Source organism: Mercenaria mercenaria, chromosome 4 (assembly GCF_021730395.1).
Source record: "Mercenaria mercenaria strain notata chromosome 4, MADL_Memer_1, whole genome shotgun sequence".
Lineage (NCBI taxonomy): Eukaryota > Metazoa > Mollusca > Bivalvia > Venerida > Veneridae > Mercenaria > Mercenaria mercenaria.
In genome coordinates, this window is record NC_069364.1 from 18,685,978 (window position 1) to 18,830,156 (window position 144,179).

Genomic DNA, 144,179 nt, shown 5'->3' on the forward strand with positions numbered 1-144,179 from the left:
ACTATTTTATTATATTTGTATTTATTTTTCCATGCCAGTTTAAGAATAAAATCACATTAAATCTTAAAATGAAAAAAAAAACATTTGAAAGCATTCACAGACATTTTTCAAACTACATGTGCATAATGTTTTATGAATTATATGATACATAGTAATGATTTATATACATTTTTAGTATGTTGCCCTATAAAATAGAAGATGTAGTATGTTTTGTGAAAAACGTCCCTTGTTGGGGGACGTTGGTAACTCTTACAAAATTTCGTTTTACATTAGTATTGACGACACATGTTATGCTGTTATGTAAATCTGTAGATACTTGTTTATTTTGTACTTCCTTTTGTGTGTTACTCGGAGTTTATTTTCTTGAATTGTTCCATATTTCTGTAAAACTTTAATTCACATGCTTTCTGTGTAAAACTTTGTTACTTAATGTAATTATAATACATAAATTGTACCTAAATGTAATTGTTAAACATACTCATTATTGAATGTAAACAAATCACAATGGTTTCGTTTGTAAAGAAGAATCAAAATAAAGATGGAAATATCAATACTCCTTTGAATTTGTTTTTCTTTTTAAAGATGATTTTTGTTCCAGCCTGCTTTAGCAGTCTTTTTCGAGAAAGAGATGCCACTTTTCAACCAACAACAGAGATGGACCATAAAATGTTTTTACGAAAAAGGCTTGCATGTGACCAGCGTAAAAAAGAATACTACATGAGTAGCATATGAAAGAGATAACATATGAAAAGCATATAAAAGTAGAATCATATGAGTAGCATATGAAAGGAGCTCGCATATGAAAAGCATAAAAAAGGAGACGCATATGATTAGCATATGAAAGGAGATAACATATGAATTTGATATCGGTATCATGCCCATATCATATGCTAGGCCTTTCAATTTGCATATGAAATTCATATGCTAATCATTTCATATGAAACTGATAAAATTTTCATATGAGAATCATAAATCGATATCATATGCTTATCATATGCGGCTCTTTTTTTATGATTAGCATATGAAAGGTCTCATGTGAAAATCATACGATTATCATATCGGTTTCATATGTGGCGACATTGCCTGTGTACCCTTACTTTTTTTCTTTTGAAATAAGTTGGCAGAAATGTTACCAATAACGAGACGCTGTGTCATACGCAACACCCCAACCCCTAGCTCTAAGGTAAGGGTCACACTCAGAGGTTTAAGGCTAACAGGATCTGTTTCTTTTCTTGTCCATAACTCTGCCATTCATCAAGGGATTTTAAAATTATTTGGCACACATATTCCCCATAATGAGTTGATGTGTCATGTGCTAGACCCAGGCCTCTAGCAGCAAGGTCTGTGTCACACTTAAAAGGTTAAAGATCTATTTTTTCCGTTCGATAACACAAATTTCAAATTACTTGCATAAATGTCCAATAATTAGTTGGTGTATGATGTGTAAGACACAGACTCCGAGCTCCAATGTAAAGGTCACTTTTTTTTCTGGTTTGTAATTTTTAATACACTGTTGTATATTTAAATAACTTGGCATAAATATCCGCTATTACAAGACATAACTTTATTTTCATTTTTTATTTGTACATGAAATTACCTCCCATTTATATGATAAAGTACAATACATGTGTGTTTTTATATCAGCATAATTTTATTTTCAGTAAGATGGTATTGATAGATATAAATTGTAGACTTGCAGAATGCAAACTAAAGCCACATTTATAACAATGGTATATATAGGTAAATGCATCATTACTATGGTTGAAACACATTAGGTTGATATGAAGTGCAGCTGTGCATTGGCCAACTGTAAAGATAACTTTTTCTAGTGTTTAATTAAAAATAGGTTTCTTAGTACCATATTAGTTTCATGCATTTCATTTGTTTATTAATTACCTCCCCTTAATTTGATAAATATATCATTGTATTTCTTTTTTTTCTTACAAATTTATTTATAAAATCACATTTAATCTTTACTACAGCTGTCACAGGAGTCACGAATTATACCTCCAAAATACGGCCTTTTCACAGAAGTAAGCCAATGTCAAAGTCAAACCTCAAAATCAGTAGGTGTCATCTGCTGGTCATGATCAACCTCCCTATTATGTTTTGTGGTCCTAGGCCCAAGTTATCATCCGGAAATCGTTTATAATGTTACACCTGTGTACCAAAACTTATTTAAATCTGTGAAACTTTTCATGAGTTATATGTCCGAAAACCATGAACCGACCGTCAAGCTTTCTCCTATTACTTAGAGAAGACGTTGTATTTGAATGCATGTCGGTAACTCTGTTAGAAAGTCTTGTTTATATTTTTAACGCATAAAATATAGTCCCTAGAAGAATTACCATTGTTAATTTGGTGATGTAGTGGTACAAAATACACGAAGAAAACAATAGTATTTGGAGATGGGGTTTGTATACGGAGTACATCTAGAAACGCAACGATAGGTCTACGGTCAATATTTTAGGCCAACGATGCCTTGCATTGGTAAATGCAAATGGTGGTTATACGTTATTAATTATGTGCTTGTTGGCTCTGTTGAATTTGGCCCTTTGATTTAATTCAAATATACATGTACAAGGATATAATAAAGGAAAGTAAGAAAACATCGAGCGTTAAAGGTTGCATTTCTAGATGTACTAAGCATATAAATATTCTTTGTAACGATAGTGATATTTAATGTTTTATACAAAGTGTAGATCTCTCATTCTCTCATTTGTCAGTCGAATAGCAAGTATCGCTTTTGATCAGGATACAGCGTTACAGTATTTGCATTCTTTCAAGAACTACATGACTATATATACATAAGCATTTGTTTTCCTTTAGGGGAAATTCTTTGGTTACTTGGTTGAATGTATTAGACGTGCAAGATCTACTTTATAAATGTAATTCATGTAATCACTTAAACACACATTTGTCCGTTACCAAGATCCATTTTACAATGAGGGTAAAACAGAACATTATCTACAAGTCTAATGGCTGACTTTAATAGCAGGCAAAGAGTTAAGCAATATTGCGCACATAAAAGTTCCTACTCAAACTTAAAATCACATGCACATACCTATTCCTAAACTAGAAGATAATTTTAATATTGAATCGAAAGCGACCTGCAATAATGGAAAGGAAAAGTGCTTCATAAACAGTTTCTGAACTTGTACTTAACAACTGCGTAAATACGTAAACTCGTTGTAATAATAACGTTCATTTACAATGAAAAGTGTTCTTAGTCTTAAATGAATCATGCAAAATTAGCCCTGAAATCGTAAGTGTTTTAGACACACAAGATGTATATAAGAAAAATCAAAGTCAGCATTTGTGTTTTATTTAATACATCGATATTCATGTAGTGCTTTATAAATAAATATTAATGTTCTTGAACTCTTTATTGAATGACCTTTTGACAGATAAGCTGACAGACAGATACACAAAGGTGAGATAATATTCCAAATTAAATTAATTAATTTCCTTCATTTTGAAGCATTTGACTTTCAGTACTTGGAATTATGATAAACAGATGAAACTATTCATAAATGAATCAGTAATTTGCATTTTATTCAGTATTTGTCATTTTATCATATCACTTACACAAATTCATACAAGTATATAGAAATAGAAAAAAAACTAATAGTGATGGGACCACGTAATCATCTAAATGAGCAAATGCTTCGAAAGATTAAACAAAGTCCTATTTTGCACATATTTTCTTACTTGGAATAAATCAAACTAGAAAGCAACGTTGAGTCGGTGGCATATGAATAGAAAACATATGTCAGATAAAGAATGATTTTTGCTGAAAACTCGACATTTCTTTCTGGTTTGATTTATGCCAAGTATGTCCGGATCTTTTGTCGTATGAATATTTTGCATACTGGACATTTTGTCATTGGTTCTGCACACTCCATGCACAATCGATGGTGCGTACAGGGCAGAAATAGAACATTTACGTTGTTTTTGCCGCATGTCATGCAGATAATCAAACTTTTCAACCGTTGATTTTCCTCAAAAGGAGTCTCTGAAAATATACGTATAAAGGTGGTTATTATTTGCCTTTTTGTGTTACTGATTGTTACATTTTCATGAAATCATTACTACTCATATTGCTGATATTTTACAGAAGTAATTAGGTTACGTATAGGGAAACTAAAGAACTTGACTAAATGGTACTAAGAAACAGATTTATACAGTAAATATTAGCTGTATCATCTAATATATGATATAGAGATTTTTATTTTATTTTTATTTTCACAAAAGAGAAACAATCGCATAAAACCATAGGAATCTCTACACCTTTTTCTTTGCGCTGTAAATAGTTTCAGTTCTACTAATATGGTTGTAAAGAAGTTCCTTACCATTGTGCTTCATTGCTAGTGCGTTTTCTCTTAGTTGTCTTTCTTTGCGAACCTCGATTGTGTCTAATAGTTCATCAATAGTCGGTTTGACATTTCCTATCGGTAATGAAATAAACGAGAACAGAAAGTGAAAAAAGATAATATTCGGATAATAATATTTCACATCTAAAGTGTATAAATTAATATAATTTGGTGGTGTTGCTTTGAAAATGGTTGTTGTGCTCCCCCCCCCTCCCCCCATGAGTGGTGGGGGCATATAGATTTGCTTTTGTCCGTGCGTCCGTCCGTCGGTCCGAAGTTCGTGACACACCTAGCTCAAAAAGTATTTGATATTAATTAATCAAACCTTGCACGAGTCTTTATCATGATATGAACTTGGGCACCTTCTATTTTTACGTCTGGCTCCACCCACTAATTTTAAAGTTATGACCCATGAAATAGTCAAAAATGCACATTTTAACCTTGTGACACGCCTAGCTCAAAAATTAATGATATAGATTCATGAAACCTTGCATGAGTCTTAATCATGATATGAACTTGCGCACCTTCTAGTTTTCCTCTAGATCCGTCCCCTATTTCTAGAGGTATGGCCCCTGAAATAGTCAAAAATGCACATTTTCACCTTGCGACACGCCTAGCTCAAAAAGTGTTTGATATAAATTGATGAAACCTTGCATGAGTCTTTATCATGGTATGAACTTGCGCACCTCCTATTTTTCGTCTGACTCAGCCCCCTATTTTTAGAGTTACGGCCCCTGAAGTAGTCAAAATGCACATTTCTATTAAAAGTATTTGATATAAATTGATGAAACCTTGTATGAATCTTTATCATGATATGGACTTGCGCACCTCTTATTTTTCATCTGGGTCTACCCCCTATTTCCAGAGTTATGGCCCCTGAAATAGTAAAAAAATGCACAATTTCCCTAATTATGTGCCTCACTCAAAAAGTATTTAATGTAAATTCATGAAACCTTGCTTGAGTCTTTATCATAATGTGACCTTGTACACTTGGCATTCTTCTTGACAATTTTAGCATTTATTACAGAGTTATGGCCCTTGAAATAGCAAAAATAGTAGATTTGTTGTTTGTGATGCTCATAGATCAAAAAGTATATGGTACAGAATAATGAATCCATTTCATTTTTTCAGGCTATACCCCATTAAGACTGCAAACATTTGAATGATTTCCCCTTATTTGTGACAAATGCGCCAGTGGAGGGCACACCCTGTGTCCTACAGACACATTCTAGTTTCGATTAATTTCAAATACCAGAACGCAAATGCGCAAAAATTAAAACATAGTATTCATAAATATAAAGCTAAAATACAGCCTGTAACTTTTGTTCAAATTTACGTATTTATTTTTAATTGAATTAATCACTGGTTATAAATTTGACGGCATTTAAACATTGTTCACGAGTAAAATATTCAAACGTCGCATATCAGCCATGTTTAACGAAATTTTCAAATCAAACGCAATACGATATCTAAATTATCAGGAAAAGTACAAACCCATTTTTATCAACTCTTTTGCAGCGTCATTGATATCTGTCCGCTGAAAGCCCATTTCTAGACATATGTCTTTATGTTCCTGGAGAGCAGCTTTGAACACTGGATCTCTCAGTGACATCTGCTCCATTGTATTTGTAATATCTTGACCATCCAACACCTGTTGCTCGTTTGTTGAGTTTTCATTTTCCTAAATAGAATGAGGAACAATGTACTGTTTGCAACAATTATACATATGAACATGTGTGAAAATGTACATCTAAATAACGTGTAAATATTCATTTACCCCACTTGTATAATTTGCTGATGCTTGAACAAGCGCTACAAATTCTTCGCCTTTCATTTCCCTGACAAATGGACAATCCGGAAACCAACGACAATGTTCTGTCCACGGAACATCTTCCGGGTCCCACCGCCGCAATCCACCGTCGCACATGAAACAACGCACTTGGTCTTCAAACCCTAATTATATATAAATAAAATAATATGAAAAAAGCTGTAATAACATCACTGCTTGATGAATATTACATTTAACAATTTTAAAGTAAGCACACTATTTGTAATTGTACAACCTCGTATAACATTACCAGTATAATAGAGTCCGGCCTCTGCCAACTGCAGAGGTGTCTGAATCATATGTCCTGGCCATCCAGCGAAAGATGAAAGACGGGCTTGCATAGTTTTATACTCGGGATGCCGGTATTGTAAGTTCGAGTCTGTGTTTGTAATTAACTGCTCTGTAAAAAATATAAAGTAATACAAAACATTTCAGATATAACAAGGAACTTTATGTAGATATAGGATAAAGAAAATGTTAGCAAAAGAATCTCCCTTCACCCCAACCTCCCTGCATGCATCGTACAAGAATGTTTATCTTATGATACCTCAATCATTATCCTTATTTATGATTACTTCAATAAACTTGTTCAGATTTACCATTATTATAAATGTATGGATTCAGTTGGCACTTGTGAAATAGCATAGACACTCTGAGGTATCAGAAGGAGGTTTCTTATTAGGAATATTGGTGGAAACTATAGGCAAAAATCAAAAGTTATTACAACCGACATCCAGACAAGCAAAAGCTTAAAAATAAAGTTGTCGTCAGGCGATTCTCACAAGGCTTCAGAATTATATAAGGATATTTTATTATGAATAAATTTAAAACCGTATATTCCCTCGTATCCTGCTATTTTGCATGCATAAAAATTCTAGCTACATTCAATTAACGTATCGCCGTTTATGTAAAAGGATGATCAAATATATATGTAAATAGGTACAGATGTTATAATGGACTTACGTGTTGGCTGTAGTGTCTGGCACTTGATCTAAAAGATATATAATGAATCCGTTAAATAATAGAAAATGTACCTTTTATCATATGTCACCATGACATCGTGTGTGATAAATGCAAGAAATATACACGCCTTTTTGAATATTCACTAATCATACAGCTCTTAAATACTATTAAGACCTTCAACATGTTTACCTTAATGGCAGATAATCTTTCAGTTCCCAAATATTCGGCCAGAAATTGACAGTTTGGAGAATGTCGTACATGCTCCATCAATGGATTGTCTCCTTCCGAGAAATCTTTAAGTCCTATACCACATTGAAAACAACGTACCAAGTCATACTGATCTGAAATGAGAGCAGGTCTTAAAATACAACTTGATTTTCAATTTGCAAGTAAGAAAACATTTGTTCAAATGTTTGCCGAAAATGTTTTGTTTCTTCAAAATTTTGAAATTTACGAATGAAAAGTTCTGTATCATTTTTGTTTGTCCAATACTTGAAACAATGTGTTGTGAAATAATTGAACAAAACAGTAGGCATTAACTGAACCCTCCATATCTATTCAAATGATACTTAATATTTTTACCACCGCAAAAATGAAATGAAACATTCCTTAAAACTAAAGTCATAATCCAATATATCATGATCATACTTGTAAAGAAAAATCCAGCTTCAGAAAGTCTAACTGAATCAGGATTTCTTAAAGTCCATCTTGCATAAGACCTCAGTCTTTGACTATAGTCTGTATATTCCGGGTGCCTGGATGGGTTAGTTGGTCTATGTAGATTTGTTGCTACCACGTTTGTACCTGGTGCATTTTCCAAACTTTGTCCAGATGTAACATGTCTCCTTTTTAATTGTTGATAATTATTTGAACTGACACTTTCAACATTAAGTGGAGAAAATGAAGCACCGTTTGAAAAAGCAATGTCACTTTTATCTTCAGCAGCTTGTTCAACAGAAACTTGCTGAGGAAAGCATGTATTAGGTATATCAAAGTTCATGATGTACATGTGCAATAAAAGAGAGAATGGATTGTTAAATGTATGGTTACAAAAATATATTTGATTGAATATGCAGTGAAAAATTACCTTAGAAAGAAATAGGTACGCTTACTAACTTTGGATTTGTCCTAATTCACATTTTTACAGAAAAATATTCTGTAATGTTACCGCTTCTGGCTCTTGCTTTGTGTATACAAAAGTCTTAATCACTTTTGTTAGTTCAAAATACAACCAATAACTTATGCGATTCATACATTATGGTTTGATAGAATAGTAAATCTCACCTTCTATTAATTAACTCACACAATTAAAATAAGAAACTAAAATCTCCCTCTGTCGATGGTCCTCCGATTTAGCATTGGATGGGTACCGTCCCTACAGCTAGTATATAAATGTAATGCACACGCTTCACGGATATCTCGTGCGGTCAACTGTCTACCTTTGACTATATGTCTCCAGATTATAGATAGGAAACGCGAATTGTTTTCCTTCGACTCCGTTTTCAAGCGTTTAAAATACCAACTGGTAAGTTCTGTTACAGTATATCTAGCAGGAAATATTTGTGCCTTAAATCCCACCATGTCCCTGTATATATAGATCAGATCATGGTGTATGCAACATTTAGAATCTTTTGTTATTCTGCAATGACTTTTGAAGTAGATATTGTCAATTCTACCTGAAAGGGATCAACAAAAAATGTTTATTGCAAAATACATATTAAACAGAATTGCTTTGAAGTTAAGGGATAGGGAGATCTCTGGACTATATAAATATGAAGCATTAGATTAAAACAACCATTTTATATTTGTTCTGCAAAACGCACATTATTGGGCCTAAGTATGTGTTCATGCTATTGCTTATTGCAGGTCCTGATCCAGTTGCACCCAACTATTTTTTCAAAAATTCAGACTCAAAAATGCACCACAGGCCAACATTTTATTCATATATTTCAAAATTTCCCAAGGGAATACCCCGGAACCCCCTAAAACGACGAGAATACATCTTCCCTTACATCAAAATTAGACAAAACAAATGCACCTGAGGTTACCATCTCATACAGATATTTCATAATTTTACAGGTGGAGACCCCACAACCCTAGCCCTACTAAACTGATGGGAGTAGCCATCCTGTACCTCTAAATTCAGACAAACAAATATACCAGAGGCCACCATTTCCTATATATATTTCAAATGTATCCAGGGGAGACCCCCTGACACCCATAAAATAATGGGAGCACCCATCCCGTACCTCAAAATGTAGATCAAAAGTGCACCAGGGGCCTCCATTTCATGCCTATATTTAAAAATGTTCAGGATGAGACCCTCCATCCCAATCCACCAACCCCAATGATGGAAGTAACCTCACCCATACCTTAAAATTTAGACAAAAATGCATCAGATGCCCCAATTTCATGCTTATCTATATTTGAAAAAAACATTTCTACGATTAGTTACAGAAAAGAGCGGAATAGAACATACGCTTTATATATATATATATATATATAAAAGCGTAAGTTAACATAGTGTTGAGAATGATTGATGAATGCGATTTAATATAGTATCGAAACGGCGACTTTATTCGTTACTTGCAATGTATTTGATCGATTTTCATTGTTATTGCTTATGTAGTCTTAAGTTCACGTTGACTTAATTAATGTCATTATATATATATATATATTAGACTATACTATAATTCAACCGATTGACTAACCTTCAATATGATATGGATTATTTTGATAAATCAATAGATTGTATGAATTCAAAACAGTCCGGTAGTTTGAATGAAATATATCACTCGCGAACCATAAAAAAAATCATTCATTGTACGCCGAGTTCATGATTTAAACACTCAAGAAAAAAACTAAATGGAATAAATTAATCTTAGCAGGAGCGACTATAATAAACCGGTACGCCATATCACAATTTCAATCGTGTCAGTTAGTTAGACATGTTTATTTTAAGAAACAAACGTATAATTTGTCAAGTAGGCTCGTATGTTATGAAGAAGTCGCCCATATTATGATATGTCATAGATCTGAACATTGCAAATAGATAGTCTGGTAGACATATTTATATATTTAAAGAAATACTTTCACGACATACTTACAATTTGTCTTTGCCAAGATTTTAATTCACATAGATTAATCCTCATAAAGTAGATACATATTTATTACATATAACTGTGACATGTACTTCTTGGTATGAATATTTATCTAACTTTATCTAAATGAATGACTGCATTTAGTTTAAAAGGCCACATTGTTTATTACTTCCTGATAGCATTGATAAATGTTTTTATGACTGTTAAAATACCCCAGAGTTTCAACTTCATCACTTAAGCATTTCATGGAAGTATTTCATGAAAGTTTGGGTTTTCTCCAAAGTCAAAAGCAATGTTATTAAATGAAAAGTTAAACACTATATATTTGTAAACAAAAATAAATAAAAGATATTTTCCAATTAACATAACGAATTCATTTACTAGTCCTCCTCGTTGGAAAAATACTTTCTAATAATAGACGGAATTTTACGAAATATTATCAAATTCAAAGTATACCCTTTGCATTAGTAATCCCAAACAATTATATAGCAATTTTAAGTATGTTATTCCTTTATATTTTCCGTTTCAAAAGGTGTGTATTCTAAATGGAAATGATGGTTTTAAAATGTTTATTTATATTGATTATTTCAATTGAAGAACGGAAAGTCACTTAGAGCATGTAGACTGGCTATTATTCATTCAATCATTGAACTTAAAAGAGGGCGTTTGAACATTCATGACTATTATGTAATAAAGATACACGTGGAACTTAATCATTACCTAAAGTTAATCATATCATGTGAGAATATGGGCATAGTTACAAGTTTTCCCAATCAAAAATGCACTTTTAGATACGTGTATAAGGTTTTGTTATAGATATAAAGAGTCACGCGACTAAATCTGATTTCATTATAGTTATTATATGAGCCGTGCCATGAGAAAACCAACATAGTGGGTTTGCGACCAGCATGGATCCAGACCAGCCTGCGCATCCGCGCAGTCTGGTCAGGATCCATGCTGTTCGCTAACAGTTTCTTTAATTGCAATAGGCTTTGAAAGCGAATAGCAAGGATCCTGACCAGACTGCGCGGATGCGCAGGCTGGTCTGGATCCATGCTGGTCGCAAACCCACTATGTTGGTTTTCTCATGGCACGGCACATATATAAATGTTTCTTCAGTTAATTGACAGGTCCGATTCCATAAAGGCATGCAAAAGTGCTATTTTATATACAAATTACCACTCTTAAGAGGTTATCAATTTGTTTAGGTACCATGCGTTCATTAGCTTGGAGCAACACCACTGAGAGGCGACACAAACTAAAATATGTCCTTGAATTATTTATCAAAAAGTAAATCGATTCTGTTTAAAATGTCATTTAAGATTTAAATGGATAATACAATCCCATGGTTCATCTTGTTGGCTCCTTATCGCTACAGGATAATCAATTCAGACAAAATTCTTGATGGAGTTATGTACTCTTGTCTAAAAATAATGAACAGTGTGATGTTACAAAATTGTTATAAGTTTCAAATCTGTATACCAAAAGGTTTTGACACTTTTCGACCCAATGTGGAGTGGTACGAAAATTTTAAACAAGCCCAACGCCGACGCAATGGTGAGTAGGATAGCTCTCATTATTCGAATAGTTGAACTAAAAGTTACAATTTCGATTTAATATGTGTGAGTTGTAAAATATGGTAAAGACATACTTGAAATTATCCAGTGTCAAATGTTCTCTTTTAAAAAATTATATTCCTTAGTTAAACAATAATCAGCGCACAAAATATAAATAGTTAAAAGACGTCATGCACATTGATTCAACTAAGGCAAACAGTAACGATAGATAAAATGTACACATGTATGTATAAACCGTATCGATTAATCAGCCCACATTCTGAACCAATAATATCAGAAACATTTGTGTAAAAACAAACCATCGTCATAGCAATTTGCTTACAAAGGAATATGAATGAATAATTCACTCTTCACAACAAGTTAATTTTTAGTTGTTTTTTAAGTTTTCTCACATAGTAACAATATGTTTTTGTTTGGGGATTGTAATCATGTTTCTAATAATTAACAAATTAGCTATTTGATATCTGACATTTCCAAATACACACAAAAACAAAAACTTTATAATTGAAAATTCTCATCGGTTCCAAAATCGTAAATGAAATATTACTATAAATCATAAAAAGTTTCAAGCACTCTTTTTCTATCTGCTTATTGTACTATTTTATTGACCTGTCAAAATGTATATCGATTACATGGTCGGTGCACAGAATATTTATTTAATCTTCGGTTGATTTTCGGTATATTCCGTACAGTGTACGGAAAGTAACCTGCAATTAAAATGGTTTATATTTAAAGCGTGTATACGGAGGTTCGATAGTCACGATAGCTCAGTGGTCACTGTCAGTAGCATGAAACCTCGAGCTCTTAAGACCGAATCCTTGCAGTATCTGTATTTGTTTTCACAAACACTTTGTACATGTATATTTTATCTAATGTTTTCTCCATTGTATTTTTACAACTATTTTTTTTTAATTTTTATCTCTTTTCTAATTTCTTTTCTTTAATATCATTTTTATTCACCGTTTATTTCAGTATATTACAATTTCATACATATAAATTAAAACAAGCTATATTCATGATTCAGTTTCGATCGCTCTAATTTCAGTACGAAACACATTTAAACGTGAAGCCCGTGAATTTTAATTTTCACGTGTCCCTTTGTAATTTAAAACATATAAACCAATAAACAATTAAAAATGAAAATAAAAAATGTTCTCATCTATGGGCTCGAACCAGCAATTTCCCGCATAAAAGCCATGTGTTGTAACCACTGAGCCATCGATACGAACGACAAGAAAGGGTTTCACTTACAATACTAATAATGACATTTAGACACTTAACCAAAATTTATTTCCGTAAAACATACGGATAGCACCAGAGTTGGGCCGAATATTATAATATCGAACGCACAGAGCGTATAATGTATGCACATTTGACAGGTTAAAAAATAGCACAGTACTAAAGCATGTCTGTTCACTTATCTCACATAATATTAATTTATTATTATGTATAATAATTATTGTATCTGAAAACTGTCGTTAGGTTCTAAAACGTTTACCTTTTAACAATAAATCTGTGCCATATTTGATAAATTGTCCATAACAGCGCTGTTGCAATCATTATGTCTGATCATACTCTTAATAGTTAAACTACAAACACTATATATTGGATTGAAATATAGACTTAGTTTAGTTTGATTACAAGATATCTTCACCTCAACGCAAGAAGTGGATAACTACATTGACTTAAAATGACTAAACTACACATCATGCTTTACACATCATGGTGTAAGAATTTATAAAATCAAACTTTACCTATATTGACCTTAATTCGTCCACCATTTCTGTTAAGGGTTTTCCGGTTTAAAATGAAACGAAATTCCCTGCATTCAGCGAGCACCTTGCAAACATCAGGTGACAGAGAGAACATGATAATCAATATCTAGAGCGTACAAGTATAGATACCGCGTATAGAAATGTAATGATGTTTTGAAAATTAACTAAATAAAACAATAATCTAAAACGAATTCAGCACATTATTGTCTTTAGCATGCGCGGATCCAGCCAATTTTCTCAGAGGGGGTCAGACCGAACTTCATTATGACAAAAATGTGTTTTCATACACTTAGTATTTGATGTGACTTGTGCGGATGCTAGCCGTTTACAAATACAGGGTTGCCAATAAGTTTTTGTTGAACAGGCTGAAATAGAAAAATAGCCGAACAGCTAGAGGTTCCGGGGGCATGCCCCTCCCCCTCCCCTGGGGTCATATAAACGACGGTGTCTACTTGTAGCAGTGAGCACAATGTCCAACTTTATAGTGCTGCCTCACCGGAATATCACGCCGTAGACACGTGGCATGATACCCCACCCAGCCACATTTTATTGACACCGGGCTGACCAGTCCTAGCACTATCTCCTTAATTCTGAGCGCCAAGCGAGGAAGCTGCTAGTACCATTTTGTTACGTCTTTGGTATGACATGTGTCCATACAGTACTTCGACAATTTCTATTGACTTTCTGATATTCTTATAAAAATATAATATCAATGAACTCTTATCTGCGTAAAAATCATCCTCTTGAATAAATCAAAACATGCTTAATTTCCACATTATTAAACATTTGACTCAGACAACAATGTCATGTCCAGAGCCCTGGAAATTTCCATTTCCAGTTCGCGACTTAGAAATACTTAAAAATGTAATCACTAAATTTATACTGATCCAAGAAATAATGATAACAGAAATATTTTTGCTACTAATTAACAAAAATGGATGCCTTAAGTTAGGCATAAATCAAGAGTAAGTAAGTTGTCAAGTGTATTGTAAACCTTTCCAAGATTTGATCTTATGGAATGTAAACATTGTGATGTCATAACGAACGTTCCACATTGACGTCATTAAGTGATATTGTCTGTGTGATAAATGTGGAGACAAGCATATTTAAGCAAATGAACTGAGATTACAGAATTTGTTTCTTTTCTTTCTTTTTTTAAAGTCATGCAACATCAAAACTGGATCTGTAGTAATTTAAAAATTCGATGTGGAAGGAAGCTGATGTAAGAAATAAAACATCAAGCAAGTGATATTACACATATTTGCATAGCAGTTGCATGATAAATTACTTTATACTAGTTTTTCTTCAAAAGTCACAATTCACTACGTGTGGGTTAGTCACTTTAAAGCAGGACTTATTTACTTTTTGCGCTAAGGTGACGATATTTATTTGTTTACATCTAGCCGGGTAACATCTTACATAACACCTGTCAATTAGCAAAGTAATACATTGATAAATGAAAGAATCATAGCCATGTTCCAATTTAAATGAAATTGGCTCTACGCAATGTATATAGAAATGTATCAATACTTGGCATACAATTACTTACGCTTTAACCTATCATATTACAGCAGCAAAATCAGCAGATCAAGGAAAACGGCCAGGGAATGTTTTGTCCAGGGGAACCTAAAACATATATTTGAATTAAATATAATTTTAGGTTTGCCAAGAACAATCCATTTCACGACTAATCTGTACATGATAGTTTCATACGCGAGGAATTATTTCGCAACAACGCATAATGAGCAAGTCATAATGAGTATCTGAGGAGGTAGAGGTTCTGTGTGTATGAGGGGTCCCCTAATAATCTTTGAATGGTTGTTTATAGTTGGATATCTGAAAACAAAGGTCGATTGTCTTAAAAATGTTGGTGAGCTGCAGACGCCTTTTATAATGAAATGCAGTGTTCCGAAGGGAACAGTACTTGCTCCAATAAATACATCATGTGCACTAAACCCGTGGGTGCCATATGCTTCTTCTGTAAAAGGGTAGAGTATAAGGGGGCACTTAAACTTCCTTGCTTTGGAGCTAGTTTTTATTGTGACGTGGTAGAGTGACCGCCTTAAGCTTGAGAGGCACCGGTTTCGATTCCCGGTAGGGCAGAAATATTTTCAGTCTGCTACACTTCATCATTTCTACGCCAATGGCTTACAATTGTACCTGTCCTTTAAGCCAACAGAAGCTATGGCTAGATGTGAGGTATTTCAACGTGCTGAAGCTCAAAGAAGACAAAACTAAAATAATTTTGTTCACGTCAAAGCATAACCTCAAGTTCATTGCAGACGTCTCATTGAAAGGCATCGGTCATTTTGGCAAAATCAACAAAATGTGTTAGGAATCAAGATAGAGTATTAGACGCCATTCGTTCTCTGCTACCAAGCTATCGAACTACCTTCCAGTCAAGGTAAGGGAAGCTGAAACGCTGGCTGCTTTCAAAAACTTACCAAAAACCATTTCTTTGTTCAACATTTCGCACGTTTTACGTAACAAAGCAGAACAGTATTTTATTCTAAGTCACTTACGTAGATACATGTAGGTGTATAGGTTTTTTTTATTTGGTTATATCTTTATTTTCATAATTAATGTTTTGTTCATGTTAAAAGTCAGTTTTTGTTACTCTTGAATCTTGAATATGTCATTGTTTACAACCTTGGTATTTATTCTGTAAGGCACTTTTGAACGTGTGCATATGCATGAAAGGAATGTGATATAAACTCGGTATACTGATATTAATAAACTTAGTATGATGTATATATACATTTGATTTATTTTTTATACTTCGGGAGTAATAAATGTTGCTTTATTGATGACGTCCATTTTTATAATCATAATGCATCATAATAAAACTGGTTGTCCGATAATTGTTATATATTTTTACCAGTTTTCTCTGAAAACCATCAATCCACCAGGTGCAAATGTTGCCGAAATAAAGCTTGGGAAAATATCACTTTACCGATTACGACTAAAAATGTTTTGAAAATACTTGAAATAGAAATGCTACATATTTTCTGAGGTTTCACAAAATCCTTATCGGACACGGTTACTTCTATGTCGGTTAAGTGGAACGTACAGGGACGCAGCTTCATGTAGGATTCTGAGCGGGCATATGTTTATGAAATGAATACGAACGCTAAAAGTATCTTGGGTGCAAAAAGTAAAAATCAAACAATTCAGTACGTTTGGTGGTGGCATCGGGTAAAGGTCTCTTACATCGACTGCCGGCGAACTCACACTGTAAATAACAATTACTAGATTCTACTCGATCGTTTCATGACAAGTGTATAGTATTTCTAAAAAGCCAGTTAGGCCAGTAGAGCGTTAAGCGCTCATAGGTTTATTGTTTTATACCTAGAACAACATTAGAAATATCATTTTCCCCCCATCGCGGTCCATGCCTTTAAAGACTGGGTCGGTAGGCAGGGATTTTCATATACATTTCTTTTTTGCTTTATACATTTCCAGTTACCCAGCATTTTAAATAATTATAAAATATGTGATATAAAAGCAGTCTTTGTTCCCTAATTATTAACGACAGCCATATATCACTCCGGGAGAGCTACGTTCCAACGTTAGTTAAGTCTCAACGATAACATGAGGCGACATCTCCACGACAATCGTTACAGTGTCGCTCCGTACAACCTTGTTGATTCATTTATGACGTGTAATAAAGCGTTGATTTTACGTTTTCATAACTGAAATGGTGAGTTTCATGTGTGAAAGCTATATATTTGAAATGGCAGAAAATTCGTATGTACATTTTTTCTTTTCGTCGAGACCATTTCTTGGACACTTTCATAAACTTCTGGATGATGCGTGAGCAAAGTAGAACAATTCAATCAGTATGTCAAATGTATTTGTCGGACACACGCTGAACTATCATATTCCATTATAGTTTCAAACTGACTGGATACATACAATTTATAATTATACAATTTTAGCATGATTTAAAATGTAGAGTTAATGCTCTCCCATAAGAACAAATATCTTCAGGTGTTCCATTTATCATAAATACCATGGGACGCTGCAAGCATTGTTGGTGAATCCTACAGCTGAAATATCCCTCATACATTCAGTCTTAAAAAGTGTATTCATGCTACGTATTTCAGTGTTTACATTTTACGTTACAGAGCGGGTAGAGAACCTTAAAAAGAAAAGGTAATTAAGATTTTAATACTTGGAAGAACACAACCATTTTATAATTGAATACATTACTGCATTTCTTTCTGCCTCGTTCTTTTTTTTTAAACTTGTGCATTTACTAAGATCCACCATATTTCTACAGCTTATTGAATCACCTTTCAAATTCAAGACATGCAATAACTCGAACTTCCTTTTGCATTTTACTGAATCGCCCATTTCCTTTCTTTAAATTGAAATTCATGGACAGATTTTTTTTTTCACACAATTTTGCATTTTACTGCGTGCCTCCTTAAAACAAAATAAAACTTGATCTTCACCTATCTCATTAAACTATTCTTTATTTCTTCCCTCTAATCTATTTTCGCATTGACCCAAATATTTATTCGTGATAATTACGCTTTTTCACTATATTTCTTACTTCCCTCGCTTATTAAAGTTTAACTCACAACCAATTAAATCATATGAATATAATGAAATCCCGTAAAGTTTTAAATTTTTCCCTTATTTCTTGTCAAAAGATTTTGTTACGTTGCAATTGATATGCTTTCATAAGATTTCCTTATAAAGTTAATGTATAATCCGCAAAATCTGGAAGCCCTGGAGGGACAATTGATTTCCATACTTCCCACTTCTAACTTTTGCACTCTCACTTCAAACTTCTTGACTTCCTACTTCCTATTTCTAACTTCCGCACTTCTGACTTCCAACTTCCACTCTTCTTGACTTCTTACTTCCTTCTTCTAACTTTCACACTTTTGACTTCTAACTTCCGTACTTCTGACTTCCAACTTCCTGACTTCTTACTTCCGACTTCCAGACTTCTTACTTCCGACCTCCAAAAAAAAGTTGGAAGTCAGAGGTGCGGAAGTTGGAAGTTAGAAGTCAGAAGTGCGGAAGTTAGAAGTCAAAAGTGCGAAAGTTAGAAGAAGGAAGTAAGAAGTCAGGAAGTGTGGAAGTTGGAAGTCAGAAGTCAGGAAGTTGGAAGTCAGAAGTGCGGAAGTTAGAAATCAGAAGTGTGGAAGTTAGAAGTAGGAAGTCAAGAATTTGGAAGTGAGACGTGCAAAAGTTAGAAGTCAGAAGTGGGAAGTACGGAAATCAATTGTATGGAAGCCCTGGAGTGACAATTGATTTCCGTACTTCCCACTTCTGACTTCTAACTTTTGCACTTCTCACTTCTTGACTTCCTACTTCTATCTTCCACAATTATGACTTCTAACTTCCACACTTCTGATTTCCAACTTCCTGTCTTTCGACTTCTGATTTCCAACTTCCAAACTTCTTACTTCCTTTTTCTAGCTTCCGCACTTCTGACTTCTAACTTCCGCACTTCTAACTTCCAACTTCCTGACTTTCGACTTCTGATTTCCAACTTCCACACTTCTTACTTCCGACTTTTTGACTTCTTACTTCCCTCTTCTAACTTCCGCACTTCTGACTTCTAACTTCCTGAGTTTCTACTTCTGATTTCCAGCTTCCACACTTCTTATTTCCGACTTCTTGACTTCTTACTTCCCTCTTCTAACTTCCGCACTTCTGACTTCTAACTTCCACACTTCTGACTTCTAACTTCCTGACTTCCGAGTTCCGCACTTCTGGCTTCCAACTTCCCCTCTTTGGAAGTCGGAAGTGTGGAAGTTGTAAGTCGGAAGTAAGAAGTCAGGAAGTTGGAAGTGCGGATGTTAGAAGTCAGAAGTGCAGAAGTTAGACGAGGGAAGTAAGAAGTCAAGAAGTCGGAAGTAAGAAGTGTGGAAGTTGGAAATCAAATGTTGAAAGTCAGGAAGTTGGAAGTCAGAAGTGCGGAAGTTAGAAGTCAGAAGTGTGGAAGTTAGAAGTGACAGTAGGTAGTCAAGAAGTTGGAAGTGAGAAGTGCAAAAGATAGAAGTCAGAAGTTGGAAGTACGGACATCAATTGTCCCTCCAGGGCTTCCATACAACTGTCCCTCCAGGACTTCCATACTAATAAGGTTTAGTATAATTCTACAAAATTCATTTAAAAGGGCAATATATATTCTATACGTACTAAGTTATTACGTGAAACTCCTCCGGGACCGGGTTGTCGATGACTTTGAATCACTTGCTCTCTAGACCATGTGCTTGAAAATTCGCTTTGGGTGTGGGATTCTTTCATGTATGAAAGCCATCCAGTCGGCTTACACTAGGTTGTTTGCTCTACCGTATAAAAACTAATATTCAGGGGTACCTAGGGCCTTCCGTCAGCAAGAAAAGCTTAGAAGTCGCCTTATTGGCTTGGAGCTACGGCTCCAAGCCTATGTATTGTTTTTGGATTTTTTGGTACCCAAATGTGTGTTAGTATGATACAAAAGGACATGCGCATTTTTTCTTTTAAAGAAATCCGATTATCACTAACTTCTGTAGTACACATACAAACAATATTTATTCAAGGTATGTTGAATGACTGCAACATTTTTTTTACTGTTCCTGAACAGATTAAAAGTAAATATTAGTTAGAAGCTTTAAACATGTTTTGACCTCGGGGTGCTCTTGCAAGAGAAGATTCTGACTTGAACCGATGTCTGAGATACAGACGAACAAGATGTTGGTTCTGGTAATCGCACTTGGTTTTCCCCTCCGTGGTCAGCTATTAACAGTACTTGTTTGCTGGTTAAACTGCATGTGTTCCTATTAACAACATGCTGATTCTTTTCTGAACGTAATGCGAATCTATCGATTCATTGCGCTGTTTGGATATTTAATTTGGGAATATCAATTACACAAGACACAAACTTGATTTAAATCCAACATGTCATGTATATGTCATGTCGCCGCCCAATTTTCAAATCTTGTTTTTAATATGGAAACCGTTTGGATGGAATCCATTTTTGTCTCCTGTTTATACTTAATTAGACGTATTGACACAAGTCATATAGGTATGTTATGATTCACTGCAGATAAAACAATTTGCTTGTTTTGCTAAATAAATATAACTGTAGGTGGTACAAATGTGTGATTTAGTTAAGATATAATACTTTTAAACACAGATCGGATGTGATTGTGGTGAGAAACGTTTGAAGCGGTGTAAATGATACATAAGAACTTAGTTGGGGTATTTTTTTTTATTTGGTGTAACGTCACGACGGCAAAAATATAAATTATATAGCTTTAAAGTATACAACTATTGAAAAAGTGCACGAGCCCATACTGCTTCTTTTGAATGGAAGTGGAAACTGATATGTAATATCTTTATAAAATAGATGTTATGGAGCAGATAGGGGAAAACACCAGAGTGTGGCCTTGATCTTTGTGTCTGGGTGATGTGCATTGTATGATAAGTTGTCTCATCCTGTGAAACTATATTAGAGTCCCTTGATGGATGGCTGAGTTATGGATCGCAAAGGAAACAAAACCTATCGAACTTTGTCATCCAACTGTGAACTTGACACTTGGGTAACGGATCTGGGTTCGCGCAGGACACATTGTCTTGCTATGAAAACATTTGTGTCAAGTAATATTAAAATTCTTAGATGGATGACAAATGTATAGAAAGGTAAGAACCATTTCATGGGTAACAGAGTTATGGACCAGACGGGAAAACCCTGGTCAAGTGACCCCTAATAGCTTGGGGTAGTAAGGTAATTATAATAAAACAGTTTAGGAAATATGATCAGAAAATTTTTGAAGTATTTTTCCTATATAACTCATATGACAAGCGACCGCCGGGGCACGGCCTCTTTTCATCCTAGGGGCATAATTTGAAGAGTTTTGTTACAGAACCACTAGGCAACATACCAAGTATCAAAGGCCTAGGCATTGAACTTTCAGACTACGAGATTAAAAAAATATCCTATATAAGTTTATGTAAACTTTGGGACCCCTAGGGTGGGGCCATTTTTCATCCCAGGGTAATAATTTGAACAATCTCGGTAGAGGACCATAAGGCAATACGACACACAAAATATCAAAGGCCTAGGTTTTGTGGTTTCAGACAAGAAGATTTTTAAAGTATTTTCCGTATATAAGTCTATGTAAAATTGGGACACGATCCCCCACCCCCGGGTGAGGTCTCTTTTCACCACAGTGTAATAATTTGAACAATCTTAGCAGACGACCACCAGGCAATGCTACATACAAAATATTAAAGCCCTAGGCCCCGTGGATTTTGACATAAATATTTTCAAAGTTTTTCCCTATATAATCTTACGTAAACCATGTGACCCCCAGGGCAGGGCCATATTTGACCCTAGGGGGATAATTTGAATAATCTTGGTAGAGGACCACTAGATGATGATACATACCAAATATGAAAGCCATAGGACCTGTGGTTTTGGACAAGATGATTTTTTTTTCAATTTTTTTCCTCTCGGTTGCCATGACAATCAGAGTTCTACTTGAAATTCTTTTTTCTAAACAATTTTGAAATAAGGCCATCCACGGATTATTCCTGTGAAGTTTGATGTAATTCTGTTCAGTGGTTTTCAAGAAGAATATTTTTTTGAAATTGTTGACGGACACATGACGGACGACGCACTATGCACGACGGAGTTGAGCGGTCACAAAATCTAACCATGAACCTTTGGCTCACATGAGCAGAAAACAAAAACGAGAAAAAAAACCGGAAGGAAGTTATATTGATAAAACATTATTTAAAAAAGCGGGTCGTGATGGCCATAGGGACATTCATATGACCTTAACATTTTGACAATAAATATATGTTGGATCATACTGTATCATCTAATGCAACAATTTATCTAGTAAAAACCTATCATCCCAAATACGATTGGTTCCTGAACAGAAAAAAAGAAGACAAGCGGAATCATTTAAAAAACAAAACTTCAAAGTTTGACCAAGTAAGTCGTGGGAACATCAGTCGTGACAAGAAATTGGATAATGAACTCCCGGCCCAAATGTGCAATCAATCAGAGCCACTTGACAGTACTTGAGGAATGTCTATTAAAGGATGCCACAGACTTAGTCCTGGCTTACAAAACTCTAAATGCTGCTTATTATATTTTTTTTCATAGATGCAGCTTTAGAGTTTTGGACCAGGCCTACTATGAAACCATACTAAAATTAAAAGTCGTCCAACGTTTCATCGCAATCGTGGTCAAACTGAAATTCTGAACGAAAACGTATAGGTATCTTGATAAAGTAATTACTTCTACATCAGTTAACACCATTTACCAAATTCTGCAAAGCAAATCTCACAAAAACATCGTCGATTTTTACAAGTCACTTTCAGATCTGCATCATTTCGGCGGCCATTGTTGAAGAGCTACTGCGAGATTCTCGCATGTCGTCACATCGCAAACCGCTAAAAATATATATGTAGAGCACCTTGTTTACAAAAAAAAAAAATGATACATACCAGTTTTCTTAAGGATTTATCTATAAAAATAATAATTCAAATCAATTTCAATAAAAAATACCCTTTTCCCAACTTTTTTTGTCACCGGGACGCTGATGCAACTTCAAACACGAAGCGGCACATGTTAGTGCTCTCTTAGCGGTTCGCGCGAGTGAAAGGAAGGATTCATTTGTTTCTCTGTGTCTCTCTATCTATATAACCCTTGCAACGGCCGACAAGAGGCTACGTAACACTTTAAAAACCTTGAAACATGTGCATACAAGGATACTACAGAGACAGTTTAGTGAAGATAAATTAAGACGTTGTTTACAGCGTTTTACTGTTTTAGCACAGACGGCCTCTAAAATGGACCAAATGGAACCATTTAGAACACTTAAGAGGGATCGATCAAAGGATCAAACAGGCCAGGTTGGGTGGAAATTAAACAAGTGGTTCATGAGTAGAAATCATTTAATTACAGGGAATGGGTAAAACCGAATAATGCTCCCCGATGCATGCTTGTCTCAATATAGGGAATGACGTATAAGAAACACACACAACAAAAAATATATAATATATATATATATATAGAGAGAGAGAGAGAGAGAGAGAGATAATAAAAAGAAGGCAACTGAGTAAAGGGGGACAATTAAAACAAAACAGGTAAAATTATGGTTCTTTGACACTATACTTCCCGTCAATGGCCTCTATCATTAAAACACTAGGTAGAGTTATGGGTTTTTGAAAGTGCACTTCCCGTCAATTTCTAGGCTACTTTCATTTTTTGAAGTTTCAATGAAATGCCATTAACGCTTTTCAAATAATGTTATGGACAAGCTTATTTTGTATAATAAAGGGTAATAATTAAAACAATAGTTAAGATAGAGTTAAGATTCTTTGACACTGCACTTTGTCTCAATGGCCTTTATTATTATTGGAAGTTTCAACCAAATGCCATTAACACTTTTCAAGTTGTACTCCAGATGAAAAGTGTCATGGACGAACGGAAGGACGGACAAAGCGGCAACTATATGCTCGCCCTTCGGGAAACATAAAAATCTATTTTCTATTTCAAGATACTGTGAATTCAGTAATTATTATTTCTATTACTATTTACCAGATTTTTAAAGCGCTCTTTTCATCCATAAAATAAACGTTCAAATGCAATGGTCACACAAATATACTACAAACAAAGATTTACAAACTTGTTCATTAAAAGTTGTTTAAGTATCGTCTTTATTTCAAGATCTAGTGTATTCTAAACGAGGTCAAGCAAACCAATTTCAACAAACTTGAAGAAACATTGCCCATGGTGCTACAAGCCCGGTTCGGTGACGATCAATTATGTGTTTCTATTGAAACTTTGTCGGCTTGTACAAAGGACCAAGTAAAACTACGGGCATTTGTACATACCTAACAGAGGTTCACTACAAGATGTTTTCGACCTGGTTTGGTGTATTTCTGATATTTCTGATAATAAAGTTGAGAGTAGATGTTTAAGTAACAAGAGGACTATGAGGTCATGAAACAGTCACCCGACATCATACACCAGTACCTGATTTGGTCTTAGTCTTTCTTTATTATCAGGTTGATCATTAATCATTTTTCAGCGATATGACTTTAGTGATGTAAATTTGTACCAGCTGGATATCCGGTTAATTTGATTTAACACCGCGTGTCAAAGTTTCTTGGGCTATGCCGAATTGAAATTATTCCTCATACCCTTTCCGTATGGTTGAGATATACTTTGAGTGGGTCTGCTGTATATTAGTTCATACATGTTGTGGAAATGAACCCAGCATGTTTAACTGTGTATTTTATAATTATCTGGTAGTACCAACCGAAAATCATACGTAGCTGTAACATTGAACTGAAAAATATAAATAATACAAATAGTTTTACGTTTATTATCATTTATTATCTACAAACACCCTGAATTATTACAAATATTTAAGGAATATGTAAATATGAGTTATTGAAACACATGAGCGCATTGTGGAATAAAACGGACAGACAAACATAAAACATTGATTGATATACACCATTAAATACAATAATATTAATATCATACATTATCTAAAAACTTTAGAAATTATTACAGTTTATACATAATACTGTGGTACAGTGAAACTGAGTTTTCAGTTATACTGACAAGAATTTCATAAAACTTGTCTGTACATCAGAAACATTGCGAGTCATGCTTGGCGTCAAGTCACTTTCATATATCAGAGATATAATGTATATTGAATAGTTTTGTATTGCTCTTGTCCGTCCGTCTTTCCGTCCGTATTTGAATCGTGCATACCTCATACAGTATTTGACCCAGAGTCATCAAACCTCAAAGAATTCAGCAAGCGAAGTTGTTCACCTGGTATTTTAATTGGGATCTCACATAGCCAGACGGTCCTTGACTAGTCAAAAATATGCATGAACGTGCCTACAAGTTTGTGTCGCACGTATCTCAGAATGTATTTGACCAAAGATTATGAAACAGTCGCAACTGAACTTTTGCATCTGGGTTTCTGGTAGAGATTTCATTCAGCCAGACTAGAGTTATGGTCCTTGACTTAGTCAAAATATGCATAAAAGAACATATAATTTGTGTCGAACGTATCTTAAAACATATTTGACCAAGGGTCATAATCCATGCAATAAACAATTTCAATTTTAAGTCTTAATGTACAACGATATGGAAAAAGGAACACGAATATTAAAAAAAAGACATTCATCGAAAGGCCCTGTATGACGCTCACCTATAACTATGACATGAGCAAACGAAAGCAGGACTTATATACGCTTACTTTTGATCAAATGTGCTGACAATTTGTGGAGAAGCTTAATTGAACAATGATGAAGTCATTTCTTAATTTGTTTAAAATAACAAAACCCCAGTGATAATCATGATTTTTCACATTAAAGAAGACTAGCTTTTGCTCTACGGTAAAAGCAGAAAACTGCTGAAATTTTCAAAATGAAAACTGCCTGCCTATTGTGTTAGGCAAAAAAAGGAACCAATGTCGTGATTCAAATACGCGAAAGAACTTTATTTAAAGATACTTAATTCCAAATATGAAGGAGATCTGGGCTGCTGTTTCAATAATGTGATTTTGAAGTTTTCTGTTTATTACAGCCTGTGAAACATTGATCCTGTGGTGGTTCTGAATTTGACTTGAAAGAACTGCTGGTGACATTTTTTCTAAATAGTGAACAAATGTTACCCATGCGTTTATGCATTCATGAATACAATAAATACAATCTTTTATTAAAGTTTTGAAATGCATCGTCCTTATGGGTATTTCTGAATTATTATATTCAATTTTGCCAGGCAGTTTCAGAGACGAATATTTCAGTTAGGCAAACATGCTGCCATGGCAATCGAAATGTGAGAAAATTGCAAATCATTCCAAAATATTTCATTTCCGAACCATCAGGCCTGAGTCTCTTGTAATAAGTTTTTTCCCGAAATCGAAACGTCTTTCAGAGAGGTAGTGGTTTACAAAGTATGGACCTATGGAAACGGAAAGGCAAAAGACAAAAGGCGATCACAACGTACATGTGAGCTAAAAAACCTAAGTCAGTTTTGTTAAAATAGGACACAGTATAATTGCAAGGAATTTTTCACTTCCCATAATTACTATTTAAACTTCGCTCCCAAACACTTCGACTCATTAGCGTACTGTAAATCACAAGACAACTATAATAATAGTAATGTTGCAAGTAAAGGTCACAAGGTGCAAGTGTGAATCATGCACTTACGGCTTGCTTTTGTCAGCAGCGACTGCGCCGTCCTTGAATTGTTGTTTCATTTTCTATAGATATTAATTCTTCTGTGCTCTTGACTGTACCACCGTCGATTATTCACATTTATCACACGGTCTGGAACCGCTGTCATGAATGTTTCCTTTGCATTTAGCATCACAATAAAGCGGTTACACTAACCTGTGGTAAATAAACTGGCATGCACTTGAATCGAATTGTTATTAACAGAACGTGGCGACCTTAATCTTGTTGTTGTAGGGTCGTATCAATCTTTGATTCGTCCTCATTCATATAACATAAATTTCCAATAATTAAATTTTTCATTATTCATCTTTTGTGTAATGTTTACACTTTTCATGGCTTTTCTGTAGAACTGTCAGTTTTAACATTTGCTAACTTCTATCGTATAATAAAACGGATTTCTTCGTTTACTGCTACTTGTGGCTATGAAACCATCCGATAGCAAGACACAACAACATTTCGAAACACAAGCACACCTCTGCATCATCCCATCATCTCATTATCACTAAAACTCTTTAGCATTCTAGTATTTCAGCGTACTATCTGAACAACATATCACTGCTCCCAGCGCTCCTCTAGCTGTGTCATCTCACCATCAGCACAACACGCCAACACTTTAGCTTTATATCATATCAGCAAACAATCTGAACAACACACCACTGCTTTCAGCACACCTCTGTATCATCCTATCATGCCATCATCAATACAACAAACACTTTAGCATTCTAACATTTCAGCATACTATCTGAACAACACATCACTACTCCCAGCGCTCCTCTGTATCATCTCACCAGCAACACAACACGCAAACACTTTAGCTTTCTATCATATCAGCAAACAATCTGAACAATACATCACTGCTTCCAGCACACCTCTGTATCATCCCATCATGCCATCATCAAGAAAACAAACACTTTAGCATTCTAGTATTTCAGCATACTATCTGAACAACACATCACTTCTTCCAGCGCTCATCTGTATCATCTCACCATCAATACAACACGCCAACACTTTAGCTTTCTATCATATCAGTGAATAATATGGTCAACACATCACTACTTCCAGCACACCTCTGTATCATCTCACCATCATAACTGCACCACACCAATATATCTTCTCAGGACCACTTCAGCATACCACCGGCAAGTTAGCTATACACCATCACACCATAGCACTACTTCAACGCCACTTCTGTAATTTTACCATCATTGCAGTACAAAGATATCCCCTCACACAATCACTTTAGTACACACATTTTTGTATGATAGCACCATGATAGCAGGATATCATGATTGCAACACAACACTACTTCAACACAGCACTTTTACAACACTCCTCTGTCTCATTTCCAATCATTACGGCACATCAGCCTAACATCCCTTCACCCAATCACTTCAGCTCGTCACTTCAAATTTACACCATTTTACTAGTTTGTCATCATTATGTCATGTCCCGACTTCATCACATCCTTTCAATTATTTACAATCATAACATCACGTCTTAACTTCAGCGAACCCCAATTACAGGAATTTACTTCTTCAGCATAACCGTCAGTACAGTACATCACCACTTAAAGTTTAACTTATTGATATAGACTTTTGAAATTCTACTGTTGTAACTACACATGCTTTTTTCCATTTTCTAATACAAGAAGGTATAATGCGTTATTTACAAAATAATTTCATAGTTCGACAACTATAATATTTCTTGGGGCCATTATTTATTTAGTTCGACAACTATAATATTTCTTGGATTAATTTCTTCTTTTTGAATAAACAATGACAAGTTAATACCTAACAAAGAGTATGTCATTTTTTCGACTGTGTTCAAATTGTGGAGTCAATCATGGCCTCATTTAGTTACCTGGACTGAAAGTCGGGAAAGTCAGAAAACTGTAGGACGTACTAATGTCTTTAAGCATATAACTGTCAGGTACACATACACACCAATGTAAACCCAACATTAAAACCACTGCATCCACAAAATACCATTACTAGACAATTAACACTACCTGAGTAAACCACCATTTCAACTCATGATAATGAATTGAACATTAAAAACTTAAAAGTACCGCTGCATTACAAAATCATATTTTCCTACTTGAAGGAAAAGCCATTAATAAAGAAATGCAGAAAAACCTATTTAACAGATCCGGAACAAGAGCTGTCCGTAAGACAGCGCGCTCCACTATTCGGGGATTTGACAGTAAAATGAATATATGTCTGAATAATAGACCTCTACTTTAAAAGGAAGATAACCAAGGGGCATAATTCCATCAAATACACAAATTTGAGTTATTAGGATTGTTACAACACATGCAGATAATGATGATAAAGATATATTTTGAGTTTCAAGTCATTATCTTATATAGTACCAAATTTATGTCCAGAAAACGAAGTTTGTAAAAAAATTAAGTATAAAAGGGGCATTATTCGGTCAAAAGTACAATTCAGGGTTATGAGGATTGTTACCACACATGCAGATGATGATGATAAAGATACATTTTAAGCTTCAAGTCTTTATCTAGTATTGCATTAAAGTAGTATCCATAAAGCGAAGATTGCAAAAAAGGTTAAGTACAAAAGGGGCATAATTCTATCAAAAACACAATTAAAGTTATGGGGTATGTAGCCACACATGCAGATGATTATAAACAAATACTTTTAATTTCAAGTCATTATCTTTTAAAGTACCAAAGATATGTCTATAAACGAAACGTTCGAAAAATATTAACATGAAAATAATTCTAAGTATAACTCCTTGGTGACCTTGACCTTGGGTATAATGGGCCCAGCCCCTACACAAACTTTGTTTGTATGCTGGACAATGTTTATGTGAACTTACAGTATAATATAAGCAAAAGTAACAAAGATATGACAGAAAAACAAAGGTTGCCAAAAAACTTAAACCATAAAAATAACCGAAGTATAACACCTTGGTGACCTTGACCTTGGGTATAATGGGCCCAGCCCCTGTACATACTTTGTTTGTATACTGGACAATGCTTAAGTTACAGTAAGATATAAGCAATAGTAACAAAGATATGACAGAAAAAAAGGTTGTTGAAAAAAACTTTAACCTTAAAAATAACCCAAGTATAAGACCTTGGTGACCTTGACCTTGGGTATAATGGGCCCAGTCCCTATACATTCTTTGTTTATATGTTGGAAAATGTTTATGTAAAGTTACAGTAGGATATAAGCAAAAGTAACAAAGATATGACAGAAAAACAAAGGTTGCCGAAAAACTTTAACCTTAAAAATAACCTAAGTATAACAGCTTGGTGACCTTGACCTTGGGTATAATGGGCTCAGCCCCTACACATACTTTGTCTGTAAACTGGACAATGGTTATATGAAGTTACAGTAAGATATAAGAAATAGTAACAAAGATATGACAGAAAAACAAAGGTTGCCGAAATACTTTAACCTTAAAAATAATCTAAGTATAACAGCTTGGTGACCTTGACCTTGGGTATAATGGGCTCAGCCCCTACGCCTATTTTGTTTGTATTCTGGACAATGTTTATGTGAAGTTACATTAAGACATAAGCAATAGTAACAAAGATATGACAGAAAAACAAAGGTTGTTCAAAAACCTAAACCAAGAAGGGTCACGCCGGCCGGGGCGAGTAGTATAGCCCCCATACTCTCCGAATAGTGGAGCTAAAAAGTACCAGATTCTGCATGATTGAATGCTCCTTATATTGATAGATTTATTACCATTAACCCACTTATGCTTCATGATTCACGCCAAGTATGTCCGTATTTTTTGTCGTATAATTTTGTCACAGACAGGGCAACGAGTCAATGGATCCGCACACTCCATGCACATACGGTGATGCGTGCATGGCAAGAACAAAATATTGACGTTATTCCTACGGCACTTCATACAAATGATAAACTTCTTCAAACGTTGGTTTTCTTCAGCTGGCGTTTCTGTAAAATAAATACATGTATATAAATATTTTCTTGTCATTTCAACTAACGTCATTTGTTGATACAGTTGCAGGTCACTGTTAGAAATTATAAGATTCAGTAATGCACCGCGCCGTAAGTGAAAATAACTTTGGTTATTTAATCTTAGATTAAGTTGTTATCAGGACACTTCATTTCGGTAAATGCCACATTCGAAAAAGACTAAATACAAAATTTGATAATAAGTTTTTCTTTCATCAAAGCTAAGTTATTACTGAAACGAGAAAACAACCCACAATTTAGGAAAATATTCAACATATATGTCATCAGTTCAAGGGAGACAACAGTTGTGACACAATGCATTTAGCTCGCGTTTAATTAGGTTGGCTCCATTATCCCGATTTCTCCCGATTTACACTGGTTTTAGCGTTGTATGAATCGAGCCCACATCATCTCTGATCAATGTAAAAAAAGGTTCTGAAAGGCTGGCGAGCTTTAAATATCGATAAGATACCATAGAACAACTCAAATAAAATTTACATTGTCAAGATTTGAAAATAAAAGGTTTAAATATAACAAACTAAAGCGGAGTCTTGTAGAGTTGAATAAAGTCAAAGGGCAGATAAATCATATTTTTTTTTTGTTTCTGTTCGGTTTAACGTCGCACCGGCACAATCATAGGCCATATGGGAAATTCCCAGCTTTAATGGCGACGAAAGACCCCAGGTGCCCCTCCATAAATTATTTCATCACAGGCGGGCATCTTGGTTGAACCACCGACCTTTTTTAAGCCTCACATGAAAAATAACTGTTTATTTACAATATAATCATGTTGATCGTATATAGCCTACATGTATGAAACTGGATAGGTACGAGAGTAAGTGGGAGCGAATGCAAACTGCCACACGATATTATAATCATGTAGTTTTAAGGTCAGATTTAACTTAACTTACCCGCTGCGATTTTAAAAACCAATCACAATGATCTGTTTTGGAAACAAGATACTTATTGCAAAGTCAGTTTCTTTTTCTAAATTATATCAAACGGCTGATATGCCGTAAAATTAAGATCAGGTGTTATTCGCAGAAAAATTTGCATCGAAATACAGGAAGAAAATGAGCATGTTTTTAAGTTTGAATACTTCTTCGACGGAAAAGACCGATACCTGCTCGAATTTTAACGATTTTACAAGATCAGGTTGCACACCCCTTTTTCGAGGTGCCGCTCACGTGATATAGTTAGCGATACCTGTAATTAATTTTTCAGTGTTTAATGAAATATTTCAGTGTTCTAGACTCATACAAGTCGAAAGATTTCCTGTGGCCAGAAGTTATTCAGACCAGAAATTGTTACCGATGTCTGTGTGACCACAGTGTAAAAAGTAACTTATGGATGAATAGCGAGCTTTTTTTATCATACCATTACGCATTAATTTAGGAAATATTACTCCATTCTACATATTTTACATGTAGATCGATGAAGTATGTATTTCCAAAGAAGTATGATATACACAGAATCGCAACAGGAGGTAATATTTTTTTAATCTAATCCAATTTATTTTTATAGCTCTTTGGTATTTCTTAATTCTGTAAGTCATTGTTTTGAGCAAAAATAACTATATTTCCCTTTCATGTATAACATAGCTTTTAGCTCAACTGGTCACATTCCTTGACTATTGAAAACACTTTACTAGAGCTATCACAAATGTGAATCATGCCTTCACCTGGACGTCGTTGACATATAGAGCAAAACAACACAGAACCATAATCGAGGAAATTAAAGAGCATTAAAAAAAATCTCTTATGCATAACTAAGTATCAATATTGATCAGTGCTGAAAGTTTGAATAAATTAATATATGAATTAATGAATCATGAGGAATTCAGATCACAAGTATTTCTCTATATATTATATAGCTTGCCAGCTATATTGCGAAAACGGCGATACACCAATCACATACCAGTAAAAAAAACACGTGATATCACCCATTCCCCATGTGATACACTACTTGTTGCATTCCAGGCCGCAGGTAATAAACATGTTACCAAAACTGGGATTGCAAGCATCTGGAAGAACTTTATAGACTACTTGACCTGACCTATTGTAAATGAAAGTATTCTGACTGACAACTGAAACATGTTGTAGTTCTAAATACGTATACATTCTAACATGTAAATATCAATATCTTCGTGTATTTATTCAGTGTTTGTTTTTTTGCCTGAAAAAGATTTGATTTAACTTATTTCCAGATCAAGGCATTGGAAGCAAAAATATTTAAAATGCACATGTTTTCGATATTTTGTGTTTAGTTTCGTGATATACTTTGTTCCTATCGTTATCCAAGCAGCGGAAAGTTTCGCTCTTGTAACATGAAAATAGTCACTTTAACATTTAATGCTGCATATGCACATGATAACAGTATCATCGGAGCTCGTAAAACGTCAAAGATTGTGTTTATTAGAGAGTAAATCAAACAAATAGTGCTAACTCTTATCTGAGTCTTTTCAAAGGTTAAAGTATGGTACTGCTAATGTTCAACAGTTCACATGCAGTACAGTTACTGTATAAGCGCGGAAATAACTGTAAGAAACCTCTTGTAGTATTATATAACTTATTCCCTATTATATCGAGTAGACTAGATCTCAAAAACAAGTCACGCGGCTGCTGAAATTATAACACTTGACATACATGACAATACGATACACTCCTTGCTACATTTAAAATTAGATGTATGTATTTGAAAGGGAAGTGATCGTTACAATATCTAAATTTAACATCTTAAAAACCGCGGAAAAGCCGCTTGAATCTGTAGTGTTCTATTGTTTAAGACAAACAGCGGGTGATAGGGGCACAGCCTGCGACCCGAAGCCCCCTAAAAAGCGACCCTAAAAGCAAAGAGCATTCATTTTTGATTGCCTAAAACTTCGAAATCAGTCATTTAAAATAAAACATTCGGTTATCTCGCAAATTTTATATGGATACTAACTATAATTGCTGAAGTGATAGGAACGGAGCATGCCTTCTTAAGCAAAACCCCGGAGCCGCACCTGGAGATGATTAGAAACTATCATCCTTAATTGTTAATATGTCTTTCCAAGAAAAGAATAAAATTTACAGAGAAGAAACACTTAGTAACTGAAAACAATTTAAAAGTGTTTTTAATGAATTAAGAAAGTTTCGAAACAAATTCTAACTAAGGCAAAAAAACACGATGTGCTAAACGCAGTAATCGTAGTATGCGAACGATAACACTCGGCCGATTGTTTGAACTTTTGACACTTTCAAATTTGAAAATACTTTCAAGATTCTTCTATTACTTTTGAATTATCAATATATGAATGCAGCTGATATCTACTTTTAATTTATGATTCTTTATCTCATGTCAATGTATTTAAAACATTAAATAATTTTCGCTTAAACATCAAGAGACTTTCGTGTTACAAAATCACTTTGATAGAATTTAAAATGCGTTTGACGTTATCTTTGAGCGCAGTAACTAACACACGTTTTGTTATGGAAGAGATCATAGAACCGAAGCCCCGACAACAAAGGACGACTACTAAAAATAGTATCTATATCTGCAATATATAACGTTAATTTGAAGTAGTGTTCCCGTAATGATTATCGGCAATTTCCGTGTAAAAACGTATTCTCGTAAGTTATATCGACATTTTTCGGTCATACGAGTAAAAAAGCTTTTTATAACAACCGAAGGATGCCGAAATCGTACATTGACAATTAGCCTGGTCCCCAGGCGACATTTTAATGTATGTTGTATCGACATTATTCGGTCATACGAGAAAAAAGCACTTTTCATAACAACCGAGAGATTCCGAAATCGTACATGGAGAATTAGTCTTGTCCCCGTCTGATTGTCAAACGTAGAGAGTAAGTAAGCACGGGCACCAGTCTGGTTGAGAAAACGTAATCGTACGGAGAATAACGATTGTTATAACAGGTCCACTACCTTGAGAACAATTGTCACTATGTGAACAGGCGTTACTATGTGAACGCGCATCACTATGTGAACTGGCGTTACTATACGAACAGGCGTCACTATGTGAACAGGCGTCACAATGTGTCACTATGTGAACAGGCGTCATTTTAATGTACAGAAATACGGAAAAAGTCATAATCGTTGAAAGCTGTGTATATCTTTTACTCTTTTTAACCAAAATTGAGAGAATGAAAGACCTCGAAATTTCTATTGTTTTTTTGAAGATATATATCAAAATACCATTTTGTATGGCCTGTAGCGCTTCTTCTTGAATTCTCCTCGCTTTGATAACTTCGATTGCGTCAATTACTTCCTCAATGGCTGGCTTTATGGTACCTGTAGTAACAATAAACGTACATTACAAACATTGTTGATGCATGCATCGTATTTTAAACAAGAGGGCCAAGATGGCGCTAGGTCGCTCACCTGAGAAACATACTATAACAGTGTAAACATGTTTAACCTAGTGATTTCATGGAAACAAATATTTTTAATAGTTTTGACCCCAGATGACCCATATTCGAAACTGACCTAGATTTTATCAAGGTAATCATTCTGACCATAATTCATGAAGATCAATTGAAAAATACAGCCTCTATCGCATACACAAGGTTTTTCTTTGATTTGACCTAGTGACCTAGTTTTTCACCCCAGATGACCCATTTTCAAACTTGGCCTAGATTTCATCAAGGCAATCATTCTGACCAAAATTCATGAAGACTAATTGAATCAAAGGCCTGAAGGGCCTGAGTCGGCTAATGATTGATGTACTGACAGTATAGTCTACCAGTTTCAGTTTGTTTTTAGTTTTTTTCTTAAAATTTCATAACACAGCTCGATATTTACCCAAAATATTATATCCGGATACGATTACACTTTTCTCCAGTTTTCAACAATATATTTTACAAATTGTGATGATACGAAGACATTTAGCAGCAATTGGCAGTATCTGACATTGAAGTTTACGGTTAAATTACCTCTTATTTAAATCTTTTCATAAAAAAGTTGTTTCGTTTCGTGAAAGCAGCCAAACATAGACGATCTACTTTCGATTTCAAAAACTACAAGAAAATACAATTTAATGTTTCGCCGATTTGTTTATTTCTCGAAAAATAAGAATTAAAATCATTTTTAATATCAGTAGTAACTAAACAAACAAGTAAGAGCTTCTTTTTCCGATAATTTATCCGTTTACTTACTGCAAAATTCAACCCACGCAAAGTTTATAGAAATCATACGATGCGTGTTTACGTTCAATGTGGGAGAATTAAGGCTGATCGGCTATGTTACCTAACGCATCCAGACGATTCAGATTTTGTTTTTAAAAAAGCATTGTGTGCGTTTCTGTAATTTTATATACGTTTTTATACGCTAAGAAATTATTAGACATGCGTATTTGCATTATTTCTATACATAATTTACGCTAATACGCATCTTATCTGGAGCCCTGTGGAACTATTTTTTGTCTTTCGCTGGATGTTACCCAAGCTTTGTAAGCCTGCGCAATTCTTAAAATGCACATTTATGCTTAATGAGTTACATTCGAGTATTGCACAATTACAAGTCATAAATATGACAGATTACATCGTATATTGGTCATAGCAAAGGGAATTGACACAACTTACTTTCATTCATGCAGTGAACTGTTTGAAGTTTGAGAAATCTAATGGAACTACATCCCTTCACGTGTTATTCGGTCCATTTAGAGAATCGCTGAACAGCAAGGACTCGTCAAAAGGCTTTCAGCCTTTAGCCGACTCAAAAATACAGCCTCTATCGCATACAAAAGGTTTTACTTTGATCTGACCTAGTGACCCAGTTTTTGACCCCAGATGACCCATTTTCAAACTTGGCCTAGATTTCACCAAGGCAATCATTCTGACCAAATTCCATGAAGACCAGTTGAAAAATACAGCCTCTATCGCATACACAAGCTAAATGTTGACAGACAACAGACAGACGCCGGACATTGAGTGATCACAAAAACTCACCTGAGCATTGCTCAGGTGAGCTAATAAAAGGTCTGTTGTTTGAAAATACTATTCAAGTCTCCATAGGCAACTCTTTGCAGAATTAAATGATTATTACGAGAGCATGTCTGTGTGACGTAAGTTTTCGTTCATATTTCAAGAAATCACATGTACAATATCCGACAAGTAAGTTAAAACAATAACATATATGCAAAATAGGTTTGAGATATATTTCGACTTTGACACATTGAGCAATAACACAGCTTTACTAGTACTATATTAAAGTATGTGTTAAAACAGATGAGTCATTTAAATATTCAGATATTTTCTCAGTCAGGTTATAACACAAGACAATATGTTATTATTGCACCAAGTTATGACGCCAACTGTTCTGATTTAAATGTACATAGATCTATCTGAAAATGCTGAAATTTGATTATAACATCTGATGTTTATTTCGTTTTTAAATCTGTCACGGTGGAAAAACAGATTAAAATGTACGGAAATACCTCATCATATTAAAGGGCAGTAATGACATCAACACTAAATACCGCAACATATTCTTTCAATTGGGTCAGCTTATTATAAAGTTATTTAAATATCCATGCATGGATGAAAATGACAGAGACTAGAAAGAAAAAACAACCTCAAATATTTGACTTCAAATGTGACACTGACCTTTCGGCTAGGGTCTCTGTGTTGCATACGACACATCAACTTATGACGAACATTTGTGCTAAGTAATATATAACTACATGTACCTTGACGAATCACACAGTTTTAACAAACACACACCAAACGTTGACATTAGAACTAGGGTGTCTGTGAGTTATGAAAAACCATCTAATTATTAGAAACATTTTTGACAAGTTTTTTGAAATTCTTAAGGAGTAGGCACACACTGTTAACCTTTGACACCTTAATATTTAAGCTAGGGGCCTTGGATATGCACATTACATCCCATCTTTATATGGTTATTCTAAAATCCACCGATGAATCGTTGATTTACGTGGCATACTGGAAGAAAAATATGGTGACATTTGGTCTCCAAGTGTTACTTTGACTTTATGTTATGGGTCTTGTTTTCGACCGTGACACATCGTCACATTATGTGGAAGCGTTTGAATCAAATAATATTATCATCCTTAATTGGTGGTATGTACGAACTGGCCAATAATATGACGTTAACATTAGACATCAAAATGTGACTCGACTTTCAAAGTAGGGGCCTAAGGTTTAGCAGGAAAATCCCTGTTGAACTATGACCTCTCGTTTCAACACGAGGGACATTTGAGAGTTGACAATCAATATGTATTATCTCTTGAGGCATGGCAAATTTATGGACGTTCCACCAAAAAAGACGCCATTAATGCATGTTAACATTTAACCACGAAGTGTGACCTTGAACTTTAAGTCTGAGATCTGGACGTTGCGCATGACACATTTTCTAATTATGGAAATCATTTTAGGCCAAGTATTATTAAAATCCTTTAACAAATGATTAAGTTACAGACCAGGAAGGAAAACATCCCTGTTGACCTTTGACCTTCAAGTGTGACCTTAACCTTTCAGCTAAGGTTGTTGTTGTTGTACACATCATATAATCTCAATAAGGGATCATTTGAGACGAGACAAGCAATATGTACTATCCCTTGAGTGATGGCAAATTTATGGACGTTGCACGAAAAAGACGCTGTTAATTGTATGTTAACATTTGACTTCAGTGTCACCTTGAACATTAAGCTAGTTATCTGGAAGTTGCGCACAACACGTTTTCTCATGGGAAACATTTAATGCCAAGTATTATAACAAGAGCTGTCCATAAGACAGCCAAGCTCGACTATTCGAAATATTGTCACAGAAGCTGGAAATTATTACCCAAAATGTTAAATATCAAAAGAGTTTTAAGTTCAAAAGGGGACATATCAGAGTTATGGGACTTGATGCTATCAACTAGTTTTATAACCCCGAAGAAACATGTTAAGTTTCAATTCAATATCTGCATTAGTTTTGGGGATAGTAACTTGCATGTAAAACTTTAACCAGAATTTTCTAAGTCCAAAAGGGGGCATAATTTGCTCAAAATACATGTTAAGAGTTATGGAACTTGACCCAGTGAGGTAGGTAATTGATCTAGAAAAAGAAAAAATAAGTTCCAAATCTATATGCCTTTTAGTAATAGCTGTATGTACTTGCACGCAAAACTTTAACCAGAATTTTCTAAGTCCAAAAGGGGGCATAATTTGGCCAAAATACATGCCAGAGTTATGGGACTTGACCCAGTGAGGTAGGTAATTGATCTAGAAAAAGAAAAAATAAGTTTCAAATCTATATGCCTTTTAGTAATAGCTGTATGTACTTGCACGCAAAACTTTAACCAGAATTTTCTAAGTCCAAAAGGGGGCATAATTTGGCCAAAATACATGCCAGAGTTATGGGACTTGACCCAGTGAGGTAGGTAATTGATCTAGAAAAAGAAAAAATAAGTTTCAAATCTATATGCCTTTTAGTAATAGCTGTATGTACTTGCACGCAAAACTTTAACCAGAATTTTCTAAGTCCAAAAGGGGACATAATTTGGCCAAAATGAAGGTCAGAGTTATGGGACTTGGTGCTATCAACTAGTTTTATAACCCCGAAGACACATGTGAAGTTTCAATTCAATATCTGCATTAGTTTTGGAGATAGTAACTTGCATGTAAAACTTTAACCAGAATTTTCTAAGTCCAAAAGGGGGCATAATTTGCTCAAAATACATGTTAGAGTTATGGAACTTGACCCAGTGAGGTTGGTAATTGACCTAGAAAAAGAATAAATAAGTTTCAAAGCTATATGCCTTTAAATGATAGCTGTATGTACTTGCATGCAAAAACTTAACCAAGGTGTGACGCCGACGCCGACGCCGACGCCGACGCCGACGCCGACGCCAGGGTGAGTAGAATAGCTAGACTATTCTTCGAATAGTCGAGTTAAAAATCCTTTAACAGATGATTAAGTTACAAACCAGGAAGGAAAACAACCCTGTTGACCTTTGACCTCAAAGTATGACCTTGACTTGGTGTAATTGGCCTTGTTGCGCATAAAACATCGTCTTATCATCGGTAAAATCTGTGCTAGGTAATATGAAACTCCTTTGACGGATGACACAGGTATTGACCGGATATGAAAGTGTATCCAGGCGAACGAACGGAATGTCGGCAAGAAAAACACAACCCTGTAGTCCCAAACACTAGTTTTCAACCAGAAATGACTAATAATAAGATGTGTAATGTATAAAATTAGACAACCTCTGTTTCGTAGTTCCTGTACAGCTTCATTGAAATCCTCTAGCTGGTACCCCATCTCTACACATGTTTCCCTATGTTCATTCAAAGCAGCTCTGAATTCTGGTTCCCTAAGTACCATTTGCTCCATCGCACCTGACAGACCTCGGTCACCCGACTGTGTACCATTTCCCTGGGCAATTTATAATGATATATTGATGACTTCAATATGCCCTCTTTAGGCTATACAATATACACAGACATACACAATGCAAGTTAATTTTGATTTAACTTGTATAAAAAAAACATTTTTGCAAGCCGTTACGCGGCTGAGTTCCACTTTCTCGTCGTTTTACTCTTTTTTTGTCATGAGGTGTAAGCCACCAATTTTAAGTGCATGGCTGTATTCTGAACAGAAGCTTTCGAACTTAGTGCAGAATATAGTACGTCTATTATCTATATATATTTGCCTGCTAATTAGTCTATTATACTTTTTTATATTAGTAACCTATTTGTATATCCTTTGATAAACAACGCTTGGTGCGCGTACCATTTAAGAACATTACGACATTTTGCGAATAAAGTCATGTAAATTATCAATCAAAAACCTACTTGTGTCTTATGGTCTTTTATTACATGTTGTTTTTTCAGTGAATTCCCGAAATATTAGAGTTGAATATACCTGGTATTTTCTCAATGATTTTTTTTCACTGACAAGAAACTATACAATGGGTAACTCTTGTCAAAACATCAAACAAAAAAGAAAATTTGTTTGTGTTACATGTTAAATCAAATATCTTCCACTCATGAAAACCGTAGCTTACATTTTCCCTCGAGGCTATGCTACTCGTGTAAATGTTGCATCTGATGTTCACTCGTGAAAGAACATCCAATCTTACTCGGAAACAAACAAATACCCTATATATTTACTATGGCTTAGAGTTCAGATGCTCTCGTGTGTTTTTAAAACCGCTTGCCGTAACGCCCTAGGGCTTCATTACATGCGTATCTGAATATAATTCATCCGAGTTATATCAGACAATAAATCACGAGAACGTCTCCATCTTTTGATAAGTAATTTCACTTGACGATTCTCTAAGAACAAAGATAAGCCTAAAAGAAGTCCACTGCCTGTCTTTTTATCCAGATTATGCGTTGAAGTTTTGTTCTGCAAAAACCGATGCAGGAGTGAAAGTACATGTATAACATATTTTGCAGACAATCTAGATGTGTTTTTAGAAAATCACCTGATTTTCATAAGCAACTGCTGCTTGAATCACAGCTATATATTCATCACCCTTCTGTTGTCTCGCAAAAGGGCAGGCTGGGAACCAGCGACAATGCTCAGTCCAGGGGTCATCATCCGGGTCCCAGCGCTGAAGTCCGCCGTCACAGGCAAAACAACGCACGCGATCTTCGAAACCTAAAATAAGCACCATTTTTAAGGTTAAATTTAAGATAGAATATATGAATGTCGAGGTCAGCATTTTTTAAAAATCTGTTTAGTTCATTATGTTTTGATTTGTCATATAAAGCCGCGTTGTGCATTAAAATGTACAAAGTCATGTAGGCATACAGCTGACACTATTTCAAGCTACCAGCTGCAGCACAGCTGGCTGGAGTCTCCGTCAAGTAGGTTATAAATATCAAGGATATGCCTGTCTGTACGTAGTATAGCGCATGATTTTCCAAACCCTAGAGACAGCGAGCTCTAGCTAGGTTTCTTATTCGTGTTGACCCGAGGGTGAGGAAAACAACTGTCTGACATGCTAAATAATTTCATCTGCCTACCATTGCAACTTGCACGTATTTTATGACGTTAAAATTATAACGTCACATTGGGAGCGTGCAGCTCGTTTTATTCCCTAGGGAAAAGGGTAATTTTAAGTACTTCGGAGATATCTTTGCCTTTCTCAGCTGGCTAGGCAAACAATCCTCATCTTTCCCCACAAGATAGGCAAGAAAACAAGTTGCCTCCTTTTTAGTTTCAGTAATGCTACAGAGTTCATTTCAGAACCTCTATGCGACTTCTAAATAACATTCTTCAAGACAAAGAGTAAAAATATACTCCACGGACGTATTGTACATGCTGTTTCACTCCAGAAAGAAATGGGCTATTTTGAAAATGCAATTAACACAAATACCTGTATAAAACAATCCGGCGTCTGCTAATTGCTGTGGGGTCTGTATCATGTGTTGAGGCCAGGACCTGAATGATGACAAGCGTGACTGAAGTGTTTGATATTCAGGGTGTCGATAATTAGTTGTCGTAGGATCAAGCGTGTGCCGGGCTGAAAAGTTAAAATGAAAGGTAGCGACAAACCCAAAACCAACATCTTAAACTCACTAATTTAAGTGGAAACTTTTATAACCGAGTGAGTAAAATGTCAAGCTTTTTTATCAGCTGATTTTTTTCTGTCTGTTGAAGCTTTCTCCAGCATCAATGAGCAATGCTATGTTTAGCTTCTGACACCAGGTGCAACTCTGGAATCATTTCATTCACAGTCGAAACCCAGGATAGAAACATGGACCTTCAGCAAGACGGTCGGATAATTTTAATATACTAGTAGCCTGTATTACAAATATACCGATTGTTCAAGCAAGACATACCATTCCATTGCATTTGCCTGTTATACTCTGGATCTTCTGTTTGAAGTTGCCTCTGTAATATAAATATATATCGAGGGCTTTACGCAAAACTATTGTATCTTGTTCTTTATTTATATACACTTACAATAGTTTTGCACCAAGCCCTCGATATGTGATTTCATTACCTAATAGTTTCAATAAAAGTTGCCCTAAATCAACAAGTCCATGTAAATGCTTCAATCTAAGTTTATTGAAAAGTAAACCAAATACCATTTATGAATTTTGGCAGCTGACTATAACTAAATCGTTTTCGGAATATAAACTATGCATGTTATCTCAATGATTATTTATATACTCGTGCACAGATGGAACCAGCGACGTTACGTATGTCAGCCGGATAACGCCTCCAAACTCCTCCTCCATCCCAAGAAGAGTTCAAACCCACTGCATCAATGGGCAAAGTCATAACTTGTTACTGACTCATCTTGGCACATTTTTAACTATGCGTGCACTTTCTGGAAGTTTAAATTCCACCTTACTTGCTAATTTGTGTTAATATCAAGTTACCAACATGATTTACAATAAAATTAATAACAATAAATTAAAGTATATGTAGTACCTTTAACTCAGCCAGCTGTGCTGCTCCTAGATGCTGCTGTAGATAAGGACAATTCCCAGAATGCCTCACGTGCTCCTTCAAAGGATCATCTTCTTCGCAGAAGTCTTTCAGCCCGATGCCACATTGGTAACATCGCACAAGGTCTGCGTCATCTATTTCAGAAACATTTATTCACAAGGTGACATATGTAACAAAAAGCTGAATGATGATGACAATAACCATGATAACGATAACGATAATAACAAACTTATGATGATGATAGCATGATGATGATGATGATGATGAAGATGATGATGTTATTAACAAGAGCTGTCCGTAAGACAGCCAAGCTCGACTATTCGAAATATTGTCCCAGAAGCAGGAAAATATTACCCAAAAAGGTTAAATATCAAAAGAGTTTTAAGTTCAAAAGGGGGAATAATTTTACCAAAATGCATATCAGTTATGGGACTTGCTGCTATCAAGTAGTTTTATAACCCCAAAGGCACATGTGAAGTTTCAATTCAATATCTGCATTAGTTTTGGAGATAATAACTTGCATGTAAAACTTTAACCAAAATTTTGTAAGTCTAAAAGGGGGCATAATTTGCTCAAAAACATGTCAGAGTTATGGGACTTGACCCAGTGAGGTTGGTAATTGATTTAGAAAAAGAAAAAATAAGTTTCAAATCTATATGCCTTTTAGAAATAGCTGTGTGTACTTGCACGCAAAACTTTAACCAGAATTTTCTAAGTCCAAAAGGGGGCATAATTTGGCCAAAATGAAGGTCAGAGTTATGGCACTTGCTGCTATCAACTAGTTTTATAACCCCGAAGACACATGTGAAGTTTCAAATCAATATCTGCATTAGTTTTGGAGATAGTAACTTGCATGTAAAACTTTAACCAAAATTTTCTAAGTCTAAAAGGGGGCATAATTTGCTCAAAATACATGTCAGAGTTATGGGTCTTGACCCAGTGAGGTTGGTAATTCATCTAGAAAAAGAAAAAATAAGTTTCAAATCTATATGCCTTTTAGAAATAGCTGTATGTACTTGCTCGCAAAACTTTAACCAGAATTTTCTAAGTCCAAAAGGGGGCATAATTTGGCCAAAATGAAAGTCAGAGTTATGGGACTTGCTGCTATCAACTAGTTTTATAACCCCGAAGACACATGTGAAGTTTCAAATCAATATCTGCATTAGTTTTGGAGATAGTAACTTGCATGTAAAACTTTAACCAAAATTTTCTAAGTCCAAAAGGGGGCATAATTTGCTCAAAATACATGTCAGAGTTATGGGATTGACCCAGAGAGGTTGGTAATTGACCTAGAAAAAGAAAAAATAAGTTTCAAAGCTTTATGCCTTTAATTGATGGCTGTATCATGTACTTGCATGCAAAAACTTAACCAAGGTGTGACGCCGACGCCGACGCCGACGCCAGGGTGAGTAGAATAGCTAGACTATTCTTCGAATAGTCGAGCTAAAAATGAGCAGTCAGATTTAGGTCTCGTAGTCAACATGATACCAATTCAGAAGTTCCGTCTAAGATTCCGGAGTGTAAGACAACATAGTGATTGCAGTTTTGCTGAATGTCTATTAATTAGATGAATTTTACGGAAATAAAATATGTTATAGATATTTTTTTGGTTTTTGCATATTTTAAAAGGTTGCACAATTATAATTAAATGTATGGTTTAGCATCTTTGGATATATTCCAGACTGATTTAGAAAGTTGGGGACTATTTATTACAAAGGTTGATGAATATCACAAAAGTATAACCCTTATTTTTCAAATCGATTTTACAGATAGAATTATACAATGAAAAATTATAAAATGAAAGTTGGCGTTTTAGGACCACTTACTTGTAAAAAAGAATCCAGCCCCGGCCAATGAAGGCGGATCAGGTCTCCTGTGTGTCCACCTAGCGTATGTTCTTAGCCTATCACTGTATTCTACATAATCTGGATGTCTGGCTGGGGTAGAAATGGCAGAAATATTTGTACGATCATTTCTCAGTTCTTCAACATGCCTTCCATTTTCCTGTCTCCCATGGTGAACATGTTCAATATATTCGTTCAAGCGATCCCCGCTGTAACCATTGTGTAATGCATGTTCATGGCCACCGACAATCGACCTGGACGCTTGATCAGTTGTGACCGGTAATCTAAGAGACAATCCACTTGAAAACGCAAATTCGCTCCTATCAGAACCAGCTTGCTCTTGTGAAACCTCCTGTGAGAAATGGTCAGTCATCGAGTATTCACGTGTTGATAGCACAGGGTATGGTTTCTTTCGTGTGTCTATCCGTCGGGGCGACAATACTTTTTTCGATGATTTTAAGGATAAAGGTTTTGAACCATTTCCCTGCTCTAGATATTCTACCTGGCACATGAGACAAACAGATTTTCAGCCCAAAATGTCTCAAATAAATAAAAAAAATATTACTCGACACATTTTAATTTCATTCAGTACATATCCGTGTATTAATGTGACTTGCAACTACAAAATTTGTTATTTATCCCGGGTTAAGAATTATTTTCCCACAAGATATTCGAAAATTATGTTAATTATATCCAAGAAAAGATCTTATAAACTGTTGTCATTCCGACAAAAATTCAGTTTCTTTCGCCTCATAATGTAGGGTTTTTTTGGGTTTTTTTGTAAACACCGCCGCATCAAAACCTTGAACTGTATGGTCCAAACAACAGCTAGTTTAGAAACATCTGTCTAGTTAAAAATATTTTGAATTCCATGCGTTCAGTAGAAGGTACGTGTGTAAGTTGCTGATTAAGTCGTGCATGTAAATCATACTGAAAAATTTCGACTGTGCACTACGCATGTTGATCTTCAAAGTCCTGAAATAAAAGTACATGTATGTTATCTGAAATTTTATTACCAGTACGATGCAAAGCAGTTTTTTGAATAATTAACTGCAATTTCAAAGACATGGTACTGGTTGCAACATATATATCGTACAGCATATGTTATAAGACTGTAATAAAGTTAAACTATTTTATTAATTTCCATGTTATACTGTTCTACTCTCTTTAAAATAAGATTTTACTTAACAAAATCAAGCCTATTATTACATGGACGGTGACAGCCATACCCACCCGCCGCTGTGTTCTATAGCGGAAAGGGGGGTTAAACCACTTAAAGAGTCATAATTTCACTGGTTTTGTACAGTAAGAAAGGTAAATAAAAATCATTTTAAACAGATTGGTGGTTCTTGTGTTATGCCCCCCCCCCCCCCCCCACCCCTGCAATTCTTATATATCATTGCATTCTGGTGAATTTCGTTCCCTTAATAGTTTAATCGTAGACAAGCTCCTAGACTATGATATATCTTTTTACATTTTTATGATTGAATGTAGTGAACTGAGCCAGTCTATATCCTAGCTATATCCAATATCAAACAATAATTTTAACATCACACCTCTATGGAAATCTCTAAAACAGACTGGCTTTTGTCTCAGACATAAAACTGGAAAAATGTAGAAATATATTCATTATCAGTCTAGTGAGCAGTTTGGGTTAAGCGTTATAGTCACGGAAAAAAGGAAACGAAAGTTTATGAGCTCTGCACTTCCTTTCATTGGAATCAATCAGTATGCCAAGTTTCAGGCAGATAACTAAAAACTATTCAAGTCAAGAGTTATGATCCTTGCAATATGCAATATACCAATGGGCATGTTTTTGTGTTTTAGTACATTTATAATTATCAACAGGACAAAATCGTTAGTATTAAAGAGGGAGATTATTAAAAATATCAAAGACATGAATTATGGTTTTAAAGTAATCGTCCGGGAAAAAAAAAGAGAAAAATAATTACAAAAACCGAAAAAATTAAAATTATTCAAGATAGCGTTTTTAATACTTTTACTGTGCTCCGCCTAATTGTCTGACATTACGACTTTTAACCGACATTAATTTATTTTACTTCAATACCATCAATAAATATGATTATTAGGCCCTACGGCCTGTCTGACGTGCATAATCGATTTGGAATACGGCCTGTCTGACGTGCATAATCGATTTGGAATATCTAACAGGTGTGTTTTATAAACCTATACGTATATATTAAACTATATACGTAACTTTTTTTTTGGCTTTAACATCTGCTCATCCAAAGCTCAGGAACGTTATAACGCACCTCATAAGAAATATATTGAAATTTTCAACAAGTAGGCCTACTCGCATGCATTTATGCCTCTTTCCTTCCGGCCCCATTTCTGCACCCCTCTGGATTTATCAATATAACTTCCCGCGTGCAAATAAAGTCATAATATATACAGGCTTAATACACTCCACTATCGCAACTAGATCTGTTAAGGCATGAAAACAATAAAGCAACTAGATAAGTTTAATCAATAGTATCGTTGATGTAGTAACTGAAAATACAACATAAAATTGGGTCAGAAAAGTAGTGCATACAGCACATGTATATTGACATATTGGCGTGAATGCAAATGTAAACAAAGAATCAAGGTCACTTTTGAGCTAAGGTGAGACAAGCAAAAGCCGACCTATATTTAGGTAATTGGATCCTTTATCCAGCTATCCAGCTGGCATATATTCAGCAAATGTATAATATTTGATATATGCGTAATATTTATAGTTCAAATATGCAAAACAAAACACGAGTAATTGCTATAAAACCCCCGCCTCCAGCGTAATAACTGCTGCAAATGCATAACATAATGCTAAATATTTACATTTCAATATAAATACATACAAGAAACGTAAAAAAGCACTGCGTATTTACCTGTTAGTATGTGATAAACCGTTTGTCTTTTGTATACAACATTATTAGCCCGGCTGATATAGCGTGAGGCTCAGATTGGGGACCAACGAGATACTAGCTATTTGTAAACAAACGCAGTCGGCCGTATTATTTACCGGTTTAGGTTAATCACGCATAGACGCTATGGATTAGTATCTTATATATAGATATACGTTTTTTGTGCATTCGGACGTAAATGTACTTTTAATATTGAACTAATCCAAGTAAAGGGGTGCTATAGTTTACTGAATATATATTTGCACCAACCAATCGGACGAACTAAACTTGTCACGTTGGCGCAGTAGGTTAGAGTAAACATCGTATGTAATTTATTAGGAGTAGGTGCGGGTTCGAATCCCGGAAAAGTAAGACTTTTTATATAACTATGTCCAACTTTTTTCACGAAAGAGGTTTTTAACGTTCGTGATTCAACGAACGATTCAGAAACAGACACTGCCAGCGAATCTGAGGATTAACCTTGTTTATTTGTGAATTTAATCTTTTTTTTTTTTTTTTGATATGAAATAAACTTTTAGAGAAAAAAAGTAACAGAAAACGAATGGGAAAACTGATTTGTTTGTTTTGGGTTTAACGCCGTTTTAACAGTATTTCAGTCATGTAACGGTGGGCAGTTAACCTAGCCAGTGTAAGTTCCAGGATTCTGTACCAGTAAAAACCTGTTCTCCGCAAATAACTGCCAACTTCCCCACATAAATTATCAGAGGTGGAGGACGAATGATTTCAGACACAATGTCTTTTATCAAATCGTTACGGAGAACATATGCCCCGCCCGAGGATGGAGCTAGCGACCCCGCGATCCTTAGATCAACGCTCTCCCTACTGAGTTAAGAGGGTGGACAAAAATGCAGAAAATGAAGAAAAATAATTCAAAACAGTAAATATTGAAGTCCAGGCAATAAAATATGATAGTACTTTTTGAATTATGATTCATAAGTCAATAAAAAGAAATTTTGTTGGGGTTCGAACCCACAGGTTGCGTGCACGCCATGCATCAGGGGCAAACGCACTTACCAATACGCTGTGCAGTCTTTGATCGCAACTCGGTTAATTTCTTACATTACATACCTATTTCTTACGTAAATCATCAGCCGAGATTATCCGAAAACCAGATCCACCTTAGTTAATGAACTCTCCCAAAGGTCATTTTTGAAGGTCAAAGTACATTATATATAATTGATGACCGAAGGCATTATATTGTATCATAGCAAAGCCATCTTATATGCCCCCCCCCCCCCCCCCCCCCCCCCCCCATTATGTACATGGCATTCAAGTCGGAGAAAAATAAATACTATTTGAAGTTGTAGAATATATATATAACAAATGACATTTTAGAATGTAAGGTACAAGTTTAATATGTGTATGATGTGTGGAATTAGACTGGAAATGCTTGTTCTTTTCTGACGAAAATAAATAAGACTATTTAAAGGTCCATTACTAAAACCCGAACGAGTATTATATGAAAACCAGAGTTTGTAGCTGAGACTTCCTATTTACTGAAAATATGGCCCACTGCATCGGTTCTGACCAAATAGTCATGAATATGTTCAAGAATAACTAACAAATAAACAAAAAATGTTGCCTATGTCAAACCGAAAGTATGCTTTCCGACTGCTTACGAACCCATCGAGCATCTTCGGACTTTTTCGGAAGAATCCTCCGAAACGAGGCTTTAATTTATAAATAGATGCAAAATATATCATATGCCCAAACGATAACGTGATTTTTACAAACTTAGCACATGGAATTCAACAATTTTGTAACTCACAAAAACTTCATGAAAATCATTCTTATAATACAGGTAATATACAGCTATACTACAAGTTTTCATAAGGACAATTCAGGCCCTTCCCGAATAAAAGTGTTTTTACAACTTCGTCTGTAAACTTTTTCAGTTAATCTCTTTTCAGTATAATTTTAAGAATATAAATGAGTAATTGTCTAACACTGCAGAAACAAAGTATGATTGAAATTTACCTAAATACACTTATTTATGCACACATGGCTACATTAATTTAATAAGATTTTAGACATTAAAGACATTGTCTTGGCGTAATATATGTCACTGTCAATTTTAAATTTAAATTTTGTACATCTCATATTTTTCGTGCAAGTCGTGCATAATTACCATCATGGAAATACAGTTATTTTGTTGCGCGTCTTAAATGGATATTCGTTTGAAACAATTTTAAAATCACGTGATCCCGAAGAATTTCCGACCGATTACGGAAAAGCGATAAACACGAAAGTAGGACCAAATGACCCCCATGTCAGTCTAAGAAAATACAGAAACAATAATTTGTTTCTCTGTACATGTGTTGATTTCAAGGGAATATTGCACGGCTATCGTAATGTTTAGTACTATATTTCAAAATGTGTAGTCTTTTTTTAAGATTTATGTCTATTCGTTTGTCTTTATCTTGCACCTTTAAAGCAGGCTTTTCATGTAAGATATGATAAAAATATACATGTCTTTAATCAAAGCATATAATTATATTGAAATCATCTTTACAGTGGCAAAACAATTCGTAATATAATGAAAATATTATGTAGGTTTCCTTAAAAGTAATAATTCAATCATAAACTTTATAAATATCTTCCTTTGTAACATGTAATTTGATTGGCTGATTTATTTAAAGTGTAACTCGAGCGAGCGATACGGGCTAAGCGTATAAATTTGTACGCTAAGCGTATATTTTACCCGGTAAACGCGTAAAAATACACGGTGAGCGTGTACTTTTATAGATCTACCGATTGAAATACACGGTAAGCGTGTAAATTTACACGCTAACCGTGTATTATGGTACCGCTCGAGCGATTATAGACTTTTGACCCAAACGGTGCGTCATATCTCGAACTGAGACTCGATGAACGAAGTACTGTATTGGCGCAACGTGTTAGGCACCCTAGGTCCGGCGTTCGATACTGGGTTGAAGTAAACTTTTTTACCTTTTTTTCAGCATTGATACAATACCGTTTTTTTCCACTGGCTTTGAAAATAATACAGTAATTCAGCATACACTTTTTTTCGTGAACATCCATTTATACCGACGGAATGTAAGTACAGTACCCAAACATTATACACTATACTATAACGTACTATTCTATAGCTCGAAATGGCGAACATTGAAAAAGCTTCTGATGAGCGATTTCATTATTCGAGGATTCTAGGAAGATCATTCGAAAAGTTCTAAAGGTTTAAACGGACACAGCTGACGACTCTGCAACAGATACAGCGGACGAGCCGGAAACGAAATGTAACTTGCTTTGATTAAAATTTCATTGATATGAAAAAGAAAAAGAAAATAGAAAAAAAGTAATACACATAATAAGAAAAAATAAAAAAAGAGAAGACAAACTGAGAATCAGACTGAAATAAAAAAAAAATGAAAAGCAGGGCTACTTAAACATTTCCCTTAGCTTAGCTTAGCCACCTGAGCTATTACGCCTTCAAGTAATTATTATTTTTTATCAAACAAGTATCATAATAATGCCTATCTAATTTATCCGTGATAACTGACCACCCTAAATTATCTGTCTTAGACTCGCCTGACATTTTCGCGCCATTTTTATTATCGTTCGCCGACTGTATATACGTATTTACAATTATAAATTATTGTCTATTGTCTTTTGTCTACAATCATTAGAAATTAATTATAAATAAATAGATGAATTGGCATTTACAATTTAGTCTACTCTGTTGTTACGTTTCACTCTCTCAAGTGAACATAGGTTCGATTCTTTCCCTTTCATGACAGACATAAAATATCGGCTAAATTCAGTCTTTTGAATTATACAAACGATTGAACGGTTCTTTTAGCAATACTATGCAAATTATATGTATAAAAGTGCTTATGCATGAATTGATATTGCATGCAGGTGTAATCGAAGTCATTATAGTTGGTGTTCACTCAGTGAAAAATATTTGAATCTTACGCTGAATGAAAAAAAAAATCTTTATGTAAATAAAATGAAGATAAGGAAGATAACAAGGTATGATAATTTTCCTAATATTCTGCTTTCAAACTAGCAGCATTTTTATTTTTAAAAAAGTTCTTATTTATTATTTTCATTTTTACATGCCCATTAAAAAATGAAATATAAATGTGCTGGACTTCATTTTCCTGAGTGTAATTAAACGGACGTCAGGCGGCAACATGACATCAAAAATGTTTTCACACTCATCATTAAATTTACAGGTTTTGACTTTCCCCTATTGAAATCAATTGATCGTATAGCATAGAACATTGGGCAGTTTTAACTATTTCCCGGCAGGCAATATTAAAGACAAAAAAAAAAAATGTTTAGTCTCAGGCCCCGCCGCATACGATTTTTACCCGCCGCACATGAATGTTGTATCAAAGAAAAATTGACGAAATTCGCGAAAACAGAAAATTCAACTTAAACTTGAGGATGAAAGAACGAAAATACGTGAGTACGATTAAAGAGTCGAAAACGGATACTCTATGGGGGCTAGGGACAGTTAATTTGAAAGTTCCACAAATCTGCGCTGATATCAGTGCGAAAAAAAAATCATGAAAAATCCAATTTTCAAATTTCCAAAATTCAAGGCAAGTTTTGAGCGAATGTAATGCACAGACTTAGCGCTTTATTGTGTGATATTTTCAGTCTGCCGATTCTGTTGCTTCTGTGATAAAAACGAGTAAAACACAGGTTTCAGGACACTAAATTTGAGGCAAAAATGGCCAAAAATGCACACCTTGCGCAACCTATACCGTATTATCTGCAAATGACTGACCTAAAACACATGCATATTTTTAAAGCATGTAGTTAGACAAAAATAATGGTGGGAAGAAAAGTGTCTCATAACCGTTTACCTTTTCCGCTATTTTGAGCTGAATCTGGATGGACGAATGACCGTTTCCATTTCGTTTGCTTTAGACCCGGCCGTCTACACGGAGCTAGGAAAATCGATTCAAGTACATACTTTACACAATAACTACTCGTACGCAAGATAAACATCATAAATAACCAGTCGAATATAAATGCCTTTAAAGAGCATCTTGTCTATTTTATTTAAAAAACGTACCCGGGCCAAATGCGAAACTGGCCACTGCCACTTGTTCTCGGGCCAAATGCGAAACTGGCCCCTGCCACTTGTTCATCTCGGTGAATAGGCGTTTGGTGTAAGCGTACATTATGCACTGATAAATCGTGCAAAAAAAAAAACAACATAAACAAACAAGAAATATCTTTGAAAAAATGATGGTCGGCGAATTGTAATAAGGAAAGAAGTTTATGAATTTTTCATCTAACATTCATCTTTCATCTAACGTTTTTCAAATTGCAAAACTAAACACCGCACTTTAACAATTTAAATGGTTCTCTTTTAATTTTTCGCAAAGGTTTCGTAGGGTTGCAATTTTGTTTCGTTTATCTTTGGACGAATAATTACAGCAGTAGTTTGACGAAGATTCATGAAGCGGTTCATGAGAAGAGTTCATTAAATGTGTTTATATTTTTAGCTAAATTGGTCCCTATCCCCATTTGTAACAAAATAGCAGGAGACCTTACGATATTGTTACACATCAAGTTTGATAAAAATCCATTACATTTTAGTGGTTAATGCGAAGAAATGCATATCTACTTTTAGCTATAGTGGTCCCTAATAGGGCCCAAGTTCCTATATAAATAAATTTGGAAGAGGACCCTATAATGATGCTCCAGACCAAGTATGACAAAGATCCACCAAGCTGTTCATGAGACGCTTTATAAAGGCATTTCTAGTTTTAGCTCTAGCAGCCCCTAAAAGTGGTCAAATGTCCCAGCTGAACGAAGTTGGCTGCGGGCCTAATAAAGATGCTACAAATCAAGTTTGATTAGAATACATGAGAAAAAATCAATTAAAGGATTTTTTTATTTATTATTTTTATTTATTTCTAAAATAGGCCAACTGATCCCGCTTTAATCAATAGCATATTCGCTATTCATGAATCTTTGTACAATGACGTCACACCTATAAAAAAGTGAAGGTCAAGCAAAACATACAAAGGTAATTATTTCAATATTTCTGTTTCATAAGCAAAGTTTGACCGTAGTCATATAACATAGATAAACTGTATGCAGCGTACCTTCGTTTCAATGTAATGAGATTCAGTCATTATATAGCATATATATAATAAAACAGATTTCAACTGAGTTCAATATTTGCATACCATACTAAAGAAAAATATTTATATATAATAAATCAGTTAAATAATTTATAACAAATATATCAAAGCAAACAAGTACTCATTTTAATATGCAATCTGAATAAGTCACAAAAGCAAGAAACCTTTTCATATACAGACGACAACTGTAACAAGGAAAATCTTTTAAAAAGCACTTCTCTACATAAAAGACTCTTATCACACCCTTATTCATGTGATACGCAGACCGTATTCAGCTCTTTCTTTAATTTGATATATGTTGGTATTTGAACAGGTTTTTATCATATTTATTAAACTTACTTATCATTTTGAGATATATCAATATTCTTGCTAAATATACTGAGCCAAAGTTAGCTTTAAAACTGTGAACAGCGTCGTTTAGGATAAACGCTTTGTCTACATTTTACTCAGCGTAGCACAATCAACAGTGAAAGAAATTGACACTCTCGTCCAATCAGGCAGAGTGTTGCATAAATCTTCCATTTTGATAAGTTATCTATAATGCGTTATCAAGTAGTTTGATTTGCAAACTGAAGTCACGTGGCATGGGTAACGAAAACGAATTTAGACGGCGTCGCCGAAAAACAAACTAGAATGTTATCAATATTCAATTTCCAAGTCCAATCTGGACTAAAGGTAATTGTTCCTTGAACAACTGTTGGAACGTACGGTGTGACAGATACCTTTTTAGACGTCTATAAAAAATCTAAGGAGAACAAATTGGAGAAATGTGGTCTATCCCGCGTAAAACTGGGACGATCAAAAACTGACAATTTTGACTTGGTAGAAGTTGACGTAAAGGTCGTTGAAGCGGTGACCATGTTTGGAAGATACCTCAAATCATGGTTTAAAGCGCCAGACGTACCGGAGATATATCCCTTTGGCTAACGAAAGTATTCAATTTGTCACTCTCGACTAAGAAATAAATGCAGCAACATATGTTTTGATCTTTTTACTAATCATTTAGCCACTGATTTAGTTGTAGTTGTGGATATTATATTGAAGATTGTGAGCACTATCTTTTTCAGTGTCCTAACTTTATAAATCAAAGAATAGTTATGTTTCAGTCAACCAAGGACTACCACCCTTTAAGCACAGAAACTTTACTTTTTGGGAACTCTTCTTTATCAGCAAACGATAATATTAATATTTTTAGAAAAGTTCAAAAATTTATTAACGATACAAAGCGTTCTGAGAATTGAAATACTACAGTGACTTTTGTGTCCAAATTTAGATTTAGTTCTGCAACAACATGACCAACAATAAAAATCTACAAAGCAATTACTAAAATATATCAGTATCACGCGAAACATAAAGAATATGTTGTACTTGATGTAACTAGATTTTGTCTTACTATCTGTTCTTCCCTCTTTTTCTCTTCTTTTCAATTCAATATTTTTTTAAAATTTTTGCATAGCTTTATGAATACACATTTTGCAGCCGAATCTCATGTATGTGAAATTTGTTAAGGGGAGGGTATGTAATAATGTTGACAAAACTTGTTAATACCCTTTTGCATATACCGTTTTTAAGTTTTGTATTTGAGATGTAAATATTATATAAAATTGGTATGCAATAAAATATGTTTAAACCAAACCAATGTAGCGGTGTGTTTTCTGCAGATAAACGACAATGAATAGTCTTTAATATGCATTTTCTCTTAAAACATTGTGTTTGTCAGACATTTTGCTTTCAACGGTTTCGCACCCTTTGGGTTGACTAACATGTAAACGTGAAACGGTGCTCACTGTCATCTTTATTCACATATTCTTGTCGCATTACAGAACAAAGCACAAGAGCTGAAGTACAAATGGAAATCATCAAGTATCCGGCACATATTTCAAAATTATGAAAACTGGCCCCCTCCATCTCTGCTTATACCTATTTTACCCTTGCAATATGCTGCAAAAATGGTTCTGGCTTCCCCAATGATTTTTAGGTCATTTTATTTTATTTGGTAGAGAATTGGCGCTATCTGATTTTACTTCGCAAACCAAATGCACGTCAACTCGAAATAGTGTAGAAAAGGGACATTATTTTAGTAAATGTGACTATTTTCAGAGTTACTAGTAAATGCCATTTTAATTCAGATGGCAGTTTTCTTATGGTTTCAGTTTTGTTATTGCACTATTTACATATTTTTCTGTACATTGTTGCAACAATGAACATAATTTGTATAGAAATACAAATTCTAAAAGCTCTAAAACCAAAATAAAGCAACGACGAAGTAAACTTGGCACGCTAGTTGCAAAATTCGAATCAGGGCCGCCAATGGTGACCTATTAAAGTCGCGAAACATATTTTCAGACTGTGGGTGAGTTTAAATTACTTTTTACAGGACCTCAAAAACTGCATATTAACGTTTTCACGTTGTATGTAGTACAAACATATAAGAGGACTGGACTAGAACTCCTTCGTTATTTGATATGAGTTATAACAGTTTTCCATTCAACACTTACTAATTGAGCCGCAGCTTTAGAAAACCAACAAAATGCGTTTGCGACCAGCATGATCCAGACCATCCTGCGCATCCGCACAGTCTGGTTATGATCCATGCTGTTCGCTTTAAAAGCCTACGGCAATTAGAGAAACCATTAGCGAACAGCATGGATCCAGACCAGACTGCGCGGATGCGCAGGCTGGTCTGGATCCATGCTGGTCTCAAACGCATTATGTTGGTTTTCTCATTACGCGGCTCTTATAAGGGATTATAAGAAATTGATCGAAACATTTACACTAAATTATATAAAATATCCGTGCAAGTGAAAAAGCCAGCTGCATCTAGTATACATAAAAAGGTCACGCAACATCAATCGCTCGACAAATATGTGTTTATACAGCCACAAAAGAGCCGAATTATCACCATAAAACATAAAATGCATGTATATGTACGTAATCTTCTTACTTACTTTAACCTGACTCCGTTCAAGAACATTTAGGTAAGTATTCCAAAAACAGTAACTAGATATATGTTTCGATTCATGGCCGTACACCTCATGATGTTAATAATGGAAATCAATAGGACAACAGAAGGTTGTCTACAAGACATATATTACACTATAGTTTCGTGCTAACTGTGTTCGCGTGCCAGGGATAGATATTCTGTCATTCCGTCGTGAAAAATCTCGTCTAAAGTAGCTTGCACATAGTATTAGTAATATTATATGGTCATAAACTATAAATACACCAGTTTGATCGTGAAAGGTCAAACAATGTTTAATAAAAATATCGGTTTTTCATTCTACACTGCCCCACAGGTTGGGAAAACCCTGTCTTGCATGAACCTATAAGCCGTGAGCGAGGTTTTCCTGGCAAGTCATACGTTTCTTTTTTTTTTAAAGCTCTTTTAATAAGTCAGGTTTGAACAGGCATTCGAGAAACGCTTTTTTTAAAAAAGAGCAAAACTTTAAAGCATTGATACTATTTAGGCTGGCAAAACGTTTTAGTGTTTTGAACAGACATAGGTATGTAGACTATGAAAAGGTATAATAATAATATCCCGCTGGATTCATTAAAAATTTACCCGCCCCACAAAAATGTCAAAATTGAGAGATAAAGAATAAACTAATAATTTCGACCTTGCTCAATGTTTCTCTTTCGTTTTCATTCATTCACTTATATATATTTTTAAAACATTTCCGACGAGCTACTGGCCTTACTGTAACTATACTGTAACTATTAACCCTAGACTGCTTTTGTTGGGTTTAAATTTATTCCGAAACATTTTTATGTGTCTACTTTTCCAATTGCTCCTGGGTAGAACCACCGGATCTCAGTATGAATTCTATAGCCCCGTGGGATGTAGGCTTCGAACCTACACAAGTGATTCGAAGTAAGCGACCCTATCCATCTATGATTTAGACAAAATATCGAAACGAAAGCTGGCCGTACGTTTTACGTTTCTCGAATGCCTGTTCAAACCTGACTTATTGAAAGAGCTTTAAAAAAGAAACGTATGGCTTGCTAGGAAAACCTAATACAAATGTTGTCAAAGCATCACTGCTTTAATAAATACTGAAAACTCTCTGGTCACCGCCAATGACCACTCTCAGCCCAGTTGAAAACGATTCAAAATTAATACGTGTGGTTAAACTTGGAATAAAATAATGCGAACGTTATCAAAACGTTTTAGTTTTAAAGGTTGTCTCCTGCATGCTCCCCAATGATAACGTTGTTCATACGTTTGTCTGGGACACCATTTATACATTAACGTTTCGAACATGTTTCAATACGTTTTCGAAATGTTTTAAAGACAGGCATATCGAAACCCTTTAAAAAAAAACCAAGACATTTGCTAAAGTTGTTATATAGCACACCAGAAATGCATACTTGAAGGTACTGGTTCACATGTACAATACGAATTACTGCGTAGAAATACCAGTTATTCATAAATACGCTATCATTATTTTGTTTTAATGTGATGTTCTGCGATGTCTTATTATATAAATAAATATTATAAGAGATATTTGTCAAGAATACACCATAAAAGGAAGTAACAATATTATGACAAATCATGAAAACATGTAACAAAACAAATTTTCAACAGTTTTCCGTATTTTTTGAGATATGCTCCTCAGCAAATTAATCGTGGATCCTACCTTGGTTTAATCTATCCGACCGAGTTTTGAGTAACTGTTGAGCATACAGAACCATCTATTGAGACAACGGTGAAAAATACCCATTAATCATATTGTAAAAGTTTCATTAAATTTTCAAAACGTTTTCCTTACATAACCTGTTCAAAACATAATATCATATACACTATTTAAATGAAATGTGATATGTTTAATTATCAGTGTTAATCAATATAAGTAACGGTGAGAATGTGTAAACCGGATATTGCATAAAGTGATAAGGTATTTTCCAAAAACGTGACTGATTAAGATTTACAGTATCTGGTTATAAAACGTAATGCTCTTTTCCTCTGTAGTAGTATAATTCCATAGTGAATCGGGGTTTTACTAACCTCGGAAAATATCACATCACTAAATGGCAGTATCCGGTGTACGCATCTTCGCCGTGAATATGGTATCTGTCAAAATCAAAATGCTTGGCAGATTTAAATAATTAGGACAAATAGTTCATGTATACCGTACATAATATTTTGAATTGAATCCATATTAAGAAAAACGGTTAAATAAAATTAGTGTACGAATTACTACCTTGATTGGTTTCTTTAATTGTCCAATATACCAATGAATCAATAGAAACCATTGCGCAGTTTAAAATAAAAACCGTCTCATTTTCAGAAAAAAATATCTAGGTCAATTCTTCAGGAGTAAATTCCAGTTCTCCTTTTAATTTTAGACGCAGGAATTCCCTATATGTAAATAGAAATAAGAGATTCCACTGATTTCATTTGCCTTTTTATTTATGTTTGGTAAAGTCACATGACGATGACGTGGTCCTTGTAGGGTTATTCCTTGGCTATATTTTCAGAAAAAAAAAAGACAGCTCCTGCACCTATTTATATATTGGAATATTATGCAAACAAATTTTTTAAATCCTACGATATGGTGATTTATAGCCCAAACAATTGCACAAATGTCAGCTAATCGTGAATTCGCACTTTTTCCGGAGAAATCGAAACTAACCGATCGACACAAGTGTTCATACATTTTCAGATTTTTTTTATTCAAAACCTTATAAGCCCGATAAATAAAAACGTTCAGTATTCTCTGATTAGATTAAAAAAAGAAAGAAGAAGTTTGACTCAAACTGCGGGGAGACGGAATGATTTCCTCCTGGTAACACTCAGTTGGGGACTCTGGGGATGAGAGTGATTAATTTCCCTCCAGCGGGACGGCGTTTGTCCGGGCGACATTCGGCAGGGCGACGTTCAGCGAGGCGACATAATGACGTTTGTTGTTTCGTCGCTGCGACATAACAAAATAACAAAATGGCACAAATCAGCCTCCATACATATTCGATTTTTCACTCATCACAAGTGAATGGAGGTTTATGAATGTATCCCGCATGATAACATCAAGGGAATAAGGGTTATGATAGAAGTATACACCTTTCTGTGTGTTTGATTTTTGATATGTATGCAATTGTAAAACATAGCTGCCAAACCAATTGCTACCATTTTAGGTAAAGTCAGCATCTGTTGTATTTATATAATACAAATCTGTTTGCGATTGCTGGCGAGCTAGTATCTAAGTAAAGTTTTACATATCACGTCTTACCGAAATTTCACAGATGTCTTCAGCTTAAAAAAATATACTTTATAAAGGTATTTCTCGTGCTACCCGGAGATTTCGATAAAATTACATTGTAAACCCTTTTTGATATTTGATTTTCGTTTGAGAAAAAATGTTATTCCGATAATCACGTAGGCAATTGGAGCAATTGCAACTGAATGGAACTTATTTGGCAATATATTGTGATCTAGTCTGACAGAGTTGGATACTGACTTTCCTTTTTTACAACCTCTGTTTTCAATACTAAAGTATAATATCAATATCATTACACATATTCTATAAAATATAAATCTGCTGTATTCCTCAGACAAATATTATACAGTATAATTTATCACAAATGATCAATACTAACTACCGTTTATACGATTACACCTTTTAGCGGTAATGATTGCGTGCTATAAAAATTTTTCAACTTACTTCGACGCGGACTGCGGACAGCGGACTGAGTACTTACAGTAGGGGTTTTCTCAAAATATTTAATGGTTCGCAAGAAAAAAGATACCTATGGTATATATGTTTCTTTTACCTATATGTGTAGTTACTTTTGCCTTCTCAATTAGTGTATTGTGATATAATTATCTGCTAATACAATACATACGTTTGCAAATATATGGATAGTAAACAGGCTAAATTTAACACTCGTAATCGCAATTTTCAGATGTCATACTCTATTAGTGTTAGTTCATGTCACATTTAAACGAGTCGGCTACATAAATGTCTACATGTAGGATGCCTCTAGATTCAGCTTAATACCGGTACTCTATCGCATTTTACTTGCCTTTAGCATGTTCTTCAAATATTTGTATGCTTTAACATTTTGTTTTGATATTGAGACATTTCTTCTGCGCGACGCTAACGACTTCGAACCCCCAGAGCAACGATAATACTTCATCTTAATATGTTCATGCCTTAAAAAAGTTTACTTGTAGCTATAAATGGTTTCGTAATGTAACCCTTTCACTCTGAGTCTGCATTCTGTTCCATATCTTCCTCGTCATCGTCACTTAACTCCGGAATTTCGTACTCACTCAGTACTTTATCAAACAGAAATCTCCGCTTAAGAATGGCATATTTTAAGGCTTCCTCTGTATCATAGTTTTCGGTTTCCATAAGCAGGTTTATAGTTTCCTTAATAGCTTTATAGGTTGGGTCTTTCCTCATAGCGTCGAACCACACAAGTCTATTAGCAAAAATGTTCATCATGGCTTTTCTGTATGTGCTTTTCATGTCTTTAAAAACAGTTTTTCTAGCATTACGTTCACTGATATTAGAATTGTCCTCCAAAAGCTCATGCACATTGGCATCATATTGCGACTGGCACTTCAAAAATGCTTCTTCTACAATTTCTTGCCACGGATCGATATTCAAATCATCCGTGGAGTCGTGGTTTGATTGGTCAGTTTCAGAAAATTCAGCGTCATCATTAGAACCCAAACTGTCGTCTTGCTCAGAAATGTCTGACATCGTGTCCTCTTCCGTGTCTATGTCTGAATGCACAGATCTTTTATGTCGCAGCATATTATCCCGTCTTCCAAATCCTTTAAAACAAATGTCGCACGCATACATCACGGTCAACTTCTCGGCAGGTAATGAGGAGGAGTCGAGGCAAATGTCGCTATAATACCTCACCAAAAGCAGTTTTTCTTTTTAGCTGTTTTATAACCCGTTTTCGTTTTTTCTCTGTTGATGACGCCTCTGGTTTTTGTCTCTTGTTCTTGTTTCCACTGTCTTTCGAATCTACTCTGGAAATTTTGCGTTTTCGAGTTTTACTGGCTTCTTTCATTCGTTGCAATTCAAGTTCGATGAGAGACACTTCAGGTTTCGCTTGTCGTTCTAGAATACTCTTAGCGATAGCTGTAGCCTGTTCCGCCGTCACGACCATTCGTATAGACATTTCTGAATGAGGTGTCTTTTTACTTGATCATGGTACTTTTGTTTTAATCTTCCTCCTCACTCCATTTTTCGGTTTTTCTAAAAGCTTCATGTTTTCCAAAGACACAATGATCTTAACTTACTGCTATTCCAATAAACACTGAAGTAAGATATCTTTTTGTAGTCACTTTTATCGTTTATCGTGTGTAAACAAAAACGTTCTCACAGTTTTGTTGCTAGAGTACATTTCAAATGATTTAAAAATAATGTCCGGTTCGTGAACGTTTCCAAACATCAAACACATTCATTTGAATAATACGATTTCGTATGCCACACTCTCAAGCGGTGTAAAAGATTCCTCCAATACAAAAAAATGTAACCACATTTGGTACATTGAAAGACAATATTTTGTACACTTTTCCCTTCCATGTTTTGCCAACTATCCAAGTGTCCTTTATATATACCACCAACTTGTCTTTCCAAATCTTTATACAATTTTAAAAGAATAAAAAGTCAAAAGAAATGAACCATGACTAAATGTACCATAAATATATTAATACTGATCATTTGATAAGACAATACTTAATTTCTCAAGAAAGCCTCCCCGACCAACAGGGAGCTAACAGAAATCTAAAATCCTTTGTCATATCATTGTACGTATCTTTAGTTAATTTTAACAGATCTCTGCTAGCTATTTTTGGGCTGAAACCATATCTCAACATTTTTAACTAACAAATGGCGTTACAACTTTTTCTTTCGGTTGAAACACGAAATTCTAAGGGCTGAGGGTATCAGATCGATACCATTGACTGATATCTGCATACAATTGGTAAATGGCAACGTAAAGATAAAAAGTGTATTTGCTTTAATGAATATATTAAATTATTGCGCTCAGAATTTTTTTTTTAACCCACTACGCAGCAAAATAGAAAAAGTGGAAACTCCACAGGTCGCTCAACACAACAAAAACAAAAATGTTGCAGGCTCGGTTTGATTGAGCCTGTTCATGGACGGTAGTGGAAATACATGCTACCGTCCACGCCCTCTAGCCCCGGGTTGAGCAGAACTCAACATTTACACATGTTAAAAGTACAAAAAAAACAATTTAGAGACATCCGCAGATGTGTTCTTACGGCGGTGCACATGGAACCTTCAATGTTACACTAGTGTGTAATTCCATGAAAAGCGGCGTACGTATGGTCCCCAGTTAAAATAATGGGTTTGCCCTAAACGAGAAAACAGTGAGCAGAAGTCACATTTACAGCTTCCTTTATTTGCATTTACTAGATGTTGGCATGGCTTATAACCGTCATATATATCCCTTTGTATAATTAATAAATGTTCAAGATTTGGTAAATGCGTGCAATAGATGGCGCTATTCGTCAGTCTGTCAAAAACAATCTTTTTCACATTTGTATATTTTGGATAATTTACACTGTAAAATCCTGGTTTTTCATAAGTACAATATATCTCCGTTGAGATATGTGTGCATGCATGTAATCAGTTCAATGACTCTGAACATACCTTAGGAAATAGGTTATGAAAATGAAACAAATCAGGTTGTTCAACGCCTCCATTTTACACGCACCACTTCTGTCCTGTGTTCAAAAAGAAACAATACATCATTAAATTACTTCAATAGCCTAATTATGGATGTACGGTAGTAAAAAAATTCTATATGTTCTATATTACATAAACAAACTTCTGAGAGCTGTAGCAAATAGCCAGACCCATTTTAAAACAGAATTACAAGCATTGTGTTCTTGAATGGCCTATAAACCACCAACACACCTAAAAAAGTAGGGTTCATGTATCTTCAAAGAGAGATTTTTGTTTGACAGGTCAACACTATGGAATATGTTCTCAACTGGTAGCTCAAATGTGAGTATGACCACATGAGTAATGAGGTTTGTTTACATTTGTATATATGCCAACAAAAAAAATCTCCTGGAAATGCTACCAAAATGTCAAAATAAGGTACACAATGACATAAAAACAGAAATTGACATAAATAAAACAGGAAAAGCCACTTAAACTGGGCAGGAAATAAGCATTCTTTCTTCCCGCAATTATCTAACTAATCCGGAAGTGCTGTTTTGTTTACCTATTTAGTACTATTCAACCTTTAAGTCAGCGTTAGGTTTCACTATACTAAAAGTATCAGGAGGGGTGGCACTGCTATAGAAATAAAACATTGACTTCAAAAAGCTATTCCACTTCATTTTAAGGTGTGTAGAGTTAAGTATATCATGATGAACATGTTTATAAATCTTATAAAGATATGAATCTCATAAGTCCTGGAAAAGGGCTTGAAAAGTTCTAGAATTTCGTATTGGCAGATCCGTATTGACTTTGCCTTCCTGTATCCAGTACCTGGTGGGGGTATTAATCACTTTCAGTGATAGCTCTATTTTTTCTAAGATGTTAAATTGTTCAACATTTGAAATAGATATAAAATATGGAGGTATATTGTGAGAGCACACTTATTATTTTACTACCCATTTTTATTATAGATAATCAAAAGATCATATTATGTAGTTACTTACCAAGTACATATCTTGTCCTGTTACAGTTAAACAAAAATAAGTCCAGCTCATAAAATAGTATTTTTCTTTGTGTGTTTGCAATGATTTAGTCTAACTTAATGATAAACTCGATAGCATTAGACTTGTTCATGGATGTTTTTAAAAAGGTGCTCGCTGGAGGGGCATACACGTTTTTGATGCATTCTTCTATTTCTTATTCAATACCTGAAAAACTTTACTAGGACCTGCGAAAGCAGCCGCATTTTTTTTATTTAAAATAGTATCCTCTTTAGATCCTTCCATTATGACTGTTTAAAATGGTTTAATGAGGTTTCTAAACTGGTTTTTTATTTATATAATCTATAAAATTTATTTCTTATCAAATCTTAAAATAAAACAAACTAGCTAAAAAATCATTCAGAGCGTATAATGATTATGTAACATGATTATAAAACAATTATTTAAACATTATTCTCCAGGTGGCTGTGCATGTAACTTAAAAAATAAAGTTTGTCACGGATATGCTTCACCTCTCTATCTACTTTTTAAGCACCAGTGCACTTTACGAGTTGGACTGTTTTACCTCCCAGTGTACTTTATGACCTGATGCATTTTACGTCCCGGGACGTATTCTGCACTCTGCTTCCTCTCAATGTACTTTATGACCTGATGCATTTTACGTCCTGGGACGTACTGTGCACTCTACATTCCTGACTACTTATCTAATATTATGTTAACAATGATAATGATGTAATGGAGCTATTGTTCCTAATTACAATAGTTATATAATCAGCTATAGTTGTCTTCAATATATTGTATGCCATTTAGGGGCTTGCCGTCGGATTTATGTAAATAACTTCGAAAATCAGAAATTGTCTTCCTTTGTTATACCCCAGTCACACATACGGCGCGGATAGCTACGTCTAGCCACGGATATATCAGTATCGATCAGTACCTGAGCGATACCTGAGACGTACCTCAAAGTACCGGTAGTATTCCATATCAATCCGTACCAACACTTAGTCAATACGCATTCAAGACTTATCCCAAACTTGCAATTTTCTCCAACTTTTGAACATACACAAAAGTTTGAGCGATCCGTACCCATTTGAGCGTGACTTTAGTCCAACTTGGTTGAAACTAAATCATCCGTAGTTAAACGTATTAAAACGTAGTTATTTGTACTGAAACGTTCCTTGCCGTATTGACCCGTAGCTGAACGTAGTTATCCGAGGGTGCCCGTACTGAAGCGTAGTTCAACGTAGTTCACCGCAGACACGTTCACACGCTGGGCAAGTTGTCATGCGCAGTAAAACGTAGTTCATCGCAGTAATTATTTGCGCCCTGTATTTTTTTCAAATTTTCTTCCCGTACAAAGACCTACTGCTCCGTACTTATCCGTGTCCGCTCCCACCACAGACCAATCCCATCCGCACCGGACATATCCGTAAGTGTGACTGTAGCTTTAGAAATTATAAATACAAAGTAAAAATAAAGCGATTGAGTAAACATTAATTCTTAACAAAGATGCGCGCAGTGTGTACAATATACAGAAAAGCTAAAGCGTTAGTCACGCAATAAAAATTATGATGTAAAACAGAATTAATTAGCTTCATGCATTTCATCCTTAGGATTTTGTACATCTGATATCCAATATTTACATATACGTTGCTATCTGTTCATTTTGATGTTGTCCTTTTAGGGCAAAAAGGAAATGAAAGCAGTATATAAAGAGAAAATTCAACCGGTTAAAATTATTTTTCAAATAATACACAACTCATTTGGAGATTGAAGTGGTAATTAATTATCTTGCTCAAATATTCTAAATATCCAGGAGCGGATTTATTTTGGAATTTTCGGTGACGTGTTTTAGTAGAGTATTCGTGATAGGGGAGGTCAAGTGTGGCAATATGTCTATGTAAATCATAATATTAAGATTGGTTTATCATATATCGGACGTAAAATCTTACCAGCTTACGATGCACTGCAAACCAAGTCCTTAGTTTTTTTTTCTAGTCGCCATACGGCCAATTATACAGACTATACATGTTTTTACGCAAAGAAAAAATATCTCGTTTCACAGTTTACCTTTCGCGCATGTTCTGTCTTCTGTAAATTGTCATTATGTAACATTATAATAAAATATTTTCATGGTTTCATGTCCTCGCGCAATTTCACTCGGATATTTCACAAAAGAGAAAAAACTGTCTGTCCTTATTCCTAATTAAGAGTGATCGAAATAGGCAGGCATGCTGAAGCGGACATTTATTTATATGATTTACCCACGAACGAACCCACGACCATAGAAACAAATACAGTGTACTGTCACAGTATTTTTCTCTCTCACTATTTATGAACTACTAGACATTTAGATTTACCTGCTTTTATTAAATACTTTCCAGAGATTTACCGATATTGTAGAGTGAAATATATCTTGTATTTTCAATAATTGCCACTGGTAAGAAACAATAGAATTGGTAAAGTTATAATAAAACATAAAATAAAAAGAAAATGTGTTTGTTTTACATGTAGGGCCTTACACCAAATATCTTCCACTCATGGACACCATTTCTTGGCTAAGCTACTTATATGAAAATATTGCATCTTGGTTTCACTCGTGAAAGATATTTTAATCTTGCACAAAAAGAATATCCTCTAAAAGATCGTATTTTATGAAAATTTCATTTACTAACAAAAACCCTCATTATATACCCGGTGCAAAACAAATCAATTAAGGCATCAATTAGCATGAACATATCCGCTAACGTCAAGATTCTCTAACGGCTTTCGACGTTATTGACGTTACTTTGGCATCTTTTGAATTTCCCGTTGGCAGTGAAAGGGTTAAAGTACAAAAAGGGCAATAACTCAAGCACTAGGCTCAAAAATTCTGACAATATGTGCATGTACGCTTCATGTTAGTGATGTTTACGAAGTTCCTTTTCGATAGGACAGACACTGAAGTAGAAGTTGAGTACACAAGAAAGCGTGACACAGTGATGGGCGGACAGACAGTTCAAATAATATATACATCCAGAGTACTCAACCATGGACGCTTATTTATCCCCCCGCCAAAGGCGAAGGGGATATTAGAAATGCTCCCCGTGCGTGCGTGCGTGTGTGCGTCTGTCCGTCCGTCCGCAACGATCTTTGTCCGGAGCATAACTTCGAAAGTACTGGAGGGATTTTCTTCAAACTTCATACACTGATAGAACTCATTGGGAGGAAGTGCAGTGTGCAAGAACAATAACTCTACCTTTCCTATTTTTTGAGTTATTCCCCTTTATCTTATTTTCTTAAAAAAATTTGTCCGGAGCATAACTCCAAAAGTACTAGAGGGATTTTCTTCAAACTTCATACACTGATAGAACACATTGGGAGAAAGTGCAGTGTGCAAGAACAATAACTCTACCTTGCCTATTTTTTGAGTTATTCCCCTTTATCTTATTTTCTTAAAAATATTTGTCCGGAGCATAACTCCAAAAGTACTGGAGGGATTTTCTTCAAACTTCATACACTGACAGAACACATTGGGAGAAAGTGCAATGTGCAAGAACAATAACTCTACCTTGCCTATTTTTTGAGTTATTCCCCTTTATCTTATTTTCTTAAAAAAATTGTCCGGAGCATATCTTCTTCATGTATGGAGGGATTTTGATATATCTTGGCACAAATGTTCACCACCACGAGGCGGAGTGTCCTGCGGAAGAACCAGGTCCCTAGGTCTAAGGTCAAGGTCACACTTAGAGGCCAAAGGTCAGATACAAGAATGACTTTGTCCGAAGCATTTCTTCTTCATGCATGGAGGGATTTTGATGTAACTTGGCACAATTATACACCATCATGAGACGAAGTGTCATGCGCAGTTCCCTTCTTTAGAATTACTTCCCTTTGTTGTTACTTTAAATAGCTTTTATTGTAACTTTTTCATTACTAGTCGTAGGGAAAAATCGAGAACACTTTTCTGTAGTACAACATGCATGCTACATACAATTTTGAGGTGTATTTTGACCAATCTTTACCTGGTAAAGATTTTTGTGTGGACTTACAATTTTGTTTTTGTTTTTTGTAAAGATTAACTTCCCTTAGTTGTTACTATAAATAACTTATATTGTAACATTTTTATAATTGACCGTAGGGAAAAAACAAGACCACTTTTCTGTGGTACAACATAGATGTTACTTTCCAATTTTAAGTGTATTTTAAGGTATCTCTACCTGGTAAGGAGTTTTTTGTGGACTTAGAAAAACAAAATACTTACAATGATTACAAAACAACCACAAAATTAAAATTCCATTTGCAAATACAGCTGCTAGAGTAAAGAAATTTGCTGTGACGGGCGTATATTGTGACATTCTGGCACTCTTGTTCCCTGTTAGCTTTCCATTCCTTCTTTTTACAGTAGCCATATAGAAAAACACCATAGCTATACTGTTCATGAAAATTAATAAAATTTAGCAGTAAACCACCTCACCACTGACTTATTCTTTCTTCCACATCTTTAAAACCCCTGATGCGGACCACAACTACACGGTTCTTCAAAGCTTTCCCCAAAATTAATACTTTCAGACACTAACCTGCCAGGAACTTTAGCCTTCAATTATAATATGCCCGGCGGGGGGATTAGCCATGTCTAACATGGCTCTTGTTTTTGTTTATTGGGGTGGGGAGGGAGATTGGTTTGGGGTTTATTTGTTGTTTGATTCGGCCTAAAAGATGACAGGATACGAATGACTTTATTAAAAAACATAAGGTAATTAGAGTTAGTCAGCTCGTTTAATGGTTATTGAGTTATACTTAGGACAGACGGACAGATGCACGCTCCAGCACATAATGCGTCTTTTCTTCCGAAATGGACCTAATTGGGTTAGAATGGCCTGGGAAATGTTGTTGGGAGGGAGGTTGAGTAAGGGGAGAAATAAATTTTATGTTGGGTTTTCGGGATAGAAATCTACTAAGAATTGATACGAGAAAAACAAAAGAATGTTGAATGTCGAGTTTGGGGTAGGATGAAGGCGTATGAGATATAATAACGGGGGGATGAGTCTGGGACACTAAGATATAATTTAAAAAGATAGGCCTACAAAAGATAATCAAAACAAAATACATAGGCCTACAAATATAAAATTTATTTTAGGGTCGGACGGGTAGCTCTATACATGTGTATGAAGAGCATTTCTATATTATTTTGTGCTTTTCAGTGAAATACTGAAATTTACCAGTGAAATAAAAATGATATTTTCACAGTTTCCTACAGTTCACAAAATATCTTTTTTTTCCCACTAGAACAGAGCTAGAGAGCTACTCTTGAATGCGAAAGAAGATGAATTAGTAATATTAGAAAATTCCTTGCAAAATATACTTCAGTATATATATATAATATATATAAAAATACGAACAGGATTATCCTAAATGGTTGTTTCTCATTACAGAGCTGGTGCAGCCGTTCTGCGCATGCCCGGAATGATTATCAATAGGAGCGCACGGCAAAATTACGCATTTTTTTTTGCATGTCCGCACGCATTTAGTGTATAACATGCATACTATACTGACTAAAGGTTAGGGTCAATATTACCATGGTTACAAAATATATACATTTAAGATATTTTTCGCTTAAATTTAGTTAATCCGGTATATACCGGAGTCTGTAATATATCACGGGCGCACCAGCTCTGTTTTTAGTCACAGCCATTATAAATATACAACGATATCGTGACGTCGCGACATTATGACGTCATGATGCCATGCACGTGATGTTGCGCAGACAAACTGTATTTAATTTTGTTAAAACCATTAAAAATACATGTCAAGGGGCAGGACGTGAAATGGTTGCACACTTGGTTCAAGCAAGCGAAATGGTTGCAAACTTTCAAAATGGCGGGTATTTTCTGAAATGCGTTTCAGCGTTGTAGATTTCGAATTCTCGAAGCTATTGAAGTTTTGGTCATGCCCATGTTTTTATATATGAATTGCGTCGTTTCTTGCCGTTTTTTACATTCTAATGATCAAACTAGCCTGTTTTTGGGCCCTTAAACGAGACAAAACAACTAATTGTGAAGAATTCTATAAACGTTTGGCTCTGCATGTCTTCGGGATAGTGCTATACCCAAATTAATCTTGTTCAAGCTCTCTTTTGTTGCATACTTGTACTTCAAACAATTTTTGTTGCAAACTTTTTTTCTGAAAAAATATTGTCCAACTATCATAGAAGGTTTATTGTGCAGCTCGTGTACATTTCTTTTCTGTTTAGGGTCGTACATTTTTATAGCATCAAATGGCTCTTTGATATTTTAATATAACTGTTGATAAAAACACCTTATCATGTTTTCATGAAACCTAGTATGATTATGGTTAGTGTTCATACATAACTTTAACATCTTCCCTGTTTATAGATTTAGCTGTCTAGATTGCAAGCAGAAATAAAATTAAACTTTCGGAGACATTGTCTGTAGGTACATTTTGTATTTTGGATCTTGTCCATCTATACACACTATACAGACAACGACTTTAACATGCAGTTGTTTTCTTTCAGATCTTTCCAGGTCTGGATGCTATGAACATCAGACGCTATTATGACCCGAGAGCATGAACATGAATCTTCATGAGTTGAACAAACTACGCTAACACGTATATCAGAAACAACCGTTAGGCAAGTGTTATTGGTATCAAAGACAATTTATAAAATTTTGTAAGCCTATTCTTATTTTCTATTCCTATTCTGAACCAACAGTTTTAGCAACCTAAAGTCAGATACATTTTTTTGCGTAATATTACAGTACACATAAACAATGCTGGGTACCAACCAGTAATGAAAAGTAAATTAATTGCAGTGCCATATTACAGAAGACATATAAGTATTGCTACAGAAATGAGTGGCAAGGACAAACATAAATGCCGTTTACTTGCAAAATTTATTTTAATTGTTAGAAACAAAACAAAAGCGTCAAGTGCAACAGTGTATAATGTTGAATGTTCAGTTCTTTATATTATATATTGTTAATTTTGCATTACATTGCAATATATTACACAAATTACCAGTGTTACTTTTTATTGCAGAGACCACGAGTTTAACCGAAGAAAAAGAAGCGTACAAAAGTATGGAACATTAAGAAAATTGAATGATATATCAAGAGGTGTTCGACCATTTAAGTCACATTACAGAGTTGATGAGTCCACTAAGACTATATTTAGAGCGAACTCACAAAGTAAAATACAGCGCAATGTTCAGTTACACTGTATACAGTGGACTGAAATTGATAAACTATAACAAGAAAATGTTCGGCTGCGATTAAATCCGTCATCTCTGAAAATGAACAAACATAATTATGATGTTTTCTGTTGATTGCCACAACAAATTTAAATGCCAACTCTACTGTTTTCAATTTTGCCTTAATAAAGTTGCTTGCGTCCAAGATTACATCTTTTTGGATACCGTGCAACTTGGGTTTTGCCTTTTCCGAAGTTGTTCTTTCTGTTTAAAACCATTCAATTTTCCAACTATAACTTCTAATGAGTTCAAAACATTTTGCATCATAATCATATCTTAAGACTTGGATATATTTTTGTACATTTAATCTAGAAATGAAACAAAAGTATGCATTTATGTCATTATGTTATTACATGACTGTTGTATATAAATGTGTTGTGGTTTTTTTCTGTCAAAACTACATGTACTAATAGTTTACGAAAAACAGTTTGTATGAACAAAACATGTATCCTGGTAGTTTGTTGTTTCATATGACGACAAATGCGTTGAAGCACAGACCGTGAACGGGATTTCTTTTCGCAAATACCACATTCCAGGAGAATTCCCATCGCTGTCTCAATCTTGCGTTTTTGCCTGAAAAATAAATTGAACAAGGAAATACAATACTGTAGATTTCAGATGGATTGAAATTAAAACATAAGTTTGCTATATATTAGTTCGATTATAATATTTCTTTTATGTAAAATATCTTTAACAAATTTTCTGTCAGTTATAAATACAGGTCAATGGAGATGGGAACTTAGAATTGGGACTAAGAATTGAGACGAGAACTTGTCAGATTACCTGGTTTGCATTAAGTAATTTCTTGGGCAAGATACACACAAGGCTAGTGCACACCATAGCAAAACATCGACCATAATATTTCACTGATCTTCCAAAATCACAAAAAGCTAAAAATAAGTCTCGGTTTTGTGCCCAAACGTCGTTATACGTGATTAGAAATAGAATTATGAAATTTCGCGCTATCTGCTGCAACTCAGAGGAAATTTATGATTTGCCTCTTCAACCAGTTGCACAATAAACATTCTCTGAGAGTTGGACACTATTTTTTCAGAAAAAGGTTTGCAACAGAAATTGCTTGAAGTACAAGTTTGCAACAAAAAACAAGATGTATTTGGGTATAGCACTATCCCGAAAACATGCAGAACCAAACGTTTATAGAATTCTTCACAATTAGTTGTTTTGTCTCGTTTAAGGGCCCCAAAACAGGCTAGTTTGATCATTAGAATGTTAAAAACGGCAGGAAACGACGCAATTCAAATTTCAAAACATGGGCATGACCATTTTATAACTTCAATAACTTCGAGAATTCGAAATCTACAACCCTGAAACGCAAAACCGAGTGTGACGTAGACATAGAACTGATGCATGTACATATCCAAAGAGTTCAAAGTACCATAGAAACCCACTTACCTAATAAAAAAAAAACAAGTGAACACGCGATGATTTCAGAAAATATCCGCCATTTTGAAAGTTTGCAACCATTTCGCTCGCTTGAACCAAGTGTGCAACCACTTCACGTCCTGCCCCTTGACATGTACAGCAATGTATTTGTTGCTTTAAGTTCTAACTGAGTAATTATACTGTACAAGTTCACATTATAAGATTCTTTCACCGGTTGTAGGTGCAGATGGGAATTTCCGGCATCGAGGGTAACTGTTTAGGCGGTTACGAGGCTGCGCCAATCGTGAAATATATCTTGATCTTGTAAGCACTAAAACAAACAAATATCCTCAATATGAATTAAGGCACCGCCTAGCACGGGGATTTATCTTTTATATATCCACTTACAAAGAAATATTCAACACTCAAAAGAAAATGAAACTTCGCTCTAAAGAGCAAGTTTACATTTAGTGTCATCATACCTCTTACAGCGAATATCATACTTCGCAAAATTTACGGGAAGCCGTGACGGTGACGTCATTCACCGCGTTCTCGCACTGGCTTCAGGATTTTTTTGTTTGTTTGCATTCCATGCAGAAACTTGACGGCCTTTACACTTCCTTACTTGTTTAAAAGTGTTTATCAGTCGCATGTACTATTTTTTATTACAAAAAAGTAAAAGAATCATGTTGGCGCGGTTTACGAATTTCTGTGACTGATTCGGGATGCTCGGATGTTCATGCAGACAACCAGTCTGCGGCGTGTACATAAACCGGAACCGGAAAACATCGAAAAAATTGCCTCAGTATATGCAGACAACAAAGACGAATAACTATAATTATACGTACGTTACCGTCTTGGGGATTTTCATCCCCGGCGCTTTGCGCCGTGGATAAATCCTCAATAATCAAATAACATTTTCTTTTACCTATTTTTTCACCTTTAAGCTCCCAACTCCCTATTTGGTACTTAAATCATACACGAGATAGACGGAAGGTCGATGCGATAACTGTGTGCGCACCATTCGGAGAGCATGAGGGTATCAAATCTAAACTAGTCAAACATTTTTAAGAATTATAATTGCCGCCATCATTGTTATTTTTGGACTGTATCATCTATTCTTCGAATAACTGATAGTAACTTATATGACTGTCTTTCTAGTTAGATAAGTCGTCGGTCTATAGCTTGTTCTGTTGACCGGACTATATTTTAACTCCAGTTTGCTGTGTAAAAGTCCGTGCATGAGATGAAAAGCTTTGAAAGTTATTTGTGATGTCAAGCAATAAAACTTATATTGGGGACTTCGGACACGTAAGTCATTTAATATGCTGTACTATTCAACGAGGATTATATTGAACCTTTCGTGCATAAATCTTTCAAACCATCCTAGGATACTGTAGTAACAAAACTACGGAAACAATATGGCTAACTTCATGAATCGTTGAAGTTGATCCCACGCACTGAATGCAGAAAACGGTAACAAAAAAGATTCCTTACCTTTTGTAGAAGTGTGAAAATAACGACCTTTGTTTATCAATATATATTGTTGTTTTTCTTTCAGTAATTTGTGAAATAATCGTAAGTTTCAAGTTAGATATCTGTCACTTGCTACTTGCTAACTTCCTTAAACTTGTTTTATCTTCAATGATTCAATGAGGAATTTAAATTAAGTTTTAAATTTCCGCGATGAGACGGACTGGTATTATATCCTGATATATAATCATACAGTATACAATCCAACGATATTATTGTTCCTTCTAAAGGGAAGGAACATGTCACACTTGACTGAGCATGTAATTGATACAAGGGTATTGTCAAAGGAATCCGATTTACCGTAGGGCGCCGCCATCTTGGACTCATGCATATTCATTACAAATAACCTCTAGCCCAGTATGTTCATACGCATAATAAATTTTTATTTCAGTCTGTAGTGCCATACAACTACCTATAATAACAGAAAAACAAGACACATTTATAAAGTTTAAATCATGTAAATCCTCAATTGAATATATCATGGTAAAGAGTAGAGATTAATGAATTGAATATGCATCATCTAAAAATAGACTCCCGCCAAACCTCAAACATTTCAGATTTGCAAGTGCTTTCTTTTGCTTGATGAAAACATTCGGAATTGAAATACAGACAGCAAGACAAATGCTTTCAAATAGTATAATATGTACTGCACTTGCTTATATTGTAAAAAAAGAAAAGAAGAAAAAAAAACAAAAAAAAAAATGAATTATGATAAAACTGTTAATACTTAGATTAGTTATTATTTTTCTCATTGCATTATTAAACATTTCTAACACTATGCTATAAAAGTATCGCTTAAAAAGAATATTTTATATGCGCTTGAAGGAACCTTTCGGTAACCTAAATCTTGTTAGGTTATCTAACACTGTTCTCTTCAATTTTTTCTTCTTTTTCTTTTCTTTTTTTTTTTAGTTTAAATTGAAAATGATTCACTTCAGAATCTGCCTTCCTGCTTTAAAGACGCATAATCATACTCTGTACATAGAGCGCCTGCTTCACCTGATTTACATTTGAAACATTTTCACGCGTTTCGAGCTTTATCGTATGTATAACATGGGACTGTTGAACCGTCCAAATATGGAAAAATACAGGTTTTTTTTTTTGTACGCACGTCCGTCCAATACGGTCATATATTGTACGGTCATGTGTTGCAAATAAGCGTTCACATTTGGGTAAATGAAATAGATATAGAGTAATAATATATATTCAAATTCAAAGTTATAGGCGGAAGGATAACTCGTTAATTTTAATGCGTTTTGAACATGAAAGTAACGCATAATACGGTAGGAAAATCAGTCACGTAGAAAGATAGGGCAAGGATGGCTTAAACTGGTTTATGGCATGTTAAATTCACATTTAACTTTTATTCCACACTCGAAATGCATCTCCCAATTGGTATAAAAACACTAAAAATAGATATGACGCGAGAAACAATGATACTCTTAACACCGGATTCAAATTGTTATTTTCTGTTATTTTTTACCTTCAATGCAATTTGTTCGCGTAATTCACAAGACAGATCTACGTTTGACATTAAAGGTACCAAATTAAGACAAATAAAGAAGCACACATCTTTAAAAAAAGACTACACATTTTGAAATATACATCTAAACATTACGATAGCCGTGCAATATTTCCTTCAGGTCAAAGCATGTGCAGAGAAAGGGATGATTTTTTTTGTATTTTCTTAGACTGACATGGGTGGTCATCTTGCCTTACTTTCATGTTTATCGTTTTTCCGTAAACGATCGGAAATTCTTCGGGATCACGTGATTTTATAGTTTATTCAAACGAATGTCCGTTTAAAAATGCGCCACAAAATAGCTGTTTTGTTTTCATTTCCATGATAGTAATTATACATGATTTGCATCAAAAATATGAGATAAACAAGCTTTTAGTTTTAAATTGACAGTGACATATATTAGGCCAAGACAATGTGTTGAATGTATAAAAAAATATTGAATTAATGAAGCAATATGTATATAAATCAGTGTATGTAGGTAAATTTCAATCGCATTTGTTTCAAAAGTGTAAGATAGCTATTTATCTATATTCTTAAAACTATTCTAAAAAGAGATTGACTAAATAAATGCAGATCAAGTTGTGAAAACACATTTATTCAGGAAGGGCCTAAATTGTCATTAAGTTTATTTGAGTTACAAAAAAGTTGAATTCCCTAAGTTATATTTGTAAACATCACGTTATCGTTGGATCTATTTATAAATATAGCCTCATTTCGGAGCATTCTTCCGAAATCCGAAGATGCGCGACGGGTTCGTAAGCAGTCGGAAAACATACTTTCGGCTTATAATAGGCAAAAGGTTTTTATTTATTTGTTGGTTATTCTTGAACATATTCACGACTATTGGGTCAGATCCGATGCAGTGGGTCCTATCTTCAGTAAATATGAAGTCTCAGCTACAAACTCTGGTTTTCATATAATACTCGTTCGGGTTTTAGTAGCGAACGTTTAAGTTAACACTTGCATTACAGAATCTGCCATGGAAACTTAAGTCGTACAGCACCACTACAATTTGTGGTGTCATTTTAATAGATAATACAGTGTGCTTGTTTGTCTTACACCAAACATGATCCACACTTTTTGTTGATTTTCATTTAGCACTGTCAATATTCTACAAGAAAATGTAAGTTATACAAATTTATGATTTGTCCTGCTGCAGGCGTTGGAATTTTTGTTTATTATAAAGTAGACCAGTCGTATAATCTGCTTTTTATAATCCACATGCGGGTGTCGTTACATATTTTATTGGTACTTGTATAGCGAAAGTGTTGACTTCTGCTCAACCGTGGGCTAGAAAACGGTAGCTTGCATTTCCATTACAGTACCGTTCATTGACAGAATCAAATCGAGCTTGCAACATTTTCATTTATGTTCCGCTGAGCGATCTGTGGTTTTCCATTTTTCTATTCACTACCTATTCCTGTACGGAACATTTATTTGACTTCGTGCAAAAGTCTGGTCGTATAGGCTACTACTCGTTGCAGGTACTAATCCGGTCCGATCAAATGTTAATCTAAATATTTGTTGGGGATTTTTCATTCAGCCGATTCGTTCTAATTTCACCAATGCTTGTTCCGGTCTTCCAGGAAGACGCCAATTATTGTGTGAACAGCTGGCGTCTTTTGAAAGCTTTCAAATGTTATCACCTGTGCGGCATAATAGACGTCTAGGATTCAACTGAAATGAACATTTTCAGCTAATAAAATCTCCGTGGAATGTTGCGTAATTTTGTAATTAGAAGAAAAAGAAGATAACATCTAACAGGTTCTTTATGACATATTTTTTCTTGAAAAAAATGTGCTAATTTATAGGCACATGTAATACATGAATTTGCAAAGGTCAATTTTCAATTAAATTGCCGAAAATAAAGTTATCTATCTACATTTAACTGCAGTTAGGCTGCACACTATAGACTTTTGATCTAGCGTAGGACTTTTTAATATTTCTTTATCATTAAACATGATATTAAAACGAAGGATATCAGTTATTAACAATAAGATATCAGATATGTGGCTTATCAAAAACGATGCAAGGTCAGTACATCGTCATTGTTTGAGCAATAAATCATTCAATCGTCCTAGATGATGACCCGTGATTTTGAATTACAATTTTAAGATAGTCGCCACATGAGCGGCACAGAAATGAAACTTTAGATCTACGTTAAACATTAAAAACGCTCAATTAAAGCAGTTATTTTCTTTTTTTTAAAAGTAACAACATGAAACGTATAGCTGTAATCGGAGCGGGTGCAAGTGGACTTACAGCTATAAAGTGTTGTCTAGATGAGGGTCTCGAACCCGTGTGTTTCGAGAGGGATGACTATATTGGAGGGTTATGGCACTACACGGGGGAGGTGGAGGAGGGTCAGGCTTGTGTTATGAAATCTACAGTAATCAACACGTCTAAGGAGATGATGTGTTATAGTGACTTCCCTATACCGGACGAGTACCCTACCCAAACAAAAAAATCCAGTAACAAATCGTATCAAAATCGTGAATAAATGGTGAATAAATCGGGATTTGCCGATTTATTAATACGATTTGTTTACGATTCATTAAATGAATCGGAAACAAATCGGCTTTTGCAGAGAAAGTCACGCCCCCCATCCATTGCAAATAACTGATTTGTTTACGATTCATTAGAAACAGATATTATGAGCAGTACCATTTATTACCGATTCATTAAACTTAAAATTTGAAATACATGATTTGTTAACGATTCATTAGAAACAGAAATTTGTTCAATACCATTTATTAACGATTCATTGTACTTAAAAAAATAATTTGTAGCAAAAAGGTGCTTTAACACTATTTATACACATTGGGCGGTTATATGCCATGAGTAATGATTTCACAAGATCGACACTGCAGCTCAAGTGAATTATTTCGAACGACATATAACCGCCTGAGTGTATAAATAATGTTAAAGCATTTTGCTATTAATTCTTTAGATTCTAATTTGTGTTTTATTGTAAAATTTAGATCAAATATGACAGAACTGTTTCTTTGTGCATGCATGGCGCCAACTGTTAGGTCGTCAGGCTTCTTTGTTTATGCACAACTGGAAAAGGTAATACGACTTTTGGAAGAGTTCAGTTTTCACTTTGGCGCAAAAGATGGCGTATTATTCTGCAAAGCGAATAACCAACTTATCATATATATGTGTAAAATAATCGAGACAGTTCTTCAAGGTGACATTTCGTTTTAAAATGCTACTAAGTAAAACCTTTGATCAAATCTGAAAGCGCTATTTCTAGTTGTATACATGACGCTAAAATTATATCATGTCGAAGTGACATCAACATTATATCGGTGTGATGATTAAAACATGTTAGTCTTATTAGAGTTCAAAAGTAAGCATCATTTACTACTAATTTACTGTATTTGGAACACCATCTTAAAAAGCATTATATCCATTTATATAAATATCAATAATATATTTAAACCAATAAACTGCACTGCATAATAATATAACAAGTATATATTATTCAAAATGACATTTATATAGCAAATGTAAATGAAAACATCCTGTAACAGAAAGCAATAATTTCTATGTAGCAGGTGCCTCTTATAAATGCTTTATTTACATGTTATCAATTTCATCACCAATTATCAATAAAATCATCTATCTATCAGTTAGTCAGTCAGTCATTCAATCAGCCAGTCAATCTATCACCACCATCATCATCACTACAACCATCTTCTTCAGCAGTTAATAAATTTTCATCATTATAACCCCAAGCAGTATCATTCTAATCATTGTAAACATTATCATTATTATCATCCTCATAGTCATTGTTCACATCATCATCATCATCTCCAGCAACAATCAATCAATTTGTCAGTCAATCAATCATTCCTCGATCAATCCATCTCTCATCAGCATCATCATATGGTAATATATAATAAAAATGCACGGAAGGATAGGGAAACTGCGATTGTCATAACGGGTCATTTACCTGATCGCTGTCGTTAGCTACGTCAGTTAATTCGGCTTTATGACAGTATAAAATATCATTACATTCAGATTCCACTATATATTAAAGTGTGCACTTGCTATCCTCATACTTCCCCGTGTCGATACGGGTCGGCGCAACGCCACGCCTGAATTCACAAGAAGCAGATTTATGTTTAGGAGGTAGACCCATGAAACAATAGGTCTTAATTAAATTAAAAGGTACACGACGTCTTAAGTTATTGCCACCAGAACCTGATTATCTGAAACTATGTTAAGGCTCATCATCCACTCATATAACAGATTTAGCCATGACATATGTTTTCTGCATTATCGAATACAAATTTCAGTGAAACAGAAAAATGCATTGGCCTAAAGAAAAATAAGAAGACCATCACAGAAATTGTAAAATAGCGATTCACGTAATACATGTAATGCAAAAACACACATTAATGTGTTTGTTTCTACAACCCGCTCCCGGAGAATATTGTAAAATAATTTCATCACTTCGTGTTTTATAGTCTACAACAGAAACGCTTTGAAACACCTAGAACACAGAGCAAATCCCAGAGCAAATCACTGTTTGAGATATATTATATGACGACATCCAGCATATATTTGCCTGTTTTGTGTGGGTTTCTTTTTCAATGCTCCAGTATGACGCTTGACGCTATGACGTAATAGTTGTGATATACAGACAGTGAATTGTATATTATAGTCTTCTTTGCGTAAAAAGAAAACAAATCTCGTTGTGTAAGAATTAGCTTTTAACGAAAATAAACTAAAGGTAACACAGACGTTATCCGCAATGCTTGCAACTAAACATAATATACCGAAACATTGACACACTATGCTAACCTTTCCTAAAACGAATGAGAAAGGTTTATGCATTCAGTTTGAAAGAAGAATACTGCGTTCATTTTATCAGTCCTTTAGTGATACGTATTTTGTTTTTGTTTGTGAACTTAAATGTTATATGTACACATTCTATTCACTGACTTGTACCCTTCTGGTATACACGTGTAGGACTATATATTATTTTTCATCTCGGACTGTTCTAAGATTCACAGATACATAGAACAACCTCACAACATATTTGCCTGAACCTCCCTGGTCATACTGTTTTCGGTTTTAGCTGAAATTCAAATAACAAGCGACATAGGGCAGGAGGTAAGTCCCTTAACTATTTAACGAGCAAATCACTGCAGACATTGACATTTCTTGTCAGTTTATTAGTTTCATCTTCTTATTTGCAAAGTTTATGCGATGCTTTTAAATGTTTCTTGTTTCTAGCCTGTCATGGCTATTTTTAATTTCATGTATGCATTATGTTATTATGTTGTAATTACTATACATGTTGTTTTTAATTGTCCATGTATGTGCACTCCTTACCGAAATAAATCTATCTATCTATTTCTGTATATATGGCATACATGTAAGAGCATTTAAGGTAAATTAGACACAGCTACTGCGTGTACATAGATCTATATACAAACATGCATGATAGATAAATGACAAAATCGCCGTTATCAACAATATTAACGGCACAACTGTGGTATATAGCGCTACTGTATTCTGTATCCTTCCCTCCAGAACTGGAGAACCGCAATTTCATACTAACTTTAGATATTACATAGTGCTTTTTACGAAAAGTCGTAATTTCGCCATTGACTGTGCTTTAGAATAATTTCTACTTAGCAATATATAGCGACAGTAAACCTTTTCTATACTCATTTTCACGAAACCTGGTCACTGTATGTGTTCCTCTAAAAGTCATATGTTTTATAACAGATGGTCATGGGTTTGATATACTTAGATGCAATACAGTAAGAAATTTACACCAGGAATGTTCTAATCTTCTGTCTGATGATTCTCCCGCAAACTGGACACTCCGTTAGTGGTTCCGCGCATTCCATGCACAAACGATGATGCGTACACGGAATAAACAAAGCGTTCACGTTGTTTTTACCACATGCCATGCAGGTTACAAAACTTTTCAGACGCAAGTTTTCTTCAAGAGGCGTTTCTGAAATATGCGAAAATCGGTAGTAAATATAATCGACCAAATATATACAATGGTTCAACACAGTTTACACTTTTTATTATACGCATTTCGGTTTAAAAGTAGGGCATTTTAGGCTAGTTTACGAAAGATAAAAGATAAGGGTAGATTTCACAGAAACACAGAACACTCCAAACACAGCCATAGAGCCTTTTACACCGAAATGCGTACAATAACAACTGCTTGCGCTCAAAAAATCTGCTTTTCTACAGACATTTTGTAAAAAAAAAAATCAGAAACAGAAGTTTTCTTCTTGAATCATTTCTATTGTTTTCTAAGATAAGAAGTAAAGAAAATGATATTCAGTGCAATTATTATACCAGCGAACAACTGTACACTTCAACTGTATGTACACTTGTTGCAACAAGCATTTTGAAAAATACGAGCTCGTTATTTGAATATTTAACATGCATCGATGTTTTACGCTAAACCATTAAAATATGTTTCTGTTTATATATCTCTGTATCCTCATGTGTAATGTCAGTTTTTGTAAACTACACATGAAGTTTTCTTAAAACAGAATAAAAGTGTTCAGAATATATTATGCGGAGATTAGAAAAACAGTCGTTTTATTATAATTTAATATTACTTTATTCAGCTCAGTAAACATTTGTACGTTCATTAAAAACTCGAATAAAACAATAAATCCAATCCAAATCACTAGTCTTTGATCCTGTCTCGTTGAATCCATTGCAGAAATAAAATCTTGCCACTAATCTTGTTTGATTAACATGTTTACTCTTATCTTGGAAATCGGAAATCGCTAAGTCTTACTCGACAGAAGCAAAATAATTTTTAATAGACAATTTACCACAATTGCGCTGTTCTAGTTCAGCTGCTCTTTGCTGGCTTTGTTTCCTCTCTTGTACAACCTCCACCATGTCAAGAATCTCTTCTAGTGTTGGCCTGATAATACCTTTAAATAGATATATTACGCCATGCACACGGAAATCAAATGGTGTTCCATTAATAGCTGATGAAATATAAAATTCAATATTCTAATAATAAATACACTACTCTACACATTGACACCTTAATAGATTCATTGACACCAAAAGTGTTACAAACAATGGCCAATAAAACAAAGTTCAAGTTCCTGTTAATAGATACATTACTCTATGCACCTTGACATCAAAAGGACAGGCAGACAGACAGATAGAAGGATAAAGGAAAACTTAAATCCCCACAACACATACAAAAGAAATCCGAGGAAGTGGGGGCGTGGTGCCCAAAAATGTATAAAGCAGTAACAACCAGATGCAAGTTATGGAAATATAACTCCAAACTTAGACGATAGAAAAAGTGAAATTGTATGTATAGATACAATAGAAAGGCATACAATGTACTAATGTACTTCGTTTATCTTGAAGTTCACCGTTTCACATGACAATGCATGGTCTTGTACATGTTCATTGCACTGGATTATAGATTCAGGTTTTGGTCACATTTTAAATTTTCTTTCCGCATATTCTATTACGTATGCTTATTATGTCATTTGCAACTTTACTTCAGTAAATTTGCACTTATTTGAAGGGATACTTCAGGCGCACATAACTATAATGAAACACAGTGTAATTTAAATACAACACTTGCTCAACTAATACTTACCCATGTTTCTCAAATCATCCACAGCTGCGTTGAAGTCTGTCAACTCATATCCCATCTCTAGACATGCATTTTTATGTTCATCTAGAATAGCCTTTAAAGCGGGATCTCTAAGTGTCATCTCCTCGATTACACCTACTAGATCTTGACTACCAGTACCTTCCTCGTTTGTAACGTTTTCCGGTTCCTACAGGAAATAAACATACATGTACCTTGATGTTAGATATGTCACGTATTAACATACATACATACAGAATTGTATTTCTTTTGTCACTTAAAGTTGAAATTTATACTTTAACTTACCTCAGTCGAAGCTTGTACAAGGGCAATAAATTCATCGCCTTTCTTCTCCCTGGCATATTGACAAGCCGGGAACCATCGGCAATGCTCTGTCCAAGGGTCATCCTCTGCGTCCCAGCGCCGTAGCCCGCCATCACACGTGAAACAGCGCACATGGTCTTCAAATCCTGTTTTCAAACAGATAAAACTTGAATGAATAATGCCAGTCAATTATTAGTTTTGTATGTTTGCTTCGTTTAGGTTTTAACGCCGTGTTTCCATCAGTATTTCAATGCCACGGGGAACTATATGAAGAACCTGAAAATTTTATGAGATAAAAAGCAAAGCGTCTTTCTAAATTATTAAAGAGAAAAGAAACGAAATTACCAGTGTAGAAAAGTCCAGCCTCTGCTAACTCTTCCGGTTTCTGAGTTAGATAATTCGGCCAGCCAGCGAAGGATGAAACACGGGCTTCATAGGTCTGATACTGAGGATGTCGACAATACACGCTTGACCCTGGATAGACATGAATGCGTTCTGTTAATTCTTTATACATATATGAGCTTCACTGATTGCTTTTCAATAATGGTCTGATCACAGCTGTTAGTTTATCAAATCTTCGAAAAATCACCTTTCACAATTTATTTTATTAGTTGTGTTTTCTCTGTAAAATATACGGATCTGTATAATCACAATGCAAATATTATATATCCGTTTAATAGCGATAATAAATTTCCGTTTACGTTCTCTATAACTTTATGTACCTTATATTCATAGTAGTTCACAGAAAACCGGACATTTTTAAAAATGTCATTGAAAAGAGTGATATCACAAAGTATTGATAAAAGCAGCTAATGCTAGTTATACCAAACTACATGCTTCGTGAATTTCGACTTTACTTTGCATGCAAGAGACTCAGAGAGAGTTTTAACATTATTCTAGAGGTTTCAATAACTGGAAGTTTCAATTGAAATATTCCATATGATGAAAAATGTGATGCCTGAAATTTAACTTTAAAGGGAAGAGTAACGTTTTCCATCAATTTGTCATCAAGAAAGATAAACTTGAAAAATATTTTGTTTTGTGTAGAATGGCTTATACTATTTCAAAAACCTTTTTCTGATAAAAGGTTCAAAACTAATTAAAATACTTTGAAGAATAAAGACATTTCTCTTAGAAGACATCAAGAGTGGGATTGTTGTACATTTGAAGAGAGGTCATGGGAAAATGCTCTAACTTCTTTATACATGAAATAATACATTTTCATGACAACTAGACAAAACGTAAATGACTTACTTTGTTGTTCAGTAGTTTCTGCTTGCTCTGCCTGACACTTCGTCTGAAGATATGTGTGTTTGTGTTTGGTCAAAATAAACGTATGACAAATAGCAAAATCTCGTATGTCAACCATTCATAATATATATTATGTATTAATAAGAGTGACTGCTATTAGTTATATAACAGACATACATAGAATTTGCGTTGAGCGGTATGATAACCGCTCACGCCCCCTAGCAACGACTTAAGTGGAATTCTATGCCACAGATATTGAATGAACTCTACGAACCCAAAGAAGGAGAAAATATAACAACAATGAATCTAAGTACGGGTACACTTTTTACGGCCTCCACACGGCACATAAAGTTTGCTGTTGTAATAGTTGATAAATCTGTTAGAAGATCCTTTGGAAGGACTTGATGCAACCAAGAAAAGAACATTTAGTTTGATTTAGTCTGTCAATTAGAGGTAATGGAAAGTGCAACACTCCTCTCTCTCCTATCACCGAGGAAAGCAGCATTATGTTACAGATAATATACTCAGCGCCACTGAAAAGTTACCACGTAATATATACCTCTTTACTATTTTATACAATATCGACGTCACTTTTTCATGGCCTGTGCGCGGTCTATTACTCATAGACCCTGTCTGATCATGTCTCCTAACCCATTTCATGACTGTCAGGTGAGAACATCATATACGACGTGCAATTTCGCGACATGAATGTTAAGCGTCAACCATGCCAATGGCCTGATGGCGTTGGTCGAGCTTTAAACGTGGCATTCTTAGCAAGGATATTCTCGTTTTTTTTAACGTATGCCTTTTAGTCTGTCGACTAACTTGCAAGTGCGATGAATGATTTACGATAGAAAATTCGTACATGTCAACATTGCTGGAAAAAGGCATTTTGCACGTGCAATCCGTGTCTCAAATGGAGTTAATCGAATTTGACAAATCTTTACACCAGTGACGTCTCAGCTGCGTCAAAAATGTAGTCGTGTTATGCTTTTAACACAGTCCAGTGCGATTTTTAAAATATAAGGGCATGCGCGTAGCGTGGCATACTCGGTTACTCAGCTGAGTATCATTTAAGATCCAAAAATAAAAAATAAAAAGGTTAAAAACTCCATAGAAGCAATAAAAAACTGATCAGGAGTAGGTAAGGAGGCATGGAGGTATGGACAATGTCATAGCATATGAGTATGCTGTTGTCTTGGTCCTTGACTTTGTTATAATTTTTTGTGACGGCAGATCTCTATTTCTAAATTTTGTTATTTTCTTGCTCCACTTGCACTTGTTATTGTAAATACTTATTTAAATATATATATATTTAAAATTCTAAATACACATATGATTTCAGATGCATATTATACTATAGCTACTACTGACCATAAGAACAATCTTCTTAATGGCAATTGTCCATCACTAGTAAAATAACAACTGTGTCTGTAACAACTATGAATTCCCAAGTATTCTAACATGGCTCGATTTGATTTCCAGTTAAACAAAGACGGAAATGTTGTGATTTATTGTTTAATTTATCACGGTTAAGATGCTTCAGTATTTAGACATCTACGCATCTGAACTCTGAACCGTTGGAACTTAGACGATAAACCACTCGAAGGCCTTGGTTATTTGTTAATTATTTCCTATTTCGCTACGCTCAAACAAAACTAGATTATCTATCCCATTATCAAAGAGAATGAACGGGAGCAAAAAGAACAAATTCATAAATTAATATTTAGGCTTTGTTATCCGCATTGTCATAGTATAACACTCAACATCAGTCATATAACCTATGAATTAATTAATTTCTACCTTAAGAATATACTTTCTGGGTCATCATGCTAAGAGGCACCTACTCATCCCTACTTCACCCAGTCGTGGGAAAGGGGACTATAGAGAAACAAAGTTTCAACACCAGTCACCTTCTTATGCCCTGACATCCATTTCCCAAAATGTATTGCCAGTAAAATACATCAATCAAAATTATTTAACGCATGAAATAATTATACATCCTACACCTCAATACCTTTGAAATACGGTAATATCTCGATTTCTTTAAACCTAGGATACACATATGTAATAAATGCTCATAACCAGCATTTACGGTAAATTCTCTTTTAAATATTGCAGTTAAAGAATAATGTTGTAAGCATTATATTGATTTCTAGACCAAGGTTATTTTAACCATCTGTTGCATGTTTACAATGTTTACAAGTTGCATGTTGCATTTTAATATAACAATCGTCCTTGCAATGAACATTGATTTTCAAAAAAATGTATCTCTACATCCTTGGAAATCAAGTAAATAATGATACAGAGACAAAAGTCTTGTGACAGATGTTTAGGCTGAAATATAAAATCCAAGTTCACGAAACGATAATAAAGGAAATGTGTAGACGACATTAGTAATTAAATATTTTAACTTGAAGAATGAAATAAGAATCTATTGAAATAGCTTCATCATTTTTTCTGTTTTCAAATTGTGCATAAGTCAAAGTTTGTCCTCAGCAGTCTAATCAGTTCCTAGACAGTTTATAGTATTTGTTGCAAGTTGATTTGCATATATTCCGTTGTAACACGTATGCACACATGTGTACTTTATTTTAGAATTGAATGCTATTTTCTGGGACTTCTTGCAAATTCATGAATCGCGCTAGTGATTCTTTTGATTGATTCGCAAGAAGCCTTCCAGTGTGGTTCATGCCCATATAAACGCACAAAAATACCATTCAATTTTACGACAGCTTGCTACAGAAATAACTGATTTGCTTTCCAGGAGTATCAGAAAATCAAAAATAAATGTCAAGATATCGATCTTTTAGTCACAGTAAAAAAGACCCGCCCACGTTCAACTATAATTCGCCTTCTGATAAAAATACAGTTCCTGGTTTTTATTTAAAATATGTTTAACTCCAGTGATAATTTATACAGTCATATCATTCAGTTGTGATCTTTGACGTCGGAAAAATTAGTTAAAGCTATAATTAAATGTTCTTTTTGAATGTTTTGGCGTCCAGTTTTGAAAGAATATTTGGAACGAGGCCACTTTGTTCATGTTTTTGGTGAAGGACGTCAGATTACGCGTGCAATCTCGCGGAAAGGACCGTCATTGATATTACTGCAATGTTTAACGCTTTTGTCTTTCCATAGTAAAATGTATAGTGAATGCAAATTTTGTATACAACAAATAAGTTTGGAAAAAGAGCTCATGTTGCTTAATTTGTGAATAACAAGTTTCGTCCTGAATAACAGCCTAGTTCAAGTCCTTCCAAAATGCCAGCCTCACCCCTCTCACCGACCCCGATTTGTATCGTTCATCAACTTATATAGACCTTTCTTTACATTCCGAGCCGTTTGTGAATATTTTTTTTCAAAACTGAGGAAGCATAGTTTTGGTGAGAAAAGTCACCAGAAGCCACCCTGCTTTCTCTATGTTTGCTCTAAAGTTTCCATGGGGGAGGCTCCCCGGACCAAGCCGGAGGAGGGGATTCCTCTCCCCCACACTCTTCCCTTGAGTAACATCTAAACTGATCACCCTTCGCCCCTGAAGGGCCATTAGGGTGGTAACTTTTCAGTGACGCTGAGTATATATTACACTGAAAACAATGAATTAAGGAGAACTGGTGTCAACCCCTCACTTACGAACTGCTATAAAGCAACATTATGTAGAGCTATGAGATCTTTACATATAAGAGTTTAAAACTTAGAAATCTTTAATAAACTTTAGGAAGGAAACAATCTACCTTTATAGCAGATAACCCGGCAGATCCAAGATGTTCGAGAAGGTACGGACAGTCGCCTGAATATCGTACATGTTCTAGTAGCGGATCGTCCCCTTCCGAGAAATCTTTGAGACCTATATCACACTGGAAACAACGTACCAAATCACCTTGATCTAAAATAAAAAGTGGTGATAAATAGTATCACATGTATTGGCCAGCCTTTTCTTGCCTACCAAGCGGGGGAAATTATACATTTATTTGAGCACGCGCAGGGGATAGATATTCCTGTCTTTCCCTAAGTAAAAACCTTGTCTAAAATAGCGTGCCAATACCCAAATCTATTTGTCTCCATGATCTATTTTGAACATGATAGGCAAGAAAAATGATCTAACATGTCTGCCTGTGTAAGACAGCTGTTTTCCCTACCCGAGGGACAGTGTGGAATGGAAAACCGAGCGTTAGTGAGGTTTTTTATCCATGCTGTCCTGAGGGTAGATCTAAACCCCGTCTTACACAGGCAGGCATGTAAGATCCTTATATTCTTGCCTAGCTAGAGGGGAAAGTATACATTTGTCTGAGCACACGCCAGGGATAGGTATTCCTGTCTTTTCCTGGGGTAAACATTGTCTTAAATAGCGTGCACTTAGGCGACGTCACATAGTACTTGTTATGACGTCATAAACTATAAGAATAACGCAAGGAAACACCCAAATCTATTCGTTACCATGATCCATTTTGAACGGGATAGGCAAAAAAGTTATCTTACATGTCTACCTTGTAAGACAGCTGTTTCTAAACCCTCGGGACTGTTTGGATAAGAAACCTTGCTAACGCTCGGTTTTTCATTCCACACTGTCTCCCGGGTAGATCTAGGGAAAAACCGGTCTTACACAGGCAGGCATGTAAGATCCTTAAAAACTAAAACATACAAGAAAAGATAAAACTCGGAAAGCATTTTAAAATCAAAAGATGAAACGAATAAGAGCTAAACGTCAATTGAATGTACAGTACGTTTCAGTTTGTTTTTATGAGTGTGTATATCACGTTACGAAATCAGATGCAATTGTTAAACTTACTGGTAAAGAAAAAGCCAGCTTCACAAAGGTAGACTGGGCCTGGACTCGAACGAATCCATCTAGCGTAGGATCTAAGTCTTTGACTGTAATCTATATACTCGGGATGTCTTGCCGGTCGCGCTAGTCTTCGAGTAGCCATCGATGTTTCCACGGAATGTGTACATGCTAATTGCTGTTGTCCAGTGACATCTAAAATACCATTTCTGACAAAATTTTGTTCAGAATTTAAAAGAGAACCATCCACTGTGGAAAATGAAGAGAACGATGCTCCATTAGAAAAAGCAATTTCGCTTCTGTCCTGGCTAGCTTGATCTGTTGAAACCTGCTGCGGGAATTCACTTCTTACAATATTAGCCATACCGAGATATTTGAATATGAATATGACAAAAGAGTATACCCTTAAAGTTCCATTGCACTAGTTTTGTTAGCCCCGGGCCAATTAATTTGAAGTTTATTAATGATATGTTTTACATGAAATCTAAGTCGGTGCAATTTAAAAGCTCCTCCCTCGGTCTAGGGTTCGCGTATTTAGCATAGGATGTGAGCCATCACTGGTGCCGGTATAGAAATGCCTGGAATATGCTTCACAGATATCACGAACAATCATATGCTGTGTTTTCTTGACAATTTTCCATTCAGCTCGGCATAAGCCTCTCGTGTCATAGATACTTTTCTTTAAAAAATTGTTTCTTTTGTAAATAGCTATTAGGTCTGTTTTAGAAATATATTTGGCATCTCTGTGTTTTGTCCTGTGCGAAACCATTTTCTTGCATGTTAAATTGTATTCACTTTTGTCGTAGGTATATAGCTGTTAGATGAAACTGAAATAAAGAAAATACCAATATTGACATGCATATTCAATGAATTGGTATCTACTATCGAGAGGATTAAATATTTCACTATTGAAGAAGTATTATTATTTACTTAAGAAAAACACCTGAATGCAATTGAATTTCAGCCTCTTTGAAATGTACTCATTCCTTACTAAGTTATATAACTACGAAAACCATTTTTCTATATTTAGTAAAACGACCTTAACATAACTTACTCAAAATGAAACAAAAACTTTGCTCTTATTTACCAGGGTTGGTATGATTACCTCATTCCTAACTGAATTTATCAAGAGAAAACAATGTCTCTATTTTGAGCAACAATGGTCCTTGATCTTAACCAAGGCAACCTTAAATACACGTAAAACCATGATCTCCATGCAAGCTTCCTAAAGTCCAAATTTGATCACAATACATTATTCTTATCTGAAAACTATTGTACTATATAAATATATATACTAAGCTTGGTCATAATTTTCATGGCACATTGCCATTAAAGTTAATTTACAGATATGAGTGAAGAATGGAATACTTTCTGTCTCGATGGAAAGATGAAAAGGACGCCAAAAAATTACTGGAAAAGAGATTGTTATCCAACTTCTTGAAAGTTGTGATGATACGTTACATAGAAATCTAACACGATCGGCTGGTGGTTCACATGCTGACAAAACAGAATGGTGTGCTGAAAACTCTCCGGACTCTTACTAGGAGAGAAGAAAACACAATGGTGACTCGTGTCACCCTCAGCAACATGACTCAGGATTGTGATGAGACTGTCTAATCATTTGGTACTATAATACGTGGACAAGCAGGTGTCTGCAAATTCATCATTAAGTGCCATAACTGCACCAGTGATGTAATCTACACTGATGCTTTGTTACGGGATTTGCTAATTCATGGACTGAACGATACTGAAATCAAACTGAATCTCTTGGGCAGAAGTAACCAAGACAGGAAGTTCGAGGAAGGTTTTAAGTTCGCCGAAGCTATGTAGGCTGGCAAACGATCAGCTTCAAAACTACTCGACAGTCAGGGCTCTGAAGCAGACAGCACTTTTCGCCGTAACAAGAACGCAAATAAGTTCGCAGACAAAAAGTCTGATAATAAACTGACCTGCGCTCGTTCTGTAAAAGTACTTTGTAAACGTTTATATCATGTTGAAGGCGTAGGTAGAAATAGACTCAAATTTAAGATCAGTCCATCTACAACAGAATGTGAAGGTGCAATGTTTAAATCTCTGGGTGCTGAATGTTCCAGAGGCAATACACCGAGCCGCAGATGTAGTATAGATTCAATAAACCACAACTGAATCCACAGAGCTTCCGAGTCACATTTAAGAGAAAACCTGTCTTGCATCAGATACTTACAACTCAACAGTCTCTAGATATAGTTCTGCCCAAATTTCTCGAAAAAACTTTATTACGTCTATTATCTTAAAATCATGCTTTTGCTTTAGCTATTGTTATTTAATGTTGATTTTTTTTTCTGTACCAATGTATTTATAGCTAAACTGGCTGTTGTTAATAGTATTTGTCTGCTGTACTTATTTCAGTCACGCAAATATGATATTTCTACTTAAAGCGCTATATTTTGAAGTAATAAGTATTTATATTAGTTTCGTTTTCGGTCCATATGATTTCCCGAAAACACTAAAGAATATCAGACACTTAAATATTATTTGTAACAAAAATGAAATCTATACAGACATTATACATATCTTTATGGTATTACAACAATAAGGTTTTAATTTACATAATAAAGAGCGGTGTATGATACATACATGTATACACCAATCATTAAATTCTTCCTGGTTACTCCTCACACGATAACGAACAATGCACATTCAATGGTATTCCACATTTGCAAAATGACGGGTGTACCTAACAACAAACCGGAAGTTTATTTGCATTTCATGTCAATACAATTTTTGTTTGTAACGTAACACTTGGTCTGTGTACCTGAAGCGTGTCGAAACACAACACATTACAAGTCAAATGGTTTATATCGCGGCCAGAAATTTGTACAAACCGGACAGACGTTGCGAAATTGTCATTTGTGCAGGAAAGAAGCGTTTACCATAATGTCCAGTACTGGACAGGTATTGTGACCATGCACGGACACAGCCAATTTTCTCAGAGGGGGCCCGATCCCCTGCACCCCCCCCCCCCCCCCACACACACCCTAGAAATTTTGAAATTTAGCACTTCATTTTTTGCATTCTGGGACAGTTTTATGGACTAACCTGTTAAATTTGGGAAAATGATAAAATCAAGCTTTCTTGAAGGTAAAATTCTTATTTTCTTTTAGATAAATAATATGAATTATGTCGGGGTCGTATGTAGCAGCAGCCGTATATACTTTACATACAGTCCTAATGTTGCCTTTTTCGAAAAACATTTTCTTTCTTTCTTGTCTTCTTTCCTTTTTTAAAGATTTTCCAGAGGGGGTCCGGACCCCCGCCCCCCCCCCACTCCTCTGGATCCGCGCATGGTGAAATATCATGCTTTCTGTTTATGCAGGTAAACTTGTGTTTGGTTAAATTTCAACAGAGCACAATTGTCTGAACAGTGTACAAAGTCATTACTGTTTTTTCAGGCAAGGGTGGAAAAAAGTGGTAGACAATGAAAGCAGTAACATTTTTATTAAAAAAAACAACAACAAAACAATGAGACAAACATTTCCAACATCTTTGGACGGTTCAAAAATCCCATGTTAAACATACGATAAAGCCCGAAACGCGTGAAAATGTTCCGCATGTAAATCGGGTGAAGTAAGCGCTCTATGTATATGCGTCTAGATTGATTAAACTGGGCGAGTCTACTTACTTATTACTTGAGGATGAAAAAAAAATGTTTTTTAAATGTTGCTCTTAAACAAGGGTGGCGGTTGAACTACTAAAAGTACAACAACAGTGAATTCACAACAAATCGTACGGTATGTTTTATAATCAGTAGAAGCTAGTCGTATTTACGCTTATGAGACCTGTTTCACCCACAAGTAAAGAATTCACAGGTCCATCATGAAATATTTTCCCCAGCGCGGATATACTTGTCCTATTCAATATGATCGCGGCCGCGATCAACTAACATTTATTTACTACGAAGAGCAATGCACAGTTACTTATAAATGTTCAGTCTAATTTCACAGATATAATCGATATTCAATTAGCCTTTTAAAACAGTTCTATTTACTGCTCTATTTAACAACATTTTTTAATTATAAATATATTTCAAACTAGCTTTTAACAATATCCTAATTGAGTTTTAGCTCATGAGAGCGGGAACAAGTCTCTTAGCCCGCCACTTGGGCAGTCTCTCTCTGATCACAGAGTATAATTATTGAGTTTATAAAGTGTTATACAGGAAAACACAGCAGACACATTATTTCATTTCCTGCCCACCTGGTAATTAAACTTGGATATTAACGAATGTTTTACACCCCGAAGCTACTGCAAAGTTGACAAGTATCGTCTGATTTTTGACATTCAGAAAAGACCAGGTCGTAGATCAACATTTGAAAAATCTAGGTCGTAGATCGACATTTGAAAAAGTCCATGTCGGAGATTAATATTCAGAAAAATCTAGGTCGTAGATCGACATTCAGAAAAGTCCAGGTCGTCGATCAACATTCAGAAAAATCTAGGTCGTAGATCGACATTCGAAAAAGTCCAGGTCGTCGATCAACATTCAGAAAAATCTAGGTCGTAGATCGACATGGTCGTAGATCAACATTCAGAAAAATGTAGACCCAGGTCTGCAAATGCAGGTCAACATTCAAAGAGATCTAGGTCGTAGACCGACATTCGAAATTGTTAATCTGATAGTTTTACTATCAGTGTAGGCACATGTCTGCAAGCGGAGATAAACATTGAAAAATATCTGGGTCTTAGAAAATTCCGGGTCATAGATCTACATTTGAAATTGTCAGCTCATAATTATAACATGAAAACTGACATATCTCTACCACAGTAAGTACTTAATTACGGAAGAACATTTGTGCCAGTTAGGCATTACTTATTTAATCGAAATTTTGGTATACTTGGATACTTACTGTATATTTTAACTAGGCTTTATTTTGGGGGGTGGGGAGCGGTCAATGTACCCCGCCCTGGTTTTTGCTCCATTCAACTCGGGTGGTAATGATGAACTTCTGCATGGCGACAGACGGCAACGAGCCACTGAACGCTGCGGAAGATCTTCGTGGAAAACTTCTGAGTTGGACAGTCGTGTAGACCAGATAGAAGACCTGCCAGTATATCGACGAATCCACAGACGGCATGCAGAGATGACCCTGAGCTGCTCAAACTTCACGCTCAACGTGAGGGGTGAGCGGGGAGGGACATAAACACCACGGGGGACCAGCCTGCAGCTGCGGCATAAACCGCCCTTTTAAAGGGCGACCCTTGCCACATCTTGCCTTCTCATATTGTCTGTTGCCTACCATGGGGGAGATGTCAGTTAGGTCTTATTGGCCGCGACAGTGACCCACTTTTGGCTTCAAAATTACATATCTTTGGAACATACTCTACGGAAATGGCGTAGATGTAAATTTTCACCACTATGGCTTCAAAAAGCATCATTAACGGCATACCAGGTGACATGCCGGGAGTCTATACTCTACATAGCGAAAGCTATACTGTCCCTGAAAGGGCCGATGGACCCTTATTTTTAACTTTAAACACTGACTGACTGAAAGCGTAAAAGTCATTCGGCCCCATAACGAATAATTAAAAACAAAATTACGTCAACGTAATAAGACATCTCAGACATTCCCGCGCATTTCGTGGAAATATAATGACGTTTTAAAAAGTGATATTGTGTTTGTTTATCAGTTTTTTCGCGTTTTATGCTAGAATAGCGTTAGCGCATGTTCATTTCGTGTTATAACATCTGCAGAATCCCTCGGGATACGTTGGTACCCTCGCCCTAACGGGCTCGGGCACCAACCAATCCATGCAAATTCTGCAGATGTTATTACTCGAAAAAACATGCGTTATCCCTACATTACATCACTGTAATAAATTTTGATATCACAGTAGCATTTTCTTTGGATAATGAATCACAAATCATATGTACTAATTCATTGAAAATGAAATATCAAAAAAACATTTATGATATTAATTAATAATTATATTTTATTCACAAAGGAACAGAAAAACAACTATCTTTAAAACTAGGTGGAATTATCCCCACCGATTTAATATTATTTAGAAGAACATTATGCGATATATTTTAAGCTTTGTTTTCATGAAATAAATGTTCACATTAACATAACAAACACACATCAAATGAAATATATTATGTAACTTACAAATGTAATTCTATCAACAAAGATATTCATTTAAGATCCAGCAAAGTAAGACATACACCTCCAAATTTACGGAGGCTCAACAGTTAGTACACCTCCAACTACAGCATAGTTGTCTCGCCGTACCCAACTCCCTACTTCGCTGAACATGTTCTTTTTATAGACTTAGCACAAGTAAACATATCATTGTACATATGGAAACACATAAACAAACATTTGAAATATTGATGATATAACATCTATTTCCATCATAAATTGTTTAAAGTCCCATGATAAAGCTTATGACTGAACATGTAGAACAATTGTCCGAAACAGATCATACATAAATATATGTTCAGAAATGCACATGAACTTACACTATAAAAGTCATTAATGGGAGAAATCTAAAACAGTGGATCAGTAATACGTTTGGCTAATTGAATGAAATATATAAGAAAACTATTATCCTAGATAGAATTTAACAATGAATGAATACATTTTATATCCATAACAATAAAATGTGGCACATTATATACCAATGTCAATATTACTCATTAAAGAAGATCGATGGACACGTAAATTAACTTGGAGCAGACGTAAAACTTGTCATTTGAGAAGATATTACTCTTGCCGTTTTTGAACACCATCGTCATCAATAGATGTTGAATTTAAAAAACTGTCTCCACGGCATGCTCCACATCCTAGGGAGCAATCAAGTCTATGTTTACGACATGTACATCGCTTTGTGTGCAGTTGCATCTAATAAAATCTTCAGCAATACTTCCGGTGCCGGACGTAGATCCGATTTGATTAGTAAAGGTTTACCATTGACAATTTTCCATCCCCATTCCTGTGGTGGCAGTATATTATTGGCAAACCATATTTGGGATGGTAAATATACTCTAAAATTGTGATACTCGCCTGCAACGGAAAGTGGTGGCAAAGCGTGTACTTGAACGTAGTTGGTACTGGTCAAGGCTTGGATAAAAAACTATCTAAATCGCAACAAATTACATCCCTCATATTCAACACCTCTATCTGTTACCATGGGCCAAATTATAACGCTGAATTAATATTACAATATTAAAATTAATAAAGTGCAGCCACGGGGAAACAAAATGTATATTCATTGTACGGAGGCTGTTGCTCTGAAAAGGTTAATTTATTAACAACGCTAGATAGAAACACCATCCTTTAGAAAGAGGTTATAGCTCTCCAGAGATGTGTTTTAAGAAAGGTTATGCTTGTATTCATAGACACATAATTGAAACATATCCCATATATAATATTTTTCCTGATATTAGAGACCTATCAAACATAACAAGTACGAGTAAAAACTCTGCTAAAAATGATTAATATTCCATAAAATAAAAAAGAAAGAAAACTGTTTGTTTGTTTTAGGTTTTGTGTTGTTTTCTGTTACGATAGGCGGTTAACCTAACCAGTGTTCCTCAACAAGTAACTTTCAACTTCACCACATAAAATCGGAGGTGGAGGACGAATGATTTCGGACAGATACCTTCTACCAAATTGTCACGCCCTACCCAGTGATCGAAAAAGCGATTCATAGAATTCAGCTAAACGGATGGGGTAAAAGAAAGAAACACAGAAAACAATGGTTGTGATGGAAACTCGCTGTAACTCATCAGCGGTTAAACATGTATAATTCTATGTTGTAATTACCTATATGAGCAACTCAAGAATCGTAACTTTGTACATAGGACCGACGGCTCAAACTTGCTAGTCCTGGTTTCGTATTTACGAGATACTAGGATTTATACCAGTATATGTATATGTGTAAGATTTTACTTTTTATTTATTTTTATTTTAATAAGCGTCTGAGATGTCAACATTCAGAATGTAATAATTTTCAAACAATTTAGCAGTTCACTCATTAGAATTTTATAAAGCTACGCTTATGCGTTAATGTAACTTTAGGATATTATTCAAAGCGATACCTCTTATTGAGCCGTGCCATGGGAAAACCAACATAGTGCATTGTATACATTTTAAACACCGTTTATTGAAAAATTCAAAAATTTAATGCAGGAAATTTGCAATATGCTGATTTAAAGACGAAAAATGCTGCGAAACTGAACGTCAATTTTTAGTCAAAAACGGCGATTTTTTCCATTTTTCAAATATTTGTCGGTGTAAAACAATGAATTTTACATCACCATAAAGAAAAAAATAATTCTCGTCGATTAATGTATAATTTAAGAAAATTTGTTGGCTGGTGCCGTTGACTACCCGTAACAGTTGCCAAGGAATCCTAAGACGGTACACGATTGTATTTTTCTACTTGTGTGGATGCGTTTGTATGTGTATGAGTCTATAACGGTGCCCTACTGTTTTCTTATGTGTTGCTTCTTCGTTTTTCAATGTTATTCAGTTAGTCGTGGTTGTATGTTTATCTTTGGTACACGAGTGTCTGCGCTATTGTGGTGTACGTTGTAGTGTGACTGTTATTAAGGAACGTGGTATTCCCTTTGTATATTCGTCCTTGTTAAACTTTCCCCTTCGGGTTCCTTCCTCGCCCCCTCCCCCGCGGCCCAATTTTGCCCCTTACCATTTCCTTCTCCACCATCTATATTTAGCATAAATTAATATATACTTGTTGGATGTTTGAAGCAACCCGTCTGAAATATTTTTCCATTACAGCTTCCTTTTGTTGTGGGCCTACTATGCAAATGCGTGGCTCTGTGGTTGTGGTTTTGGTGCTCTGTGCTTTGATCCCCTTGTTTACTTACTTTGCCTTAAGCTGTGAACAAAAACAGAATACTGACAAAAAGTTTGGCTGAATAAATGCCCTTGTTGGAAAAAAAAAATGATTACGTATTTTGTACCAACCTGCGTTCTATAAATGCCCGCCACACCACATCTCGTTGTTATTTAATTTAAGCCGCCAAAATTAATGTGGTGACCTTCAAATTTTCTTTCTGTTTAGATTAGGTTCTATTACGTGAAACTCGATAAAATAGCAGAAATACCAACTTAAGATTGAAAAAAAATTGAAAAAATAACCATCGGTCTCCTGAACAACTATTGTTCATTTTTACAAAATCAATTTCTTTTGATTTTTTTATGCATGTCTGCACTAGAAATATTGTTTTCTGTTATGAAAATGCTTAGATTTTTGAAACCGATACCTTGCATAGGGAAAGCATACCGGTATAATATCGACGTCTTCATTACGTCAACTTCCTTATAGGTATAGTTCCCTTTCTTTTTGTATATAAACAGTAATATGCAAACATTTTCTTACACCGTTTAAATTATTTCGCGGTTCCGCCATCGTGGTCTTGCGCTTCGCGCTTCAGTGGCATGAACTGCTTTCTCTAACGATATGAGAAGCGCGAGATAGCGATGGCGAATGGCGAAGAGATCGCGAAACTTTAGCAATTTCGTGCTTTGCCATCGTGATTTCGCGCATGTGAAAACTCTCGATTTCACGCTTTGTCATCGTGATCTCGTGCTTTGCCATCATGATTTCGCGCTTTGCCATCATGATTCCGCGCTTCGCGTATCCCCCGCTCACGATGGAGAAGCGTGAGATCTTAATGGCGAAGTGCGAAAACACGAAACATTAACATTGGGTAGACATTTTGCCGACAATATTGAATCATAAACATAGCGTTGATATATCACAACGACATATAAAACCAAGTATTACACTGAAATCTTGATTGGGTAATATTTTTAGAATGTTGTTTAAGGTCTCCTGAATATAATGAACATATAATATAGTTACCTATAAGGCCATTGAAAAAACTGTAATCACCAATTATAAAGAAAGAACACATTTATCTTACTATGAATTGGTTGTCAAATACTGTAATATCGTATGAATTGTACCGGCGTAATACGCGTAGGATTTAACTCGTTTTATCACATGTTTGACGTCGCGGGAGTGTAATAAAGCCATTTAATAAAAATGATAATACACTAGTGTAATAAAGCTTTGACGTCGACGTCATTTATAGTATAGGCGACGTCGGTCAAATTGTCTAGTTTATATAGTAAAAGAAAGATGATTTTTTTTATGTTTCGACAAGAAAGGCTAATATGTGATAAAAAAGAATATTACATTTGTGACTTTCCACATTGAATTTATTAAACTCGTTGAATAAAATTGATAAAATGCTCGGCAGAGCCCCGCATTTTATCATTTTATTCAACTCGTTTAATAAATTCAATATGAAAAGACACACATGTAATATCCTCTATGTAATTGATTGATTTCTATAACATTTTATTTTCTATAACATTGGGACCATGATTATTTCATACATTTAAGTACAATTATGATATCTTAAAGTAACGTAATAATTATCATACGAGTCATATGAGCCGTGCCATGGGAAAACCAACATAGTGGCTTTGCGACCAGCATGGATCTAGACCAGCCTGCGCATCCGCGCAGTCTGGCCAGGATCCATGCTGTTCGCTAACAGTTTCTCTAATTACAATAGGCTTTGAAAGCGAACAGCATGGATCCTGACCAGACTGCGCGGATGCGCAGGCTGGTCTGGATCCATGCTGGTCGCAAAGCCACTATGTTGGTTTTCCCATGGCACGGCTCATATTACGTCTGTAGCGTTATAAAAATTGTCATATTCAAAAGCTTTTAGCCTTGAGAATGTCTCTTTGCCGATTTTCTCAACCAACAGTTTATTTTTTTTACATTGTATTATAATTTTATTATAGAAATTTGACTCTTTAAATCGTTAGCATAGATGGTGCATGAATGTAATATTTTGCATGGTCAGGATTATTTCAATATAAGCAATCAAATAGTAGGATAATGGCTGTACCTAAATTGTTATAAAACTACAAGGACTTCAATGCAAGTTAAATCAACTAATTATATTAACCAGTTTGCTATTACTTAAGTTTACAAAACGTGAAGTAGGCAATGATTGCGTATGAAGCAATCGCCGTTGCATGATATAGACTTCTTGCTGCAACCAAATAAATTAGCAAGCTTGCCAGATTTTCACTACACAGCAGCGTATCTGCGTAAAAGCAGCTACGCGCCTGACTGGTAGCCAATTAAGATATTTAAAATGTTCATAACCAATATGGGATTCTGGAATCAACATTAAGAACAAATCTAACCTTTTGAGTAATTTGCAATTTATTTTTCAAACCCTGAGTTAAGCCATTGTATCATACTGAGGGAGCATAATCAAAGCGACATTGGACCAAAGATTTAACATGCAGCTTTTTAGTATATTGTGTAAAAAATTCTTTTTTACGGTTAACGAACTTTAAGCCAGCATTGGCTTTCTTAAGAACAGAATCTGCCAATAAACCAAACGATGAATGTTGATTTAAGGCAACACCAAGATATCTGCAGTGCCATTATAAGCTATATATATTAAGACTGGACTTTGACCATAGTTTGCGTTTGCCATACATGATATAAATCTTGAATAAGGACTTATATATGAAATATAGTATGTATACATTTAGACAGGTGTCTGTATTCTTATTATTTGTGTTTAACAAGATTAGAAATGATTTCATCTATTATATTTGTAAACAATATAATTCTCTAAAATAATATACTTAGTAGGGAATCGATCTTACCGTTTTTCGTCGCGAAGCGACGAAAATCGGGATCGAATCCCACTACGGTAACATACGAGGGTATCCAAACAACACATACTATCCAAATAAAAAAATATGGAGTTCCGGTTTAGACCATGGGCGTGCGACGACCCCGATGAAATTCGGGATATCACGGTCTTCGTTAATGTTAATAAGCGTCCGTCAGATCAGTAGGGGAAACGCAATATCCGCACAATAAGATGTCTGCGACCCGAAAGAATATTCAAAGTAAGCTGTTAATTTTGTTGCGTCAGAAGCTAATCAGCCGGTAACGTGACTACACTGATATAATTTTGATTTAAAGACCCAGCTATCTGGCACACCATCCGTGTAACTGCGTGGAAGACACTGGCTATAAATCAACATAGGTGGCAGAGTTTGACCTATAGCTGATATAGCATTAAGAATGGTAATATGGCCACTCATATTAACAACTGATTGATAGGCGCAACGTGTTCCTTTTGACACAATGACCTTCTTAGAAGGATTAAGCCTGCCTGAAAACCCAGACTCGTCGCAGTTAAATATGCGAGCAGGCTCGTGAATAATGTTCAGTTTAGTCAAGGTCTCCTCAAGAAGATCAAAGTAATGATCCACTGTATCCTGTGTGACTGCTACCCTGTCTTGTTGCAAAGGATGCGCATTCTAAGAGATAACTCTGGGTGACGTTTTAGATAACACCGAAGCCATTTGTCCAGATGGAACAACATCGCCACCACCTTGCTGGTGAATGATGTCACGAGCTAAATGTTTTTACTACTAATCTGGACAGTGGCACACCCCTCGACGACATGTATTTACAATAGTTACTGAGGGATGACTCATGTTCTGCGGTTAACAGCCGCCTTGGACCAAATGTTGTTTCTTTATTAGCATATCTGCCATTCAGATGATCCCTCAGTGTTTGGTATGGTATTTCGGTTTCATATGCAGCCTTTCGAATAGAGTAGCCGTCACGGTCTACGAGGCTCTTTGCAGCTAAAAACTGTTCGGGTCTATGGATCTGTTGGCCTCTTTTAACAGCAGACATTTTATCTGTAATGCAAATTGTATTGAAACCAATGGAACGGTCTTTGAATAGCAGATAAAAATAAAATTGACTTTTAGCGGGTGGGGGGGGGGGCTCCTTTTTTATTTATTTTTTTAAATTACTTAACAACAAATGCAACTGTAATTAACTCTAATACAATAAAATGTTGATATATTTGAATTTAAATGATAGAAAATGTTTAACACTTAACGAAGGAGGGGGGGTGCGGTGCGGGCTATTTTCTAATTGAAAACACTGACAGTGCCGCCGATAGAAGAAAAATTTTTGCAGTAAAAAACATAAACTTTTGTTATTCTGCATATAATTCAATAGAATATACATTTTTGTAAATATTTATGTAAGAAAATATACAGATGAACGTTTTTACCATAGAGTGCGGTGATCTTAACTCAGAAAACGCAAAATGACAGCTGTCGCTATTGACCTGTTTCGTCTGCTGAAAAAAACAAGCGCCTGGCCGACACAGATTTAAACCCCATTTTTGAATGGCGTTTTTTACATCGGAAAATAAACAACACGAAAGCAAGGTTTTCAAGTTTTATTTTTGATAAAATAAAGAATATAAGGTGGCCGAGCACTGGACTGGCCGAGCATAGGTAACTTGCCCTCTACACTTACAACGGGCGCCGACATTTTGAAAATTTTGAGGAACAAAAACATTCTCCAACGAGTTCTTCAGTGGGGGAATGAGAGAATAGTTTCCCCTTTTGTGTCGCTTTTCAGATCGTATTTTAATTCCTTCCGTTACTTTTTCTTTGAACTTCTCTGTTTACTAAGCCTATATTGAATTTTTAAAATTAAAATCCGTGATTTTACTTGCAGGCATGACTGATTAATGGAATTATTTTATTTATATAGAATATGGACGGCACTCCAGTACAGCATGTGCATGGTTGGCCAGTTGACAATTTTAGAAACGTGAGTAACTAACTTTCCATTGTATAATAATAATGTTAAACAAACACCCCCCCATAAATAGCATAGAAATTCCTTATTTTTTACATTTTTATTTATTCATCATTTGAATAGGCCTTTTAGATTATTATTTTTAAAGGCTCACTGCATGTATCACGCAGTGTGCGAAATTCAGATTTGAATCCACTAGACCATTTGGGCTACCAGATAGGAAATTTTCCAAGCCTGACACCTTAGTCTAAATAATGAGACCTGGAGTAGGCCGATATACATTTGATATTTTACGTTGTCTATCTAGAGGGGGCGGATATCGACAAGTCAAAAAAAAATATATTCAACTCTCGAGTACAATTATTGGACAGCCCGACACTAATTTAAACTGCCCCGAACTTTAACACCTTAAAATATAAAATATTTAAATTTTTTGCACCATATAACATTTGTAAACTATAACGCCCGTTTTTTTAAGATCGCATTGCCAATTACTGCTACTGGGACTTTTGACAATTTGCAAGATAAAATAACGATTGCTGAATACACATTTACACACCACTGATAGCATAATTTAAGTTTCTTGCCTACTGCAGGTACTTGTGAGAGGTGATTGAAATCAGCCAATTAGCGCTGTGGTTACATATTTGACTTCGTGTTTGATTGTCAACACGTGAGAGTCCCCAAAAAAAAAACACAACAATTCATAAGTATTCTCAGTCTGGACGATGCGTGATGTCTTCTTAGTTTTTTATTAATGGAGACCCATATGAAATCACCTGCTGTACGAGTTCGTTTAATTAGCATGATTTTTAAAACAATTTATAGGAAAATTTAGTAGCCTGGTCGGGCTTGTACTGCGGAAAAATCGTTAGCCCGAGTTGAAATTTGGTAGCCACAGGCTTCGGACTACCCGCAAATTTCGAACACTGACCAGTGATTGATTGAGCTTATGATTCTGCCGATAAGCTGTGCTCGGCCTAAATATAGGGAATCGGATCGGCTTATAGAAAAAAATATAGATTTTAAAACGGGCTGGAAACATTGCCCAATCGGGCTTTCAACATAAAACTACATTTTTTTGAAAAATAGTAAAGATATTTCTTTCCAAATTGGTTCATCTGTTCTATGACACAAATTGAAATAAAAAATTTAACTTGGTTGCCTTCGTTTTGGTAGAATTATTTCCCCTTTCAGGATTTTTATGACGCTTAATTTTTTGAAGTCCCAAAAAAATTATGTGTTAATGCATTACATTATGCTATTGGCGTTTGTTTCGTTTATTCCACACTCACTTGACACCTTTGCAAATTGTCAACAGCAGGATAGCGTTGATAAGTGCAATTGGCGCAGACATGCAATTCGGCTCGATCTTTCTTTGGAATATATTAATACTGTTTACAGGGTCCTACTGATACAACCACATTTTAAAAAAAATTCTTATTGATACATCCACATTTTAAAATAAAGTCATATCTGATCCCTAACAAGTTTGTAATTCAAAATACAGCCCTTAATCTGGAGTTCTGAAGCGCTCAATTAGTTGGTCAGAATTATAAAGGAATTGAATTAAAAAATGTTCCATAAATGCAAGAGTTTTAGAGTTAGTCAGAACCATAATCGCAGAAGATGTAATTTTACTTTCACAAATCACAGGGCTAAAATTTTGGACTCGCTAAATGCAAGTAAATTTCATGGAATGCAAGTTAAGATCAAAAATTCACACAATTATTTTGCAAATACAAATAATTTTAGTCAAAATTGTTGCGGTTTTTGTTAATGTTTGTAGATTCGCTTTCATTTGAGGATAACAAAAACACAACATCTTATTTTGGTTAGCCATTTTTTATTGAATGGATTACTGATTATAAAAAAATGTAGAGGTCTATCTTATAATTAAATCTAGAATGCATCTTACTAATTCGTACATGTAAAACAGTTGAATCGCTATTTATAATATTAGGTACGAAATTTGCCTTCCCGTAGTTTCAGCCAGTAATTAAGTTCGCCATCAATGATGCGTTCCGAATTATTTGAAGGTTATTTTGAGTTATAACGAACAAAATTGTATGCCAAGGAAAACCGTGCAAACAATATTGATGTTTTAGCATGATTTTTTAGGTATTCTAATTTTTAAATTTGAAAGTCTAATTGCAAGATGATTTCAGACTAAGCAACAAAAAAAAAAGCTACATGCTACATTTTTATGTTGGTCAAAAAGTTAAACTGAAGCCGCTCAACATTACTTTTTGGCCCGATGCATTCAGTTCCTGTTCTCCTAGGAACCCCCAGTCAAGCATGCCCCCAACATATGATGAAGTATTTTGAGGGTATGAGCTAGAACCAGTTGTTTTATGGTTCAAAATTCAGCTTTAAGTTCAGGCATGTGATATTGGTGTCAAGCTTTGAAATTTTCTATCTGGTTGCCAGCATGGGTTACATTTAAATGTGTTAAATCAACGATGATGCCGCATAAGCTTTTGAATTGATGCTTTAGAAAAAAAGAAATGGACTAATAAAATAATAGTTATTTTCTTCAATCTTCTACGAAGTGTCCCCCTTACCTATAGGTAAAGATTTCGGGGAGTTGAAGGGAAGCAAACTCTTTCGTGCAGTTCCGGGACTTTTCTTAAAATGACCCGCCCCAGTCCAGATAGAAAAAGTCATATTTTGGAAAGTTTTATTTCGTACAGTTAACAAGAATAGTTTAGTATATTGGGTTTTAAAAGCTATAATTTTCTACAATTTGTTTACACACACATTTATTTCAGCCAGATTTTTATTTAAAAAAATTTGTCCATATTCCACTTTAACAAATTTCTCCCGCCATGCCAATGATAAAATTGGGGTCATCTTATTGGCATGAAAATTGAAAAACTGCGAAAAGGATATTAGCTCTTAGACCTTTGAAATTTCAAACACTGGTTGTCCATGTTTTCTTAATTTGCCCCTTTTCACTTTTTCAGGCATCTTGGTCTATTATAATGAGTATTGTTGTACTGCTCCAGAGTGCTTGTTGACAGCCCTGAAACCCTTGCTTGGGGCTCATAAGGTTTTCTATCAATCTGTTCTTATTATATAGTTGCAGCTGTTGGAAGCATTTTCAATCTTCAAAATAATTGATTAACTGTATACTAATTAGTATTTGTGTGAACAGTTTTTTGGTTGGGAGTTCGGGTGCATAGAATCAAATTTTCAAGGAACATTAGGCTTTAAAAAAATTGTCTTTTTCCCTGTATCCTGACCTACCATAAATTTTGGCCCGACCCTAAATGGACGGTCCGTCCGCCTTTGTCTTTGAAACTTTTTTTCAACTTTTTGATAAAAGTTGCAAAATTTGCACTTTTTATGCTTTAACATGGGACAGTGATGTTATAAATCACTTACTATTCTCTAGAGGCATAACCCCCCTCCCCCCCCCCCCCACCTATTTTATTTTTTTGACCAAAAAAAATTTCCAAAAAGTCTCCCTAAAAATAATTTCAAAAAAATCCAAAGAAAAGTTTTTCCGACCTACCTAACCTAATTTATTTTAGCATGTTACGGAAAAAATTTTTTTTTTAGACCTTAGTAAAGACTCCATTTCATTTCTTTATGATAAAGCATTTCTGGACAAAACCATAATATTTTAAAACATGTATGCAAATTTAAACATTTTTTAGCTCAAACACCTGTCACAGGGTGACAACTTTGTTTATGTCCGTCATATGCCAAAAAATTTGTAAAAATCTTCTTCAGAACCTCTGGGCAGATTTTCCCCCAAACTTCACAGGATGATCTTTGGATGGTCCTCTTTCAAATTACCCAAAGAATTTAATTCCATATAGACTGACCGGGAAAAAAAAACTTTGAAAATGATTTCTTGTCAGAATTGTTAGCCCGGGGGGCTTTTCATCCTTATATTTTCCCAACATCCCAAATGAAAAGGGAACATTTCCCAAAAATTTACATCAACAAATAGTTTAAATTTTTGACTGGAGGAAGGGTGTTCTCGATATTTGATTTTTAGCTCACCTGTCATCTTTTGGACAGGTGAGCTTTTGTGATAGCGCGGCGTCCGTCGTCCGTCCGTTGCGTCGATAAACTTTTGCTTGGACCACTCTATAGGTCACATTTTTCATGGGATCTTTATGAAAGTTGGTTAGGGTCTCTTTTTATCAATTTACAATATTTGATTTTCTGTTTTACAGGTTCACTTCTTGAGAGCAGGCAGCTAAAAATGGAAGGTCAAACAAATCCAGTATACTTGAAAAGCAAGAAAGAAACACCAGAAAATATAAAAAGACAGAAGAACAAGGGAACTTAAAAAAAAAAACTTTTAAGGATAGGATTCAGGATTTATTTAGAACTAAATTTATTTTGAGAAGAGCAGTCTTTGACAAAGCTCAGTTACTTTTAAGAGATAATGTATTATCACATTGGTTTTGTTATTGTCGAGGGCCCCCTTGCGGAAGCGAAGACATAGTTGTCCCAAATGTCTATTCGGCATATGTGCGTCCGTCCGTCCGTCCGGATTTGTTTGTCCGGACCAAATTTGGACATCATGGAGCAATCTTGTTTTTATATATGGTATGAATGTTAACTTCAGTTTAGACGGAATGTCATGCGCAAGCCCCCGGTTCCATACTCAAAGGTTTAGATCACACTTTTTCAGGTCAAAGGTCAAATTTCAAAAAATGACTGTCTGGAGCATTTTTCTTCATGCATGGAGGGATTTTGATGTTACTTGGCAAATTGTTCCCATCAGAGATGGAGTGTAATGCGCAAGAACCAGGTCCCTAGGTCTAAGGTCAAGGTCACACTTAGAGGTCAAAGGATACAGGAATGACAACTTTGTCTGGAGCATTTTTTTCTTCATGCATTTGGGTGGGACTTGATGTAAAATTGGCACAATGTTCACTACCATGGACGGAGTGTCATACGGAGAAACCAGGTCACACTTAGAGGTCAAAATCAGAAAACAAAAATGACTTGTCTGGAGCATTCTTTTTGATGCATAGGGGATTTTGAAATTTAAATTGGCACAATTTTCTCATCATGCGACGGAATGTCATGCATAAAATCCTAGAATTACTTCCCTTTGTTGTTACTATAAATAGCTTACATTTGTAACTTTTTTATTACTGGTCGTAGGGAAAAATCGAGACTTTCTTTTCTGTAGTACACCATTTCATGTTACATCCAATGTTAGGTGTATTTTGACCTATCTCTGCTGGTGCGGATTTTTGTGTGGACTTAGAATTTTTTTTATATATTTTTTTTTTTTTAAAATTTTTTTTTAAAATTTTACGTTCCTTTGTTATTACTGTAAATAACTTATTTTGTAACTTTTGGGAATCTCTTTTATTTGGCATAAATGTTTGCCTCAATGAGACAAGGAGTGTCATGCACAACTTCCCCCTTTTGACAGTTGGCGGGCTTGAAATTTTCCCGTGGGTATCTAGTTCTCATATTTTTCATGAGATTTTAAGAGAATGTTCTGTTATACCCCATGTAGGGAAGCTTGTTTGTCTTTCAGTCCCGTAGGTTTTCATGGCTTCCAGGTGATAACTCATGAAAAGCTTGACCGCTTTAAATATTTTTTGTTTCATAGTTTTCAGGTCAAGTTCGACTTTGGGGGCAGTAGGTCAAAGGTCAAGATAACTTGCAAACGCTTTGGCCTGTGATCATAGCTTTTGTAACACAGGTGTACATGATAAAATACAGGTTGTTTGAATTTGAGGGCAATAGACAAAGGTCAAGGTCACAGTGACCTTGAACGTTGAGCCGTTTCCGAATGATAACTTGAGACTGAGCCTAGGATGATAAAGTTTGGTACACTGGTGTCACTCATGAAATTTCAGGGCAAGTTTTATTTTGAGGTCAGTAGGTCAAGGTCACAATTAAGGCAAAACGTGAAAAAGTTTTCAATTATAACTTGAGAATGCTTGTGCCTAGTGATCATGAAAATTGTAAGGGGGTTGATTATGACCAGCAGGTGACCCCTAATGATGTTTAGGTCACAGGTCAAGGTCATACTGACCCGGTTCTTTTTAAAATGATGCACGGAGGGGTACATGGGTCTTCCTCCACCATTAAAACTGGAAAGTCGCCATATGACCTATCCTGTGTCGTGTGATGTTAAGTTCAACAAAATAATAACTGTTCTTTAAACGGTTTTTTTGGGCAATAACTTCAGGGATGCTTGGGATGAGAAACACAAAATTTAGTACAAGGTTGGTTTTGACCGCGATTACCTGTATTGATTAGAGTTCCAAAGGTCAGGGTGACCCGGAACATTAAACCTTTTCCATACAACAACTTGAGAACACTTTGGCGGAGGATCATGAAACTATAGAGATTGAATTTGAGGGCATTAGGTCATAGCTCAAGAAAATGCTGCTTTGATATTGGCTTAGTTCTGTGATAAGGCCATATTGTAGAGTATAATTCTTCACTCCTGTGACAACTCTAGCGTTTAGCTCACCTGAGCACAAAGTGCTCAGGTGAGCTTTTGTGATCGCCCTGTGTCCGTCCGTCGTCAACAATTTGACTGTTAACACTCTAGAGTCACAATTTTGACCTAATCTTTTGAAACTTGGTTAGAATGTTACCCTCAAAAAAATCTTGGACACATTTGATATTGGGTTATCTTGGATCAAAAACTAGGTCACCAAGTAAATCAAAGGAAAAGCTTGTTAACCCGTAGAGGTCACATTTAATGGCTATATCTTCATGAAACTTGGTCAGAATGTTAATCTTTTGATCTCAAGGTCCAGTTTGAAACTGGGTTATGTAGGGTCAAAAACTAGGTCACTAGGTCAAATCAAAGGAAAAACTGTTTACACTCTAAAAGCCAAATTTAGACATATCTTAATCTTAATGAAACTTTTGTCAGAATTTTAATCTTGATGATCTAAGGCCAAGTTAAATCTAGTTTCAGGTGGGGTTAAAAATTAGGTCACTAGGTCAAAATCAAAGGAACAGCTCGTTAACACTCCAGAGCCACATTTATGACTGCATCCTTTATGAAACTTCACCAAAATGTTAATCTTGATGATCTTTCAGTCAAGTTTGAATCTGGGTCATGTGGGGTCAAAAACTAGGTCACCAAGTCAAATCAAAGGAAAAGCTAGTTAACTCTTTAGAGGCTACATTTATGATCATATCTTATGTAAATTGGTCAGAATGTTGATCTTTATGATCTTTCTACATCAATATGTCACGTGAGCAATACAGGCCATCATGGCCCCTCTTGTTTATTTGTTCTTGTTGTAAGAGAAATTTGTACATTTAGAATACGATTACAGCAAGTCAAAGTTTCTTTATTTTGACAATACTTATTTCAAAGCCTGACAAAAGCATCCAGTACTGTTTTTTAAAAGTTGTTATTCCAGTTCAGCTATATTTCATGTATGGATAAAACAAGTTGTGTGATCTGTGATCATTATAAATGTGTATACAGATAAAATTTTAAAATGTGAACAGTTTTATTCAATAAATAAAGTGTAATGCAAGTCTTTTTGATGTGTATATAAAAACAAAAATTAGGATTTGTTTTACGAGTAATTTCAGAATTACAATTAACACAAAAAGAAAAAACCAAGCCTGCACAAGAAGGCTAATATATCTCCCTAGACTGAGCTCTTAACCTGCCGTGGTGCAAATAGATTGTTGATGTGTGTCTTTCTGTTAAGTCTTGTTAACAGTGAGTTTGCATCTAGTAAATTTTCAGTTTGTATGATTTTTAGCTCACCTGGGCAAAGTGTGAGCTGTTGTGATCACCTAAAGCTGTCATTGTGCTTCTCAACAGTTTGCTTGTTATTAAACACCCTAGTAGACAGTTTTTTTTTAATGTTAAAGGGATGAGTTGAAGTCTGATAGATTCCCGATTGAGGCAGTGCCTTATTTCATATTACTTACTTTAAATCACCATTTTGATGGTCTCCGAATAGTCATGATGACACATTTCTCTATATATGTATTTTATTTCTGACTCCTCAATGTAGTATTGTATGAACTAACGTAGATCTTTATTCCTAAAATAATGATATTTCCGTTGTAGGAAAAAACGAATCTGTCAAAAATGATTGAAAAAAGGGATATCGGTGAGAAAAATCAAGTCCTAATAAAACTCTTGAACATTTCTTAAAACAAAGAACACCTCAAAATCATGACATTTTACGCTTCCGTAGAGCAACAAATCGACCGTAAATTTTACATAAATTCCACTTTTGTAGTTTGTTTTTGGGTAAACAGCTATCTCATTCATAAAATATCTAATAATATATTTAATCCTTTATCATGCAGATGACTTATACTAAAAACTGTAAGTGTACATCAAAAGAATATTTTCCGCAATGTTGTTTATGATTCCAAGTTCGTGTGAACATATGGTGAAGTAAAAAAAGTAAATTCATGATTTGCAGGCTACAAACTGATTTAATTGATACTGGAAAACATACTAGCGTAACAAAAATTACCCCCTTACAGCAAACATATGTAGACTATGTCTTTAACAAAAATTTCCGGGCAGGAATCTTTCGTCCTTGACCGGATGTTTTTGACGTTGTGCGCGCGCTCAGTTACAAAACGTCACGACGATGGGAAGGAATGGATATAATTTAATTTTTTTTTTCAAATATTCAATCGCCTTTTTCTGAGTTATAGCAAAGAATTGATAATGCAATTTTTGTATATTAAACATTCTCTCTTGATCAGATAGAGAATCAGCCCGCTTGCAATTTTTCCTGCCTGTGTCCATAAAGTTCTAAAATTACCAGCCTATTTGTGCAACAGTATAAATCAATTTACAAGTACCTATCATTTTTTTTTATCATTTGTGCTATTAAAACCTATGTCTGTGTCAAGCTAGATCTATAGCGAAATCTTCCCGACGAATAAGATAATATCAAAGTAGTCAACACTTACTATAAAATTCCACATGGCGCCAAGCATCTTTCATTATTCTACTGTATTAGAAAATTGCCTGGAAGGTAAATCATTTTTATTACTTGTTTAGAAGATATGGTACTTCGATTAAACGACACTCTGCCTTCAGGAAAGTAATGATGAAACCAGGAGTCTGTATAGCTTGCAGAAATTGCCTGCTATGATAATACGAATGGTCTGAAATGCTCGGAGGAATGGTCTGCTAAACTGATTTGTATGACCGGCAAGGCAGGGAGGAATATTGCAATACTGAAAGAAATGACTTGAAATATTGGAATGACCTACACTACTGACCGGAATAGCCTTTAATCTTAGAAGCAATGACCTGCAACGAGCATAATGACCACATCGGGCTTACAATGAGTGGATTGGCAAGCAATACTGTAATGCATGCTCTGTAATGCTGAGAGGTATGGCTTGCGATGATATTAGGAGGGGTGTGTTATGACGATAGAAATGACATGCAATGCTGAGAAGATAGGTCTGTCATATTACTACGAAGTACTTTCTATCATACTATTAGGAAGTATCAAAATTGCTGGAAAGATGAAACTGCAATGGTGACAGGAGTGAGTTGTTATGTTGATAGTACGGGCCTGGTCTTAAATACTGATAGGAAGAACATGCAATGTTAAAATGTGGACATGCAAAGTTGTGAAAAGTGACGTGCAATGTTAATAAAAAGATGTGCAATGTTAAAGGAAAAGATCTACAATACTGATAATATTTTAAAAAGCTATTGCAATGTGTTCATTGCTAACAGACAGGTCCCGTCATGTAATATAATTGGTTGACAATGCATACTTGAAGTCAAATAGCAAAGCAAGAGCAAGAGCAAGTGATGCTCATACCAAATACCGATCCATAGCGTACTTCTTCAAAAACTGCATGTGGTAGTTTGGGAAATAATCACGATTAGAGGTTAAATCAATGACCTTTTATTGACTAGCTGAAGACTGCTTTCCGGTCTAGGCAGTCTGCAAAAATTAAATTAATATCTGTGTAAACTACTTCTAGATTATGCCACCAGTCGGCCAGATGTGATTTCTCTTCCTTTTTTTATTTTAAATCATATCGCACACGTTTTCTTTAGATAAAGACAACATGTAGAGAGCAAACATATGGTCTTAAATGTTACAATAAATTAACTGAGTTTCACTGGTTGAAATTTTCTATGCTTATCTATTCTTAAAATTAAACTTTAAGTTTTGAACAAACCAATTACATTCTGAATAAAATACTACCTGTTGTAAGAAGTGCTAAATGCATAAGAAACGGACATGATGTAAAAATGCTTATATCTATTGTGTGTTAGGCAATGAATAAGAAAATGAAAGAAGTAAAGAAAAATACAATATGTGATGTTCATGTTGTTATGGTCGATTACACATAGCTTGTATGTTAAAACCCAATCTCTGACAACTGCGTCAGAGAGTCGACGCTTTGACTCAGTTGTTAGACCTGGGTTTGAATCCCGCCCCAAGCATTTTACACATTTCATTATAAAATTCTACTCTTTGATTTCTGTTAGGGTTAAAAGTCGTTACTTATTAAAGATACGAACGTTATCTCGAGCCGAAAATGGCACTTTCTTTGACAAAATGGCTTACACGTCATTATAGATGATGACTCCTTTGAAGACAGGAAGTGTTACGGTCTATTACGCATAGCTTGTAAGTTTAAAACAATCTCTGTCGACTGCGTTAGAGAGTCGACTCTTCGGCTCGGAAGTCAGTGCATTGGACTTCCACCCGTGCGACCTGGGTTCCAATCCCGCCACAATCAGTAGGGATGTTATTTCATAAAATTCTATCCTCTTCAATTTCTGTTACGTTCTTTAGTCGTTAGAATGTTAAAATGAAAATGGAACAATAACAATAACAAAAATCCTGATGTTCTTACAAATACATTTTTATACATGACAAATATGTATACAGAGGGCTGAATGTTAGACATTTTGTGAATGCATAGCAAAATTATCTTCATGTATTGTGTTAATACGAGCATATCAGTAACACCTTCTGTATCGTTCTTTCGTTTTGTCGCGTGGAATTCTTCATTATGTCGTTCTGGCACCCCTGGAAAGAACGCGACTGGCAGAAACCAGCAACCATCTGTCATAATATTTTAGTGTTCACCATGCAGTTGTTGTCTTTACTAAGTAACCCCAAGTATTTTCGACAAACTTTTAATACCAGTAGCTCAAAGGACTGATAATTCTTTTATTGAATTTTGCCGGCGGATAGCAAACTTATCATTTTCATTATACTAGCGTATCAAGTGTTTCTGTTAGATAAATGATTATTCGTAATATGCAATGTATTTTAAGCACTACACATATAATGGTAACAATTCTTCGAGAAAATGACAGTTGAAAACATAGATTCAGCAAAAATCCAAAATCCAGTTCAATACTCTTTTCAATCGAAATAATGATAAATCTGTACCAATATTAGAAGACACAACAAAACCTGAACAAGTGTTGATTACTTACCAAATATGGTATATTCATACAGTGTTAAGAATTTTTTTTGCAGTAGCATCAGAACATGTCCTTTCTGTCAACACTCTAACTCTATCATATCCAAAAGTAACAGTTTTGTTATATGAAAACTCATCTTAAATATACAACTGTACATATTGTATAATTGTCAATTTGTCAATATCGGATATCCAAGTTATTCGAGTGTTCATAGCGGTTCAACGATTACTTTGCTACTTTAAATAATCATGCGTGCCTTGGCCTTGTTCAAATCAGTTATATTTTTTTTTTTAACAAATAGTCAAGACCTTTTGAGGTTTGTCGTCAGATTAATCACGGTTCAGAGTGTTTCAGAGATATTTACAGCTTATGACTATATCGATTACTTGATAGAAATCCAAACCGCGCCGTCATTTTGCCAGACAATGGGTATAGCATTATACACTTTGAAATGAGGTTATATAGCTTAATATAGAATTTTAGAAAACAAGCTTATCTAGTATAATTATATTAAATGTTACCATTAATGATCGGAAATTTGAACTCTCATATATTATATGATTGTTAATGCATATGAAACTGTCAGAAACACATTTGATATATTTAAGACTCTTTAATAGTGTGTTTCGAAAATATACATGTATGTTAAGGTAGTTCTCACGTTTGGATCGAAACTTTTCCTACAATGTAGAATTTGATTAAACTCTGATTTTTCAAAACTTCAGAATATACATAAAAATTTCAGCAAATAAAAAGATAGGGTCGTGAGCTTGATTTGTTTGCTAGACTGATTTGAAAAATATTTGGACCTCACGCAATATTTCATAATGAGAGTCTATGGGAGAATCATTACTTTCATAACATTTTCGCGAATAGAAATTTTTCTACAATGTAGGTTTTGATGAAACTTCTCACAGTTTTAGATACACACACGGTCTATAATTTTGTAAAATAAAATTTATAGGTCCGTGTGCTTATTTTTGAGATATTTGACCACGATTAAAGTGAATCGGACATTTCATGCTAATTTTAAGACATTATTTTGATTATTTTAGCGTGTCATATGTTTATATATCATATTTTGACTTTAGAAATATAGCAACAGTGCCACTGTAATAAATTTACTCACATATTTCAATTAATTCATAAAATGATTTTACATTTCCGTACGCCGAATCCAGGCTTTATTCTACGTTTTCCGGATAAATGACGTTACGCCATCACTTCCGGTTTATCAAACATGCAGAACTACCTTAAACATTGAAAATAGGCGTAAATTGCAATAATTACGTATCTGACTGGTGTCCGATCTATACGAACTTTGATGTCACGTTGCCAGATGATATTGGCGACGGACTACTAGGAGAGGATATGTTCATAATATATTTTTCATTTTATGTTCGCATTTATCCGATGTTTTCTGTCTAAATAGAATAAAAACTCTTGTTAAATTTAGGTTTAAAGAAGTCATTTTTAAGAATTATTAGTTTGAATTCAATATTCAGTTATTACTATGTAGAATCTGTCTACGCCCGGATCTTGAAGAAGATCATTATTATTCCTAATATATCTGAGTTAAAAATAATACAGACCCACTTTTTTCTAGCTTTCACATTCATTTTGTTAAGTTAAAGTTACTTAAAGTCATTTTCAGATTATGTACGAAAAACGTACACATGCGCTTTAAACATTTCAGAACAAACTGATTTTCAGAAAGGTAACATAATAGGAATTGTTGTAGAACCCAGTGAGAGGTCGTACAAAAACGTAAACTTATGAATTCGTACTAATTTGATTCTATATTGAGGAAAGGTATGTGTAGCAAAGCTCGAAGTAATATGTTAATCTTGGGAAACTATATTACTTATTGACTGAGACAGTACTTAGAATATATGGCCCTTGAATTACTCGAAAAACTGCGAATTTAGCCTTGTCCGCTATCAAAGTCAACTAGTTTTTATCCGATCTTCACCAAACTTGCTGACAATATTTGTGGGCACATTATCTCGGTCAAGTTCGATAACCAGCCAAATCGCCTAAGGCACTCTTGGATTATGCCCCTTGAATTAGGCCAAGTTCGATGACGGACGTATTTTGTGGTAGTCTGGCACTTTTGTTTGACTTTAAGATATTATTCGATCAAGCATTTTCAAGGGGCATTTGTCATACAGTGCAAATATATATACTTAGAGTATACACTTAAAAAGTGATTGAAGATACTTCCCTGCAGGCATTTTAAGCAATGTTTTATGTAAGAATTTAAATGCTGTGGAGGTCAGTGAGAAGATTTTCCGATGGGAGATGGACGAGGACACGATGGCAAACGACAAACTTTCTGACGGAATTCGAAGATTTGCTGCTGATGCTGTTAAACTAGAAACCTTGTTGAAAACATATCTTAAATAAAATTTTGCAAAAAGATATTAAATTTTGAATCAACAAACTTTTGAGGGAGTGAAAAGCCCTGCCAAAATCATGAGACATAATGATTGATATTTCATCATTTGTCTTTCATTTATTTCAAAACCGTTTTACCAATGTCTGTCAAGTTTTGCAACCATAGATTTTACTGAATATATAGCTAAATTGTTGTTCATTTTGAAGCTAGCTAGATTCTATGCATGAATTTTTAGTATTGTGTTTTCTTTTTGTGATAAATTAAAGTTTAATTTTACATGGCTTTGTTACTGCCTTAACTTAGCAGTGTTAAAAATGGCCCCATTCTGTCAAGAGAGTCTCACCTTTTGTATTCATTAGATTTTTCTTTGTAAATATGTTTGCGTATTGAAGTGGTTCTTTTGATATTAAAAACTCAATGACAAATTAATATATAGAAAATGTGAAATGGCGCTCTTTGTAAAAGCAATGATAAAAACATAAATGTTTTTGTTTCTCGTCTGAAATACTGGTAACCTGTAATATCTAACTTTAAATGTCAAGTGCAGGCATGTCTTGTAGGCTTGAAAACACTGTAATTTACTAATTTCCATTCAAATAGATGGAGCCATTCATGTGGATTGTTTTTCCTTTACTTATACTTGCCACTTTAAGAAACAGATTTTTGCTCTACGCAACAACGCGGCTGTTTCATTGTACCCTCTGCCATATTACATGTAAAAATCAGATAGCTTATAAAAATAATCACGCAATTCTTGCCCTAGGTTCCATTTTCAGCTAGATTCCGTGCATCTTGTAATCTCTTCTATCTTAATTCCTTGAGGAAAGCATTAAACTTTATCCCTTTATTCTAATTAATGCTGTATTAAAGCTATGCATTATTTTTGGCACACATGTGAATCTACTGTGCTTAATTTCTAAAATGGGCTGATCCATCATTCACTTTGGGCAGTACTATTTCTTTTTCAAAGGGGAGTTCATAGAAAACTTGCTTGATGAATAGCGGTCAGTGCACACTATGATCTTGGTCTGCCGTGGTTGCAAAGGCAGAATCACTTCCCGTCAGAATGCTTAAGGTGAAAGGAGTTCATTTATTTTCCTAAATATGAATGTCCTGATATCAGACTGTAAGACTCTTTTGGAATTTTGAAAATTATCTACTTATGATATCGTCTGTTAATGTATTAAGCAGTGTCTGTCACAGGTTGAATTTTTGTTAGCAGTTGTACAGTAATACATATTGCATTTCAGATATTTAATCTGTTCTGCTTCTTATTCATTGCATTGATCAGGAATACTTGATAAAGTTGAATTCCAGGTTTTATGATACAATTGTATGTTGCACACACAGTTTGGAATAGTCAGATAGTGTGCACTTTGCATTTTGATTTGGTCATTGGTGGTCTATAATTTTACAAGTGTATCACATTCCTTGATATGCCTGATTTCGAGCTGAAATGATTATTTCTTCTTGTTTGTTATTGTTGACTTTCTACATGTATTAGTATAATTATATAAATTTTAAAGTGCTATTTTGTATCGAAAATCTCAGTTAAAGTTTCATCTTGAAGAAGAAAAAATAAACAAAATTTTTTCTAAAACAAAAAAAATCAGCCGAAAGGTTTCTATCTGTAGAAACAAGTTATTTTCTTGACGAAATGAGACATGAATTAATTTTTATCAGTATATATTTTTGCTTTGTTCAGCTTCCGTTGGTACAATTTCAGGTCTTTGTAGTTGATTGTGCTAATGTTTCAACCAATTATGTTTGTTATAAATGAGTTTAGGTCAAGATTTAAGAAATTCTTTGTTACTAGTGTACGATATAATATATGCAGATCTTGAGTTAATCAGAGAATATATTACCTAGTATAAATTTTTTTATTTGATTATCTTTTTCTGAATGATATTAAACTTTTCTATGAAATTTTATTTTTCTGCTTATCTGTTTGTCCCATTAAGTTCCACTGGTGTAAACAGACATTATCCCATACCTTGCTAAATTTCTGTTACGAACTTGTCCATCTTTCAATTTGGACAATGCTGTTAAATGTTAAAAGGGGTGTTTACCAAAATTATACTGATTCAATGGCGAACATCGCGGATCTTGATCAGACTGAACGGATGTGCAGGTTGATCACGATCTACACTGATCGCAAAAGCAGAATCAATCGTGTCCAGCATGAATAATTTTATGTTTAGAGGTAACTAGCCTATATTGTTCAAAGTTAGTAGGCAACTACAGTTCACTTGGCAGGGTCTTGTAAATAGTTTTCTTGCCAAAAGTAGATCATAATTTAGGTATAACTTACTACAATGACTTTAAGATACTTTCTGACTAAAGCGGCTAAGTTAGAGTACTAACTTAACCCAGCGTGATCTTAAGGGGTGACTGACAGAGAGTCTGAACACTTGATTTGTCTGTATCTCTGTGATTACAGCAGATTTAAAAGTTTTTATTTCATTCCTTGATACAATTGAGAATGACGTGAAAACAGAATTTCTTGCCATGTTTGGTGCCGTAAAACAATGAAAAGTATATCATCTATGTTATGGTGATTATATATTTCGACAAACTTTTAATACTAGTAGCTAAAAGGACTGATAATTCTTTTATTTGAATTTTGCCGGCGGATAGCAAACTTATCATTTTCATTATACTAGCTTATCAAGTGTTTCTGTTAGATAAATGATTATTCATAATATGCAATGTATTCTAAACACTACACATAATAGTGGTAACAATTCTTCGAGTAAATAACAGTTGAAAACATAAATCCAGCAAAAATCCAAAATCCAGTTAAATACACTTTTCAATCGAAATAATCATAAATCTGTACCAATATTAGCAGGACATAACAAAACCTGAACAAGTGTGAATTACTTACCAAATATGGTATACTCTTACATTGTAAGGGTTAAAGGAGTTTTTGCAGTAGCATCAGAACATGTCCTTTCTGTCAACACTCTAACTCTATCATATCCAAAAGTAACAGTTTTATTAAATGAAAACTCATCTTAAATATACAACTGTACATATTGTATATTTGTCAGACCAAAATATCGGATATCAAAATTCACTGTGGGGAATCACATGATCAAAATAATCTCTAAACTAAAGTTATATTTTGAAGAACATGAATAAATTTCCGGTCATGATAAGATATGAAATTTAAACATAGCCTATCATGTGACTAATGAAAATTGTTAAATTATCATGTAGTTGACAATAATGATAGATGTCCTGTAGTTACAAACACTAAGGAAAATAAAAAGTACTGTATCAGTTTTTGAAATGCTCCAGATAATCAAAAGGCTATTGGGATTGAAATCTATGTAGTTTTAGGATACATGTATATTGGCATATATTAGGCTGTATTTTACATTTACAGCAAAAGATTCTTGAATATTATCCCATATTATTCATAATTTTATTTTGGTTTAGAGATTATTTTGATCATGTGATTCCCTCAGTGAAATTATTGTGATCATTAGAGTATTCATATAGCGGTTCAATGATTACTTTGCTGCTTATAATGATCATGTGTGTCTCGGCCTTGTGTAAATCAGTTATATTTATTTAACAAGTACTCAAGGCCTTCGAGAGGTATGTTGTCAAATTTATCACGGTTCAGAGTGTTTCAGAGATATTATTCGATCAAGCATTTTCAAGGGGCATTTGTCATACAGTGTAAATATACATACTTACAGTATACACTTATAAAAGTGATTGAAGATACTTCCCTGCAGGCATTTTAAGCAATGTTTTATGTAAGAATTTAAATGTTGATCTTGTGGAGGTCAGTGAGAAGATTTTCCGATGGGAGATGGACGAGGACACGATGGGCAAACGACAAACTTTCTGACGGAATTCGAAGATTTGCTGCTGATGCTGTTAAACCAGAAACCTTGTTGAAAACATATCTTAAATAAAATTTTGCAAAAAGATATTAATTTTTGAATCAACAAACTTTTGAGGGAGTGCAAAGCCCTGCCAAAATCATGAGACATAATGATTGATATTTCATCATTTGTCTTTCATTTATTTCAAAACCGTTTTACAAATGTCTGTCAAGTTTTGCAACAATAGATTTTACTGAATATATGGCTAAAATGGTATTCATTTTAAAGCTAGCTATGCATGAATATTTAGTATTGTGTTTTCTTTATGTGATAAATTAAAGTTTAATTTTACATGGCTTTGTTACTGCCTTAACTTAGCAGTGTTAGAAAAAATGGCCCCATTCTGTCAAGAGAGTCTTACCTTTTGTATTCATTAGAGTTTTCTTTGTACATATCTTTGTGTATTAAATTGGTTCTTTTGATATATAAACTCAATGACAAATTTATATATAGAAAATGTGAAATGGTGCTCTTTGTAAAAGTAATGATAAAAACATAGATGTTTTTGTTCCTTATTTGAAATACTGGTAACCTGTAATATCTTACTTTAAATGTCAAATTCAGGTATGATTTGTAGGCCTGAAAACACTGTTATTTACTAACTTCCATTCAAACAGATGGAGCCATTCATGTGGTATGTTTTTCCTTTACCTATACTTGTCACTATTAGAAACAGCATTTTGCTCTACGCAATAACGCGGCTGTTTCATTGTACCCTCTGCCATATTACATGTAAAAATCAGATAGCTTATAGAAATAATCACGCAATTTTTGTCCTAGGTTCCATTTTCAGCTAGATTCCGTGCATCTTGTATTCCCTTCTATCTTAATTAAAGAAAGCATAAAACTATATCCCTTTATTCTAATTAATGCTGTATTAAAGCTTTGCATTATTTTTGGCCCACATGTGAACCTTTACTTTGCTTAATTTCTGAAATGTGCTGATCCATCATTCACTTTTGTTAGTACTATTTCTTTTTCGAAGGGGTGTTCATAGAAAACTTGCTTGATGAGTAGCGATCAGTGCACACTATTATCAGCCTGCATAGATGTGCAGGCTGGTCTTGGTCTGCCCTGGTCGCAAAGGCAAAATCACTTCCCGTCAGACTGCTTAAGGTTTAAAGGCATTCATTTATTTTCCTAAATATGAATGTCCTGATATCAGACTGTAAGACTGTTTTGGAATTTTAAAAATTATTTACTTGTTATATTGTCTGTTAATGTATTAAGCAGTGTCTATCACAGGTTGAATTTTTGTTAGCAGTTGAACATTCTAACATGGCTCGATTTGATTTCCAGTTAAGCAAAGAAGAAAATCAAGCACTGTATATTCTGCGATAAACAACGGTTGACGCGCGGACCGGTAAGAAAACATTATGACGTCAATTATGACGTCAAATTGCCGCATGACGTCCGATACATTACTCCTCGCGTAAATGAAGTCGAGCATAATATTTATGAAAATATATCAATGAGCACGTCAGAATGAAAACAATCAATGCCTTCTTGTGATTTATCGTCTAATTTACCACGGTTCATCGTTCAGATGCTTCAGTATTTAACCACTCGGGCTAACGCCCTCATGGTTCAATTCCTACGCATCTGTTCTCTGAACCGTGTTAAATTAGACGATAAACCACTCGAATGCCTTGATTTTTTGTTAAGTAATACATTTAGCATTTCAGAGATTTAACCAGTTCTGATCAGGAATACTTGATAAAGTTGAACTCCGGGTTTTATGATACAGTTATATGTTGCACACACTGTTTTGGAATAGTCAGATAGTGTGCACTTTGCATTTTGATTTAGTCATTGGTGGTCTATAATTTTACAAGTGTATCACATTCTTTGATATGCCTGACTTCGAGCTGAAATGAGAATTTCTTCTTGTTTGTTATTGTTGACTTTCTACATGTATTAGTATAATTATATAAATTTTAAAGTGCTATTTTGTATCGAAAATCTCAGTTTAAGTTTCATCTTGAAGAAGAAGAAAAAAAAAGCAGTCGAAAGGTTTCTATCTGTAGAAACAAGTTATTTTTTTGATGAAATGAGACAGGAATTAATTTTAATCAGTATATATTTTTGCTTTGTTCAGCTTCCGTTGGTACAATTTCAGGTCTTTATAGTTGATTGTGCTAATGTTTCAACCAATTAAGTTTGTTATATATGAATTTAGGTCAAGATTTAAGAAATTCTTTGTTACTAGAAATTCTTTGTTACTAGTGTACGATATAATACATGTATATCTAAATCTTGAGTTAATCAGGAAATATATTATCTAGTATAAATTTTTGTGATCTCTTTATTTGATTATCTTTTTCTGAATGATATTAAACTTTTCTATGAAATTTTAATTTGCTGCTTTTCTGTTTGTCCCATAAAGTTACATTAGTGTAAACAGATATTATCCCATACCTTGCTAAATTTCTATAATGAACTTGTCCATCTTTCAATTTGGACAATGCTGTTAACTGTTAAAAGGGATGCTTACCAAAAAGATACTGACTCAATGGCGAACATCGCGGATCTTGATCAGACTGAACGGATGTGCAGGTTGATCACGATCTACACTGATCGCAAAAACAGACTCAATCGTGTCCAGCATGATAAAGGTTATGTTTAGAGGTAACTAGCCTATATTGTTCAAAGTTAGAAGGCAGCAACAGTTACTTTGGCAGGGTAGTTGTAATAAATAGTTTTCTTGCCATTAGTAGATAATATTTTGAGGTATAACTTACTACAATGACTTTAAGATACTTTCTGACTAAAGCAGCTAACTTAGAGTACTAACTTAACCCAGCATGATCTTAAGGGGTGACTGATAGAGTCTGAACACTTGATTTGTCTGTACCTCTGTGATTACAACAGATTTAAAAGTTTTCATTTCATACCTCGATACAATTGAGAATGACGTGAAACCAGAATTTCTTGCCATGTTTAGTGCCGTAAAACAATGAAAAGTATATCATTTATGTAATGGTGATTATATATTTCGACAAACTTTTAATACTAGTAGCTCAAAGGACTGATAATTCTTTGACTGAATTTTGCCGGCGGATAGCAAACTTATCATTTTCATTATACTAGCTTATCAAGTGTTTCTGTTATATAAATGATTATTCATAATATGCAATGTATTTTAAACACTACACATAATAGTGGTAACAATTCTTCGAGTAAATAACAGTTGAAAACATAAATCCAGCAAAAATCCAAAATCCAGTTAAATACACTTTTCAATCGAAATAATCATAAATATGTACCAATATTAGCAGGACATAACACAACCTGAACAAGTGTGAATTACTTACCAAATATGGTATATTCATACATTGTAAAGGTTAAAGGATTTTTTGCAGTAGCATCAGTACATGTCCTTTCTGTCAACACTCTAACTCTATCATATCCAAAAGTAACAGTTTTATTATATGAAAACTCATCTTAAATATACAGCTGTACATATTGTATATTTGTCAGACCAAAATATCGGATATCAAAATTCACTGTGGGGAATCACATGATCAAAATAATTTCTAAACTAAAGTTATATTTTGAAGAACATGAATAAATTTCCGGTCATGATAAGATATGAAATTTAAACATAGCCTATCATGTGACTAATGAAAATTGTTAAATTATCATGTAGTTGACAATAATGATAGATGTCCTGTAGTTACAAACACGAAGGAAAATAAAAGGTACTGTATCAGTTTTTGAAGTGTTCGAGATAATCAAAAGGCTATTGGGATTGAAATCTATGTAGTTTTAGGATACATGTATATTGGCATATAATAGGCTGCATTTTAAATTTACAGCAAAAGATTCTTGAATATTATCCCATATTATTCATAATTTTATTTTGGTTTAGAGATCATTTTGATCATGTGATTCCCTCAGTGAAATTATTGTGATCATTAGTGTATTCATATAGCGGTTCAATGATTACTTTGCTACTTATAATGATCATGTGTGTCTCGGCCTCGTGTAAATCAGTTATATTTATTTAACAAGTAATCAAGGCATTCGAGAGGTATGTTGTCAAATTTATCACGGTCAGAGTGTTTCAGAGATATTATTCGATCAAGCATTTTCAAGGGGCATTTGTCATACAGTGCAAATATATATACTTAGATTATACACTTATAAAAGTGATTGAAGATACTTCCCTGCAGGCATTTTAAGCAATGTTTTATGTAAGAATTTAAATGTTGATCTTGTGGAGGTCAGTGAGAAGATTTTCCGATGGGAGATGGACGAGGACACGATGGGCAAACGACAAACTTTCTGACGGAATTCAAAGATTTGCTGCTGATGCTGTTAAAATACAAACCTTGTTGAAAACATATCTTAAATAAAAATTTTGCAAAAAGATATTAAATTTGAATCAACAAACTTTTGAGGGAGTGCAAAGCCCTGCCAAATCATGAGACATAATGATTGATATCCGTGACTATTTGATAAACGACATTGTGTCTGAAATCATTAGTCCTCCACCTCCGATAATTCATGTGGGGAAGTTGGCAGTTACTTGCGGAGAACAGGTTTGTACTGGTACAGAATCCAGGAACACTGGTTAGGTTAACTGCCCGCCGTTATATGACTGAAATACTGTTGAAAAACGGCGTTAAACCCAAAACAAACAAAACAAATAATGATTGATATTTCATCATTTGTCTTTCATTTATTTCAAAACCGTTTTACAAATGTCTGTCAAGTTTTGCAACCATAGATTTTACTGAATATATGGCTAAAATGGTATTCATTTTGAAGCTAGCTATGCATGAATTTTTAGTATTGTGTTTTCTTTTTGTGATAAATTAGAGATTAATTTTACATGGCTTTGTTACTGCCTTAACTTAGCAGTGTTAAAAATGGCCCCATTCTGTCAAGAGAGTCTCACCTTTTGTATTCATTAGATTTTTCTTTGTAAATATGTTTGCGTATTGAAGTGGTTCTTTTGATATTAAAAACTCAATGACAAATTAATATATAGAAAATGTGAAATGGTGCTCTTTGTAAAAGCAATGATAAAAACATAGATGTTTTGTTCCTTATTTGAAATACTGGTAACCTGCTATATCTAATTTTAAATGTCAAGTGCAGGGTTGATATGTAGGCTTGGAAACACTGTTATTTACTAACTTCCATTTAGATAGATGGAGCCATTCATGTGGTATGTTTTTCTTAATTCCTTGAAGAAAGCATAAAACTTTATCCCTTTATTCTAATTAATGCTGTATTAAAGCTATGCATTATTTTTGGCCCACATGTGAACCTTTACTGTGCTTAATTTCTAAAATGGGCTAATCCATCATTCACTTTCGGCAGTACTATTTCTTAAGGGGTGTTCATAGAAAACTTGCTAGATGAGTAGCGATCAGTGCACACTATGATCAGCCTGCATAGATGTGCAGGCTGATCTTGGTCTGCCCTGGTCGCAAAGGCAGAATCACTTGCCGTCAGAATGCTTAAGGTTAAAGGAATTCATTTAATTCCTAAATATGAATGTCCTGATATCAGACTGTAAGACTGTTTTGGAATTTTAAAAATTATTTACTTTTGATATTGTCTGTTAATGTATTAAGCAGTGTCTATCACAGGTTGAATTTTTGTTAACAGTTGTACAGTAATACATTTTGCATTGCAGATATTTAATCAGTTCTGATCAGGAATACTTGATAAAGTTGAATTCCAGGTTTTATGATACAATTGTATATTGCACACACAGTTTGGAATAGTCAGATAGTGTGCATTTTGCATTTTGATTTGGTTGTTGGTGGTCTATAATTTTACAAGTGTATCACATTCCTTGATACGCCTGACTTTGAGCTGAAATGAGAATTTTTTCTTGTTTGTCATTGTTGACTTTCTACATGTATTAGTATATTTATATAAATTTTAAAGTGCTATTTTGTATCGAAAATCTCAGTTTAAGTTTCATCTTGAAGAAATTACAGCCGAAAGGTTTCTATCTGTAGAAACAAATTATTTGCTTGATGAAATGAGACAGGAATTAATTTTGATCAGTATATATTTTTGCTTTGTTCAGCTTCCGTTGGTAAAATTTCAGGTCTTTGTAGTTGATTGTGCTAATGTTTCAAGCAATCAGGTTTGTTATAAATGAATTTAGATCAAGATTTAAGAAAATCTTTGTTACTAGTGTACGATATAATATATGTAAATCTTGAGTTAATCAGAGAATATATTATCTAGTATAAATTTTTGTAATTTCTTTATTTGATTATCTTTTTCTGAAGGATATTAAACTTTTCTAAATTATAATTTTCCGCTTTTCTGTTTGTCCCAAAAAGTTACATTGGTGTAAATAGATAATATTCCATACCCTGCTAAATTTCTACAATGAACTTGTCCATCTTTCAATTTGGACAATACCAGTCACTGTTAAAAGGGATGCTTACCAAAAAGATACTGACTCAATGGCGAACATTGCGGATCTTGATCAGACTGAACGGATGTGCAGGTTGATCACAATCTACACTGATCGCAAAAGCAGAATCAATCGTGTCCAGCATGATTAAGGTTATGTTTAGAGGTAACCAGCCTATATTGTTCAAAGTTAGAAGGCAGCAACAGTTACTTTGGCAGGGTACTTGTAAAAAATAGTTTTCTTGACATTAGTAGATCATATTTTGAGGTATAACTTAAAACAATGACTTTAAGATAACTTCTGACTAAAGCGGCTAACTTAGAGTGCTGCTTTAACCCAGCATGATCTTAAGGGGTTACTGATAGAGCCTGAACACTTGATTGGTCTGTATCTCTGTGATTACAGCCGATTTAAAAGTTTTCGTTTCATACCTTGATACAATTGAGAATGATGTGAAACCAGAATTTCTTGTCATGTTTAGTGCCGTAAAACAATGAACAGTATATCATTTATGGAATTGTGGTATGATGACCTTAGTAGTGTTGCTGGATTCAGTACTGACTGACTTGTTGTTTACTAAAGCCGACATTTAGATAAGTGGCGCTGGCTCACTGTTACCAATTTCATCGGAATGATATCAATGTAAAACTTATAAACAGCATAATGTTAAAAGACATAAAAGTACAAAATATGTTATTGGATGAATGATTTAAATAATGTGTGGAATTATACAAATTATCGAACATTGCCGCAGCAATTCTCTATAATCAAGGCTAAAGATGTATAGATTGTGGCAATTTTGTAAAGTGATTATCAGTCCAATTTATAAAGTTGTAGACACAGTGACTGTTATCATTGCATGAAACACTATATAAACAACAAGTGTTTTGTTCCTGAAGTTCATTCTACTATATGATGGCGGATGTAAGGCTTCAAACGTTATTGTGTCTTGGCATAGCCCTAATTGCGGGTAAGTTTTGTTTTATTATGTTGAAAACTTGAATTTATCAGTAACTGTTTGCTTTGCGTACAGTGACATTCATTTTATTAAAATAATGGAATTTTCTCATGACTGTTATATATTTGCGCTTAAGATACATAGAGTGATGCCAGACCTTCAAAACAAGACAAAAAGACGCATTAAGATATGATTTTGAAAAAGTAGGAAATAACGTATCTGCTGCAAATATGCCAAATCAGATACCATGCATTTTATTTACAGTGTGGTCATTTCTGCATGGGGCACGCATGAAGATCAGCCTTAGCAACGTCTTCATTTCACCAAGTTGAACTATGCTGACGATATTTTTCATAATTAATTCATTTGTTATTCATCTATAGAATAAGCCATTGGAATCGGTGTGATGTGTATAAAGTTAGAATTAAAAATTCTTTAACAAGATACCAGTGTCTGTTTAACTTAAAAATACAGTTTAATTAAGCAATTAGATTTTAGTTGTTGCTTTTCAGTTATTTTTGTGGAAGTTAAAAAAATCTATATAGGATGCATTTGCTTGTCGCTATTTCGGGTGTGAGATTATCTAGTCGGTAGATACTACATTAAATTCAATAGACGGAATGCCGCTGAAAAACGGCCTATCGGTAAGCGACTCTGACAGGCCATGAACCGTGCGTGCACTTGGAAACAACCGCCGTACCTAGTTTGCATATCGAACTTTTAAATGTCTTTTTGAGTCTTAAAAATATTTGGATTTATTTTCTTATTAATAAAGAATCCGTCAATTCTGGACGTTTTGGTGCTGATAGAACAGACCGCACTTTACGTATTTGTAACTTCATACTGGTGATATTGAAGATGAATATCATTTTATGATTTATACTTTTTACAGAGTTATTAGGACGGGTGTATTAAACCATTTTTGTATAAGACCAAATGCTATGAAATTTACTGAACTTATGGGAACTACACACTATTCAGCGCTCTTGTGTATCATGCCTTCTTGTTATGTCATTCAAATGTAATCGCTGTTGAATACAATACCCAAGTAACGAGCCATTCAATGTTAATTCCTGAGCTAACAATATTGTTCACATGTATATAGTACATAGTATCCAGATATGTTTCATGTTATGTTGTTTCCAAAATTAAGAAAGGAAGTGGCTAGGGGTCCGGTGACAGGACCTCAAGACATGGAGTCTAGAGGTTCGGTAATCAATATACTTTTACGGGTAACCGGACCCCTAGCAACTGCCTTAAAGCAATGATGCCTCCTTCCATCAAATTTATAATTAAATACTTTATCAAACTTACGTACTGAATGCATATTCTTCTATATTTCATTTTAAAGTGATACCTTCAATTCATTTCCTAAAATTTATATAATTTATGATGTTTATAATGTGTAATTATGTTAATACATTTGTATATGACAAGAAACTGTATAAATTTACGTTACAATATATCAAAATGGAATTGAATTTTTTTCAAAACATGTACATTGTGTATTTAAATTTTGATACACGCATGCAAGTTACAAAAAGGACGAACTTTGTTGTGAAATGGTGATTTTTACAATTTGTTTGGTTACATTATGGCATTATTCAAACAAATTACAAGGATAATTTACTATAGAAATGTGTCTTTCATTTTTTCCAAACATGAAGTCTGTAAAAAACATGTTAATTCTTATTCACAACACCAAAAACACCGTATTTTGACAGCAATTTAATAATATGCGAAATGTAGAAAGTAACATAACAACAGATTGTGGCAAAGCTCTGATACATAATCCATCTAACTGGCCACCTTTAAATAATCAAAATATTGTTGGAATAACAGCATTAAACCCAGTAAAACCAACATCATTAAACATATTTTTTCTGGTTCATTTATTTCAGCTGTCAACTGCCGGTCGTTTGGTTGTCCTTCCAGGGAAGACATTGGATGCGTAAGTCCTCTTCCGTGCCCGCCTGATAGACCATATTTAATGACGTCATACATTACGTCGTCGCAGTGTCCAGCTTGCCAGTTCTGTGTAGAATCACGTAAATATGTATTATTTACATAACATTGGTATAATTATTGTCAAACTGTATTGTTATAAACGAATCAAGGCCGTAATCGTCTGAATTACCTCGGTTCAGAGTTTAGATACACAGTAATTGAATCACAAGGGCGTCAACCCGGCTGATAAATAGCCACACGTGTAAACGACATCACGTGCTAAATCAGGCGATAAATCACAAGAAGGTTCTTTTTTATTTTCATTCTCAAATGCTCATTGAAATATTCAAATTCACCCTAGAATCCTTCATAGTGACTGGGAGAGCTTTTGTGATCGCCCTTCGTCCGTCCGTCCGTCCGTCCGTCCGTCCACAGTTTCTTATGAACACGATAGAGACCACATTTTGCAGTTGACTTTAATAAAACTTGCTTATAAATTGTATTGGCATAATATCTCGGTTCCTTTTGAAAACTGGTCAGATTCAATTATTGGTTCCAGAGTGGCCCCTTAAAGGTTCAAAATTTGCTATTTTGGCTCATACGATAGAGACTACATTTTGCAATTGATTTCAATCAAACTTGAATACAATTTGTACTGACATAATATCTCGGTTCTTTTGAAAACTGGCAAGACCCCGTCATGGGTCTTAGAGTTATTGCCCCTTAAAGGGCCATGTTGGCTTTTGCAGCAATACAGAGACTTCATTTATCGGTTGATTTGATACAAACTTGCAAGATATCTTTAACAACAATAGATCTTGGATCGCCTAATCCAGTTATAGGTTCCGAAGTTACATCCCCTAATTTACCCCTAAACGAGCCAACATGTGATTATTTTTACCTTGTGAACACGATAGAAGTGACATTTTACATACGATTTTAACCATACGTATGCACAACATAAATCACAATCTCAGTTCATTTCGAAAACCAGCTAGATTCCATCATCTAAAGTTAATGCCCTAAAAGGGGCATGATTTTCTATTTTTGCCCTTTCAGCCATATGGAGGTTTCATTTATGCTTTGATTTTATACAAACTTGCACAGAATGCTGATCATCTTTAGGCCAAGTTTGGAATTGGGTTATATGGGGTCAAAAACTAGGTCACCAGGTCAAATCAAAGGAAAAGCTTGTAAACACCCTAGAGGCCACATTTATGATCCTATCTTCATGAAACTTGGTAAGAACGTTTATATAGGCCAAGTTCGAAACTGGGTCATATGCGGTCAAAAAACTAGGTCACCACTCAAATCAAAGGAAAAGCTTGTAAACACTCTTGATGCCACATTTATCACTCTTTCTTCATGAAATTTGGTTAGAATGTTTATCTGGATAATTCCTAGGTTTGAAACTTGGTCATGTGGTGTCAAAAACTAGGTCACCCGCTCAAAGGAAAATCTTGTTAACACTCTAGCGGCCACATTTATGACCCTATCTTCGTGAAACTTTGTCAGAATGTTTATCTTGATGCTTCCTTGGCCAAGTGTGAAACTAGGTCATGTGGGGTAAAAAACTAGGTCACCTGCGCAAATAAGAAGTACCTTGTTATAACTCTAGAGGCCATGTTTATGATCTTCAAGAAATCTGATTAGCATTTTCATCATGATGATTCCAAGGCCAAGTTTAATAGTTGAGCTATATAGGATCATCACGAACTTCTTGTTTAAAGTAGCATCTCCACGACATAACAGTGGAATTATATCACGTGTACAGAAAACGCGGAGGCGAAAAACAGACAATTGATGTCTGGCTGACCTTTAACATTCTTTTGTGACAGCTAAATGTCCATCGTGTGTCGTCCGTCGTGCGTCTATCAACATTTTCTAAAAAAATCCTCTTCTTGAAAACTTCTTTGCAGAATTACACCAAACATCACAGGAATGATCCAATACTGGTCTCCTTTCAGAATTGTTCGAGGAATTGAATTCCATGCGATGGCAACCGAAAGGAAATACTGTAAAAATCTTCTTGTCCAAAACCGCAAAGCATAGGGCCTTGATATTTGGCATGTGTCGTTATCTGATGGTCCTCTATGAAGATTGTCCAAAGTGTGTCCTTGGGATGAAAGAGACCCCGCCCCTGGGGTCACAAGACTTACATTGACTTATATAGGAAAAAAACAAAAATTTTCTTGTCTAGAACCGCAAGACCTATGCCTTTGATATGTGGTATGTAGCATTGCCTTGTGGTCCTCCACCAAGAATGTTCGAATTATTACTCTTGTGTAAAAAGAGGCCCTATGCCTGGGGTGTCTCAAGTTTTAATAGACTTATATAGGAAATAAAACATTTGAAATATTTGGGAAAATACCTTGTAAACTGTCTCGTCTGGGAATATAGGAAACTTAACAAAGTATAATTGTTTTTATTTAGAATAACATTTTTAAACTTGTGCTGGCATATAAATAACTCTTTACTATATCTAATGAGTAACAGTTTACAATATAGTAAAACTTTTGTAGAAAAGCAATTAAAAACTAGCCAGTAATAATGATTTGGGAATTTTATGTTTAGCACTGGGAAAAAAAAGCATACTTTTTGCTTTGGCATTGCCTCCTTTTATGGGTGTTAGCACTATAGGGAAAAAGCCCTGCCTTGACCTACTGACCTACATTCTTGCTTTTTAAGATTACAGCCTTGGGATTTGGATGACATGTACAGTTTTGCACACCGATGTTACAAATGACTTTGTTTGACCATGAATATGACCTACTATCTCAATATTTTAGCATCAGTTTGACATTTTAAACATGTCGCTCATATTACTCAAGTGAGCTATCAAGGGTCATTATGACCCTCTTGTTACTGTATTACTCAATGGAAAATGTTTGAATTTAAGATGACACAATTTCAACATTGCCTTGCCTTAAGTATGATATTAATATTTCTGTCGGTGCATGTCCTTTAATGTCTTCTCTTATATTCTTTGCTTTTATTTTAGTTCAGCTGTTATGCTGGTATGCTTTATATATGATGTCTAAATTTCATTTGGCCTTTTCCCTTCACTACCTTGAAGAATAGTTGATGTATCTGTATCAACTATGTTATACAGTGCTTGCCTGATATATGATGTTTGTATTTCAGTAGACACTGCCTTTGTATTTCAGTTGACATAAATCCACTACTACCCTAAAGTTTGGTATTTGTATTTCAGTTGACAACATGAATCCATCCCTTCCTGCTTAAGATACGGTGTTTGTATTTAAGTTGACATAAGTCCATCACTACTATCCTAATGTTTGGTGTCTGTATTTCAGTTGATGTGAATCCATTACTATTATCCTAATGTATGTTTTTTGTTTTTTGCATTTCCATTGACACAAGTCCGTTACTATTTGTCTTAGGTATGGTATTTGTATAAAATTTGACATAAATGCATCAATACCGGCCTAATATATGGTTTCTAAATTTCAGTTGACGCAAGTCTATCACAGTTTGCCATTAATTTTGTAGGATGTTTGTACTTCAGTTGATAGATGACCATCACTTCTTGCCTAATGTATGATGTTCGTATTTCAGTTGACACAAGAATTTCACTACTCGCCGAATAAAAAGTGTGTGTGTGTGTTTTTTTTTTCAGTTGAAATAAATCCACCTCTACTTGCATGAATGTATTGTATTTCATTCATTTCAATTTTCACATGTCCTTCACTGCCGTGCTTAATGTGTTATGTCATAAGGCACATGTCCTTCACTGTTTTGTCAGATGTCTTGTGTTTACATTTCAGTTTTCACCTTTCGTCGTTGCTGTACCTAATGTATGCTATTTATATTTCAGTTGATACATGTCCTTCGCTGCCTTGTCCGATGATTCATGTACCAGAAGGGTGCTCAGCTGAATTGTTCGGTGTTGAAATTCGAGTTGATGAGACAGTATGCTGGGAGTGTCATAACGTTAAACTCACGTGTTAAGAAGATATTCTAATAGCTATCAAAAACGACCAGGCACCTGAATTCAAATGTTAGAAAATGGATTAAAACTGCTGTATTCTATTTCAAATATATTCTATCATGTAACATAGTTATTGCGTTATAATAACTCAGTGCCATCAGATAACTCCTACAATTTTGTTTTGAGTTAAAACAGTGAAAAAATATCAAATAAGATGTCTTATGGCTGTTCCATAGAAGCTGTTACGTAGGTCAACAAGTAACATATCTTAGGTGATCGCATCGCATAATAATCAAAGCCTTTAGACATCTTGTGTGGGCAGATTTATGGTAGATTTATTTTCTGTTTTATCACTCTGTTTTGTACAGCAATGTCATTTATTAACAAAAAAAAGAGAACGCAAAGAATACTTGGATTTGCATTTTGCCTATTAAAAATGTCATGTCACCTTACAAAATGTAACTTTATGAAACAGAAACAACAAGCAGTTTGCATGCCTATGAAATGTTAATATTCACCATCTTTACTTTATAAATATCTCGCGTATATTAACAATGATATTATTCTGATCTATTTGTAACACTCTATTTGTAACAAAGCAAATACCAAACTATTAAAATACATGTATGAGAAACAAATACAAATGTGCCTTAAATCTAACATGAACTCCACACTACCTCACATGAAGATATGTAAATAGCCAGCTGGAAAGCAGTGATGTTAACTATAGGCCCGCCGTTACCTATATGAAATAATGTTGAAAAACTGGGTTAAACTAAAAATAATACAAAGAAAACTAGCAATCAGTTTAATTGCGACATGTACCTCTCACAGACTGAGAAACGGAAACGGACTTAATTTTGAAAAATAGACATTTACATTTATTTCATTGTTTTTATTTTATAGTTTGTAAGGTTACCGAAGTTAAAGAATATCAAAGAAGAACTATTTTTCGAAAACTATGATCTTTCATATATTCACAATTACTGTATTGTGGTCACTGGCTGATTTTTTTTATCTTGATTTAAATTCAAGGATGTGTCAAAGACATTGCCTGTTTTTAATTTTGTTATAGTTTAAAAGTGCGATATCATGTAATTGCGAATAATTATAGTATGGTGAAGAAAAATTGCACATTAAGCTAATTTATCAGCACATATGTATGAAATCAAAATTAACTCAGAAAAGCTGTATAACCCGCCCGCAGGCTATTTCAGTGTGCGTTAACATATTTATAACCTCTTATAGAAGATAGCTAACATACGTTTAATTTAGCTGAGATCTTATATAAGGATAAATAACCTTACACGAAAATACGCATTCAGAGTTCTTGTTCTTACTATTATTATCATCATCATCATTATTGTTGTTGTTGTTGTTATTATTATCATTATTGTTATTATTTTAAGAAAGTCAGTTGTAATTAAAAATTGTTGCGTAAACTACCAAGAAAAATTCCATATATGAAAGTAAGAATAAATTCTGCAATAAAAATGGCGGAATAACCCCATTTTCGAAACAGGAGAAATTTTCCCGCAGATGAACTCTCCTGCTGGAGTTCGCCAGTATCACATGTGGGAGGAAACCTCCAGTGGGAGATTTTCAAAATGCTTATTTTCAGGTTTAATATAGAAATAACACGACATTAAAGACTAAGAAATACTTTCCGGCGATAAACAATGAATTTCAGAAATTTTGTTAAACCCAAATGGGGTATTTCTCCCGCAAGACCTCCCATGGGATAGCGAAAACCCCGCGGGAGAAAAAAATACTCCCATATGAGGACCAATTTTGAAGCCGTCCCAAGAGTTCATTGTTTGAGATATGTAAAAGTAAATGGCCAATTATTTCTCTATGAGACCTTAACTATTGTTAGATGTCAAAAGATCACAAAACAAGTCAAAGATAAAAGGTAGCTGAGCATCAAGGGTAACACCATTCAGAGCCCAGCGGAAAAAGCCAGAAGACAGATAACGATCATTGTGTCCTCTGCCTGTTCCGTCAGACGCAATTAAAGATGAAATCGTAAAGTCCAACTGTAAAACGGTTTGAACACAAAACATGATGTGTCTCAAAAAAGCTGGGTCCTAATATCTGTATATGGTGGCTGATATCTGCCATTTTGTTCTAGCGTATTGGCGCGTTTAGAGGAACAAACCAAAAGCAGTATTTGTTGTATCGGCACCTTAATTTGCTGTTGTTTCGGCGTGTTGGCTTGTTCGAAGGGCGCCACACGCCAATACGCAAGAATGACACATTTGCGCGCTGTATTTTTTTTGTCGTACTAGTGTGCTAATTGTCGGTCTGGCATGTTAGCGTCCATTAAAAGTGCCATCACGTCAGATCGACAAAACGCGATGATTGCGCCGATACGACAAATATGGCCTTTAAAATATCGTACTGGCACGTTAATTTCAAGTATTGGCATATTAGCGCTCTTTAAACTCGCCGACACACTAGAACGAAATGGCAGAAATCAGCCTCCATACTTTTAATCAAACGTTAATACATTTGGTTGCCATGACACCAAATCTGACGAAGTTTGTTAACACCATCCCCACGAAACAGTTACTGCAGTTAACTGCTGTAACTGGCGGAAGTTGTAACAGTTAAACACTGCGAATATAATTACGAAATGTCGCCGGAAATAACAAAGTTGAAAAGCATTAAAGCCATCAATTGGAATGTGACATTCACATATGATTCGAAGCTGGCAGTAGAGCAGTTTTGTAGGTCCCCGTCGGGAACTGTATGAGACGAGCAATTAACGCATTATGTGCCGACGGAAAACGGTCAAAACGGTTAGACACATATAGAACATATTGTATTAATATCAATAATAATTCAAAGACTCTAAAGGAGGTTAATCAGATGTTGGTCAGCTGACGGATTTGTTCAATTTTAACGCATCGTCAGTAACACTTAATTATCTACGGTCTTTGGGCGCATTTTTGCACTGGAGGTAGTTTTATCATATGAGCCGTGCCATGAGAAAACCAACATAGTGGCTTTGCGACCAGCATGGATCCAGACCAGCCTGCGCATCCGCACAGTCTGGTCAGGATCCATGCTGTTCGCTTTCAAAGCCTATTACAATTAGAGAAACGGTTAGTGAACAGCATGGATCCTCACCAGACGTTATTTATCAAATGCAAATATAAAAGTAGAAATAATATTGAAATAATAAAATACTCAATTTCTTAAATACTTTCTTATTAAAGTGGGTAATTATGAAATCTTATAAAAACAATATACAACAACTGCCTTTTAGTGAGGTCGATATGAGGATTTATCGACCTGATACAAGCGATATCGACCGAGGGCGCAGTCTGCGGTTGATATCGCATTTATCAGGTCGATAAATCCACATATTTACCGAACCTAAAAGCAAGAATTGTTTTATTACTAAATCCAGCCTACTTAAATAAATATAAAAATTGGCTACAAGTATCTGCAGCCTTTGGAGTGTTTTTTTTTTCGCAATAAATTGTGTTTGACGTCGCATTGTTTTGACGTCAAACCGTAATGACTTCCGCCTTCGAGTCATTACGGCTTTTTATCATTGATCATGTGACTACATCTTAACCAATGGAAATGGAAAGTATATATTTTCTAACAGGGATCTTACCATAAGTGATGTGTTTTTCCTTCCTTAAATAAATCTCTGACTGAATTTATTAAAAGTGAAAATTATCTCAAATTGGTGGCTTAATTATGACCTCTCGGGCATAATAACAATAAAATGCTGATGATAGTGGTGATGCTGTTGATGACGATAAAGACAAGATAAAAAAGTACAACAAGGAATACAAAGACAAAAAATTAAACGTGATGAACAAAAAGACGGAAAAGACAGAAAACGGGAATACCATTAAGTATAGCTATGATTCAGTTACATCATCTTCTGTCTTATCTGTACTGTTATCTAGCAGATATTGTAAATACTGTTCAAATTAAAGACAGTTTACATTTAAACATTCGTATATATGACAAATACCGGATTATTTATTCTTATAACTGGACTATGTCTTGGTGGTAAGAAAAAAAATTAAAATTCTAGTTTAAAGAAAACGTCAATCATACGTTGGTCATGTATTATCAATTGTAAGTGTTTTTGTTTTTGGGGTTAACGCCGTTTTTCAACAGTATTTCAGTTATGCAACGGCGGGCAGTAAACCTAACCAGTGTTCCTGGATTCTGTACCAGCACAAAGCTGTTCTCCGCAAGTAACTGCCAACTTCCCCACATGAATCAGAGGTTGAGGACGAATGATTTCAGACACAATGTCTTTTATCAAATCATCACGGAAAGCATATGCCTCGCCCGGGAATCGAATTCACGATCCCGCGATCCGTAGATCTGCGCTCTCCCTACTAAGCTAAGCGGGCGGGCTATTGATTGTTTATTCATCTCAAGTGAGCTGTCAAAATATGACTCATGTGTGTGTATCGGTGTATCTATTCTACAATTATATTTCGTATGAAAAAAGATACAAACCAACAAAAAAAATATTCTTTAACTTTGCGAAACTAACATAAGAATAAATAAGAAGATATAACAACATATTTTCACCCTGTCTACTTATTAGAGGTTTAATTTTGCATTAAAATTAAATGAAAATAACCCCTGAAATTCGTCTTTTCGGATGAATCATATATTAGATTTCAAATGAAATTCTGTTTTCATGCTAATATCGTTTTTTGAGTAAGCAATAATAATATGAGGCCAATTAAATAAAATAGGGAGTACTAGCTCTTGTCTTCCAATTTCAGCTGTGTATACTGGTGATCTTGCATCGTGTGGTGCCGGATGGTTTGAAGTGAATGGAAGATGCTACGTTGTTATACCAATGCCGAACAACTTCGTTTCTGCTATTGTACATTATGTTCTATCATTCCTTCGTTTATTGTTTTCACAGCACACATATAATTAAGAAATTTAAGAAGAAACTATAGTAGAAATTCTAATATTATTTAAACCATTGCTGCTCACTAATTACATTTGTTATCAAATGTTGCCTGGATAGCAAAGCTCGTTTAAAACACTTTATCTGGTTTGGAAGAAGTTTGAAGTTTTAATTATTTTAGAAATTTTGTGAAACCCAAACTTTCTGAATAAAAATGTTGAAATATTCTTGGATAAAATAAAAAAAAAATCAAAAACCTTGATGCCTTTGTTTGCAGGCTCTCTGTAAATCTGATAGCTTTAGTGGCGAGATGGTTCAATTGGAGACCAAAGCAGAGAAGGATGCTCTCATTGGGGTTATAAGAAAGACATATGAGCGTAAGTTTTCTGACATTTGAACTGCAACTTACACTTTTTTCTTATTGGGTTCCAAGAGGACTGTTAACTCTGCTAAATTTCTACATCCATCTTTCAATTTGGACAGTTCCATTGACTGTTAAATGGGATGCTTACCAAAAAGATACTGAATGTATGGCGAACAATGCAGATCTTGATCAGACTGCACAGATGTGCAGGCTGGTCTAGATCTACACTGGTCGCAAAGGCAGAATCGATCGTGTCTAGCATGATAAGGGCTAAGGTGGTAACGAGTGCTGGATATTTTCATCAGCAACTACTTCCACTGAGTTTGTTTTCCTGCATACCTTACATGAATAATAGAAAAAAATAAAATAAAACGAATTACTTTCTTTAGATCTATAAGATATTTTCTAAAAGAAGCGTTTTAAACAAGGTATCTAGGCGTTAAAGCGTATTAGGAAATGTATGTCCGTAAACAGAAATGAGGACATTTGGTGTTTTGAAGGTGCACAAAAGCACAGAATTTCAGTTTAGTTTTTTTATATGTAGCGTAACGATACCTGAATTTCTCGTACAACTCTTTTGAATCCAGAACTATTTTATAAGGAACGTCTTGCATCTATCTACTATCAAGGAACTTGATTTTGAATTAGCTCTTCATGACGTCATTTATATTTATTGTTTTTTGCAGTGACATTCACTGGTCAGCTGTTCTGGGTAGGTGCTAAGGGAGGTAAACACGTATTCTTGTGGAACAACGGAATGCCGTTGACATACATTGATTTTATCGAAGGTGGAGAGCCTGTAGGGTGTCTTGCATTCGGAACGATCACTATGGAGAAATATAAAGTCATACCATGTACACAAAATGCTCTCGTTATATGTGAGAAAAGGTTGGTAGATATTAATCCCATAATCTGACTCTAGTTGCCTCCCCTGTCTAGGCAGATACATACTTTTCTATAGTGTCTGATTTCTGCCATTTCGTGTTGGTGTGTTGGCGGGGCGAAATCACGACAACATAAAAACTCGACAAAAACCCAATTTGTTGAGTTTTCGTATTTCCGTGTCAGCGGGGCGAAGACACGAAAACACGACAGAGGTTACGCGAAAACTAGTACTCAACGTTTAAAGAACACCGACACGACAAATACTTTTCCTATATTTGCGGATTTTTAACTTTGCAGAGTATCGTGCATTTGTTGTCATATTTTACCTTCATGTGTTTTTTCCCGAATATTTCCTGAAACAACTAAATTTGAACAGATATAAAACTATAATCGCATGTGATTTTCTACATTATTTTCTTTTTAAGAATTATTTTGCTAGTGTCAAAGGGTGAAAAAATGTGCAGGCAGCTAGAACCCCGGGCTTCGGAATATGGTGCCTCGGAATACCGATGCGATGCTCTACCGACTGAGCTACCCGGCTGCCTACACATGTCCCCCAACGCGACCAAGTCCGTACCGTGACATACACCCCCACAATGTTGAAACTCGTCCTCGAGTTCTGAAGCTACATAATATTGCAAGCGTCATTAGACTGACCAAGCATGCATGCCACTGCCACACGTTAAGCACCAAATATCACAGGGTGAGAAAATGTGCAGGCAGATGGGACCTCGGAATACCGTTCCGACGCTCTACCGACTGAACTACCTGCCCACCCCTAACGTGACTTAGTCCGTACCGGGATACTATTCAAAACAAATGTTAAAGTTATATTTTCCCAAACCCAGTATTTGAAAAATAAGAACAAATCCACGTCTACAAGAAAAAAAAACCCGTTTGAATTGTGTCTTATGTGAAAATAACAAACAATAAATGCATAACTAGCTATAGTATTAATTTACACTTAGTCTGGTTTTATCAACAGTCTTATTTAACCATGAATTGAATGTGCTTTAAAACAAGATTTCTTTCAAGCAAACGTTAACATCTAAATTAGTGTAGTTTACGTAACAGTGATTTTATTACCAACATTATAGATATTTTACTCGTACTTATAACCCAATAACCAAGATGTTATGATTCTTCATACAATTGAAGTAGTACAGACTGAATAGTGTTTCTTATAACTTTTTTTCTGCAGTGGAAGGAACTTTTCCATGAAGTAAGCTCCGTATAAGTTTGTATGTTACCAAAATGTTACAAAACTGAAATTTCTAAAGTGAAGAATATGCCCTACACAGATCGGGAAAAAATTATGACATTTTATAATAACTATACATAATTTGTATTGTTGAACTAGATATTTACTAGAATGCAGTGAATCACCATCTCATTGCAATAGTTGTGCGAATTTTACGTTACAATAATATGTGTTACCGAAATCAGTACAAATCAATTATAAATGTTCAAGAACATAGTTTTACATGACTGTATATATTGTAATACGTTTTACAATTAGGTTTTAAACAAATAGAAAACAAATAGATACTCATTGGAACACCATGGCTTCATAGGGACACTATCATTCTTAGTTTAAATGTTTGAAATCTTCTGACACTTACTTATTAACAGATGACACATATATTTAACCATAATTATTCGACCTTCAACCGATGTTTATGTAATACAAGTAAAGGAACTTGCTGACAATCCAAGCCTTGAAAATCTGTTGAAAGTCAAACAGCGTTCAAAAGAGTACTTTCAAAAGTACCAACACTTCAAAAGTGTCAGAGAGAGACATCACGGAAAAGGGCACACTTCTGTATATACTTTATTGATACCATTCATTATATACTGGCACTAATAGAGGCCACAAATGTCAACGACCTGGATGTCATATAGGAGTCTGGCACAAGTTGTGCCCACTATCATTTGCGTCCAATCATCTGAACGATGCAATGTATTTACCTGCTTATCCGTTAGTTTACACTAATTTGTTTTAGCTCGAATGTAATAAAAGCGTCACGCCTATTGGTATCACTGTCGAGTCCGCTTCCTGGAAAGCCAGTACTGGTGTCAATAGAAAGGTCACCCACGACTCCTGGAGCCGACACCATATCCACTAGACCACCGCTCCCCTATCTGTTCCTTATGATGAATCTTAAGTAACCCACCCTTGTGCAGAAAAGCTTTTGAGGGGCCGTGGCTTCAGTGTGTCTAGATCAGCCGTACCAGCATCACAGAATGCTGTACATAAAACTTACTATAGAACAGACTATATACCTTCATGCCAAGAAAAAGAAAAGCATCATAAGTTTCAGCAGAAAATGTTCTTCATTCTACAGGTGTTATTTAACACAGCACATGCGAGCTAAATATGTTGAAGCTACACAACCGAAAACAGACATGACTTTAGAAGACAACTCCACACACAAAGAAGTGGAACCTGCAAAAAATCAAAGCCGATTACGCGGATGTAAAAAAGTGATGACAGTTGTAGAAAAAAATATGTTTCCATTCAAAGCTGAAAGAAATACGTTTGGACTATTCGTGATATTAGTTGTTGAACGCACATGATGTAGACAAAGCCAAACTATTATACTACGTTGAAGGAAGTATCGAGCTGCAACAATAAAAAAAACAAAGACAAATATCAAACAGAGAATGCCACGTACCAAAATCGCAGCCTTCCCAAAACGAAACCTACAGCACGCATACGTGCACACCACAAACACACACACATACACATACACGTGCACACACACAAAGTCAACACAGGAGGACAAAACGAACAAACAAAGGAACACACACACATACACGCGAACACACACAAAGCCTACACAAGAGGACAAAACGAACAAACAAAGGAACACAGTGGAGCACCGCCTTGGAACGGTCAGTGGCAAAAACACCACTGGGGAGCTTAAACCGGTTTATGGTGCGCA

The 144,179-nt window shown here is 34.9% G+C and overlaps 4 protein-coding genes across 9 annotated transcripts; 1 reads left to right on the top strand and 3 right to left on the bottom strand.

Annotated features, from left to right (window-relative positions):
* Positions 1 to 3,309: 3,309 nt before the first annotated feature.
* LOC128556232 (baculoviral IAP repeat-containing protein 8-like) lies at positions 3,310 to 13,681 on the bottom strand. Of its 4 annotated transcripts, none has more exons than XM_053540603.1 (9): positions 13,597 to 13,681; positions 7,813 to 8,840; positions 7,354 to 7,505; positions 7,165 to 7,192; positions 6,452 to 6,601; positions 6,151 to 6,326; positions 5,868 to 6,054; positions 4,353 to 4,448; positions 3,310 to 4,015 (listed from the first exon to the last, which is right to left on the bottom strand). In XM_053540603.1, exons 2-9 carry the CDS (start codon positions 8,171 to 8,173, stop codon positions 3,825 to 3,827), a joined length of 1,341 nt encoding a protein of 446 aa, XP_053396578.1. In that variant the 5' UTR covers positions 8,174 to 8,840; positions 13,597 to 13,681; the 3' UTR covers positions 3,310 to 3,824. The 4 variants fall into 4 exon arrangements, with proteins under 4 accessions (XP_053396578.1, XP_053396575.1, XP_053396577.1 ...); XM_053540600.1 differs by lacking the exon at positions 13,597 to 13,681 and adding an exon at positions 11,917 to 12,062; XM_053540602.1 differs by lacking the exon at positions 13,597 to 13,681 and adding an exon at positions 10,722 to 11,057.
* Positions 13,682 to 24,955: 11,274 nt separating this feature from the next.
* Positions 24,956 to 74,914, bottom strand: LOC123551118 (death-associated inhibitor of apoptosis 1-like). 2 transcript variants are annotated; one of them, XM_053540604.1, is made up of 9 exons: positions 74,893 to 74,914; positions 45,037 to 46,029; positions 43,193 to 43,344; positions 42,595 to 42,646; positions 42,129 to 42,275; positions 41,232 to 41,407; positions 40,009 to 40,177; positions 34,992 to 35,087; positions 24,956 to 30,776 (listed from the first exon to the last, which is right to left on the bottom strand). In XM_053540604.1, the coding sequence occupies exons 2-9, from the start codon at positions 45,563 to 45,565 to the stop codon at positions 30,586 to 30,588; spliced, it is 1,512 nt and encodes a 503-aa protein (XP_053396579.1). In that variant the 5' UTR covers positions 45,566 to 46,029; positions 74,893 to 74,914; the 3' UTR covers positions 24,956 to 30,585. The 2 variants fall into 2 exon arrangements, with proteins under 2 accessions (XP_053396579.1, XP_053396580.1); XM_053540605.1 differs by lacking the exon at positions 74,893 to 74,914 and adding an exon at positions 47,940 to 48,012.
* A 5,481-nt stretch (positions 74,915 to 80,395) lies between these two features.
* LOC123551110 (baculoviral IAP repeat-containing protein 3-like) lies at positions 80,396 to 115,763 on the bottom strand. 2 transcript variants are annotated; one of them, XM_053540607.1, is made up of 9 exons: positions 115,544 to 115,763; positions 90,433 to 91,253; positions 89,378 to 89,529; positions 85,647 to 85,689; positions 84,738 to 84,866; positions 84,375 to 84,538; positions 84,075 to 84,258; positions 83,278 to 83,382; positions 80,396 to 82,430 (listed from the first exon to the last, which is right to left on the bottom strand). In XM_053540607.1, exons 2-9 carry the CDS (start codon positions 90,788 to 90,790, stop codon positions 82,240 to 82,242), a joined length of 1,326 nt encoding a protein of 441 aa, XP_053396582.1. In that variant the 5' UTR covers positions 90,791 to 91,253; positions 115,544 to 115,763; the 3' UTR covers positions 80,396 to 82,239. The 2 variants fall into 2 exon arrangements, with proteins under 2 accessions (XP_053396582.1, XP_053396581.1); XM_053540606.1 differs by lacking the exon at positions 115,544 to 115,763 and adding an exon at positions 93,043 to 93,176.
* A 13,270-nt stretch (positions 115,764 to 129,033) lies between these two features.
* On the top strand, positions 129,034 to 135,208 carry LOC123551111 (uncharacterized). Its single transcript, XM_053540608.1, has 3 exons — positions 129,034 to 129,192; positions 131,082 to 131,228; positions 134,966 to 135,208. Exons 1-3 carry the CDS (start codon positions 129,135 to 129,137, stop codon positions 135,097 to 135,099), a joined length of 339 nt encoding a protein of 112 aa, XP_053396583.1. The 5' UTR covers positions 129,034 to 129,134; the 3' UTR covers positions 135,100 to 135,208.
* Positions 135,209 to 144,179: the final 8,971 nt, after the last annotated feature.

Coding starts and splice junctions, on each gene's coding strand:
- LOC123551118 (XM_053540604.1), bottom strand. CDS start 45,565: ATGTGCCAGGTAGAATATCTAGAGCAGGGAAATGGTTCAAAACCTTTA. Junction 43,345..45,036: donor GGCTGGATTCTTTTTTACAA/GTAAGTGGTCCT, acceptor TTTCTGAAATAG/ATGACGCAGACCTTGTGCGA. Junction 42,647..43,192: donor CACAGCTGGCTGAGTTAAAG/GTACTACATATA, acceptor TTTATATTACAG/AGGCAACTTCAAACAGAAGA.
- LOC123551110 (XM_053540607.1), bottom strand. CDS start 90,790: ATGGCTAATATTGTAAGAAGTGAATTCCCGCAGCAGGTTTCAACAGAT. Junction 84,867..85,646: donor AGAAACTACTGAACAACAAA/GTAAGTCATTTA, acceptor ATGTCTATCCAG/GGTCAAGCGTGTATTGTCGA. Junction 82,431..83,277: donor ACTAGAACAGCGCAATTGTG/GTAAATTGTCTA, acceptor CGCATATTTCAG/AAACGCCTCTTGAAGAAAAC.
- LOC123551111 (XM_053540608.1), top strand. CDS start 129,135: ATGATGGCGGATGTAAGGCTTCAAACGTTATTGTGTCTTGGCATAGCC. Junction 129,193..131,081: donor TGGCATAGCCCTAATTGCGG/GTAAGTTTTGTT, acceptor CATTTATTTCAG/CTGTCAACTGCCGGTCGTTT. Junction 131,229..134,965: donor CCAGTTCTGTGTAGAATCAC/GTAAATATGTAT, acceptor TTTATATTTCAG/TTGATACATGTCCTTCGCTG.
- LOC128556232 (XM_053540603.1), bottom strand. CDS start 8,173: ATGTACATCATGAACTTTGATATACCTAATACATGCTTTCCTCAGCAA. Junction 6,327..6,451: donor GGCCGGACTCTATTATACTG/GTAATGTTATAC, acceptor ATATATAATTAG/GGTTTGAAGACCAAGTGCGT. Junction 4,016..4,352: donor ACTAGCAATGAAGCACAATG/GTAAGGAACTTC, acceptor GTATATTTTCAG/AGACTCCTTTTGAGGAAAAT.